This window comes from Heterocephalus glaber, unplaced genomic scaffold (genome assembly GCF_053883595.1).
Source record: "Heterocephalus glaber isolate CG9 unplaced genomic scaffold, H.glaber_assembly_v1.0 deba00001537, whole genome shotgun sequence".
NCBI classification, from domain to species: domain Eukaryota; kingdom Metazoa; phylum Chordata; class Mammalia; order Rodentia; family Bathyergidae; genus Heterocephalus; species Heterocephalus glaber.
This window is the reverse complement of record NW_028258332.1, coordinates 185,099-299,767: the sequence shown is the minus strand read 5'-3', so window position 1 is coordinate 299,767 and position 114,669 is coordinate 185,099. Positions and strand designations below refer to the sequence as shown.

Sequence of the window (114,669 nt, the reverse complement as noted above, 5' to 3'; positions counted from 1 at the left end):
ACCCTGCAGAAGTCCAAAACCAGGTGTAGGGAGGGTGATGCCAAAAATGCAGCCCTATAAGATTAGGCAGCACCTAGTACGGTGAGACCCTGAGCCCTGTTCTCCCAGTGCCTCACGGGCACATGGTGGGGTGATCCCTCTGTCAGTGGAGAAAATCAGAAGTGTCCCCCCACATCTGTCCAGAGAAGCCAGGGAGATGGTGGGGTGGCCCATCTAGATACCCAGTCTCCACATTCAGGCTGGCAGTGGCAGGGGGACTGGGTGTCAGGCAGCTGGCCTGGCTCGACAGCAAATGTGAGGTCTGGGAGCAGACCTGGTGTGACACAAGTAGTTGTTGGCAGTGGTCCGAGAGGAGGGATGGCTGAGCGTGTGCGGGCTTCGCTTCACTGGCTGCCGACAAGGGGCAATTTGACCAAAGGAAGTGAAAGCTGCCCTGCCCTCTTCCCACACACTTGTCACCCATGTCCTGCAGCCTGGTCCCCAGAGTCTCCAGCTCTGTCTTCATCGCTCCTATGGGACAGTTCCAGTCTGGAGTGTCTTGAGGGGGGAAGGTGGTGCAGGTGAGGTTCCCTGCCCCAGTGAGCTTCGGCTCTAGTGATTCTACTTCGATCACTGCCTCTGCCTGGTGATGAGGGGCTGCCTTAGACTAAATGCAGTGTGGCTCTGAGGAGATAAGGTGACTTCATGTGGAAAATCAAGTAGACATTCTCAGTCACACAAGTACATATGAACATGTGATTTATTTTACACTAATTCTGCAAATTTAATACAAATCACAGTATAAGAAATATATCTGGATCTCCTTTTAAACAAAGAAATATATCTGGAAGCTCTGTTGAAGGCACTGAGAAAACAGCACAAAGAGCTGCTTTAGAGTGTCTGCTGAAGACTTCACCAGGCCAGTTTGGACACTGAGAAAGTTTCACTTGCAGTAGCAACTGTAACATATAAAATATAGCTTGTATTTATTTTCCCTTTCATCCCACTCCACATTATGTTTGATTTTGACATTCAGCTATTTAAGCAAAAACTATACACCACAGAAAAGCACTTTCCCGGAGTTAGTGCTGACAGTGACACCCTGAAGCAAAAGTGACCACAGCTGCACCTGCACGCCCCATTGTCACCTTCCCACACAGGTATCCAGGGGCACACAAAACCCAACCACAGAGGTGCTGATCCAGAGGGTCTGCTGCCTGGGTGCAGCCCTGGCCTTGTGTCCCAGGCCAGTGGTATGATAACAGTGTCCAAGCCCGCAGAGCTGAGGGCCAGATGCCTGGCTCAGTGTCCACCAAGCATGGCCTGCAGGCAGCTCATGGCGTGTCCTGGGCCTGCTGTCCCGTCAAGAGGCACGGATGAGGCATATGTGAAAGGTTGGGGCAGGGCAGGCAGCGTGGCCTGGCCAGAAGGGCTCTCCTTTGGTCATAGGGCCACCCTTGGCAGACATGCCAGGATGTCTCTTAATTCCATCTTTCTGGTCTCAGGTTTCTCCAGTTCCCAACACTCCAGACATGGCACACTTGTGCACTGCCAGAATGCTATGTGTGTGCAGCACCAGACACATCACAGTGCAGTACCAGACATGTTACATGCATGCAGTGTTGGACATGTTACACACATGCAGTGCTGTCTGCTGTGCCCTCTGGCCGTTGTTCGCCCTGTGCAGGGCGAGGCTGGGGAGCAGTCCTTATGATGAGGCTGTCTGAGGACAGGGATGTAGCCCTGCCCTCCAGGGAGGAAGCACAGTGGCACATACACTTGGCCATGCCTTCTTCGAGGGGCAGAAGTTCTGAGTGCATACAGGGCTTTCCACAGTCTGAAGTGGGGCACTGGGTTAGAGCTGGGAAGGAGGAGGACGACTCTGAAACCCACCCCTGAGGACTCAATCCATAAATGTCCAGAGAGTAGACATCAGCTGTGTTTGCAAGGAAATTGGGGTCCAAGGGGATCCTGGACCAGCAGGGAGGAAGGGAGGTGAGGCAGGTGTCAGCTTCCAGGTCTGGGCCACCATCCTGACTCCTGCTTCGGGCGAGAGAGACACTGGTGGAGGTGGAGGCCGTGAGTGTGCATCACACTCATGACAACACAGCACCTGTGCCACTTTTGAAGGCTACTGTGGTCTGGGCAGAGGTAGGAGAGTCTTGAATGACCAGTCTCTTGAGCCTGGGCCTGTGTGAGCATCTTCAGGACCCTCTTGGGCCCACTGTGAGTCCTCCTGAAAGTCAGGCAGCTCAGGGGCTGGGAAGAAGACACCCTGCCAACCCAACACGAGCTGTGACAAGGTGGACGTGCATCTGCCAAACAGGTTCCACAGTAAATGGGGGGTGATCCCTGGCCCCCCAAGCCACAGGTTATGGGGAAAGCGATTCCGTGCTGAAGAGATGGGGAGGAGGAGGAGCAGCAAGGGGTCCTGGTCCAGCAGGCTCCTGCCACACCCTAGACCCCTGGGGAGGGAGGGAGGTGGCTGCTGCAGAGCCTTGCTGCCGGCTCCCTCTGCTCATGGGCCCTACACTAACCAGGGCAAAGCCACCCACGGGGCGGTAGTTGTGCCCCCAGCTGGGAGCTACCTTGAGGGTGAGTGTGGCAACCTCCTTTTCTGAGGCATGTTTTGAATCCAAGTTCCCTACTGTCACATAACTTTTAAGGTGTAACAGACACCTAAGTCTTCGTAGGGGGACAGTGGGGTCCCCACTGGAAAGCACTGCGGGCACAGCCACTCGCACTCCCCTCTGCTGCCTGATGCTGTGAGCCTCACCGCATGATGCGCCTGGGACGGAGACACACCAGAGCTGTTCTCAGCCCACGGAAAATAAGGTGAGATTTCTGGAAGGAATAGGCATTGCCCTGTCCACCTCCATGCTGAGGGCGGTCTCAAACTGACTCGGAGCACTGTAGGGAGGAACAGGAGCAGGGATGGCAGCCTCTTCCCCCTGGAACTTTGTAGGCTGCACCGCGATGGGCTTGCTGCCAGCCCCCCTGTGGGGTTCTCCTCCTGGTTACTCTGTGCTGCCACCTGACATCCCCTGGCTCCCACATGGTACAGGTAGGGGGCGGCAGAGAGCTCAGAAGCCATGGACTTCCTCAGGACAGGGCTTGCTGCCCTTTGGGCACTGGGCACTCTTGGTTGCTTCCTTAAACATTTCAATTCTTCGAGGAAACACTGTCCTGCGTGAATAGGCTGTATAAGAGAATTTTCACGATACCAAGTTCAGAACGCTGCACTCCCCGTGTGGGGTCAGTCACCAGCTGTACTCCTGAACCTGCAAAGGGATCACTAGGTCACATCCCTGTCGAGGGGCTGGGAACCTGGCTGTGTCAGGTCTGAGTTTGGATGCAGGTGGGTTTCCAGGAGGGTGTGGCAGCAGCTCTACAGCAGGAAAGGAGCCTCAGGAGCGCTGGGTGGAATCTGAACAGCAGCAGCACTTTTGGGGAAGACCCCGGGCACAGCACCCTGGCCCGCTGCAGCCCATGGGGGTGAGTCCAGGGGTTCACGCTTGACCAAGGGTGTGACCTCCGGTGCCCTGCACTCACTGTGGCCCAGGGTGCAGAAGTGGCGGGGCGGCCCTAGCTCAAGGCAGGAGTTGTGTGCAGGGTAGAACGGGGCCAGCTCCCGGCAGAGCCCGGCAGTGACCTTGCTCTGAGGGTGGGCTGCCAGCATGCCCACACTGAGGGGCTGGCTATAGACCTGGTGCCTGCATTCTGGCTCTGCTTTCAGGTGCATCCTGGTGGGGAAAGTGACCAGATGTCTCTTGGTGACATCACTGGCTCCCAGCCACACTTGGCTAGGGGTGCAACCATCTGCTGTGTCCTCCGACCCAGAGTCATTTTCCATCTTGATTGGTACCTCCAGTGCCAGCATGGGATTGCACGGGGTACCTGGGGGCATCAGCAGGCCAGCAGGCTTCGCATCCTCTGTGCAGTAGCCACCAGAGGTGAAGCGCTGCGCTCCAGTGCGGCAGGCAGGTGGGGGCGCCTGGCCCTGAGAGACATCCCGCCAGGCTCTGCTCATCCGGCCACAGTAGGCACTGGGGACATGGCCTGGAGGATTTCTGAAGGTAGCCAGGCTGCTGGCACTGAACATGCCCTCGGTGCCTGGGGGGGGCAGGCAGGAGCCTGGGGATGCGGTGCACATGGAGAGGGGCTCACTCCTGCCTGGCAGTGGCTTCAGCTTGGTGCCGCCTTCCTGCTCACACTTTTCTGTGGTCCAGTTCAGGTACCGCCCGGGTGCTGGTGTCTCTTGACGGCAATTGTACACATGCAGCTCCCTCCGTGTCCTCCCTCCTGTGGAGCCACTCGGCATCCTGTCCTGCTCTGTTTCTTCCCTGTCCCTGCAGAGAGATGGATGTCGGCAGAGGGCCTGAGACACGGTACTGAGCAAGGGTAACACTGGCTTAATCTGCTGGGGCAGCTGGGAGCCAGGCCCATGCCTCAGTGCCCCTTTCTGCTCCTGGCAGCCTTCGAGGCAGTGCAGAACCCCCTCTCTCTCACCCGCCCAGCCAGTGCCTGGTGGGAATCAGAAGGCAGGGGCTTGCAGGAAGCAGCCACTTCTCAGCGAGGCCTCAGCCACACAGGTCACAGGTGGGGGGCTGTCACATTCAAACGCAGACCAACACAACACTGTGTGCATCAGGTTGGCTCCTCTGTGATGGGAGACACTGGCTAGGTCAACATGCAGCGTCCAGTCTGGGAAGGGCAGGTCAGGCACGTGGCCTGCAGAAGGGACAGAGGCTGCAGATGTTGTCCGGGCTGGGAGAGCAGTAGAGCACCAGCAGGGATCCAGACTCCTTCCCCTCACGGTAGCCTCATGGTGACTCCAGCAAGGGGTGGGGACCCTGGCACCACTTACCTTGTTGCCCCCTTGGAATCCAGGATGAGGTCCATGCCCCCCCTGAGGCAGGGGCATCGAGCCCTGGCTGGGACCCGGGCCCAGTGGCAGGCATCCGTTTGTGCCCTGAACATTGAGATGCTGTTTTCACCATTCCTTCCTGTTAGGGTTTAAGAGGGGAGAAACCAGTCACCATGTGATTGGAGGAGTCGAGCTGTTCTCAACTTAAAGAGGACCTGGGTGACAGGAACAGGTGCTGTCCTCCGTGGGATGTACCCTGTGACCCTCCACATGGTATTTCCTTGGGATACTCGGGATTTCTGCAAGGTATAGGGAAGGGGGACAGGGAAGAGGTCTCTGAGGGCCAAAAGCCCATTTAGAAAAAATGAGATTTAGAACTTTAAACAGTACCTGCTAAGTAGCTGGGTTTTCCATGAAGTTCTGGTTCACACAGACTCACGGTCGCTTTTGCCCTGTAAAGAACAGATCATAGCCAAATAACTGATGGAAGGGATTAATAATGGCCCACATCACTGGCCTGTCTGCCTGAGTGGTGAAGGTAGAAACAGCAGCTTACACCTTTCAAGTCTTTACAGCTTGAAAGTCTTCTTGGTTACAGATTGCTGAAAATTCTCAATCCTGTCACTCTGTGGGCCAATAAAATGCAAAAGAATTTGTTTCAGAATGTAGCTGTGCATATAAGATTGGTTTTAGAACTCATGTATTTTCCTGAACAGCCAAAACAAGACAGTCTGTTCTTATATTCTAGAAAGTAACCATGAAGGACAAACCCTTTCTAGGGAAATGTGTCTGTGTTACACGGATTATAATCTTGAATCATTCTGATGTCTTCCACTTTATTTTGCAAGGAGAACTAATAGGTGGCTTGTCTGGTGCTGCCCTGCTAGGAGTGCCAGAGTTGGGATTCAATCCCCATCCACCTTGCTGACCTCTCCATGCGGGGTCTCTGTAGGGAGGAGACCAGAGGCCTCTTGTGGGTGTGTGGTGAAATCTCATTCACGCCATGTGTGTGTCCACAGACAATCACAAAATTGTAGCGAGGACTGATTTGGGGTTTTTTTCATTTGTTTGTTTATTTGGGGATTTTCTTCTTCTTTTTTCTTTTTTTGGTATCAGGAACCAAATCCAGGGCCTTGTGCTTGCTAGGTAGGTGCTGCACCACTGAGCTATGTCCCCAGCCCATGAATTGGGTTTAGAAAGAGATTTAAGCAAGTAGGAAAAGCATGCAAAAGGCTCCTGGAGTAAAGAAGAAGAGCGGCCTGTGACAAAGCCAGCAGCGTCAGCTGTGAGTGAGTGACAGTGTGCTTCCCACAACCGCTGTATGTCCCTTCCAGTGGGAGCTGTGGCCTCTAGCTTGACCCTGTGTCACTGCACGCAGGGCAGAGGCAGATGGCCAAGTGCGGGGTGTGTGCTGGAGATCAGCTTTAAACTCGTGTCGGAGCAGATGATGTTCTCAACCCCGGGGTGAGGCGGGTCCATACTCCCTGTCCTCCTGACTCCTATTCTCCCTGTCTGACTGCAAGCTGGTGCCCTCCCAACCCCTGGGCAGGGGAAGCAGCCAGTGACCAGCAACCTGCACTGCACCCATCTGGGCCCCAGGGTGGCTGGTGGCACTTCCCACCTGGGCTCAGCTGGAGAAGGCTGCTCAGAACCGCCCCTCAGTTTGATTTTAGGGCAGGAAAAACATACAGGAAGCAGAAGGCCGACTGTGACTTGGATTTTAAATACAGAAGACTCCTCGAGGAAAGGTGCAGGGCCACCCGGCAGCTGCAGAGCCCCACCCCCTGGCCTCACCCTGAGCTCCACATTCAGTGGGGTCCAGCTGGCAGGCACGAGGCTCACCACTTACCTTCATACCTTCTTTCCTTAGCTTGTTTTTCCTTTAGTATGTTATGGCTTTAAAAACAGGAATTTGATTCTAGAATGTCCTGAAGTCTGCTCTTCTCAGCATTCTGAGCCAGACACCAGCTCCACCCACCACACACCCCTCAAGGCGAGGGCAGAGGCCTGAGCTTGTGCAGGAGCACGGATAAGGAGGAGAGCAGAGTGCACCACAGAGGGATCCCTCACATGGCCCTGCGGTCTACACGGAGCTTAGGGAAGGTGACGGTGACTTGTGGGCGGGAGGGGTGGACTCATACCCCCAGGGAACTGCCAGCATCACATGGGCCCTGCAGCAGGGGCACCAAGACCTCAGGTGTGTGACAGGCCTGGCACCTAGTACCTTCTATGGAGAAGGACAGAGGCAGGCAGGTCAAAGTAGCCTATGCAGAGGGAGGGGAGCCAGGCCGGGCTCTCCAGGCTGACCCAGGCTTGAATCTGACAAATGAGATTTAATGTTAAAAAGAGTTGAAAGCTGCAGGTGGAACCGAGAGCCCAAGTAAAGCTCAGCACAGATGGGTCCAACAGCACCCACAGTTTAAGAAAACAGGGCCAGTCTGCTGCCAGTGATGGCATTACTAAAGGCAGAATGCTCTGAAAGAAGGAGGAGCTGACTGCATTCAGACTGCATTGCTGGCCCATTGTGAATGTTCCTGCAAAGTCATGTGGATTTCAAAGTATCTGGAAATCACCATCAGAGTGATTGTGCTGCCAGGGGAAGGGCAGGGGTTACAGGATTGTGTCAGGAGTGCAGGGAGTCTGCTAGACGCTCCTCTGAATGCCATGTCTGGACTGCGTGGGGCAAGTCCCATCTGGGGGTGTCTCTGCAGCCTCGACAAGTTGTGCCCGGACTGCAGCAGGGTCAAGCCCAGCTTAGCTCGCTGAGTTATTAGCCTGCCGGGGCTTCCTCCACACTCAGTCTGTACAGCCCTGTGAAGTGGGAAATCATGGACAGGTGCTTGGGCAAGACACACAGACCTCTCCAAGAGGAACTGCAGGCTGAGGGTCTGTAACCAAGGCCAGGGCTGGGCCACTGACTGGTCAGTGGACCTGGGTCAGCAGGGACTGAGCAGATAGGATGGAACAGATGTGAGGGACAGGCTAGATGGGCTCTCTGGCTCCCGGCTTCTAACTGAGGACCTCAGGGCAGGGATGGGTGTGGGGTAGGCATGGTCCACCCGTCAGGCGGGGCTTGGAGGCACTGTCCCAAGGGGGCCCAGGCATACTGGGGGCAACAGGCTGAGTCCCACTTTGTGCAACAGCCCAACAGGGAGTAGCTGCCTCTCTGGAAACCAAGCAGGTGGGGCCTGTGGCTCAGGGGAGACTGGTCCCAAGGCCCCGTGCACTGGATGCCATCAATTCCTGCTCACCTTGTGTCTGTCATGGCTGGCACCTCTGCCCTGTGCTTCACCCTCAGATATGTGCTCTTCATTTTCATCTCCGCTGTGGAGGGCAGGAGGACTGGCACCACGGTGCAGAACAGCGCGAGCCGTGGGGGCAGGACCGCTCCCGACGGCGCCTTCTTCTTCTGTCCCAACAGGAATCTTAGTTTTCCTTGAAACTGCATCATCTGGCATTTTAAAGACAGAAAGCTGTGTTCATGGCGTGAACTGGAGACTCGGGGAGGCTGCAGAACTCAGGGTGTGAGGTGACCGACTGCAGGGACAGACATGCGGAGAGGGCGCTCGTCCTGAGCCCTCAGGAGACGCTGGCCTCACTCTGCTCCGGTCTGAAAGCACGGCCTCAGGACTACCAGCCACTTCCACCTTTCACCCATCGACTACACATTCTTCCACGACTGCTCTCTTCCTCCATCCCATGATTCTCCCAGTTTTCCACCCATCTTTCCGTCCTTCCTTCCTTACAGCTTTCTGGCCACCCCTCCAACCCTCTTCCATGGGATAACTGAGGGAACAAACATTTGTAAGCCCTGACTAAGCACCAGTCACTTACCTTGCATGGGGGAACTCAAGGAAATGGTGTGCTAGCAATATTTAACAGCCAGCTCTTCAGGGGGAAAAAGTCCCAGGTTTGCAGTATTTGCCAGATTTTAAAGTAAATATTCATGCTGCAGCTGGTTTCAAACCATCAGCCTAATATCAATCAAATCTTAAAATTCCTGCAGTCCTAACTGGGGCCTGTGGGCAGCACGAGGCACTTCCCAGGACTGAGTGGGGCCCCGTACCCTGCATCCTGGCAGAGGATGTTCTGAAAGATACGCAGGTTGGTTTTAAGTACCTCCTCTCCCTTACCTCCTGGCCTCGCAGTGGTCCACTAACTCACAACCCTCCTGCAGCCCGGTGGTTGCCAGGCCCCATGCTGGTAGCTTGTGCAGGTGGAGCCTGGACCCAGGGTCACCCTCACTTCAGGGCACAATGTATCAGATGCTGGCTACCTTGTGGCTGGCCCAGGTCCCCATGCAGGATGCCGCTCACTCACCAGAAAACCGGAGGTGCTATCCAGTAGGCAGCGTACACGGCAGATGAAGCAACGTGTCAGGAAGGCTGAGTACTCAGTGGGTGAGCCCATGCCCCCTTCCTGGGCCCTGAGCAACCTCCCCAGGACCGTGTTGTCTGCTTCCAAGGAAGTGCAGGAGCGTGGCAGGGAGGCAGAGGCCGTGACCAAGAGAGAGCCATAAAAACATCAATAATCGAGTGGAACGTGTCACAGCCAGCACAAGGTGCACAACACACACCGCCCCAGCTGCACAAGCCCATCTGCTCTGGGGAATTTGGCCTCCACTGTCCCCTTCCCTTAAAAGCATGGAGTTTCAATTTTGCTTGTTTGAACTTCATGGAATGACAGGGATGCAGGCACCTGTGGCTGGAATTTTGCTTTCAACTCACTAAGGTGAATGAATCGTGCAGCTACATGAGGCTGAGGTGGAAACTTCTGTGTGAGTTATTCAGGGCCCACGGATGTGTGTGGAAACACAAGAGAATGTTCCTGTGCACAGGATTCCCAGGCTGACACTGTCTCCCCAGCATGGACTGCTCTGACCCTTCTGAGCTCACCCGCATCTGTTGCTTACTGGGAATTGGATGCCTGCTGAACTCAGGACAAACAGAAGCTTGGAGGGGAAGTGGTTCCCTGGGGTCATGTGCACAACGGGCACCATGCTGTCAGGACTCTCTGGTACATCTGGACTGGCAGAGAGGGTCCTGAAGAGAGCTTCGACACCAAGATACAAGTGCTGCAGCTCTAGCAAAGGGTGAGAGCCTGGGTCTTAAGCATGTGCTCATCCCCAAGGGCCCGGTACTAAAGGCTGATCCCTGGCCCACGGCACTACTGGGAGGCAGCAGAGACTTGAGAGGTGGGGCCTCATGGGAGGTCAGATCCTCAAAGGGACCAGAGGGAACTGTGGGCCCTGTCCCCTCTGCCTCCTCTGCACCCCCTGGCCATCAAGGCGGTGGTTTGGCACCACCAGGCCCTCCCATCCCACCAGAGTCCTAGAAGAAACGCCTCTCCCCAAACCACCGGCTGAAACTGCCAAAACTATGAGCCCAATAATCCTTTCCTCTTCATAAGCACATTGTTTTGCATATTTATCACAGTGCTCGAGGGCTGACACACGAGGGATCCCAGGAGCTGCACAAGGCACCATGGGAAGGACCAGCTACAGGACACGTGGCCCATGGGGGAGGCTGGCTCTGGAGAAAGTGAAATCCAGTGTGGAAGCCAGCATGGATGGCAGACAGCCAGGGTGTCCAGGGTGTGCACAGAGCTCAAGACACACTGACCCACCTGCCTCCATGTGTGGGGGCTGCCCACAACCCGCCTGTGGGGGATCCATGGCCCAGTGGAGCTGCCGGCAGAAGTCCTGGCGGTCATCCACGTGGATGTAGTCATAAATGTTCTGGTGCATTACGTCTGTCTGCAATACCGAAATAGTTGTTATAGCCTTACCCTGAATTTGCATACTCGTTCCAGCAATTATAAAGCACAGCATTTCCACATCCGTCAAAAGCAAGTCATGCCTGTGGAGAATCCCATAGGACAGGCCTCGGGGTCAACACCACCCCGTGAAGACTTGTCTCCCCGGACCTCACCAGCCAGCCCCACACCAGATCCCTCCCTGTGCCCCCAAACTGGGTGCCCACCCAGGCTGAATGAGCGGCTCAGAAACTGGACGTTCGGGCACAGACACTTGGCCAAGACATCCACCTTGCTAAATCACCTCCAGCTGTGGCTCCTGCATGTCCCCACTGAATGTCTTGTGTTCCCTGTGACTTCCTGTTGTCTGGAACCAGGCTCAACCTGCCCCAGTCTGAGATGCTTTAGGGACCTGCCAGCTTATAGGCCTCTCTCTGGTCCTCTGTCCTCCTACCTCCTCAGGGAAGACAGGCCCCGAGGTGATACTGATCCCCACAGGCACAGCGCCCTTGTTGGGAGACTAGTCTGGTAGCTGGAGCCTAGACCATGGCTGTGAAAACTGACTTTGGGGGCCTCAGCTCTCCTGTTGCTGTAAAATGTTCTCAGAGGGTATGGGTAGTTCAGGATGGCCCACACAGGTCTCCTCTGCCCCCCACCTTCTCTAATGAGGAACGAGGCTCCTTCCTGCACTCAGAACCTGGACAAACACCTACCAGGGACAGCTGGAGCACTGTAGGACTGGACTCCTTCAGAACACGTCCACCGAGGGTTTAAACACTTCTGAACTAGATCCTTACATGAGCTCAAAGATTCTTCCTGGCTGGAGGAAAAGTCCCTTACCAATCACAACCTCAAAAAAAGCTTCCCTTAGGGCCGGGGATTTAGCTCAGTGGTTTCACTGCCTACTGTGCAAGCGCAAGGACCCGAGTTCGATCCCCGGTACCAAAAAAACCCAACAAAACAAAACAAAACAAAAGCTTCCCTTTTAAGAATGTAATGCATAGAGGGCCAAGGGTTTAGCTCAGTGGTGCCGCTGCCTGCCTCCCAAGTGCAAGGTCCCGAGTTCAATCCCTGGTACCAAAAACAAACAAAAAAGAATGTAATGCATATACTTGCTCAGAGTGGGTGAGATCTACCATCTTTTCCCGTATGCTCATTATTCCTGGATGAGCCCCATGGGGTCCCAGAGCATTAAACAAGATGTACCTCAGGGAGGAGGACAAGGTTTACAGCCACAGAGAAGACTTGGACTTCACTGCCTGGCACCCTCAGCTAAGGTGAAGTTCCTGCATCGCTGTATCTAGATGTGCGCCCGAAGCTTCATGGACTCATAGGTGGGGGCTTTGGGAGCTGGCTGGATCTAGAGTGTGTTTAAGTGTGATTAAGAGGGCCCCATCCTGGGTGTGGGCTGCACCAATCAATATGCTTACAGCCTGGACAGAATATAAAGGCTGCTTCTGCTGTTTCGTTGCTGCTGCTTCTGCTGCTGTTTGCTACTTTGCTGCCTTCTGCCTGCCATGAGCTGTTTCCCCTCTGTGATGCCCCTCTGCCTTGCCATCCTGCCTTGGAGCCAGCCAACTATGGACTGAAACCTCTACAAACTGAGCCAAAATAAACCTTTCCTCCTTTAACTTTGGATTTTGGGTATTTTGTCTCAGCAATGAGAAAAGTAACTAAGACAGTTTCCTTAAAAAGAAGAGTCAAGAGGGAGCCAGGAGAAGAGGCAGAGAGGGGCTGGGTAGCTGCCATCCTCAGTCAGCGTTGCCCAGGTCAGGGCTCTGGAGCAGCCGTGGGGCCAAGGGACAGAGGCTCCTGTGGCAGAAGTGGACACACCTCAGCTCACCTGGCTTCTTAATGAACTTCTGTGACTGAAGTAGGACACCGAAGCTGTGCCCTGAATACGACATGCAGCTTGGGATCAGGATGCAACCACCAATCAGGACACAAGATGTGGCACCAAATGGCAAGCCATGCTCCCACTGCAGACTGGTCTGCCAGTGGGACACTGTGCTCTTTGGTGTCTGTCCCACCCAACGTCTCAGCCATGAGACTGGCCCATGTGTAACTGCAATGTCCCATTCCCATGTGGTGGTATTTTGCTGCCGCCACAGTACTGCGGTGGTGCTCATCATCCAGCTGGTGGACGTGGTTGTCTCCCACGGGGCACTCTGCAGCTGCCACGACTGGACATAACTGCGTGGCTGCTGGGGTAGGGGAAGGGTCTGCATCAGTGGTTCATCTCCAGGCTGGTGCAGATGCTGGCCCTGTTGGGGCAGCATCACATTGCTCCCCGTGCATACCAACACTTGGCATTTCAGCCTCTCAGTGGGTGTGCAGTGGCATCTCATTGTGGCTTTAATTTGCATGTCAGAAGAATGAGGTCTATCCGTGCATTTATTGGTCTTGGGATGTGTATGCGTGTGTGCGTGTGCACCGTGTGCTTGCTGCTGGATTACCATCCTCATGGATCACACCGAGCTGCCCACTGATGTGTTCCTATCTGCACTCTGCTGAGGACATCTCCCACTGCCTAGCCACCTACCCACCTTCCTCAGGGTCTGCACAGTCCCACTCATGGGGTTTGGTCTTGCCTAAGACATCTTTCCTCACAGATGTTGGAACTCACTTTGCCATCTTCTAGAAAGTTCTTTTATCTGCCTGGTGGTTACTCTTCGTATGGTGTGAGGTAGGAGACAAGATTCCTTTTTTCCCACTTCGATTCAGTGTTCCAGCATCATTTGTGAAACGAGCATCCTTCCCCTCTCCCTGCAGCAGTGGGTTAGCCGGCAGTCCGGCCCAGTGGCTCTGGATGTCTGAATGCATGGTCCATCCAGCCTTGAGCCCCCAGTCTCGGGAAGCTGTGCATCTGGCAGCAGCACAGGGTCCCAGCGGTCACCACCGGCTTCCCCTTCCTTCTTTTTCTGGATGGTCTTGGATCTTCTCAGCCTCTGCACTTCCATGGAAATTTTAGAATTAGTATGTCCATGTCCACCAGAAAGTTGCTCAGTTTTTGTTATAATTTCATCAACTCTATAATTTGATTTGGAAAAAAACTTTATAATTATACTGAGGCTCCCAATTCATGAATATAGTATATCTCTCGGTGTGTCTAGTTTGGCCTTCATTTCTTTAAAAATAATGCTTTTTTGTGCCCGTGGAAGTACTATACGTCATTTGGTAGATTTGTTCTTTGGGATTTAGGGGTTTTAATCCTGTCTGGGGAGCTCATTTCCCTCTGTGTTTCGGTTTAGTGCCATGGGGTGAGCCCTGGGTGGCACCACTGTGATGCTGGAGTGAGGCTGGAGGCCGGCACTGTCACTTGTGCGACGACTGTCTCTGCAGTGCCTGTGGGGGACCTGAAGCTCGGCAGAGGCTTGGCAGGGTCGTGATCTGAGGGTGCACAGGGCCTCATTCTTTTTTTCTTTTTCTTTGGAGGGTCTCATCCTTGTCCCCACACCCTCGCTAGTTACGAAAGGGACACGGATTCACCTAGAGGTACGGGTCTGGCAGAGGGCAGGGCAAAACCAGAAAGCCTATTTTTAAGGCAGATTTGAACTGTGGAAGCCTGAGGTTGAGGAAACAAAGCTCTGTGTTTCAGAGATGAGGGTGGCCTATCTGATGGCCCTGCATCCTCCTTCATCTCCTGGTTCCACAAAGGGATGTCAAAAGGAATAAGCAGGTAGGAGGATGGGAATGTGAAGGGGACTTGCAGGGGCAGGACAGCTCCTCGGATGGCAAAACCCAAACTGCTTTCATCGAGTGAATGCAGTCTTCATTTCAGCTGTGAACCACCATCTGTACGGGTCCCAGAATGAAAGCATTCCTGGTTTAACCAGTGGAACATTGCGGCACTCATCATTTTTACCTCTGGGCAAAGTGTGCACCATCTGTACTCGTGGCTGCAGGGTCGCACCTGCTCAGATCATGAGCCAGGGCATCTCACTGGTTCACTCAGGGACAGCTGCCATGGGTGACTGGGAAGGCACAAGCAGCTTCCTGAGTAGATGTTGGGGTGGCTAAAACACCCCTGGTTGCCCCAGGTGTGCCAATGCAAAGACATGGACAGCATGCTCAGGCTACAAGGGGAAGGAACTGGCTCCTGGCTTTCTGCAAAGAGTCAGACAGGAGAAGCTCACAAGAACACAGAGCTACTATAACATTTTCATGAAATGTCGCAGGAACTCAAGGGAAGCCTTGATTTAATGGCATTTGAAAACAAATTCTTTATACTAAAAGCAAAACTGTTTTTCACTTCTAATGCTTGAGGTGAAATAACAAAGCTTCAAGGAAACAAAAGAGCCAGTGAGCAAGTTCTGCCCCACAACCAGAGCCCCTACCCACAGCACCTGCCTCTGTCCCCAGATTCCACAGCAAGGCCACCAGTTCCGGCTAAAGGAAGCAGCTCTGCCTGTGTAAGATCCGGAGCACTCAGCTGACACAGATGGCAACTGAGTAACTCTAAGCATGCAGAATGAAGCCCCTGTACGTGCAGCCACAGAGTCTGCATACAGCACTGTCCACACTGGGAGCCCACTCGTGTCACTGTGTCATGTCTCCATCTGTCCACGTCCCCAAGCTCTGCACTATCATGGGAACCAGGACCCCACATCAAGAGGGGGAATCAAGCCTCAGTAAATACCCAATTTCTGCTCTTTCCTGCTCTCCATGGTGTAAGTGAAGTCCACGGTTCCCATGCAGGAAGTGGGAATGCCTCAGCATGGCCGACTCTGGGATAGGTGTCATCTCAGGGGTGAGGAACACAGTGCTACCACCCAAGGTTCCCCCCAAGATGGACACACCACTAACAGCAGACCTGAGGTGCCAGGCCGTCAAGAGTGAGGCGGGGATACCTTTCCCAGGCACCAAGAGCGCTTCCTTGCCATGAAGCCCTAACAGCAGCTGGGGAGGCAGACAGTACTCTGCATACCATGTGGACATAGGAAACCAAGCACAGTGCAGTGCAGTGATTGCATAGATGGCCACACCCAGCCTGAGGCCTTCTGCATCCTCAACAGAGCAGCTGCTAGAGCCCTTCGCTTGGGTCAACGGCCAGTGTTCATGCTGCCTGCACGTGGCCGTCCCGTCCAGTCCTCCACGCCTGTCATAGCTGATCCAGGTCTGGTGCTGAGCTGTGTCTAGAGGACTGGGTGAGAGGGTGCCGGGGTGCAGGTGAGGGTTACATATGACACCATACATGGCCTCCCAAGACAGAGGACAGGACAGTTGTGCGTCTGGGTAAGGTCAAGGTCCTGAAGTCCCTGGGGTTTGCAGGGACTGGACATTAAACTTAGAGGCAGATGTAAGGCATTGCACAGCTAGTTTAGTTCTGGAAAACTATTCAAACTTGTAGTTTTCTTGGACATTAGATAAAACACTACGCTGGCCTCAAGCAGAATTCTAACAACATGTCAGAGACCTACACCCTTAGATCTTGGCTTCCACTGCCTTTGGCACTGCAGCCCTTGGCTTTCTGCTTGAACACAAGGTTTCCGTTTTAATCCCTCTATGCATTGACTTGCTGACCCACACTTCCCTGGTACGCGTCTATCCCAGCTCCACGAGCATGTGCCCTCTGCTGGCAGCAGCTGGGGCAGCAGGGCAGGGTCCTGCTCCAGAGGTTCAGCAGGCCAGGACCCTCTAGGGCCCGCTGTGCCATGGATGGGGGGGTACCCTCGGGGCTGCTTCCCTGCTGCTCTCTTGACCTCCGCCAAGAGCGAATCCCAGACAGCCTGGAAGGCAGCTCAGCAACCTCCACTACCCAGTCTCATGGCCTCACCTGCACCCAGAAGGGTCTGACACTCAGCCTTAGGATCTCCAGGAGGGGCACCTTGAGTGCCTGCTGCTCCTCCAAGTGCTGCTGTGCCCTTTGTGGCTCTCTTTACCCTTACTGATAAATCTGTGTCCCTAGTCACAAGTTCTTTATATTAGACTGTGAGATGACTGCACTTTAAACCAATCCTGACTAATATCCAATCTTCTTTATTTTCCAAAGTTCTATTTGTTCTTTTTCATTATATGCTGTTCTTTCTTTATACTACCTTGTATTCTTTCTAACACATTTATTTCCCTTCAGAGTGTGCTGTTGTTCTGAGCTCTTCTAGGAGGTGTCAAACAGGTTATTCTGTCTTCTGGCTTCTGCTTGCTGTCCATGTGTGATCTCTGGATTGCAAGATCAGCTTCAGAGGAGGTGGTTGGTGATGGTGGCCCAGGTGCAGCCCAAGGCCCGGGTTCTGAGTTCCTCTGTCCAGACCAGGAAGCCCTCTCTACCTCATGGTGCAGGCTTGGATTCTAAATTCTACCTTTCTATTTCCTACCAGAGACTTCTTTTTCCTTCCAGAAACCAAGCAGAAAAAAGTTCCCTTGCTCCTTTCTGGGCCTTGGTTGAAAGTCTTCTTGTACCTTTCTGGGCAGGGTCATCTTTCCAACATCCTGGTGTTTGAGGGGCCTCAATATCAGCTCTCAGCCCTAAAGCCCCAACTATCCGAGCTGGGTTGGCCTGGCAGTATCCCACACAAATTACCTGCACATCAGCGAGGGCGCTTCTGGAACAAACTGTGTCCTGAATGTGCCAAGTATCTGCAGTTGAAGACAGTGCTGCAACAGCTCCCTGAGTGGGAAACCAAGGACAGAGCCAGCCTGCTAGGAGTGGCATGCAACATCATCATGGCTCCCACAAAGACCAGGAGGTGGGCTACCATAGACAGAGCAAGCTTAGTGACATGGAAAGCTTCATTTTTAGATATTTCTTAAATCTTCAAGACAAGGAACATTTGCAAAGATAACAGATCTAGCATTTAACAGACTAATAGCCCAATTTTGCCTCGTTTACCTGGTGGAAGCCCAAATAGTCCACAATCGTGGCCGATGCGTAAAAAATCATCCCTTCTGCACTCACAACCAGAGCGAAGCCATTGAGAGACTAGAAGAAACAAGAAAACTGAAAATTGTCTTGCCCATAAGGGAAAAGAAAATGCAAAGTTTCTGTGTAAATTATCTACCACTTTTTCTGCTTCAATGTCCACATTCATGCAATGCACCCTTCTGACTTTTTATTACCTTTTGGTAATAAGTCTCCACTAATAGGTAGCCAGAAGTTGGCCACGGCTCGTAAAGCTAGACTTGGCTCTCTTTTCTTTGTTTTATTTTTTATAGGATTATTTTATAATATTCACCCCAAAAGTCAAATGGAGAGGAGTGCAAGAAATTGACTTTCTTTTCTTTAATTGTATGCTTAATGGCACAGAACATCATCACAATGACATACGGAAGCAATGGAACACAGAGGAGGACGGGAGCTTCCATTCCACTCTCTGTCCCTTCACACCACGTCCTCCGTTTGCACACTATCCTGGAACACTTTTTGAATTTTCTAGAACTTTTTATCAAGAAAAATGTTGAACTTTATCAAGCGCTTTTTTTATATCTACTGAAATAATAGCCTAGTTTTTCCTTGGTGTCTCACTGGTAGGTTTTCCACATTGATGAACCCTTCTTGCAGACCCACAGTGACTGTGATTTTTATGCTCTTGGAGTGGGCCAGTCTTCACTAGGAGTCCTCATTTCTGAGCTAACACTGACCATAGTGTCAAGTAACAATCCTCTGAAGCTGGCTCCTCCCTCTTCTCTCACCTTCCTGTTCTGTTATCTAGGATGAGGATGACATGTTGCTTCTAAGGGTTCATTTCACCTTGAATATCATCTGGTTTGGGCACAATTGGGGAAGATGGTGGGTGGAAAAGGGAGTAGATTTTAATGTTAGTCAATTTATTTAATGATTGTTTGTATATCCAAGGTTTTTTTCTTACATCAACTATTTTCTAGAAATACATCCATTTCATCTAGATTTAAAATGTATTGGAGTACATTCACAATATTTTTATGATTATTAAATCTCAGTTATATCCATGATTCTTGTAGGACTGTTCCAGGCAGGTGGCTGTATCATCCTTGACATACAGCCTCCCTTTATCTAAAACTCAAACTCTCCCATCCTGAGTGGCTTCCCAGAATCACTACCAGTGAAGATGCACAGCGGAGACAGCAGGACCCCCCAGCCACGTGGGCAATCCTCCATCCTCTCACCCACCCATCACTGATCTCTCATCTATGAACTGTCTCTGCCTATCTCCTGCATATCCTGTCATCTCTCCATCCACCCCCTACCCATGCACCCCTGAGTCACTACCATCGTGATAAGAAGAGCACCTCACTCAATTTCGAACCACTCAAGACTGCACTGGGCAGTACAGAAGCTGCAGTGAGAGGGTCGGCTGCCTGCACAGCAGTGTGCAAACTTCACTGTGAACCCCCGAAGCAGGGGCATTCAGAGACCGTGACTTCCATGAGCACGTGCAATCGACAGTACATCACAGCAGTCATTTCTGTAATTCTTGAACAAACTGGATACTCCCCTCTTCTTAAAAATCTCCACCAATTTGCTTGTTTTACACATTTGCAATATGTAATAAATACATTCATCTTGGGAACTGGTACATATACATATTGCACCGTGGTCATTTTTACTGCCCTTCCCCACCCTCTCATCTCCCTCCTGCCCCAATTTACCAATTTTTAAGTGATAAATTATTTTACCATTATAGTTTTCATTTGATTACTAATGAGACTGAAAAACATTTCATACATTCATTGGTAACTCGAATTTCTCCTTTGGTTAACTGCAGATAACATGTGCTAATTTATCTACTGAGAATTGTACATATTGATCTGTCAGAGGTTGAAGACCTGTGGCCAGCCCAGGGTCAGCACTCTACCAAAGCCCACTTCCTTACTCACTTTGAAAAGCAGAACAAGAACCAGCGAAGCTACACAAAATGGAGCCCTCGTCACCATGTGAACACAAAAAGCACAACAATCTTAGAATCTTGCATGAGCATGATGACAACACCAAATTCCAACAACCGTAAAAACTGACAAGAAGAGAAAGTAGATGGTTCTCAAGGAACTAAAGAAAGAGGAGCCAACTGAATCTAGTGTTAGTAGAGGAACAAATCAGAGTGAAAATAATCAATGAAAATGGGTTAGAGCAAATAATAGAGATCATCAACAAAGTCAAAATTTGGTTCTTTATAATTTTTATTAAAAAGTGATAAACCAGTGGACATGGCGGCACTCTGAGAGGCTGAGGCAGGAGCATTCCAAGTTTCAGCACAGCCTGGTAATTTAGTGACTCAGCAGGACCCTCCCTCAAAAAAATAAAAAAGGACTGGGTATGTAGCTCAGTGTGAAGGCCCTGGGTTCAATCCCTGGTACTACAAAAAAGGTGACAACCTCTAAAGAAAAATACAAATTACTGACCCTGGGAATTTACAGATCCTATGAATATTAAAGGTATAATAAGAAAATATTAAGAATGATATTCAGTAACTAAACAGTTTAAATAAAATGGAAAAATGCTTTGAAGTGCGTAAAAAAGGATAAGCTAGAAAATCTAAATCTGTAACATCTACATTTTTGTGGTACTGAGGTCCAACTCAGGGCCTTCACCGCACTAGGCAAGTGCTCTACTTCTGAGCTGCCCTCCCTGCCCTGTCTAACATCTGCTCGACAAACTGGATTTCTAATCAGAACTTCCCACACGGGGAACTTCCGGCCCATGTCAACAAACATGAAACAGCTAGAGTAAGTCTCCCCACCTGCAGTGAGACCAGCCCGTGGGAAGCTACGGAACAGTGCAGAGGCCATGAGTCCACGGGCACCCCACACTCCAGGGCTGAGCTGCTAGTGCTGGTGCACTCCCCAAACTAATCTGAAGGTACAACCGGACCCAAGCACAAGCACAAAACGACCTGTTTTTCTTGTTGTAGAAACTCACGGGAAACACAGAGGACTTGGCCGGGCTGAAGAAGGGTTAGAAGAGCAGAGCGGTGGAACCTGCTGACTGCGCCTGTCCACAGAGCCATGGCCATCAGGACAGCGGCTGTGGGCCACCCAAGCTCAAGGTCAACTCATTCGGGAAGGAGCGCCAGACAAATGTGGCTGGGACAGCTGATCGTCTGTGTGGAAAATGGGCTCTCCTGTCTCATCACACATGCCCCCAAGGCGGGACACACGACAAACCCAGACATCAGCCCAGAACCACACAGCTGCTAAGATGACACTAGAAACCATTTTCATGAACATGGGGAAGGCAGATTTGAACAAGATAGAGAACACTAACCCTAGGGCCGGGGGTTTAGCTCAGTGGTACCGCGACCTGCCTCACAAGCACAAGGTCCTGAGTTTGATCCCTGGTACCAGAAAAAAAAAATGGAGATAAGCCACAGACTGGGAAAAAACAATCATAGCACACTGACAAAGAACACAATCTGTTATATATAAAGAATGTTGACAAACAATAAAAACGTGAACAATAAAATGATGAACAACTCAATTTTTTTTAATTGGCAGAACATTTAAACATATATTTTACAAAAAGAGAAAGAGTAATGCCCCAAATACACATAAAAATACATGAGCATCACTAGTTGTCTTTGTCACTTTCCTCATTACTGGGGCACAATGCCCAATACCCTCAATTTAGAGGGGAGAGGTTTATTTGGCTCATGTTGTAGAATTCTCAGACCTTACACAGCTGCCCAACTCCAGGCAGAAGTGTCACGATGCAAGAGGCTGGGCAGGGGAAAGCGGCTCACCTCACAGCTGCCAGGAAGCAGAGAGAGAAGGCGGGGCGGGAGATCCACCTTCCAGGTCACAGCCCCAGTGACTCTCCCCTTCTGACCAGGCCCCATTTTCTAACATCACATTCAGCTGTAGCATCCCATAAACCAATCATCCTTCAAAAGCCCTGCTTATGAGCACACAAGGCTTTAGGAGGACATCTAGAAATAAACCCTAATGGTTGTCATCAGGGAATGCAAACTAAAACTACATGAAGATGCCACTTCTCACATGCCAAGATGGTCTCAACTGCAGCCTGACAGCACAGGAAGCACAACTGGTGGGACTAAAACACCACAGTCACAGAGGAAGCTGCCTGCAGGCCCTTGTACAAGTGAACTTACAACCACCCTGTGGCCTGGAAATTGGGTAGATTTTATGCATAGTATTTTCTTTTTGGCCTATTAGCAGTCTGCCACATGGATATGCTATAATCCTTGTTTTAAAATGTTTGTTTACTTCCTTTTGTGGGGAGGCTTTTGGAGGAGACAGAACACTTCTAGACATTAGTAACAAAGTAAAAGTAGAAAAATGTGATTATATCAAACTAAGACATTTCTACACAGCAAAGGAAACAACAGAGTGAAGAAACAAAAGTACGGAATGAGAGAAAATATTTGCAAACTAAATCTGATAAGGAATTAACATCCAGAATATACAAGGAATTCAAAGCAATAGAAAAAATAATAATCTGATTAAAAATATGTAAATGATCTGAAGAGACAATTCTAGAGGAACATATACAAATAGCCAAAATGTATATGAAGAAATGCTCAACATTGCTAATCATCAGGGAAAAGCAAATTAGAATCATAATGAGGTATCGACTCACCCCGGTAAGAATGGCTACCATCAAATGAAAAACTAGTCATTTATAGCTAAATGGATGCATATCGAGGCCATACTCCTAAGTGAAATAAATAGGACACCCATGTGTAAATACCGAATAGTTTCTCTAGTGTGAGAAACTGATAGTGTAAACAAGAGTAAAAATGATTAAAATGAATAATTGATAATTTGAAATAGGAAAAAAGGTCCAAAGACGAAGGAGTGAAGGGAGGGGAAGGGGAAAGGAAAAGAGGGAAAGGAAAAACTATGCGAAAAGAAAAAAAAAAAGGAAATGAAATCTATGCAAATAGGGAAGGGCAGAGGGGGTGAAGGGCGCACAGGTAATGGGGAAAAAATAAGAACCAAGATGCATCATGTACAGGTACAAGCACCCAGTGATAAATGTAAACAAATTGTATACCTAAAATGTACCAATAAAATTAATTAAAAAAAAAAAGAATGGCTACCATCAAAGAGACTAAAAATTACCAGGCACAGTGGCACATGCCTGCAATCCCAGCAATCAGTAGGCTGAGGCAGGAGGATCAGGAGTTCAAGGCAGCCTTGGCTCATAACGAGACCCTGTTTCAAAAGAAAAACATAAGCCAAACAAAACAAAACCTAAAGGTAACAAGTTCTAGTGAGGATGTGGAGAAAAGGGCACCTTTGGACACTGTTAGTAGAAATGTAAATTAGCACAGGCATCATAGAAGATTCCTTAAAAAATTAAACCTAGATCTACCCTATGATCCAGCAACTCCACACCTGGAAACAAACTCAGTGTGCTAAGAGATACCTGCACTCCTACTGCAGCACAGTTCATAACAGGTAAAAAATGGAAACAACCAGAAGGACCAGCAACAGATTGAATAGATACGGAAGATGTGGTTCTTAGGCACAATGGATAAAAAGAATGAAATTCTGTCATCTGCAGCAACGTGGGCAGAGCTACAGGGCATCGTGTTGAACGTCAAATGCGGCACGTTCTAACTCATGTGGCAGCAAAAAAAAAAAAACAACGGTCAACTTTCCAGAAGTAGAGAAGACAAGAGAAGATAAGAGAGATCATCAGAGGTGAGCGAGGGAAGGCGATGTTGGGTAATAGGTGTCAAAATACAGTTTTCTATGCTGAGGGCCCAGCTTTGTTTAACTGCCTTATAATAATCTCTAACTAACTTGGCTGTCTGCAATCGTAGGACCTACACTTCGTGTTGTCTGAGCAACTGCTGCTGGGGTGAGGAAGTGGGGAGCCCCTGGCCACCAGCACAGAAAATGGGGGCACCGTCTCCAGCTTGTGGAGACAGAACGGGCTGGCCCCCCCAAAAGTGTGTCCCAGCATCTGGATGTGATACATCCAGAGAGAGTCCGACACAGCTGTTGACCCCAGCCACCAGCAGGCTTTTAACGAGAAGGAGGCTCCACACCACACTGGCGCCCGGTGGCAGGAAGGGGCCAACGTGAGCTGTCTACACGCTGGCTCCACACTGGTCCTCCCCAAGAGGGCACCGCTGCTGTAAACTGCAGCCCAGTCTCCATGAGGCTGTGTTCTCAGAGGTACTCTTTCTCGGGGGAAAGGGGAGGAACATTTGGGATTTGTTTGTTGATGCTGAATGGGCTGGTCAGCAGAGCCGTGCAAGGAAGCCCCACAGCGCCCAGCCCACCCTTCCCAGTGGAGGAAGCCTCCGGGAGGGCACCAGGTCCTGAGCAGCCTGCAGACAGCAAGCTGGGAAACCAGTCCCTTGCGGGTTCCTGCCCACTGTGGCGGCATCTTACCCAAACACCAAAGACCTCCTCACCGATCTCCCTGGTGAGAGCAGTTTTCCTTAGGGTTCTTCTAAAAGGGCCTTTCACTTAGCACCTGAGACAAGTCTGGGCCCTGGAGCCTGGGTTTCTCTTGCTCATAGCACTGTCCCAGTCAAGACAGCATTTAAAAAATGACAGTTTGGTTTTTAACTCTTCAAAAAGTTTTTAAAGTTGTGAAAAAATACATCAAACAAGCCAGGTGTGGTGCTGCAGGCCTGTAATCCTAGCACTCGGGAGGCTGAGGCAGGAGGATCCTCACAAGTTCAAGGCCAGCCTGAGCTACATAGTGAGACCTTTTCTCAAAAAAAAAAAACCCCAAAAAAGGCCGGGGATGTAGCTCAGTGGCACCACCCCTGCCTCACAAGTGCAACGTCCTGAGTTCGAGCCCCGATACCAAAAAGAAAGTACATAAAACATCCAAATCACCACTGCAACCATTTTCCAGTGCACAGCCCCGTGGCACAGGCTCATTCACAGTGCTGTGCCGCCGTCTCCGCCATCGTGTCCAGAAGGCCTTGCTCCCCACACAGGGAGAGGAAGCGCCCTGCCCTGCCAGGCCCAGCACCAGCCCTGCTGCCCACATCCAACCTGTGCCGCTGCTTCCAACTCCCAAGCCTGAGTGAGGGTGGTCACGCGGTGGGCGTCCTGGTTCCCAGGCCTCTCTCCTGGCCTGTCTCCAAGGTGTGTGGCGAGTGTCAGTTCCACTCCTCTGTCACCCCCACTCTCCCCTAGCAGTCTCCCTCTGCTCTCTACCTCTCTTAGTTCCACCGTTCAGGTTCCACAGAGAGATCATGCAGTTCTTTCCTTCCTCTTTCTAGCTTATTTCACTTAGCATAATGTTTTCCAGTTCTACCTGTGTTGCTGAAAATGGAAGGATTTTACTCTTTTATGACTGAATAGTACACCACTGTGTACGTGTTGCACTTTTAAATAATAAAGTCATCAAACTGGGCATAGTGGCACACGCCTATAATCCCAGAACTCTGAGAGGCTGAGGCAGGAGGATCACCAGTTCAATTTAGCAACACCCTGTCTCAAAATAGAAGATTTAAAAAGAGCTGGGGCTACAGTTCAGTGCAAAGGCTCTGGGTTCAAGCCTCAGTGCCACTAAAACAAATGAAGTAAACCCTTTCATCAGTTCATGAACACTCAGGTTGTTTCCATTTCTTGCCCTGTGTGAATGATGCCACAATAACCATCGGGGGTTCGGGTGTCCCCCTGATACACTGATTTCATTTCCTTTTGCTGTGGACCCATACGGTCTATTTTTAATGTCTTTGAGGAACCTCCGCACCGTTTCCACAGTGGGCCATACCAATTTACGTTCCACCCACAGTGTGCCAGGGCCACCTTTCTCCCTATCCTCATAGCACCTGGTATCTTTGGTCTTTCTGACAATGGCATCCCCACTGGGGTGAGCTGACACCGTAGTGCAGTTCTGTCCCTGATGACCAGTGATGTGGAGGAGTGTTCACGCATCTGTGGCCACCTGTATGTCTTCTGAGAAATGTCTGTTCAGGCTTTCTGAATATTTGTTTTCTTGCTGCTGAGTTAAGTCTCTTACTTATTTTAGACACCAGTCACTCATCAAGCGTATGGTTGGCAGGCTGTTTCCGTCTTGTGCAGGAGTTTCAATTTGATGTGACCCCATTTTTCTATTTTGCTTTCCATTCATCTGTGGTGGACACCTGGGGGCTCCCTCGCTCTGCCTTGGGGGTGAGAAGGGGTGTGACCCAGTGCTGCTTCAGGAGGGGGCACCTGAGGAGAGGGGGACTGGCACTCTGAATGCTGCTCCTCCCTGTAACCCAGGGACAGGAGTCAGAAGCTCATGATGCGGTTTGGATGTCACTCTCCTGACCTTGGAGCTGGTAAGCTTTTAAAAACTAAAGATGGCACAGTGGCACCCTGTACCTGTCTTCCACAGCCATGCTCACATCTTCCTCAAGGGCTCCATCTGCCCTGGAACCTAGGGTCCTGCCCCAACTGCCTTCAGTCCCGGGGGAAACGTGCAGGAATCTGACAGCTCCTGGATCCAGGACCACACTCAGCAGGACGTGGGCACAGCAGGGTGGTGAGGCCTGGGCTGGCACCAGCGGTGGCCCAGGCTTCTGGGGCCATGGCCAGGAGAGCTGGCTGATGCTACCCACTGCCACGGGTGTCGGGGTCACAGTCAGGCAGCCTGCAAAGCCCATCCTGGCACCCAGCCTACAGGGCTCAGAGGTGGGATAGTGTCTCCAAGGACGCCCCCAACTTGGCCAGGAGCTGGTGCTGCGCCCCAGAATGGGGAGACCCAGACCCCAGGGCCCTGCAGGCCGGCACTGCCTGTGCTGGTGGGCACAGGCAGACAGGGTAATGGTGAGGTGCACCAAGGGCAGTCAGAAAACAAGACATCTCTGCTGCTGACAGGCGTTCGGCCTGGCCGTCCCAGCAGTGGCCATTCGCTACCCCAGTTATGCAGTGGGGTGGTGGCACAGGTAAAGTACGACAGGAGGGAGGGCTGCTGTGTGGACCCGGGTGGTGGGATGGCGCACACCTTGCTTCTCTCCCAGGGCCCTTCCCGAGGCGTCTGCACTGCAGAGCGACATCGCCACCCCAGGCCGTGCCCACCAGGCCAGAAGGCCTCCCCTCAGCGGCCGCCACATACTGAGGATGTCCTACTAATAATAGTTCAAAGGCATTTCCAAGGGTTGAGTATATAAATGTCTTCTTAAAAAAGATTTTATGAGATTAGTCACAAGCAAAAACAATCTTAATTTTAACTCACAAGGCAGAATTTTTTTTAAAGACCATAAAGTACTGTTTGTGGAATCATATGGATTCAATATCAGATTGACTTTCTAGTCCAGAATCGTCACGCCAAATACTTTTACACATGTGGGACCATCTTTCAAATATGCATCGTGAACGTTTGTTTGTTCTCTCTCTCTCTTTTTAATCCCACAATTTTCTTTTAACATGGTACATGGAAAATGAGATCACTTTTCCAAATGGAAACAAGGATTTGGCTCTAAGGTTAGGCTTAAGTTTTTTTTAAAGGAGAAAAATAAATCCTGTCTACACTCAATTCCTGAAACGCATGGCACTCTGCACCTGCTGCTTAGGGGGGCTCAGAGGTTCCAGAGGCCAGCATCCTCTCAGCTCTGCTGCTTAGGACGGGGAGCTGCAGAGGTGAGGGTCTCCAGGGCTGGGGATCTCAGGGACAGGCGTCCCCAGGGCGGACCCCTCTCTGCCCTGCCCCAGGAATGCCCTGCCCCTAGCCCTCTGCAGCAAGGGAGGCAAGTGCTTTACAAAGCTGGACTTCCTTTGGCAAACTCTTTGAATATCCTGATTTCTTCCAGTCCCATGGCAGAAAAATAGCCAGCAAGTACTTCAAAGATTATTTTTGTCAAGGTCACAGCAGAGGGAAAAAAAGAGGGAAGAAGGAACAATTCTCAGCAGCCCTCTCTCAGTCCCCCTTGGCACAGGGAAGTGGGGAGCGAGTGGCTCCCCTGAGAGCAGTTGCCATGGCAACCATGCAGCAACAGGCCACTGTCACGCGAGCACGGCACCAGGCAGGCGGCAGGGCAGCTGGCCTGGCCTCCTGGAGCCAGATCACTCGCAGGCCGCTGCTTGGGGCTTGCGTGCGTGCAAGCAGTGCTCTTGGGGGAGCGGAATGACTGGCTGTTTATAGATCCCACAAACAGTAAACACAGCCTCCACTCTGCCACAAGCAGTCACAGCACTTGAAAGCAGCTCCTGAGGGCCATAGGCAGATGGGGCGGCAAAGGCCCCTCAGCTGTACAGTGCCTCAGTGACAAGCAGGGTGGGACACATGTGGAGCCCCCAGGCCACACCCTCACTCTGCCTCCCCTCCCCACAGGTGGAAACACTGGCCAGACTCCTGCTCCCTCTTCCAGGTGAGCACACAGCTGACTCAGTCATCTGGGACGCAGAGCTGGGTCCCTGGGGGGCCACAGGACCCTCCCACAGCCTTAAAGCTCAGGCAGAACATGCTCCCTTAGGACAGCGGCCCTGGGCACATCCAGCTGAGTGGAACCAGCATCAGCACCCACCATTATCAAACACAACAAGGCACTGTGCTGAAGTATGACTTCCAACCGAAGTGCTAAACTGCTCTCTAGAGAGCCATGCTTTAAAATTGTGAAAACCGGTTGTGCCCTGAATGCAGACACGGCTCAGGGTAAGGATGCACTGCAGGAAGCCAGCTATGGCGCCAGACCATTCTGACCCTGACACTCGGGGTTCCTCCAGGGTATATAGGACAGGCAGCCTCAGCTTCATTCCCTCAACCCCATTACTCTGAAGGCCAGAGACAGAGGAGGTTGTACGAAGTGTCCCCTCTCCACCCATGGCTCCTGTGAGCCCCACAGAGCCCGAGGGTGCCAGGCCTGCAGGAACCCATACAGACAGAAGGACCAGCCCTAAGCTGGGACATCCTGCTTCTATCTGCAGGGTTCCTCTGACCCTGATGACTGCTCTACCTTTCTGGTCCTCCTTTCTGGCCCTGGAGCTCTGGCTGTTGGCTTTGTGTCCTCCTCAGTTTGCCTCCTGACCTGTGCAGCAAGCAGCATGTGGAAGCACCCAGTACACACCATCCCTCACACAGGACATGACCAGGTGTCAGTCCAACTTCCCATCCTGAAATCCTAATGGGAAGTAGATTTCTAGGTCTTTCTTTAGAAGAACCACAGCCTGAAGGTGAAGAAGGTCTCCCACCACTACACCTCAAGTGTGAGAGGCATTTGGCTCGTGGAAACCTCTCAGGAATCTGTGCTGGGCTCAGTGTAGCTCGGTGGCCATCTCACGTGGCTGTGCTGGGCAGGGCCAGGCAGGATGGTTGGCAGCCTGCGCTCGTTCAGCCCTCCAAGCTGTGCATGCTCCTTTCTGGGAACTGGAGAAAGTCCCCTCATCAGGCGGGGGTGGTGACTCAGCAAATGTTCCTGTTTGCAAGGGGCCCAGCCCAGAGGACCTCTGCTACCTCCACGTGAGGGTTTGGCTGCTCCGTTAAGCACAGAACCACGACCTTGGCCTCCAGTGCCAGCCACATGGGGAATTCCTAGCTCACCCCCAGAAAGCCTGAGGGCCTTGGGGTGGCTGCGACTTCCCGGGGTAGGGTGTGGCGAGTGGGGACTGCAGCCTGGGATGGGACTTTGGGGGAGCAGTCAGGGAGCTATGGAGGAAATGTCAGTGCCCTGCTCCTGCCCCTCCCAGGTGCCCTGGCACTGTCCCTCAGGGGTGGGACCTGGGCCACATGGGGACAGGACCCCGGGCAGGATCTGGAGGTACAGGAAACAACCAGACCCCATTCAGTGGAACAGAATGGAAGATGCAGAAACAACTCCAAATGCGCCCAGCCACCTTATCTTTAACGAAGGGGCCAAACACCTTCACTAGAAGGCAGCTTCTTTAATAAATGGTGCTGGAAAAACTGGCTTTCTACATGCTAAAGGTTAAACCTAGACCCATATCTCTCACCATCCACCACACTAAAATAGAAATGGATCAAAGATCTAAATATTAAAACAGAAACACTTAATCTACTGGAAGAAAGGATAGGTAGAACTCTTGAAGACATGAACAAAACCCTGATCTCACAGGAAATATGACAAAGAATCAACAACCAGGATTTCATCATATTAAAAATCTTTGGCGCAGCAAAAGAAACCACCAACAGAATGAAGAGACAACTCACAGAATGGGAAAAAAAAATTTACCAGCTATTCCTCAAAGGACCAGTATCTAGAATATACAAAGAACTCAAAAAAAATCTGACCTCCCAAATCTGAAAACTCAATCCAAAAATGGGCATCTGAAATGAATAAATACTTCTCAGATGAAGAAGTACAAATGGCAAATTAATAAATGAAAAAAATGTTCAACATCACTGGTTATTTGAGAAATGCAAATTAAAACAACACTGAGATTCCATCTCACTCCAGAGAGAATGGCTGCTATCAAGAAATCAACCAGTAACAAATGCTGACAAAGCTGTGGGGGAAAAGGAACCCTTCTCCACTGTTGGTGGGAGTGTAAAACTGGTACAACTACTGTGGAAGTCAGTATGGAGATTCCTCAAAAAACTAAAACTAGAGGCTCCATTTGACCCAGCTATCCCCCTTCTAGGTATCTTCCCAAAAAGCATCACACAACAGCGATATATGCACACCCTTGTTAATAGCAGCACAATTTATAATAGCTAAATTTTGGAAAGAGCCCAAATTCCCATCAACAGATGAATGAATAAAGAAGCTATGTATTGGGCCTGGGATTTAGCTCAGTGGTTCTGTCGCCTGCCTTGCAAGTGCAAGGCCCTGAATTCGATCCCGGCACCAAGAAGAAGATACATATTTATATACAATTGAGTACTACTCTGCCATAAAGAAGGATAAACTTGAGATATTTCTAGGTAAATGGATGCGCCTTGAGATCGTACTTTTCAGTGAAATAAATCAGATACACATGTTTAAATATTGCACTGTTTCTCTGGTGTGAGAAACTAAAAGGTAAAAAAGGACCAAGATGGATGATTGATATTGGAAAGCTAGAAGACAGTGTTCGAATGAGAAGGGGATAAGGGGAGGTCAAGACGGATGGGAGGAAGAGAAAAGGAAAAAAAGAAAATAGAAGGGAAAATGGAAACAAAGCTTTTGTAAATAAGGAGGGGAGGGGAAAGTAAGAACCAAGATACAGTAAGTACAGATACAAATTCCCTGTGGTGAATGTGATCATTACGTGTATCAAAAGTGTACCAATAAAATTAACTTTTAAAATCAAGGGGAAAAACACTTGATGATGTATGGGAATTGACTGAGTGCTTTCCAATTTAGCTATACTTGTTTTCTTTCCCAACAGCAGTGAAATAGGATTTGTTGTTGTTCCCCTATTCTAACACGAGGATTTTCTAATTTTTAATTTTTGCTAATCTGATGGGGATATCTAATGATAACTGGCATTTCATTATTTCCTAGTATGTATTGGATACATTTCTTTTTACCTTTATTACAAATACATCACTTACTGATTTTTTTTAAAAACTGGGTTTCCATTTCTTTTCATGTTGATTAAGGGAGCTTTGGAGTGATTCAGATATTGGTCCCTTATCAACTTTAAATATTGCAAGCATTTTTTTTCATCAAACTAATTTGTCATCAACTCTAAGTCTCATAGAGTCAAATTCTTCCTGGAGTGGTATATGTGTTTAGAGTTTTAACAGACCCCTCCTCACAGGTCACAGATATCATTTTTCTATTAACTGTATAGTTTTACCTTTCCTATTTATATCTTTAATTTTTCGGAAATTCACCATTTAATATAGGATGTTGTATGGATAGCTGTTATGTGTCAGGAGCCATTCTACATAATTTTGAGGAAAACTCATTTCACAATTAAATTATGATTATAACTGTCTGAGGCCTCAATAGTCCCATGATGCTGTGATGCTCAAGGGCAAGATCACATAAGCTGAAGACATCCTGGTTGTTTGAGAACAGAGTAGTAATACAAAAAGAGAACGGTTTTCACCTGGGGATGGATAAATTTCTTACCACCTTAACTCATCCCACCTACTGTTGTAAGAACGTGTTGCTCCTAACAACTTAAACTCCTCATGGAGCTAAGATCTTCATCAGCGTAAGATTCTCATCAGAGCTGGGGATTTAGCTCAGTGGTGCCGCCACCTGCCTCACAGGTGGAAACTCCCGAGTTTGATCCGGTACCCAAAAAAAAAGTTTAAAACCCTCATCAGCCTAGGATTACCTCTGCCCTCTGAGTCATCTGATACTCCCCATGAATCCAATAAATAGTGGCAAGCTCGTCGTCTTTGGCTTTGTCTGCTCTGAGGCACTGACCTCCCAGCCCCCATATACTTTGAAACTACACAAGTCTCTATTGTCTTTTTCTCTTTAGCCCTAGCCATTCCCCATTCTGGGCAGTTGGAGGATTGAACGACCTCTGATAGTTATTCAACTTTATTTTCATTACTTGGTAAACTGGTTTTCCCAACATAATCTCCCAGAAAAATCTTTGCATTTCATTTGTTATTATTTATCAAGTTCCCATGTATACACTGGGCACTATTTTTAATCTGTCAATTCTGTTCCATTGATTTGTCCTATAACATCACCACACGAGATTGATAATTGTGATTTAAATATATGTCTTCATATCTAGTAAGGTGAACATTCCTTCTTTGCTTTTTATTCTTTCAAATTTTATTCAGCTCTTTGTAGACATATTACTAGTCATTTACAGAAAATATATTTACTAAATTTTTAAAAAATAATATTATATAGTTTGTATTGGAGGGGTGAATGTACTTTTATTGAAAAAAATAAAATATATGCATTGATTTCTGCTATCTTAAAAAGATCCAGAGGTGAGGGAAGCTGGTGCTGACGAGCTGCTACCTGTAGGGACCACCCTGCACAGGGACGCATCCAGTTAGGGGACCACCCTGGCACAGGGCTCCTTCCCATGGGCCTCTCTCCAGAGGTAACCCTCACTGCAGAGGCCAGGGCAGCCTTGCGTCCCCGGGCACAGGCCACAGGCCACTGTTGAGCTCCTGCTGCTGGTGCCCACTGGACAGGAGCTTCAGAGATCCCACATGTAGGAATGTTGGACCAGACCATTGAGCAGAGCCAGCATGGCTCTCGATAAATATACCTAAGGAAGAAACTAGCAAAGCAAAACCAGACCAAAATGCTCTGGGCAAATCACATGGGATATCAAGTATGACAGTGTGGCCGTGTACCCCCACCACTACGTGCCCTGACAGTGCCTGCAAGGCAGTGGGCAGGGATGACAAGGCAGGGATGCTTACTGTCCAAAAGAAGCAGCCTTAGATAGGATGAAAAAAGGTGCACCCAGCACAAAGCCAAGGTAAGCCAAGTGGCAATTCTAGTATCTGACAAGATGAACTAACGGGACAAATGAATTAAGGTTAAAAGTCACATGGCACCCAAAGCCTAGCAAAGATGACCATCTCCCCACCCCTGGCCCAGTTCCTGCCCCTCACACCCACAGCCCATCCTCCTCACAGGGTCCGGGCAGACGTCCACCTCTCAGGTTACCCAGCCTCACCTCTTCACCTTCCTGGTGGGGATGAAGCTTATGGGAGGCCATCCAGACCTTAGCCAGGTGAGCCAGTAATGGGGCAGTCAGTGCACAGAAAGCCACCTCCACAGGCACAGTGCTAACTAAGGGCAGACAGGGTTGTTTAGGGCAGAGAAGGGCTCCAAGAATGCTCTGCTTGGCTCTGCCAGGAAGCACACACCAGCACAACGGTAACCCTGGAGGTCAGGGCGGAGGTGTGCATGTGTGGGCTACCTACTGAGGGAGCATGTGATGGTGAGTAGAGGTGACACCAGACTGCGTGAGGGAGATGCTGTGTATGGGAGCTCTGAGTAGGACACCCTCTTCCAGCTTTGCCAGCTTCCCACATGGCCCTGAGTCCTGCCAGCTGTACCCCCTGCGACCATTTACGGTTCTTTCACTCCCAGGTTATGGTATCTCGGCGATCCCTCCAGACCTTTCAATCAGAAACTCCTCCCTCAGCTCTACACCATTCTGGAACTTTCTAAATATTTCCAGAACTTTCTGGTACTCTGCAGACAGGCGTCTCTGGGGCTGGAAATCCCTGGCTTTCTTCTATTTTCACTTCTTTTTCCTTTACTCCCAGAAAGGCTCCTGTGATTTGAACACCCAGTGCCTCCCCTGGGTTTTAGGGTCTTGCTTTCCAGCTTGTGAATGTGGGCCTATCTCAGCTTATGTTCCCCTCCTCAGTCCAGCCCTTCTCATCTGACTGGCACACCTCCAGTGTCTCCGTGGGTCCTGACAACAGATAGTTTTGTCTTTTTGTTTCCTTCATTCTGTACTCCTTGCATCCTATGAGTTGGCTTTCTCCTGGGTATGGGTTTTGTTTCTTTTGCGCTGGCCTCTTTCCAAAGGGTCCAGTGCCATGTGGTCCTCACTCCACTTGGTGATCAGGCACTGGCCCTGGGTAGAGACTGTGCTGATGGGGAAGCCTCTATGTGGTATCTTTTGTTCCTCCCTGGTGATGAGATTCCCCAAGCGACCTGCAGGACGTGGGTTGGTGCCTTGGAGCAGGTGATGGCCAGTCTAGACCTGTGTCCAGGGCTCTGTCCACTGTCTCAACAGGCCAGGGTCCTGCCCAGCTGCTCAGACCCTCATGCTCCCCAGAATGGCAGAGCCTGCATGGCTAACAACTTCCTGCCTCTTCTGTCCCAGTGCTGGGACTCATTCTGGTCTCTCTAGCCTGTGGGATTCTTGTAGTGACAGATTTGATGTTGATCTCTTCTATTCGCTTTGATTTGTTTGGGGGTTTTTGATATAGGGTCTTGCTATATAGTTCAGGGTGGCCTTGAACTCAGGGAAATCCTCCTGTCTCAGCCTTCTGAGTGTTGGGATTACAGGCACACACCATTGTGCCTGGCTTCTTCCATTCCCTTTGAGAATGTGACTTGTGTCCAGCACCTGTGCCTGACTGCCCCAGTGCTCAGGGACGCCCACTGCTGTTTCTATTTTGTGTGTGGTGGCTGGGTATGAAATCACAAAGACACCACGGACACCATCTGAACCCACAACATTCTCCTATCAATGCACACCTTCAGCTTGATCTGCCAGTGACTCCTGCTCCCGAAAGCTGGCCCTGTGTCCTCAGTCCCTTGGGTTCCCTGCCTTGGCCCCTGGCTCCTTGGGCAGCTGGCTCCTGCCCTGGGTCCTGAGGAGCACAATCTGCCAGACCCAGTGCTGCCTGCTGCACATGTGATCCGTGGGTGGGCGTCCTACCTGGCCCACCCAGGGGGACTTCAATTGTGAACAGCACAGCCAATCTCTCCTAGTTCAGGTCACAGTTACTGGGTCCCTTCTCTCCCATGGTGTCTGACTGTGCTCAGTGTGGCACAACTGAGGAAACCCTGCACCCTGGTCCTGGGTAAGGATTTGTGTCTGTGCTCTGGCCCGGCCATAGCACCCTTCTGCCCCTTTCTGTTTCAGCCTCCTCTGTGACTGTGGCCCTCCAGTTGGATGCAAACTGTTGTCAGCTCAGCCTCCCCTAGAGGCCTTGAGGATTGAAACCAAAGTCCCAAAACCCTGTGGTCATCCAGCATTGGTGCTCACCCTGGCTGATGGTGACCCGGCTGACACCAGCCCCTCATACTGCTGGCCCCTGAGTATGCTCAGTTTCCGGCCACCCAGGACAGAGCCACTTCTGCTCAGGCTTCACTGGGCCAGTCCCAGCCTGACCTGTGGCAGGTGTAAGGAGCCCCGGCAGCCAGCACCACAGCCTCCTGGGACCCTGCAGAGATGACCATACATGTGCTGACATCGGAAAGCATGAACTTCTGCCAGCACCACCACCTTCTCCCTATGGCCACGGTATTAGAGGAACCCCTTCCCCAACCTTACTGTGTGTACAGCTGCATGTGAGCCCCTACTACCTTCACTCACCCCTCTGCACATGTGCAAGAGAGGGAGGGCTGAACATCAGATGTGACAGACACTGTGCAGGAACCTGTGTGGCACTGAGGAGCCTGGAGCTGACACACAAAGGGCCTGACAGCACTTGCTGCTACACCAAACAAAACCAAAAGTCATCAAGGCCCACAAAGATTGCCGTGATCTAGAGTCTCACAGCATATGGGAAAAATGTCCAGGATATGATCTGACCAAGTTTCCTGTTGCTGCTATAACAAATCACTACAAAGTGAGTGGCCTAAAACAACACAAATATATTTTCTTATAATTCTGCAAGCTAGAATCACAGAGGTTGAAATGCAGGTACATTCATGAGTTTTCATCTCTATGACGACACCAGTGGAGCTGACCTGCAAAGTGAAAGTGCTGGGCTGAGGGCCCCCGGTGTGGCCGCTGGTGAGGCAGGTGTGTGTGGAGGAAAAGCAACACTGCCAGACAGGAAGTCAGAGGGAGATGAGGTCCTGCAGTCCCCTTACAGGGCACAGCCCATGACCTCAGCTCCCTGGGGGCAGAGACCTCAAGCACAAAGGGCCCATAAGGGATATGAATGAGCAATTAAATCACATTCAAACCACAGAAGGGGCTAATACCAAGGTTCTAACAGGCTGTGTCCCTGCTGGAGCCTGGAGGGGAGAACTGCTTTCTTGCCTGTTCAGCTTCTAGAGGTTGCCATATCCCTTGGCTCCTGCCTTCTTCCATATTCAAAGTCACCAGGATAATCTCTCTCTGGTGCTCAGGCAGGAAAGGCTTTCCACTTTCAAGGACTCTTAGAGTCACACTGAGCCTGCTCAGATAGCCCAGGACAGTTCCCCCATCACATTGGCACAGTTTCTTTTACCATGTAAAGTAATGTATTCACAGGCTCTGGGAATTTGTATGTGGACAACTTTGGGAACATTATTCTGCCTACTATACAATCTAAAACTATTGAATATAATAAGAACCAGAAGATGGAACTTAAGGGAAAGACCAATGTACAAATGCTAACTATTAAATGATGAAATGACATATTTCTCAGATGAGGTTCTAAAACAGCAAAGATCACCACACTGTAAAAGGTAAAGGTAAACACTCTTGAAATTAAAAAAAAAAAAAAATGATAAAAAGCTAACTGATAAAAAGACTCTTTAAAAAGAATCAAATGGAAATGTTAGATCTGAGAAGATATATGAAATAAACATTTCATTGGATGAGCTCAATAGTAGAACAGAAGTGATAGAGAAAAGAATCAATAAAGTTAATGACAAGTCAACTGGAGAGAGATAATACTGAGAAAATCTAATAAAGCTTCAGGAACTGTCGGACAATATAAAAAGGCTTAACATTTCTTTCAGTTGAGTTCCTGCACTAGAACACAAAGATGATACTATAAACAAATTATGAAGCTAAATGGCTGAAAATTTCTCAAATTTGGTGAAAAAAAATGTATAGGTTCAAGAAGATCAGCAAACAGGCAATATCTAATACCCAAGCCCAGATACATCATAATTAAGCATCAAAATTAAACCAAAGAGAGGGCTGGGGATGTAGCTCAGTGGTTCCACTGCCTGACTTGCAGGCGCAAGGTCCCAAATTCGATCCCCAGTACCAAAAAAAAAAAAAAGAAAAGACAAATTAAACCAAAGAGAAGGAATAATTGTAAATGTAACTAGCAGAACGGCGCCTCACCTACAGGACTAAGAATGTGAATGGCCATGGATTTCGTATCAGAAACTGTGGAGACCAAAAGAGAGTGGGCAACATCTTCAGGGTGCTGAGAGAAAAAAGAGCTGTGTGCCCAGAATTCTGTACTGAGCAAAACACAAAAAGAAAAAATTAGGCAAATAAAAAGATCTTGGGGGCTGGGGATTTAGCGCAGTGGTTCTGCCGCCTGCCTCACAAGCGGAAGGTCCTGAGTTCAATCCCCAGTACCAGGGGGGAGAAAAAAAAAGTATGACTATTAAGAGCAAAAATGATGCATCTGGAGGGTTTCATGTATGTGAGTGTAGTGTATAGCACAGGCATAAGGAAGGGAGCAAAATGATTAACACGCTTTAAGGCTTCTTTGCTTCACTTGCAGTAGGAAAACTTTAACTTTGAATGGTAAAAGTGGAATTTATATGTTATAATCCTTAGAGCAACTATTAAAAAATTCAAACATTTACCCAAAAGATAAACTAAAATGGAATGCTAGTAAAGACTCCCATAATTAAAAAGAGGGCATAAAAGATGGATTAGGGAAACAAAGCAAGTTAAGAAATGATAAATTAAGTCCAATAACATCAGTAGTTACCCTAATAATGTGTCCTGAACACACCTATTCAAAGATGTAGATGGTCAGACTGGATTGAAAGGGAGGCCCAACTTTATACTGCAAATGAGAAATGCCCTTTAAACATAATGATAAGTGGATTAAAAGTAAACAGACAAGGAAACATTAATCATAGGAAAACTACCATGGATATATTAGTACAGACTAAGATTAAGAACAAGGAGGGCCAGGGATTTAGCTCAGTGGTTCCAGTGCCTGCCTCGCAAGCTCAAGCTTCCAAGTTCGATCCCTGGTACCAAAAAAAAAGAACAAGGAAAATTATCTTCGTAAAGAGGCAATTCATGAGTCAATTCATGAAGAAAACATAATAACAGCCTAGTTGAGTATGCCTCCTCTCACAGAATCCCAAAATACACAAAGCAAAAACTGAAAGAACTGAAAGAAAAAATATAAAAATCCACAGTTATACCTGACAATGTCAACACTCCTCTCTCAGGTTGATATTGGACCAAAAAAAACTAACAATGATATAAAAGACTTGAGCAGTGTCGGTGACTTGCTGTGACTGGTGTCTACGGAACACCTCTCTCAATGATAGCCAACAACCTTTTCCAGGGCATCAGAAACATTCAACAAGAGAGACTAAGTTCAAGGTCATAAAATCACCCTCTTAAATTTGAAAGAATAGAAATCATGAAAAACTATGTTCTCTGACCATAATGAAATTAAACTAGAATTCAATAACACAAAATACCTGGAAAATTTCCAAATATTTGTAAATTAAACATCATACTTTTTTTTTTTGGTACCAGGGATTGAACTCAGGACCTTGCTTTTGCAAGGCAGGCACGGTGCCACTGAGCTAAATCCTCAGCCCCTACAACACACTTTTAAGTAACTCATAAGTTGAAGAGAAAGTCCCAAGGAAAATTAGAAAATACAGAGTCTGCCAAAAAGATGTACACACACTTCCACAGTCTGCTGTACTAATAAATATCTAGAAGCTCATGGCCACCACCTTGAAAGCCTCTGGTAATTGGAGAGGCCAACAAAGGTAGCTTGTATTAATCTCATGATGCCTCAGTAAATTTAGTATTAAAATAATTATTCAAGTTTTTCTTTTCCTAATGTATTCCTATATTTTGCAAACCCTGTATTTTGAACTAAATGAAAATAAAATACAACATATTAAAATTTGTGCAATGCAGTTAAAGGCTTAGAGAGAAATTTATAGTGTTAAATACTTATAAAGTAAAAATACTTTGAAATCAACTATTTAAGCCTCATCTTAGGAAGCTAGAGGAAAATCAAATAATTAAGTTCACAGCATAGTGCGAAGAAATTACAAATGTAAGAGTGGAAATTAATTTAATAAAAACTGAATAGATAAAAATTAAGCAATAAACAAAAGTGTGACAAATTCAACAATCTAAATTTCTACCTTTAAAAAAAAACTAGAGGGCTCAGGATTTATCTCAGTTGTTCCGCCGCTTGCCTTGCAAACCCAAGGACTCGCGTTTGATCCCCAGTACCAAGAAAAAAAAAACCTAGAAAAGGGACAGGAAATTAAATTCAAACTGAGCAAAAAGAAGGAAATAATAAAGATAAAAACAGATATTAGTAAAACTAGAAACGAAAACCATGAAAACACTCAATGAAACCAATAGTTGCTTCTTAGAAAAAAATCAATAAAATCGACAGAATTCAAAACCAACTAACCAGGAAAAACTGAGAGAAAGCAGGAACTACAGACAAAGATCGACACAGAACATCATGACCACCTGTGCTCCTACATATTTAACAATGCAGATGAAACTGATCCATTCCTCAAAAGACATAACTTGTAAAAGTAACACAAAAATAACTACAAAAATTCTACACTTACTAAAGTACTTGAATTCATAGTTTTAAAAACTTTAAAAAAAAAGACCCAGACTAGCCAAACCTATTTCAAGAGGAAATAATGCCAATTCCATACAGTCTTGTCCAGAGGACAGAGAAGGGGAATCCCTCAACCAATTTAGTGAAGCCAGCAGTTACCATGATACCAAGAGTAGATAGATATTATAACAAAATTACAAAACGTATTTCTCATGAACATAGACATAAACATTCCCATAAATACTAGCAAATTAAATGCAGCAACGTGTAAATGAGACCTATGTTGATAATGCAAGATCGGTTAACAATTGAAAGTCAATGTGATAAGGAAATAATGCACAACAGGGCAGACCTTTGTCTGCTGTCATGCCCCCACTCCAACATTTTTGCCATAAGATGTTCTGTTCAAGCAATGTAACTGTTTGAGCTGCACAATATTCCTCCAGACTTCCAAGAATGTTCTGTTAACTCCACTCCTCTGCTTTTACAAGCATGCTCACCCGGTACATGGGCTTGCCTTCTACCCCGAAGATCTCTATATAAGGCTGCTTCCATTTCTGTTCGAAGCTCAGACTTCTGAGTATGAACTCCTCTGAGCCTGTCAGTGTAATAAAGGATTCCTTCACCTCTCCAAGTGCCATCCTCGGTTTCTTTGCCTCTAGAGACTTTTGAATAGCTATCACACAGAGCTGTAACACGTGGCTGTAATATGAGCTATAACACTTCACTGTAACAAGTGTAATTTGCGATATATTATCAGTCTAAAGAAAGAAAAACCATAATCAGTTCAACACATACAGTAAAAGCATCTTATAAAATATTCATACAGGGGCCAGGAAACTAGCTCAGTGACACCGTGCCTGCCTCACAAGCACAAGGTCCTGAGTTCAATCCCTGGTAACAAAAAAAAAACTCATACAAACTCTCAGAAAACAAGGAACAGAGGAAAATTTGATAAATCATCTACAAAAAACCAAGCCAAAAACCTAAGCTGGTATCACATTTAACATTAAAAGACTGAAGTCTTTCCTGGAAGATCAGGACCAAACCAAAGATGTCCTCTTCACCAATCCTAGGTGGCCCTGGAAGTCCTGGAAATGCAATAGGTAGGACGAAGAAAGCAGGTAGATTTTTTAAAAGCAGATAAAAAACTGTTTCTAATCTCAGATGACATGGAAATCAATGTAAAAAAAACCTCATAGATTCTCAAAAAGCTTTGAGAACTACTAATGAGTTTAGCAATGTCACAAGATTTGTTTGGTTTTGGGGGTTTTTTTTTGGTACCGGGGATCGAACTCAGGATCTTGTACTTGCAAGGCGGGTGGCAGAACCACTGAGCTAAATCCCCAGCCCTATGTCACAAGATTAATGGTAAACCTAGAAAAACAATGAAACATTGAAAATTTTTAAGGTTTAAATTATAGAAACAACAAAAACAAAATATTTAGGTACAAATCTAACATAAACATGCACAACCTATGTGTTGAAATCTAAGAAACAATGGTGAAATTAAAGACCTAAATACAAGGAGAGATCACCATGCTGAGGCAGTAATGTTGGGGGTGGATCCCCCAAATCACTTAACTGGTTTAACAATCCCAGGAAAACCTCCTTGGGAGTTTCTGTAAGCTAATTCTAAAATCTTTGTGGAAAGACAAAGGAACTAGAGTAGCCAGGACAATTATGTAAAAGAACAAAATTAGAAGGTTCAATCTATCTGATGCGAAGACTAACTGTACTTACTCAAGTTTGACAGTTTGTACTAGTGAAAGGGCCAACACGAAGAATACAGAGAATATAAAAGGTTCAACTGTGAAACTGTGTAAGAACACATACAAGAAGAATCTTTGTAAAAAGAGGTTAGGTGAAGAGCTCCCAGGCAGGATATCAAAATTATGACCTACAACAAAAAGAAATGAATAAAGTTGACTTCATCAAAATTAAACACTTCCATTCTCCCCATCACCCAGTCAAGAGGATGAAAAGATAAGCCACAGGCTGGGAGAAAACTTTTACAAACCACACATATGACAGAAGCTATGTGTCAGAACACATAAAGAACTTTCTAGGGCCGGGGATGTAGCTCAGTGGTTCCGCCGCCTGCCTCGCAAGCACAAGGTCCTGAGTTTGATCCCCGGTACGAAAAAAAAAAAAAGAACTTTCCAAACTGAACAGTAAAATGGCAAACAGCCTGATGTTCTATGCTGAGAAAATATTCAGTTTAGCAAAGATAACATATGGATGGCAAATACACAGAAGAACAGACACTCAACATACTTGGTCATGGAGAAACAGACTGTCCCCAAGTGACTTCAGTACACACCTACCGGCAGTGCAACGGCTTTGGAAAAGATAAAACCAAGTACAATGCCATGGGGACTGCTGTCACTGCTGTGGGGGTGTGGCAGGCTTGCTGGGTCAGCTTTGAGAACAGCTGGGTTGCTCCTTACACAGCTAAAAGCCTGCTACAGAAAGCAGCAATCGCCCTGGGTAAATGCCCCAGAGAAACAAACATCTGTGTTCACAGAAAAACCTGCATGTGAGTGCTCCCTGCAGCTCTGTCCAGAAATCCCAGAACTGGAGACCCCCAAAGGTCCCTCTGAGATGAGTGGAACACGGTTTGTCCACATCACAGAAGCTTCCCTTTTAGGGGCATGGATGGGCCTCAAAGGCACTAAGCACAGTGGCAGAGCTGCACATGGCCCGGTGCCATTCGTGGGTGTGTTTCCAGACCCTTCTCTGCCCTCCCAACCTCCCATCTGTCACTCTCCTGCCACCAGCCAGCACCAGGTGTGCACTAAGGCACAATGAGCCGGATGACCTAGCACAGAATGCCTGGCCCCACGGCCTTGATTTGATCTCGAGGGCTCTGATTTTCAGTCTTAATGTTACAGTAACAGACCCTTGCCTTCAGGCTCCATGACATCTACACAACCTCTGAGTTTCTCATGAACTTACGATGCCAGCCATGGACCTCTCCGTCAAGTTTATCCTACAGATCCTGAAGACTGGAAGCAAAAGCCGTATTTGGTTGTTTGAGTTGCCTGAATTATTTTGCTCTTTGGGGATATTTTTTGTTTGTTTGTTTTTTGTTTTTGGTACCGGGGATCGAACTCAGGACCTTGCGCTTTCCAGGCAGGCACCGGAACCACTGAGTTACATCCCCGGCCCACTTTGGGGATATTCTTAAACTTCAGAAAGAATATGTATCTCTGAAGTTTGAGAATTTCTGCCCTGAACTATGAGTAGGCCCCACCACCACTACCACCCACAACCTTCCTGGTCCCAGTAAAAGCAAACCTCTAGAAACTTCTGCAGGCCACAGAGCCATGAACCCATGTGTTGGATCTGGAACTTGTGTCTTCACGTCTATGGGAACCATGCAACTAGCTGAGGTACTCAAATGAGGGAGTGGGTTCCAGGGGACCCCAAGCCTGGGGCCTCTTCTAAAGACTTCCTCAGAAAGTCCCACTGGCAAGAAGTTACAGAACGCTGCAGGCAGCAGGAGATGGAAATATAGCTGACCTACCCCCCACTTGCAGGTCCTGGCTTTCCAGGCCCCAGGGAGCTGTTAGGGTAGAACGGAAAGGCTTAGCCAAAGCTCAGCTGGGACCAGCATGGTACCTCTCCAGGTCTGGGGCCCACAGCAGGGCGTTCAGGAAGAGAACAGGCACACTCTTAGCAGGCACACCCAGGGCTTCAGAAAATGCACTGGTAAGCAGGAATATCAGGAGAACCTGGAGGGCATGGGGTCTACATGGGGTCCTGGAGGCTGGAGAGTGAAGGATGGAGATGCAGAGGGTGGGGGTGAGGCGGGTGCAGTTAAGAGTTGCAGAGGGTGGAGCAGAAGAGGCTGGATTTGTAGCCAGGGCTCAATGGAAGATAAATGGCTTGATGTTTCTTCCGGGTTTCTCTCACTGGGGCAGTAAAAGCAGAGGACGCAGAATGCAGACTGACCCTCAGACCTGGCTAACTCATGGGCAGCCTCATCCACTTGGTCCTCGTACCAGGATCCTGACCACTGCCCGCTGTCCCCAACCAAAGCCTTGGGACCCTCCTGGTGCATTGGTGAGTGTCCTGGAGCCCTGGCTTCTAGTGAACTGGAGGCTGGGGAAGGGCCCCTCAGGGAGCCACACTCACCTCCAGCAGAAGCTGCCCCTCCTGCACGGGGGCCCCTCCTTGTGGGCTGTCTCCAGGTGAGAGGGTGCGAGTCTCCTGCACGGCTGTCAAGAGAAACAGACAGGTGAGCCACAGGCACCAGGCAGCTCTCCAGTCACAGTTCCTCACACGTGCCCAGCTCCACCCACAGGCACTGCTGTGCCTGCAGCCACGGTGCTGTCCTGCACAATGGTCCTGTGGGTCCACAGAGTGGGCAGGAGGAGCCAGGCCCAGGTCCCAGGTCAGCAAGGGCAGCAGGGGGAGTGACCAGAATGCAGAGGTGGTCTGACCCCAAGGAAGCCGCCCTCAGTACCCCATCTCCTCCAGCATGGCCAAGTCTCCCTCCTCGACCAGGTTCCCAGGGTCTACAGCACCCTGTGAGGCCCGAGCACTGGGACCTAACATGCCACTACTGTCAGCATCTAAATGTGAGCTCTCCGTAGTCCCCTCCTGGGCTGGAGGTGCTCGAGGGTACCCAGTCCCTGAAGGACAGAGAGATTCCTGGTGTCAGTTCCCAACCCACACGGCCAATCACTCTGCAATGAAGAGCTCAAGGTCAGATGGAGGTCTGTTCCCATCCCAACTGCCAAGTGGTGACTTCTGGACCCAACCTGGGCATCTAACTCCACAGTGAGCATCCAAATTGGCACGTGGACTGTGGGGCCATCCACTCGAGACAGGGGATAGGCGGGTCCCAGCAAGGACCTGGCTTAGGTGCCCCAGGTGGCTCAGATGGCCCCTCGTGGCTTTGCCTCCAAGGAAGGCTGGGCTGGCAAAGTCTCCCTTGTTTCTTAGGCTCTGGACAAAAGTTGAAGGTGGAAGATACTTGCACCCTCAGTCCAACATCCCCATCCACTCAGGCCTGGCCTGACGCATCCCTGGCCTCTTGTTTTGACCCTGGGATGTGATATGACCCAGCACTGAATGTGGCACTTGGCCATCAGTATTTTCTTTGGATAATGAGCCAGTCATGAACTTTCCACTCAAGAGGACCTGTCTTGAGGTAGCTGGTTTCACCGATTTGGCTCCTCACAAGCATCAGGTATGTCACAGATCTCTGCTTCCAAGGCAGCATCCTGTGACCCCTCACTGCCCCACAGAGGCGGACCCTGACCAAGATGTGTCACAAACAGAACCCCCACTGCCCAGAGAAATTCACTCAGTGGGGACCAGAGTGCTTTAGAAAGCTGCTCAGCTTTTATGGCCTACCGCCTTGTGGAGAGGAGGAGGCTGCTGGTCAGATTATGAAGAAGTAAAAGCAGAGCTTGAGGGGCAATTCTGTGGTTCAGTCACTCAGGCTAGGGGGGCGTCCCCAGCTCCAGCTGGGCAGCACTCTGGACAGCTGCAGCCTGCACCCTCCCATGCCCCCGTCAATTTGTCCAGGTGAGCTAACCATGATGTCTATCCTCCTCAGGCCACCCTGGCGTCCCCAGAGCCTGTCAGAAATGCAGGGCTCAAGCTGGGGCCCTCTGCATATTCTGGGTCCAGATGGGTTTCACCTCTTCCCTTCGGACTTGGGCTGCCCAGGCACACAGGACCCCTGGAGTCTCCCAAGCTGCTGCCTGCACCACCACAGTACAGGGCTCAGATGAGGACAGGGGCCCTACGGGAGGTGGTGACCATCCAGGGATGCCCATGAGGTCTTCCCTGTCCCCCAGGACCCTTTACCCCGGCACCCCGGTCTCCTGGTGAGACTGGGTTTCGGTGGCTGGGCCATCCTGAAGACAGGCCCAGTCCTGGGGTCCCCAGAGCTGCCCAGGCAGGGACCCCAGCTTCCAATGGCCCTGTGTATCCCCACTCGCGCTGGGTACAGACAGCTCCAGGTGGAGAACGGGACTGATAGCCCTGGCTTGGGCTGCGCTGCCCTGGGAAGTGGGTGGGTGGTGGCTCCGCAGGATGTCGCGTTCCCAGGCCCGGCTGGAGAGGACAGCGCCCCTGGCCCGCACCCGCGCACGAAGCCAGACGGATCCCCCTGGGTTCGCCTCGCGCGGCCCTAACGGAGGGTCCTCCCCCAACCCCCGCCCTGCATCGCGTGCTGCTCGCTTCCTCCTGCGGCCTCGGCGGTCACGCGAGGCGCCGGATCGCGTGCGAGCCGAGCCGCGGGGCGGGGCCGGGAGCGGGAAGATCGCCTCGGCCTCTCGCACCCAAAGCCCTGGCTTGCAGCGAGCACAGGTCCTTTCTGGGACGGCGCAGGGCAGAGGCCGCGGTCCCCGCGTCCTGGGGTCCACTGCAGGACAGGGAGCGGGCGGGGGGAAGGGGCGGAGTTCCCGCTCCAGCCCGGCCCGCCTCGCCCCGCCCCTCCGGCCACGCCCCTCGCCCTGGAGCCTCGCCCGGAAGCTCGCGCTGTGCCAGATGCCTTGATTTCCCCCAAGAGCCCAGCGCGCCTACAGTCCCAGCACTCCAGGAGCTTAGGCAGGAGGATGCGACGAGCCCAGCCTGGGCACCTCGGTGACTTAGCGAACCCTTTCTCAGAATTAGAAGATTTTTTGTTTTGCCGGGGATGTAGCTCAGTGGTTCCGCCACCTGCCTCGCAAGCATAAGGTCCTGAGTTCGATCCCCGGTACAAAAAAAAGGTTTTTTTGCTTTGTTTTCCAGTACTGGGGATCGAACTCAGGACCTTGTGCTTGCCAGGCAGGCGCGGTGCTACTGAGCTTCATCCCCAGGCTTTAAAAAATGCTGGAGGTGTAGCTCAGTGCAAAGGCCCTGGGTTCAGTCTCTGGTAAGACGCACACACACACCTGCCATGGGGCAGCTGAGACTGCCACACTGTCAGCAACACTGGGGTGCTGCCTGCTGCTGGGTTCCCACTACCCTACCTCCTTGCTAAGAGGCCTCCTTTCCTCACAGCTAGGGGACACTGCGAGGTATCACCTTGGGTGAGACCACGTCCCCTGGGGCCATCTGCCACCAGCAGCCTCAGAGGACTCATGGCCTCAGTCTGGCCATGTTCATGGCCTCAGTCTGGCCAAGCAGGAAGACTGGGTCCTGTCTGCTTGCTGGACCCTGCTGTGATACCCAGCAAGTGGTAGCCTCTGCTCCCAGCTCCAGCAAAGTCAAGCCCTCTCCTGGCAGTGGGGTGGCACCTGAGCACTGGGTAACCAGCCCCGGGGCCACCCTTCTCCTGAACCTGCTGTAGTCAAGGGTGAGGCTGGACCAGCCAGCTGGAGCAGAGATGTTCCAGGATTGCAGCTAAAGTTCCCTGAGTGTTTGCAAAGCTAAGTAAAGTTTATTTTAGATCTTCAAAAAGATAGAGAGGGGCCCCCAGGCAGAGCTGAAGGAGCTGAACAGAGGACTGGCAGAATCAGGGAGGGAGACAGACTGGCTGGAGGAGGACAGGAGAGATGCCTCCTCACCCAGGCCTCCTCCTGGACAGTGGTCTCCAATCTGACTTGGGGAGCTGGGGGGTTGGGCTGCTGGGAATCTCAGACAGGCTGCAAGCTGCAGGCTGCAGGAGCTCTCGGCCTCTGTGACTGCATAAATCAACCACATAACTCCCCTGACCTGTCTGTTTCTCTGGAGAACCTGGATGGGTACCCCCAGGAGAGTCCAGCTCGGATGAACCCTAATATGTCAGTGTCCACAGAGAACCTGGGCTCCTCACCATGATCGGAATGTGCCCTGCCAAGCCTGCCGCTGCCTGTCATGCCTTCATACTTCCTGCCTGGGACCTCACCCACTGGGAGACTCAGGGACCCAGGAGGCAGCAGGGTGACCACCTGTTACTGTGGGTATCTGAGCTGCGTTCTGGAGTTCAGCTGTAAACATGATGGCAAGTGACCATGAGAGTATGTATACACATGTGTGTGTGCATGGGTGTGTGGGGGGTGTGTGTGAACACTGTGAGAGATGATGTGAATGTGGTGTTTGAGGGCCTGTGAATGGTGTATGTGCTAGTGTGTGCGAACTGTGTATATGTGTGTGTGTGGGTGTATAAAATGTGTCCGAGGGTGTGTATGTTAACAATATGTGTCAGGGCACTCTGCAAACAATATATATGATGCCATGTGTGTGAACAGTGAGAGCATTCGTGTGAGCAGTATGTGTAAGGGTGTATGTGTGAACAGCATGCATGAGTGTGTGCATGAACAGTGATGGTATGCACAGGAACAGTACGTTGAAAGCACTGTGAATGGCGTGTGAGGATGTGTGTGTGAACAGTGTGTCAGGGCAGTGTGAATATGTGAGGGCATAAGCGTAAATAGTGTGTGAGGGCGTGTATGTGAATGGTGTTGTGAGAACGTGTCTGCAAGCTGTCAGGGCACGTGTGTAAGCAGTATAGGAGAGCACATGTATGAATGGGGTGAGAGCAGGCGGGGACAGTACTGCGAGGACATGTGTGAACCACATGTGTCAGGGTGTGTGTGAGGGTACCGTATGAACACTGTCCGTGTGTGTGTGCGCAGCATGCACTGGGGCATGTGAGTGCAGGGAGTTGGGCTGTAAGGCAGGTGGGCAGGACGGGCAGGGCTGTGGCCCACAGTGCTGTCACACTGGGGGACACGTGTGTGCGTGGTGCTCACAGGAGGGGAGGGCAGGACTGGTGCAGGTGTGAAGCCTCCAGAGTCCTGAGGTCAGCTGGGCAGAGGAGGCTGCAGTGCCATTCAAAGCCTCAAATTCCCCGAGGCTAGAAAAACACCAGGCATATAAAACACACTCGATCCACCCAGAGGCAACATCCAGCAATCTGGAGCAGTCCAAGATGTGCACTGCATCATGTCATTGCATCTTCTGTAGAAGGAATTTTCAGATTTCTCACAGTGTACCAGTCAGCTGTGGAGATTTCACACTTCCGCACAGTTCAAAAAGAACCGCAGAAAAGCATTTCCTCTGAGCTAGCAAGGACCGCAGAACCAGCAGTCGGCAGTGCCCACATGTCTCCCTGAGGTCACACAACCGCGGGGCCTGTGGTGGCCTCAGTCACACACTCTTCCTGCAGAGGAAATGCACCCTTGCCTTCAAAACCCATGTCCTCATGCAAGATGCAACCAAAAATAGCTCTCTGGGGGGAAAAAAAGAGCATTATTTGTACACAATGTGGATCCATGTTCACTCCATGATGTAAAACATCTGGAATGAGCAAGCTAGGCATTCTTGGTAGGTTTCCACAAGTACTACTAGGAGAAAGCACACCAGTGTCAGTGAGGGCTCAAGAAATGCTAAAACAAAACCCCAAAGGTGCTTTAAAAATTAAATATTGAAAAATCAAACGCTTATTCAATTACTAAGTGCACACCCACAAATATGAAGATAGGCACACATGAGCCCTCCGGGCCACCGTGAGTGGGTCCTGCTGAGGCTGCAGGACCTGGCGCTGCAGCTGACGCTTGTTCTTCCTGCCCAAGGGCGCTGAGCCTCACTGCGTCCACAGGTCCAGGCTTCCACGTCCAAGAGGACAGCCAGCGAAGGGTCAGAGACAGTGTGGCCTCAATCTGTACGTAATGGACTTACACTTACACAGCTGTGAATCTGTATACCACTCCGGCGCCAGTTGGCCTCCTTGCCCTCAGCCTTCTTACACAGACCAATCATGATCACTGCAGGTCACTGGTTTCCAGCAGAGACTTGGAATAGTCTTAAGCAACAGACACAGACTGGTAGAGTAAAAAGTCCTCATGCCCTCATGCTGGCAGGGCACTGGGACCTCATAAGATCGTGATCACTTGTATACCAGGCAGGCGCTCCCACTGATGACCGCCAGTCCGTCTCGGGGATATGACAGTGAAGGAGATGCACAGGTCCCAGCCACTCACACCAAGAGTCAGGAGACAGCATGGGCAGAGATTCTGTCAGGGTCGGGTAGGTGTGACAAAAGCATGAGGGGCGGCCTTCTGCTAAGGACCTGGAGAAGGAGATCCCAAGATGACTGGGCAGAGGTTCCCAGCACTCACCTCCACCCTAAGAAAGAACCAGACCACACATGAACAGCTGCATTTTGAGGAGAGCGGCTGAGAGAATGTAGGAACTCAGTCGGGGAGAGGTAGGATCCCTGAGGACAGGGTAACCTGGATGGAGGCAACGAGAATGGCTCAGCAACTGGGACCCTGGCTCCCTGGGCAGGGAAAGGATGAACAGTGGAATCCTGGTGGACACCAGCAGCCCCAGCTGCAGAGGGGCTATGTACCTGGAGCCCAGGCAGGGAGCACAGTGGTCGAGCTTCAGCAAAGGAACCAGAAATCTCCCTGACCGTGTGCCCTGATGTAGCAACAACAGAGCAGCATCTTGAGTACAGAGCCCCCATCGGGTCCCATGGCCAACCGTGGGCCCCCAACATCCCCCATACTATACAGAGGCTCTGACTATGCCAGCAGAGCAACTGTGGCCCAGCCCAGGTAGTGTCCTGCACAAAGGGACTGGGACAGCCTCAGGTTGCCTCAAGACCTAAGGAGGCACGCCCCTTGTCCTGGCCCAGGACTCCCTCCCCACACCTGCTGCTGCCTGCTCCACGGGTAGATACCTGCCAGACCCCAGCCACCACTGGGTCCTGAGGACACGTCCACCACAGTTCATGCCCTGGCACTGGCCCTGTAGCCACTAGAAAGCCCTTTCAGCACCACCCAGGTGTGGCCTGGGTATACCACTCCCTGATCCACAACCTGAAAGCCACCACAGCCACTGCTGGAGCCCCATACAATAGCGGTGCTCATCCAAGAGGGGCTGAAGATATGTCCCCCATAACACTGCCCCCAGCAGATACACTGGCCTGGCCATGATTGGCAGGCGTTTGCCCCTGGGTACTGAGGTCACACATACTTAGCAGCCCACATCTGCTGCCAAGTCTACATCTATGAACTCTACAAACAGCTGCAATCTGAGCCATGAGCCATCTGGAGATGCCACTGACTTTGACTAAAGCTGAAGAATTCACAGAGGTTAACCCTAGCCAGCCAACATCCTGCAACTCATCTACAGAAAAGTCATTCCCTACAGCTACTCTACAAATTAGAAGAGGTGCTCTGACACTATCTATGCAGACAAAGGTGCAGGAACACAAGTATGACAAAGCCTAGAAGCGTGGTACTCCCAAAGGACCAGCTAACCCTGGGACTCAGAGCAGCTGTGGGTTGCCTTCATCTCAGACTCCCAGTATTGGCATCTCACAGTGACTGGGTGAGGAACAACCACAGGAGACATCCAGGGTGAGGGAGCTGTGGTCAGGCTGCCAAGAGATACCCAGAGTGTTGCAGGCTGAATGACTCAGGCCCCAACCCTACGACCAGAGACCAGGATCAGCCTGAATTTGTGTGGATTGAAAATTACCAGTACTGGCACCCTGCCCATAGCATACTGCAGGCTTGGTGGGATTATTCAGCACAGATCTGGGCTCTTACTACCTCCTTTGTCTAGCAGCAAGAGCAGAGTCACACCCTGAATTGGACACTACCACAAAACTGTAGACCCCAGAAGAAAACCACAGGCTTAAAATCACAGAGAAAATTTTTTTCTTCTTTGCTTTTGGTTTTCTTTTTTTTTTTTTCTTGACTGTTTGTTTTTGTTTTTTCATGAGTGTGAACACTGTCTTTAGGGAGCTGTTTATTTGTTTTGTTCTTGTTTTTGTTTTTTCCTTCTTTCTTTCCTTCCTGTCTTCTTTACCAGTTGCCTGAGGCTCAGGTAATCTGCTTTTGTCCCTCAGCCTTGCTTCTAATCTCTTTCTCTTCTTTTATTTTTCTATTTTCCCTCCTTATCCCTTTTAAATTTTCTCCCCTTAGGATAAGATAGCTGTGTTGAGTGGAAATTTACTATATATAATTTTCTGATTTGTCTTAGATCTTGTTATATAGCTATAAATCTTGCTTTGCTTTTTGTTTTGGTGGTTTTTTTGATTGTTTGTTTTTGTTTTAGTTTTTTGTACTGGAGATGAACTCAGGACCTTGTGCCTATGAGGCAGGGGCGGTGCCACTGAGCTAAATCCCTGACCCACATAAATCTTGTACCTATGGTTAAAGTTGGCAAATTAACAGTTTGTCATTTGCTAGTTTGAACTTGATGCTAATATTATTACTGATTGTACTACTTTAATGGATCTTCCTTGTATGCCAATACCTAGACTGGGAGTCATAACCAACACTGTAGTCCATGGAGCCGGGGATTTAGCTCAGTGGTTCTGGCGCCTGCCTTGTAAGCGCAAGGTCCCGAGTTTGATCCCCAGTACCAAAAACAAAAACAAAAAATAAAACAAAAAAAACACAAAACACACACACACACACACACACACACACACAAAGCTGTTGGAGAAAAGAAACAAATCACTTATAAAGGAAATCACATCAGAATTACAGCAGACTTCTAAACACAACCCTTAAGTCAAGAAGACCTTGGAGTAAAGTAAAGCCCTAAAAGAAAACAACCTCCAACCCAAACTGATGCACCCCACAAAACTATCTTTCAAAATTGATGGAGAAATAAGGTACTTCCATAATAAAGAACACCTGAAGAAACTTATCACCAAATTAGCATTCCAAAATGTTCTGAAGGGTAATCTAGAAAAAAACAATGAAGACAGTTCCAAGAAGCCCAATAGAATGAATCTACCAGGCAAGGCAAGCAATTAAATAGAAGGCAAAGAAAGAAATCAACAACAGGACAATAATATGACAAGGATAAGTCAATACCTATCAGTTACAACCATCAACGTGAATGGTCTCAACTCACCAGTCAAAAGAAACAGATAGGCAGAATGGATCTAGAAACAAGATTCAACAATATGCTGCATACAAGAAACACATTTAACTCAAAAAGAAATTCAGACTGAATGCTAAAGGATGGCAAACAACACTTCATGCAACAGGAACCCAGTAAAAAGCAGGGGTAGTTATTCTATTTGCAGACAAAGTGGATTTCAATCCAAGACTGATCAGAGGAGACAAAGGTTATTATATACTTATTAAGGGAACAATACAAGTGGAAGAGATAACAATCATAAATATATATCCACCAAATACTGGTGCACCCAATATATAAAAACAAATACTAATGATATGTAAATTCAGATAAGCCCTAATTGTAGTGGAGATCTCAATACCCCACTATCACAAATAGACAGATTAACTGTACAAAAAAATCAACAAAGAAATATCAGAGATGAACCAAACCTTTGAATAAATGGACTTAGTAGATATCTACAGTGTTCTACCTCACAACAACAAAATACACGTTCTTCTCAGCTGCGCATGGGACTTTCTCCAAAATAGACCACATACTAGCTCATAGAACATGCTTAAGTAAATGAAAAAGAATTTAAATTATCCCATGCATATTATCAGATTATAGTGCAATAAAATTGGAACTCAATGGCAAAAGAAACCACAAAAACTACATAATCACATGGAAATTCAATAATACCTTCCTGAACAACCAATGGGTCACAGATGAAATTAAAGAAGAAATTAGGCAGTTTCTACAATTAAACAATAATGCCAATATGACATACTGGAAGTTATGGGATGCAATGAAAGCAGTCCTCTGAGAGAAATTTATAGTGGTGAATTCCCACATCAGAAAAACAGAGCAAGGTCAAATAAATAACCTAATGTTGAGCCTTAAGATTCTAGAAAAAGAACAGCAAGGTTGGGCCAAGGATTTAACTTAGTTGCACCTTGCCTGCCTCTCAAGCACAAGGTCCTGAGTTCAATCCCAGGTACAAAAAAAAAAAAAAAAAAGAGCAAGCTCAAACCACAGCACATACACGGGAGGAAATTATAAAAATCAGAGCAGAAATTAATGCAATTGAGACTAAGACGACAATACAAAGAATTAATGAATCGAACAGTTGGTTATTTGAAAAATTAAATAAAAAATTTTAAAACCCTTAGCCAACCTTACAGGGAAAAAAAGGAAAGAAATGACCCAAATCCATGCAATTAGGAATGAAAAGGGCAAAATCACAACAGATCCTGCAGAAATACAGAAGATTACCAATACCTACTTTGAGAATCTGTACTCTAACAAGATGGAAAACTTAGAAGAAATGGACAGATTCCTAGATACATGAGCTATCAAAGCTGAATCAAGAAGATATAAAGAGGGCTGGGGGTTTAGCTCAGTGGTGCCACCTGCCTTGCAAGCGCAAGGTCCCAAATTCCATCCCAGGTACCAAAAGAAAAAAAAAAAAAGAAGAAGATATAAACATTCTAAATAACCCAGTATCAGTCAATGAAATTGAAGAAGCATATTTTTTTTTAAAAAAACTACAAACAAAGAAAAGCTCAGGTCCTAACAAGTTAACTGCTGAATTCTACAGAACTTTAGAGAAGATCTAATGCCACTACTCTTCAAACTCTTTAATAAAACTGAAAAGAAGCAATATTCTCAAAGTCATTCCTGGAAGCAAGCATTACCCTGATACCAAAACCAGAGACATATCCATCCAAAAAAGAGAACTACAGGCCAATCTGATTCATAAGCATAGATGCAAAAATCCTCAATAAGATCCTGGCAAACAGAAGTAGCCACTCATCAAGATGATTATACACCATAACCAAGTAAGATTCACCCCAGGGATGCAGGGATGGTTCAACATATGCAAATTGGTAACTGTAATACACCTCATTTACAGAACCAAGGACAAAAAATACATGATCATCTCAAAAGATACATGCAAAAAAAGCATTCGACAAAGTCCAACACCCACTCATGATAAAAAAAAAACCTACAGAAAATTGGAATAGAGTCTATCTCAATCTAATAAAAACCATCTGTGACAAACCAAAGGCCAACATCATACTAAATGGTCAAAAACTGAAAACTTTCACTCTAAATCAGGAACAAGACAAGGATGTCCACTGTCACCACTCCTGTTCAATTCATAGTTTTGTAAACATTAGCCAGAGCAATTGGACAAGAGAAAGAAATAAAAGGCCTAGAAAAGGAAGAAGTTAAATTATCATTAATTGTTGATGACATGATACTCTGCATAGAAGACTCCAAAAACTCCAACAAAAGACTCCTAGAATTAATAACCAGATGCAGCAGTGTAGCAGAATACAAAGTCAACACTCAAAAATCAATTGAATTCCTGTATATGAATAATAAACTCACTGAGGGAGAAATTACATAATACCTTTTACAATAGGATCAAGAAAAATGAAATACTTAGGAATCAATGTAACAAAAGAAGTGAAAGACCTATACACTGAAAACTACAGTACTCTGGAAAAGGAGATCAAAGAGGATATCAGAAAATTGAAAGATATCCCCTGTTCTTCAATATGCAGAGCCAATATAGTGAAAAATGGCACTAGTCTCAAAACTGTTATACAGATATAATGCAATCTCAAACAAAATACTAATAGCATACCTCACAGAACTACAAAAAACAATTTTTTTTTTTTTGGTACAGGGGATCGAACTTGGGACCTTGCGCTTGTGAGGCAGGCACCGGAACCACTGAGCTAAATCCCTAGCCCCAAAAAACAATTTTAAAATCCATATGGAAGCAGAAGAGATCTAGAATAGCAAAAGCAATTCTAGGCATAAAGGCAAGGCAAGGAGCATCATAATCCCTAATCTGAAGTTATACTACAAAGCCACCATGATAAAAACAACATGGTACTGGGGGGAAAAAAAACAGACCTGAGGAATAATGGAACCAAATAGAAGATGCAGAAACAACTCGAAGTACATTCAGCCACCTTACCTTTGACAAAGGGGCCAAACACCTGCACTGGAAGAAAGACAGCCTCTTTAATAAATGGTGCTGGAAAAACTGGCTTTCCACGTGCCAAAGGTTAAACCTAGACCCATATCTCTCACCATGCGCCACACTAAAATAGAAGTGGATCAAAGATCTAAATATTAAAACAGGAACACTTAATCTACTGGAAGAAAGAATAGGTAGAACTCTTGTATACATGTGTGTAAGCAAAGATTTTATGAACAAAATCCTGTTTGCAAAGGAAATATTACAAAGAATCAACAATTAGAATTATATCAAATTAAAAAGCTTCTGTACAGCAAAAGAAACCACCAACAGAGTGAAGAGACAACCCACGGAATGGGAAAAAGAATTTACCAGCTACTCCTCAGACAAAGGACGAACGTCTAGAATGTATAAAGAACACAAAAAACTCAGAGCCCCCAAATTTAAAGATCCAATCCAAAAATGGGCATCTGATATTAACAGACATTTCTCAGATGAAGAAATACAAACAGCAAATAAATATTTTTTAAAATGCTCAACAGTGCTTGCTTCAGCAGCACATATACTAAAAAAAAAAATGCTCAACATCACTAGTCATTTGAGAAATGCAAATTAAAACAACACTGAGATTCCATCTCACTCCAGAAAGAACAGCTATCATCAAGAAATCAACCAATAACAAATGCTGACAAGGCTGTGGGGAGAAAGGAACCCTTCTCCACTGTTGGTAGAAGTGTAAAACCGGTACAACCACTGTGGAAATCAGTATGGAGATTCCTCAAAAAACTAAAACTAGAGGTGCCATTTGACCCAGCTATCCTCCTTCTAAGTATCTTCCTGAAAGAGTTAAAAACATCACACCACAGTGATATATGCACACCCATGTTTATAGCACCACAATTTATAATAGCTAATCTTTTAAAATTTATAATTTTATTTTATTGTATTTTATTTTGGGCGGTACCGGGGATCAAACTCAGGTCCTTGTGCTTACAAAGCAGGTGGTAGAACCACTGAGCTAAATCCCCGGCCCTTAAAATTTATAATTTTAAACAGCCCATATGCCCATCAATGGATGAATGGGTAAAGAAAGTGTGGTATTTATATACAATGGAGCACTACTCTGCCATAAAGAAAGATAAACTTTAATCATTTGTAGGAAAATGGATCCATCTTGAGACCATAATCTTAAGTGAAATAAACTGGACACTCAAGTTTCAGTATAGCATTGTTTCTGTTGTGTGAGAAACCCAAAGGATGAATAAGGAGCAAAATGGAGGACAGATATGGGAAGTAGGAAGAAAATGTTCAAATGGGAAGGGGAACCAGGGAGGCACAAGGGTGAAGGGAAGGAAGGGAAAAGGAAAAAAAAGAGAATGGAAGGGGGAAAAATGGAAACAAAGCTTTTGTAAATGAAGAGAGAAAGAAGGGTTGGAGGGGAAGGGAATGGGAAAAAGGAAGAATTAAGATATATTATATACAGTACAAATTTTTCATGATGAATGTGATAAATATGTATGACAAATATGTACTAATAAAAAATAAAGTTAAAAAAATCTTATACACTGTGATCAAGTGGATTTATTGTGGGGGTTTAAGGATTGTTCAACATACGCAAATTAATAAGCAAAATACATCACATCAGCAGAATGAAGGGCAAAAACCACACAATCATCTCAAAAGAAAAACATTTATAAAAGTCAACATTCTTTCATAATAAAATCCTCAACAAACTCGGTATAGATGGGGCACCTCAACATAGCAAAGGCTGGATATGACAAATCCACAGCCAACATCATGCTAAATGGGGAAAGTTCAAACTGTTCCCTCCAGGATCTGGAATAGGACAAGGGTATTCATTTCTACCACTCCTATTCACCACAGTATCAGAAGTCTTAGTCAGGACAGGTAGGTGAGAGGGAGGGAAACAAAGATCATCCAAATTGGAAGAGAAAATCAAATTATTCCTGTTTGCAGGTGACATGTAGGAAACCCTAAGGAAACCACCAAAAATATATTGGATTTAAGCCACATGTGGTGGCATACACCTGTAATCCCTGCACTTAGGATGCTTAGGCAGGAGGATCACCATAAGTTTGAGGCCAGCCTGGGCTACATAGGGAATTCAAAGCCAGTCTGGACTACACAGTGACAACCTGTCTCAGAAATAAATAAATATAATTTTTTTTTTTTGGTACTGGGGATCGAACTCAGGTCCTTGCACTTGCACAGCAGGCAGCGAAACCACTGAGATAAATCCCCGGCCCAATAAATATAATTTTAAAAAAGGTATTGGAACTTGTGGAATTATGAACAATTTCAGTAGTTACAGGATACAAACTCAACACACAAAAAGCAATAGCATTTTTTATATGTCAGTAATGAAGTGGCTGGGAAAGAAATCAATAAACCAATCGCATTCACAATATTTACAAAGTACAATACATAGGAGTACATTGAACTAAGGGAATAAGAGATCCCTATAACAAAAGTTATCAAACACTGATTACAGAAATTATGAAGGACACAAAAAATGGGAAGACTTCCCATGCTCATGAATCGGAAGAATATTGTTAAAATAGTCATGCTACTCAAAGCAATCTATAGATTCTGTCCAATCCCCATCAAAATCCCAATGCCATTCCTCACAGAACTAGAATAGATAATCACAAAATCCCCATGGAACCACACAATAGACAAAACCACACTAAGGAAAAAGAACAAAGTTGGAGGCATCCCAACACTTGACTTCAAAACATACAGTAAGGCTGGCATAATCAAAACAGTATGATACTGGCATAAAAATAGACATATAGACCAACTGAACAAAACAGAAAATTCAAAATTATCCCATGCATTTACAGCCAACCGATTTTCAACAAAGGCACCAAGAATATGCATTTGAGAAAGGACATTCTCCTCAGTAACTGGAGCTGGGAAACTGGATACACACATGCAGAAGAATGAAACTTAACCCCACCTCTCACCATAGCCAAAAATCAACTCAAATGGATCAAGGACCAAATGTCAGCACCCCGACCTATGAAACTACCAGAAGTAAACATAAGGGAAACACTTTAAGACATTGGCATAGGAAAAAAAAGTTTTTTGGATAAGACCTCAAAAGCATAAGCAACAAAAACAAAACTAGAGAAATGAAATTATATCAAACCAAAGTTCCTGCACAGCAAAGGAAGGAAACAATCAACAGAGTGAAGAAACAACTCACCAAATTGGAAAAATATTTGTCATATTACTCATCTGACAAGAAAGTAATACCTAGAATAAACAAGGAACTCAAACAACAGCAAAGAAACAAAAAATATATAATTTAAAATGGGCAAATGATCTGAATAGACGTTTCTCAAAAGAAGATACATACATGGCCAACAAGTATATTAAAAAAAATGTTCTGCATCACAAACGATCAGGGGAAGGCAAACCAAACTCACAATGAGATATTATCTCACTCCGGTTAGAATAACTGTTATCAAAAAAGACACTATTAATGCTGCCAAGGAAGTGGAGAAAGAGGATCTCATGCACTGTCAGTGGGATGTAAATTAATATAGCCATCATGGAAGGCATATGGAAGTGCCTCAAAAACTAAAAACAGGAATACTATGTGATCTAGCTATCCACTCCTGGGTGTGCACCCAGAAGAAATGAAATCATTGTATCAAAGAGACACATCTGCTCTCCCATTCACTGTAGCACTATTCACAACAGCCAGGACATGGAACTGACTGACATGCCTATCAGCAAATGAATAGATGAAGAAAATGTGGTACTTAAGCACAAGGGAATACTATTTATCCACAGAAGGGTGAAATCCTGTCACTGTCAGCAATGTGGATAGAACCAGGGTGACATTATGTTAAAGTGAAACAAGCTGGGAATTGAAAGTCAAATACATGTTCTTCATTTGTGTAGGCTAAAAATGTGGCTCACACGTAGGGAGTAGGGGCTGGGGACATAGCTCAGTGCCACTGTGCCTGCCTGGAAAACCCAAGATCCAGAGTTCGATCCCCAGTATAAAAAAAAAGAAGAAGAAGTAGGGAGTAGACTAGAGGTCACTAGAGAAGAGAAAAGGAGGGCGGTGGACAGGGGACCGAGTAAGGGAGCAGTTCTGACATTCTATGCCGCAGCACATGAGCACAGCTACATTTCAAAGTAACAGATGAAGGTGCTGAAGGCTGGCCGCACACAGCAATGATGTGCAGAGGAGAATGCTAGTGACTCTGATCTGACCACTGCACGTCGTACACATGTATCACACTGCACTAGTGTAACTCATCAATAAGCACAAATGTATGTCAATTATAAAATAAAAACTAAAAAATATTTTCTAAGTAAAAAGAACTGAAGACAGTGAGGAATACAGAGGGGAAATCATGGATGTGCTGTTACAAGTGTGCCACGTCCCCTCTTCATATGCATGGAGCATGGCTTCCTGCCCATGCCACGTCCAAGCCCTGCCGATCCTGGTCCCACGGCCACCACTGCCCACTCCTGCCTCTGACCACCCACCCTGCTCAGGCCTGTGTCCACGAGATGGGCTGGTGAGGACATGTTGCCAGTTCTCCTCTTCACAAAAGTTCTCAGTGCAAGTGCTCCTCGCAGACACACGGGTACCTGCCCTGGTCTCGGGACCTGGCCTCTCTGGGGACTCTGACCCCGGCCTTCTTCTTCCCCACCTCCCTGTTCCCAGGGCACTTGCTCTTCCACTGCCCCTTGGCCTGGAGCAGCCAGGTCCCCACTGCACCTGCACCCGGGCTCTGACTTCAAAGCTCACAGCCTGCTTCCGCAAAGCTTCCAGTTTTAGTTTCCTTGCTGCTTCCATTTATGTTTCGTTTTGAGTCAACGTCGGATTTATAGCAGTTGTAGGAACACACCCCAGAGAACTTTCCCAGAGGCTCCCCCGCAGTTTACCCACTGTCCTAACAGCACCCAGCTGGGCGCCGGGGCCGGACTCTGCTGCAGGGCCTTTGCACCGCACCACCCTGCCCTGCCACTGACCAGCCCTCCACCAGCCGTCCCTGGCACGGTGCCATCCAGACTCTGAAGACGACAGGCCCCCTGCTCTCCAGACAGCCCTCTCCGGGTGTGGGCATGTCCTCATGGTCATGTGGCGGTCACACAGGGATGCGGGACTCCACTCACATGACGCGCTGCATGGGTCTCCGTCAACTTACGCACTCTTGGCAGGGACAAATGTAACCACCAAGGACAGTGAATGCTGGTATCTCTCCCCACAAGTGTCTCCCTCTTGGATGAATGGACAGTTTGTTCAAGATTATAAACATCCATTTCTTATCCCACTGTCAGCACTAACTTTAGCAGCTGTTGATGTTTTGGCCTGAATTATCAATGCAATGATCCCTGGCTGAATGGTGATTTTACAGCTCACCTCTTCTGCAGAGCCATCTATTAGCCTCTATTAGCAAGCAGTTCATTGCTTGTTTGTTTTTGCCAGAACTGGGAATCTAACTGGGGACCTTGTGCTTGCCAGGCAGGCACAGCACCACTGAGCTAAATCCCAGGCCCTAGCAAGCAGTCCATTGTGAGAAGAACTTTCTCTTATTAACTCACTCTACCTATATCAGTGTGGACTGGCAGAATCCTATGCTGTTCAATAGGTTCTCACCCACTACTGCTGTGACCCTGTTAATGCTGGAGCTGCCCAGACTCAGCTGGTGGGCCCCTTCTCTGTGTCTTCATGTCAGACAACAGGCCTGTATTTCTCCATCACTTGCCCTCTGGCAGAGGAGTCCCAAGCTTGTCTTGCTCTTTCCTGTTACAGCTGGGGAGTGGGGGGCAAATCCTCTTAGGGGCAAATAGTATTAGGAACCAAGATCCAAATCTTGGGTGCACTCACTGCTGCAGGGCTGCATGGCCCCAGGCTCCTTTGCAGACAGGGCTTGTGTGTGTGAAGCATACACACTTTACATACATGTTCATGTCCATCTATACAGACTGGAAACCTCACCTTCACACCAATACCTCACTCAGTTCCAGGTCAGCACCACACATTCAGAAAAGAGTGGAATCAGTTTTTCTTTTACATTTTGTAGACACTGCATTTAAAACCACTGATTCAATTTCTTCAATGGTCACACGACTATTCCTGTTTTCTGTTTCTTCCAGTCTTTTTTTTTTTTTTTTTTTTTTTTGAGACAAGGTCTTGCTGTTCAGGCCGGCCTTGAACTCACTATGCAATCCAGGCTGGCCTTGAACTCTCAGGCGATTCTTCTGCCTCAGCCTCCCAAGGGCTGGGATTATAAGCATGTGCCTCCATGCCCAGGGCGAGTCAGTTTCAATAGGCTGTGTTTCCTAGGAATTGTTCATTTGCTTTCAAACTTCAAGTTTTTTAGCATTAATTTGTTCCTAAGAGCCCCAATTATCTTTTAAGTCTCTGAGGCATCTGTGTGTTCCCTTCACATTCGTAATGCTGTTTATTCTTTTTTCCTTGATCAATCTCAACAGAATTTATAAAGTTGATCATTTAAAGAATTCTACTGAATATTTTCCTATTTTATTTATAGCTTCTTTTTACAATATTTTCCTTTGTTCTCTTTTTTGTTTATTTTGCTCTTCTTTATCAAACAATTTAACTAGATGTTTAGCTCATTAATTTTCAGCCTTTATATATATCTCTATGTCTCTCTATATAGAGATATATATAAACATAGTTATTTATTCCTATTGCTTTGGCTATATCCTGCATATTTGGACTTACACATATTTCTAAATTCCATCATGTATCTCTTCTTTAAGAATCATTCACAAGTATGTTAATTATTTCCAAATAAAAGTTTTTGCCAGGCATGATGGTGCACACCTGTGATCCCAGCACTCGCAAGGCTGAGGCAGGAGGGTCACTGCTAGTTGGAGGACAGCCTGGGCTACACAGCGAGACAAAGGCCAGTCTGACTAGGCCCTGTCTCAAAAACAAAACTGAGTTTTCAAGTTATCTTTTTATTACTGATTTTCAGGTTATATGCATGTGAGTTCCCTCCATATGTTCCTTTTGATTTTGTCTGTGGAAATGTTTGAGACTTGTTTCATTGGCCAACAGGTTTTCAATATATTTACAAGTTCCCTACACACTTGAAAATATGTGGATGCTGTAGTTCTGGGGTATAGTGCTTTATATATGTCCATTAGATTAACCTTATTTTTTTGCATTATTGTTCAAATCTTCTATAATTTTTCATTCTATTTTTTCTATTAAATAATGAGTTATTTAAAATCTTTCTCTTTGATGATGAGTTTGTGTATTCCTTTCTATAATTCTGTCAACAGCTGCTTTATAGATTTCAAGGTTATCAGAAGCACTGTTCTATCTGCTTGCTGAACGGAACCATTTAACCACTTAGCAGTTCGTCCCGAGCCTCACTCACGCAGGTGTCATTGCCCACAGTCGATTCTTGTTTACGTGAGATACATCCATAGGTCAGTTTACTTGTTTTATGTCGACTATACTTTGCATATTTTTTTATTTACAATGTTGTATTCGCCTTTGATGTTTGTTTCTAGTAAAATCTAAGACTAAGTTCTGGTTACCTTCTTTTACCAATTGTGTTTATTTGTGAAAAATAATCCATAATTTTCTGCTACAATCTATAAAAACTTTTTTATATAAAAACTCTTATTGTAAGTACATTAGATATAATTATTTTTTTGGTACCGGGGATTGAACTCGGGTCCTTGGGCTTGCGAGGCAGGCGGCAGAACCACCAAGCTAAATCCCCGGGCCCCTAGATATAATCTTTATACTTCTCAAGAACTCAGTGATTTTCTTTTACAATACAAAACAGACATGTTTGGGACACTGAGACTGAACAGGAAGGAAGTGCCAAAAGATCAGCAAAAGGAAAAACTGAAAAAAGGACAAACGTCAGCATATCGGAGAGGAAAAGTCTGTGTTATTAAATGGAAAGACAAAAAAAGATGTCTCCTAATTGTCAACTATTCATAGTACAGAAATGACAGAACTTCAAAGAGGAAACAAAACTAAAAAAATTCCAATAACGATCAATGATTATAATAATTCTATGGTTGGTGTTGACAGAGTTGACCAACATGTAACAAGCTATTTTGTAATAAAAAAGTGAGGAAAACAATATTATTTAAAATATGTATGTGCCTTCTGGACCAAACAATATGGAACCCATTTGTTATTTATTCAAAACCAGGGGGTTCAAGAAGTCATTTACAATTTAGATTGGGTCTAACAGACCAAACAACTGAAAAATACAAGACAGCCAAATGCCAATCAGGGCCAAGGATTTAGCTCAGTGCTTCCAGCGCCTGCCTCGCAAGTACAAGGGCCCGAGTTCAATCCCCGGTATCAAAAAAAACCGCCAACCAAGGCATCCACCATTGATGTCTTCACCATTATGTTGAGTGGGTAGACATCTTAGTGAAATTATACCACCCACCCACAGGAAAAAAAGAAAGCCCAGCACAACAGTGTAAAGTGTGTTGTTCAAAGAAAGACAATAATGTAAAAAGAATTCAGAAAGACACTAGATGGTACTGCCCAGATTATAATATTCCATTGACCAGAAAAATTATTGAATAAATTTGATAAAACTGTCACTTTTATATTTCCTGTTATATTACCAGTTGGACTGGTGAGTGGTTAATAATTATGTAGTGAATCAATCTGTCTCTCTCCCTCGCCACCTCCAGTGATACTCTTTACCTCAAAACCAATTTCTGCCATTAGCATAGGTCATCAGGTTTCTTTCAGGCGGGAGTTCAGAAACACATCTTCCCCACCTCTCCTCCACTCTGCCTGCACCGAGGGTGAGGGCGTGGGGTTCTCTGTGAGGAGCTATGAGGTTCCACCCTAACTCTGTCCTGCACTTGAGGTGCTCAGTGCATCTGCATCTGTATTTACTCTAATTACTGGCATAGCTGCACTTCCCTGCTTTCTCTGTCTCTTCCCTCTCCGGTTCTCCCCTATTTTCTTGTCTTTTTCATTGGATTGATTACATTTTCTCATTCCTTTTTCTTTCCATTAGTTTGAAAGTTAAACCCCTTATCTGTCTTGAAGTTAGATAAACATCCTCCAAAGATAACATCAGAACCTTAAAGTTCTCTAACCCAATGACCCTCTTCCAATCTGTACACTTTTGTGGCTGTGCGTCCTCCGGGTGTTGTTTTATACAGTTAAGGCTCAGGTTGCTGGTCCAACAGTCACTGCTTCTTGGTCCTCATCCATTCTTCCATTTCAAACCCTTCACCTGGAATTCCCTGCCTTCTGTGTGAAGGACACCTGTCAACGATTTCTTTTAATAAGGTTATCTCTGGGTTCTCACTTTCCTTAGCTTTAGGGCTCTGGGTATTACTCAATTTTCTGCCAGCTCATTAATATATATATATATATTTTGTGTGTGTGCGTGTGTGCCGGGGATCGAACTCGGAACCTTGTGCTTGCGAGGCAGGCGCCGGAAACGTTAATATATTTTTTAAGGTTTCCAATCTCTTGTCTGTTTGGCTGTTAGCAGCAGAAGGGAGCCTGGTCATCTATGCAGCTGGGAGAAACTGAGCTTAGTAGCAGATATTCCCTGACCAGTCTCTAAATGCCAGGAGGGCAGAGCCCCAGCCGCAGTGGCGGCTGTTTTCCACCTGTGTCCCAAGGGCACCAATATGGAACTTCCACTTCTGAAATAAGATTAGGCAGAGGCGGTGCTGGGTAGGAACTTCAAGGTGACCACAGGGAACTGAGCCCTGAGTCTACCCTATGCCACCACGCCACAGAGGGGTGTGTTTCTTCCTTCCTGCATGTCTGCTGAGGGGGCTTGGTGCAGACCCCGTGAGGGCCTGCTGTGCCTCCTGGGGTGCCACTGAAGACTTCTATCTCTTACACTGAGAAATCCAAGGGCAAAAAGTTCCTGGAGGTTGGGGCCAGGGCACCACTACAGGAGGAAACACCTGGCAATCCGTACTTCGAAGGTGCACATTCGCTGTGGACTGGTCGGTGGGGCATGTTGCCTGGGGAATTTACACTTGCCCATCGCCTGTGCTGACCAGGGCATGGTGGTCTCCCAGGACACCCAAGAGTGCCAAGGTCCCCTACTGCTATGTGCCAGGTCCCAGCCAGCTACCAAGCTCCCATCCTTCCTTCTCCCTCCTTGGGGGTCAGGAGCAGTGGGAAGATGCAGCAAATCTGGCCCAGCTCCATCTGTGTGGCCCCAGGTGAAGCTACTGGAGATAGCTTTCAAGTTTCAACTGTGTCACAAGACTCGCTAATGACCAAGCAGGCCTGCTGGGGCCACCTGACAGGGGATGTTGAGCCATGAAGAAGGGACCAGATCCTCTGAAGGCAAAGGAGAACAGCAAAAAGGTCTGTGAGGCAGTAGGGGAGAAGCCAGTTCTGGCCAGGCTCCTTCCTGCAGCCTGTGCGGACCTAAGCACTGTGAAGGAGGGAGAGAACAAGACCTCTTCTTCTTGGGCAGCTTTATCTTTTGGAAACAATTAAAAAAGGTAGGAAAGAAATTAGCTTATAAAATAATCAAGAGTGATCTCTCCATGTAATCACAGTGGTACTCATGGAAACCATCCATCCCCAAAGCACTAAAAGGCTCAACTCCTTCACATGTGAACTCTGAAGTCTGAAGCCAAATTCTCATCCAAACACCACCTAAATCAGACCTGGGTGAGACTTGAGGCAGGATTCCTCTCCAGCAAGTAGCCTATGAAACCACACAAGTTACGTGCTTCTATCACTCATGGTGGACAGGCATGGAATGGACACTTCCCTTCCAAAAGGGAGAAATCAGAGGGAAGAAAGGGGTGATGGGTCCAAGCAAGTCCAAGAACCACAGGGCACACATCATGGGGTCTGGGATCCTGGAGGAATACCCAGGTCTCATCACTCAGCCCTCAGGCAGGCTGGATGGGCAGCCTGGCCAGTGGCTCTCCTGGTAGGGAGCCTCTGAAACCCGGAGGAAGCAGTCTCACCCCAGCCTGGGGTCTCTGCACCAGATCAAGGCCACACTGTCCCTTCCTGAAAGCTCACAGGTGGGGATGCCGGAAAGGCCCCATGGCCTTCCCTGTGCCCATTGGTCCAGGCTGGCCATGCCTGCAGCACCGCAGGCCTCTTCCAGATTAGACTTGGAGTTCACACCCACAGTTTCCTCAGCACTCAGCTGTCCAGCTGTGCCCTTTCTGAATTTTTGCAAAATGATCAGGCTGACAGTTTTCCAAATCTTCAGGAGGATGGCAAGTTTGAGTCCAGCAAGATCCTGTGTTAAAAATATTTCTAGAGGGCCGGGAATTTAGTTCAGTGGTTCCGTTGCTTGCCTTGCAAGCGCAAGGACCTGAGTTCAATCCCTGGTACCAAAAAAAAAAAAATATTTCTAGAGCCAGGTGTGGTGGCACATGCCTAAAATCCCAGCACTTGGGAAGCTGAGGCAAGAGGATTGCCATGAGTTTGAGACCAGCCTGGCTACACAGTGAGTTCAAAGCCAGCCTGAACTACATAATGAGACTCTGTCTCAAAAAAAACAAAAAAATTAAAAATTGGGAAAAAAATAAACCAGCATAAAATTTTTAAAAAATATATTTCTAAAAGGACTTGGGTGTAGTTCAGTGGTAGAGTTAGCTAGCACATGTGAGCCTCTGGATTCAATCCCTAGTACTGCAAAAAAAAAAAAAAAAAATCTCCTTAGCTAAATATCCAGTTTCAGCCCTTGCAAGTCCCACTTTCCTGAGACTTGAGAGCCAGAGAAGCAAGCTGTTGGCACTCCACAGCGAGGCCCTTTCCTCAGTGAGTGCCATGCTCCTTGTCCCACTGACCCTCAGCACAGCCACTGTGACCGCTCCTTTCTGCTGAGATTCCACTTCAGGTGACCAGCGAGCCTCACGATGGAGCTTTCTCTGCAGCAGCCTCTCGTTCCCAGGCCTTGCCAGGACCACCCCAGCAATGGCATGCTGCCCTCAGACCCGACCGCCTGGCTTTCCCCAGCACCTCCCCTGCCCCTCCAAAGCTGTGCTCACACTTCCAGGCACGTTTCAGAACGCACCTTGATTTTCAGTACCAACACGCTGGCCCGCTCAGGCTGCGTGGAGCACAGTACCACAAACTGGGCGGCTTGCACACCTGCAGGCTGGAGGGCAGGTCTGGGTGCCAGCTGACATGCGCAGTGAGGGCTCTTGCTGGCTGGGGATGTCCACCTGCTTGTGTTGTTTTCACGTGGCCTTTCTTGGGTCCTAGAGAGCTCTTTGCTATGTCCTTTCACAAGGGCGTAACCCCATCAGGCCCAGCCTCATTTCTGCAGGCTTACTTAGACCAATTACAGAAGTCCCATCTCCACCGACCACACCGACATTAGGGCTTCAACACGTGACACAAACTCTCAATCCATAACAAGAATCATCAAGAGAAGAGTAACTCTTAGGGAAAGCTGAAAATCAGTGCACTTTCACTTAACCACTGCACACTTCAAGCCTGTTTAAAGTCCTGAGTGGTTTCCAGGGATGTCTGGTTCTTTCACACTAATGACTGTGGCATCCTGCATTCAAGATCCCACCACACAGCTTGTGATGTCAGGGGCTTCTGCTCTGACCCCAAACAGGAGGGCATGAGGCTAATGCCCCTGCTCAGCCTGGTGAGTGGCTCTGGGCAGTGGCTCCTGGAGGGCCAGGCGTGGGGGACAGGAGCCATACACTGAGCCCAGAGCAGAGGAGGTGGGAGAGCTGGTCTCTCCGAAAAGCCCTCCAGGCCTTCCAGAGGGCTGAGTTGAGCCTGCTCCTCCTTCCCTTCCAACTGTATTCCAGACATCCTCTCTCCCCGCACTATCACCACAAGTACATGTCTGCTTGCCAGATAGCCCGAGTCATCAGGTGGACATGGTCCACACGCCAGGCCTGGGGGGGCCTGGGCCCTGGACCCTCAGTGCCCAAGGTGTCCACTCCCAGAGGCATCCCTGGACCTTGTCCTGCTGGCTGCAGTGCCCCCTGGGAAGCCAGAACTTCCAAACAAGTGACCCCCACGTGCTTCTGCCGAAGCTGATCAGGAAGGGGGGCGAGCTTTGCAGCCCCTCAAGGTCAGGCTCAGTGCTGAGCCTGGACGGGCTCCAGCTCCGCTCTCTACAACCCCATGAGATGTGACAGCCCCTACACTGCCTCTCCCGCTTTCCTCTTCACCCTGAATTTCCCCTTTTGTGAAGAACAGATTCTACAAGGGTGGAAAATCCCGGCCTGCCAGCTACCCACAGAACATGGTAGAAGCAGGGGTTGTATAACTGAAAACTGCCGGCCCCTGCTCTACAGAAACCAAGAAAATAAAGCAGCATCACCCACTGCCTTTTAACTTTCAAGAAGCCAGCCCCAAACATTGCAGCAGATTTCCAGGCCACTATCCCCTCTGAGGCAGAAACTTTCCAGTTCATGTTCTTCCCAAAGGTGACTTTCTACAGGCGTTTTAATGAAATTGACTCATCTGTTTCTGAGTCAACAAACATAGACTAAGATCCAATTTTCATGGCTTGGCTATTTATTTTCTAACTACACAGTGGAAGTAAATTCAGGAAGGCTTGAAGGAGATCTCAGAGTTTAGAATGCTTGGGAAGATGTGCAGTGAAGAAATCAAGAGGGATGTTATTGGGGCTGGGGTGTGGCTCTGTGGCAGGTGCTGCCAACATGCACAAGGCCTTGGTTCCACCCCAGTACCCACCCAATGCACACACACACACAGTACTATTTCACCTGGCTGTGAAATGAATGCTCTCATGAAGCCCGTGGACCCAAGGGTTTGCTTTCTCTCAGCACCTGCAGAACCCTCGAAGGTACAGTGACCCAGGCAGACAGCCTGGGCACCTGCCTGCATCAGTAGAAGTATAACAGTTCACATCCCTGACCCTGCAGCCAATGGCAAGAAGGGAAAGTCAGTGTGACAACCAGACACCCGGGTGGACCCCTGGAGAGCCATCAGAACTGGCTGGAACAACAGAACTGGAGCTTTCCAGAGGCACTGCAGTCTGGTTGAACACAGGTAGACTTGTCTGGAGAGGAAATGCCCCCAACCTTTCCCATGTCTGGCTGATGAGGGACACAGGGGATGTAGAGAGGCAGGGGATGTAGGGAGGTGTCCCTGGGCAGATGGCTAAGTCACCTTCACTTCTGGAGCCAGACACCAAGGCTGTCCCCTCCAGCCACGGGGTTTGTTAGTGTCCCTCGAGGCCAGGAGTCTACTCGATCGACTGCAGGGCTCACCTATCCCACGGGTGCTCCCACAGGAAAGAACCCAGAGACCTCCACCCTCCCCAGCGTCTACACAGGGAGGGTTTGAGAGACCGCCTCACTGCCCTGCCCCGGCCCCTGGACAGACACGGGTGCACACCTTCTGTACCCCGCTCCCTAGGGCCAAGGATGGAGCTCAGCGGTTCCGCCACCTGCCTTGCAAGCACAAGGACCTGAGTTTGATCCCCAGTACCAAAAAAAACAGACCCTACTCCCTGGGGGGGACATACATAGACACACTTCTTTGGTCCCACCCTGGCCCCTGGAGAGTCGAGGACCTACCCTGGAGAGTGGAACCCCTCAGGCCTGACACTGCCAGCGCACCCAGAGCACAAGCTAAGCAGCATCACTCAGAGCCAGTCCACTACCAGTGTGCAAATCCAAGCTCCCAGGCATCCAAAACTGTGACCCTAAGAAGCCCAGGACAGGCAGGACCTGCCCATGGCCTGCAGACACTGGTAAGCAGGGTACAAGTAAAAGTCTGATTGCAGGCCAGTGAGGGACACTGTGTATGCAGGAAGGCAGAGCAGGGCCAGAGCCCCTTGAGGGGTACCTGCCCACCTTCATTCTCGCCAGAACAAGAGCACCAGTGTGCAGGAAAGGACACAAACCTGTCACCCTAGCATCGGCTCAGGAAGGGAACAGAGCAGCCTTGGCCTTGGTACAGGACACAGGATATCAAGCAAGTCTGGCGGGCAGGGAGCAGGAAGAGCATGGGGTGGGAGGGGAAAACAGCGGCCACATGTGAACACTTAGGGTCCCGGCCAGTGGTCCTTCTCCTCACAAAGCAGCCCCCATCTTGGGGCGCTGGCCATAAGAGCCCTGGGAGACAGGCAGGGGCAAAGCCCTGGTGCTGGCACTCGGCAAACCCAGGATCCTCGCCAAGCGAGTAGAAGTCCCTGATCTGAGTCATGGGTGCCACCCAGGGACCCCTTGGTGAGCAACAGGGCAGGTGGGGGAGGACATGGGCCACATCACTTCTCAATCACAGCAGGACACTGCAGGCCCTGCTGGTCTCAGAAGGACACAGGTGGGCACCGGTGAGCCCCACCTTGGAAGAAGCTCTTCACCCGGAGGTAACTGACGCTGAGGCGCAGGACGGACAGCTTGTCCAGCTTGGAGATGATGTCAGGAGGGAAGGGCAGCAGGCTGGCCAGGTGGTCCAGCTCCGCGTTGAGGCGGTCCCGGTGCCGCTTGGAGGGATTCGACGTCTCGGCCCCCACGGCAGGCCTCCTGTGGGGAGGAGATTGTCAGATGGCTGCCACCAGGAGCAGAAGCCCTACAGCCACTGTCCCAAGACAAAAGCACTGAGAACTAAAACTCACCCAGCCCTGAAGATGTGCCTCCAGAAACTGGGTATCACATCATGTCAGCAAACATAACTCAGCATGTGGAGGAAACACACAGGAAGTAGACAACAGGCTCCGTAAGAACAGAGGCTCCAGTGAGCCATGCCTAAGGGCATGGCTTTCTGTGTGTGACCCTGCCTTGTGCCTTGGCCTCTCTGTACCACAGTTCCCTGGGGTCAGAGGACACCTGGCCAGGGTTATCTAGGCAACTGAACCTGCATTCATTCAGCCTCCTTCAGGGTTCCCTTGGAACCTAACCAAAACCCAACACCATCCAGGAAAATAACAATTCCCTCATGGGTGGTGTGCACCCCACTGACAGATCTCCACCTGCTGTTGCATGGCTCTGGGACTTGTAACACCCAGGACTTGAGTCAGGGCTCAAGGGGTTGGGGAACCTGGCTCTCAGCACAGGAGGCTAGATGGGCTGAGGGTCACATCCTAGGGTCACCATAGTGGTCCAAGCTGGGTGCTCGGCCCTGTGTGACCCACAGCACATCTGTGCCATGGGCAGATGGGGCTTCTGCAACTCTATGCCACCCAGGGGAGCCTGGCTCTCCACCCCTCAGCCACCTATCACCACCACCAAAGTAGGGTGGCCCAGCACCTGATGTGTGCTTCACGGTAATGGCCCCTTCACCCAGCCCTGTCACTTCACCCGACCCTGTCACCTCACAGTGGCAGGTCCTTCATCTGACCTTACCTCATAGTGATGGTCCTTACATCTGAGCCTGTTACCTCATAGATATTTTCCCTTTTCTCTGACCCTGTCACCTCACAGTGACAGTTCCTTCACCTAACCCTTTCAATTGCTACACAGAAACAACTTCAACTGACCCTCCTTCTAGACATCACCTGGAAGCCAGACTGGGATCCAGTCTCTGGAATGGTTGGGAGCATGGAAGAGGTTTGTTATTGGCAGAATCAGAAATGGAGCGGCCCTGGGCCAGGGATTTAGCCCAGTGGTTCTGTCGCCTGCCTCGCAAGCGCAAGGACCTGAGTTCGATCCCCGGTACCAAAAAAAAAAAAAAGAGAAATGGAGCTGCCCAGCTTACCAGACTGATCCTTTTGGGGGGTCCTAGTGAATTTCAGGTGTGAGCAGCTGTTATGTCTTTATCTCGTTCACCCAAACCCTCATGTGCTCATAGGTAGGGCCTCTTCCTGGTGGCTGGATCTAAGGTGTGTGAATGTGGATTAAGGGTGTGATGCTAGAATTAAGGGTATGTGGATTAGTCCATTAATTGGTTTAACATAGTTCTGAGTGACATCACCCAAAAGGTGGGTAGCCTGGATGAAATATAAAGGAACAGAAAGAAGTTGCTGCTGCTGCTTTCTGCCTTCTGCCTGCCCTACCACACCATGAACCATTTCTCCTCTGCAATGCCTGTCTGCCTTGCCATACTGCCTTGGAGCCAGCTAACTACAGACTGAAACCTCTACAAACTATGAGCTGAAATACACTTTTCATCCTTTAACTTTGAGTGTCTGGTATTTTGTCTCAGCAATCAAAAAAGTAACAGACAGGGGCTCTCTCTGTTTTCCAGGAATTGGATGTCTTTGTCCAGAATGTCCTTATTTTCTAGTCTATTTGTGCCTTTCAGTAGCCAACATCATGCAGATTATATCCTAAAGAACCTATTCTATCAGAAACCCCATAGCACAAATCCCTCTGTTCTTATCATTGATTATCCTAGGTCACAAACCAAATAGGAGTGTCTGGCAGAACCAGACTCAGAATCTATTCCTTTTGATTTATTAAACAGATTAATTCACACAAAATTAACCACCTAAAAGTGAGCCATTCCTGACATTTAGGACGGTCACAAAGTTGTGCAACCATCCCCTTTATCTAGCTCCAGAGACCTTTACCTCCCCCAAGAGAAACCCTTGCCCACTAGGATTCTCCTGAGTGTCCTTCCTCCTGACCCCAGCAGCTGCCAATCTGCTTTCTGCCCATTTGGATTTGTCCATTATGGATATTTCCACAAATGAAGTAGATGGATTGAAACAATATTGAAGTTTTGTGCCCAGCTTCTTTCATGTAACAGAATGCTTCCAAGGATCACACATGTCGTGGTGTGTCATTTCTTTGTTCCTTTTTATGGCTGAATCATATTCCAGTGTGTGGATGGGCTACATGTTAGATATGCATTCACTAGTCGGTAAACATTTCGGTTTTCCACTTTTTGGTTGTGAACAAAGTTGCTCTGACCTTGTGGTGGTTCAGTTTAACTGTCAACTTGATTGGTTTGGGAGCTGCCTACAGGCTTAGTAAACCACATGTTTGGGTGTGTCTGTGTGGGTGTGTTTGGTCCCTAGCCCTTTCTTGTCTGGCACTGTTCCCCTGCTTTGTTTCCTGGTAGCTGTGAACTAAGTAAGCATCTTAGCTCTGCCATATCCTTCTCCCATGATGTTCCTGCCTTGGAGCAGCCAACCATGGACTGGATCCTCTGAAGCCATGAGCCAGATAAACCTCTCCTCCCTGAAGTTCTGGGTGCTCAGTATTTTGTTCAGCAATAGAAATGCTGACTGTTGCAAACGTTCAGATAGAAGGTTTTGTTTGAACACAGTTCTTTGAATTGTCTCAGGTTTACACACAGGGATAGAACTGGATATGATTAGAACATGACAAGGACACAAAGGAGACAAAGCAAGGACACAATAAGGACATGGCAGGGGCATGGAAACCATGGAGATGATGAAGACACAGAGGACACAATGGGAATACATAGGGGCATGCTGGTGACCCAGAAGGGACACGAGGACACAGAGGACACAAGGGAGACGTGCAGGGACATGGCAGTGACATGGACGTTGTGATGGAAACCCTGTGAGGACACAGGGTATACAGTAAGGACATGATGCTTTACCGCTTCTGGATAGGTTTCCTCCTCTTCCTGCCCGCGTATGTGCATTCCCCCAGTGGAATCATTGTCTTCAGCCCTGAAAAGAGCCCATTGAGGCAGTCACACGATGACACCCTACGTGATACCCCAGGGCCCACCACAATGCCCCAAAGCCACCAATAGCAGGAAGGTCAGCCAGACCCACTTCACCCAGGTCCATGGTGCCCTGACCCCACACAAGCGGCCATCAGGGCATGCTGGGGAACCCACTGGGGACTGAGACACTACTTGTGACCCACACACGCCTACCCACACTCAGTGCAGAATGGTCGTGTCGGTGCCAGGAGCCCAGCACACAGCTGAGGCCCAGGTGGCAGCTGCCCGCAGTGTGGAGGCACTGGAGAGACTGCAGCCTCTTGAGCTCTGTGCTTCTGCTGGTCTCCACCTCCCCATCCTTTCCCACCGCATGCTCACAGCTAAGGCTTCTGAGCCCAGGTGCAGTCTCTGTCCAGCTCTACCTGCCGGGCTCCCACTTTGGCCACCTACTCAGGCCGTCTGGACCGAACTGACCATGCCCAACAGTGTTGGACACAGTGCAGGGACAGATCCTGAAGCAGCCCAGGACCTGGGCAGTTTGCCTGGCACCAGAGGGGCCATCTCCTCCTGTTACAGACCCTTGGCCTTTCTAACCATGAGGACCTCTGGGCCCTCACAGTCCCCTCAGACCTCTGTGACCTCGGAGGAGGCAGAGGAGCCCTTGCCTGTCCTCACAGCACGTGCAGTCTGCAAGAGGAGGCCAATCCATAGTCTCCACCCAGGGATGCTGCTGTGGCAGAGCACAGAAGGGTAGGATGGACCCACCCTGCATATGAAGACACGGAGAGGCAGTGAATGGACAGAAAGACCCACCATGCAGGCTCTAGTTTCAGACAGACCCTTCTCAGCAGGGGTGGAGGTACCGTGCAGTGATAAAGTGGCCCCCTATCCAATGAGACACGGTAACCCTGAATGTGCACATGCCCAGCAACAAAGCTTCAAAAAACATGAAACAAAAACTAATCAAACTGGGAGTATGATTCATTGGAAACGCCGACACCCCTCTCAGTGATCAACAGAAAAGACAGCAGAATCTCAGCCAGGGTACAGGACGCCCAAGATCTGTAGCCCTAACAATGGTGCTGCACAGAATGGCCGCCCAGGTCACTCTCTGCACATGGACGTTCATCTGGAACTCCAGCAATCATTAGGAAATCTTTAAAAATGGAAATTGTACAAAATATCTTTCTGAAATAACGAAATTAAACTAAAAAGATATCTGGAAAATTCCCAAATATTTGGAAAACAATTCACTTCTAAATAACCATGGGTCAAAAAGAAAGTACCAGGGCCAGGGATTTAGCTCAGTGGCACCGCCCCTGTCTGACAAGCACAAGGTCCTGAGTTCGATCCCCAGTACCAAAAAAAGAAAGTACCAAGAAATTTTAAAAATGTTTTGAACTGAAAGAAAATGAAAATACAAGCACATAAAACTTTTCAGGATGCAGCTAAACAGCACTTTGATGGAAATTCATACTATTAAATGCCTATCTGAAAAAATAAAATACCTCAAACAAATAATATAAACCCCCATCTTAAGTAACTAGAAGAGAAAAAAAGTCAAAACAAGAGAAGGATGGAAATAAGAAAGAGAAGTTGTAACATTTTAAACATAAAGAAAAATCAATGAAACCGAGTTGAAAAGTTAATAAAATCAAAAAACTCTATTCAGACCGATCAAGAAATAGAGAAGACACAAATTGCTGGTATTAGGAATGAGCAAGGACGTACTACCTGATCCCACAGGCAGTAAAACAAGCATGAGCAGATCTGACCTGAGTCATGTTCCCCAGGTCATATGTGGAAGCCCCAAGGCTCCCGGGGCCTGCCCGGGAGGCCAGGCCTGTGGGGAGGTCACTGGGCAGGCTCTGGTCTCAGTGCCCTCAGAGAGGAGTGGAAGACACCAAACCCTTTCTCTCCTGGCCGTGTCAGTTCTTGGCGAGAACAGGGCCATCTGCCAGCCAGGGAGATGCCTCCTCTCCAGAAACAATCGGCTAGCACCCTGGTCTTCACCTTCTGGCCTCCAGAACCCTGTGGTATTTTACTCTGGCAGCCCTAGCAGACTCAGACAAATACTCTCTCCATAAATTCAACAATTTAGGGGAAATGGAGAAATTCTTCAAAAGCACAAACTACCAAAACTCACTCAAGAAAAAAATAGGGAACCTGGAGAGTCCTACGTTCCAGAAGAAAACCTCAGGCCTGATGCATCACCGTGTAGATCACCAGTTTAAAGAAGTAAAGCCAACTCTGCCATCTCTGGCAGAAAACCAGACCAAACATTTCTTATGTTTTATTTTATTTTTGATTAGTGCATGTTTGCAGTACATAGTGTTTCCATCCTTTGGTGGAGCTGGTGCACGAGCATCGCACATCTTGGTTCTTCTTTCACCCCCTCCCTTCCCTTCTACTCCCTTCCCTCTATCCCTTGATCCTCTTCCCATTTGAGAAAGGTCTCTGTCCCTGCTTCCTCTTGTCTAGCTTTCATTTTGCTCTTTATTCACATTTTGGGTATCTCATATAAGAGAAACCATGCAATATTGAAACTTGTGTGTCTGATTTATTTCACTTAACATTATGGTCTCGAGGTGCATCCGTTTTCCTACAAATGGCTCAAGTTTATCTTTCTTTATGGAAAAGTAGTACTCTATTGTGTATAAATACCACATCTTCCTTATTCATTCATCTGTTGATGGATGGATACGCAGGCCATTTCCAAGATTTAGCTATTAGGAATTCAGCTGCTGTAAACATGGTTGTGCATGCATCACTGTGGTATGATGTCTTTAACTCTTTTTGGAAGACACCTAGAAGGTGAATAGCTGAGTCAAATGAAATTTCTAGATTTAGTTTGTTGAGGCACCTCCGCACTGATTTCTAGTGGCTGTACTAGTTTACATTTTCACCAACAATGTAGAAGGGTTCCTTTTCCCTGCAACTTCTCCAGGGCTTGTTATTATTTGATTTTTTTTTTTTTTTTTTTTTTTTTTTGCAGTACCAGGGATCAAACTCAGGACCTTGCACTTACAAGGCAGGCGCAGTGCCACTGAGCTAAATCTCTGGCCCCTTATTATTTGATTTTTTGATGACAGCCATTTTTTCTGGGGTAAAATGGAATCCAAGCGTTGCTTTAGTTGGCATTTCTCTAATGGCCAGTGATGTTGAGCATTTCTTCATGTATTTTTTGTTTTGTTTTGTTTTGTTTTTGTTTTTGCGGTACCGGGTATTGAACTCAGGGCCTTGCGGTTGCAAGGCAGGTGCGGTACCACTGAGCTGTTTATGTATTTATTGGCCATTTGTCCTTCTTCTGGGAAGTATCTATTCATTTTCTTGCCCATTTTTGGATTGGGTCTTTTATTTTGGAGGGGTCTAATTTTTTCTTTGAGTTCTTTATATATTCTAGGTATTAGTCCTCATCTGAGAAATAGCTGGCCAAAATTTTTTCCTATTCTGTAGGTTGTCTTTTCACTCTGTTGGTTGTTTCTTTTGCTGTGTAAAGCTTTTTGATTTGATATAATTCCATTTGTTGATTCTTGATACTTTAACCTGTGCAATTGGGGTTCTTTTCAGAAAATCTTTCCAAACCAAACATTTAACTCATGTAAGAGTTCAGCACTGCCCTGATAGCAAAGCAAATGCAGTGGTTCCTCAGTTCACGAACTTGATTCTTTCCACAATTCTGGTCATAAACCAAGTTGGACAAGAACAGAATCAAATTCAATGGTTCAGTTCAATGCTAAGTTCATGGGGAAATTTGATTCGGTTCTCATCCAGTTTGACTTGCAATCAGAATCGAGGAGAGAACTGAGTGCATGAACCAAGGTACCACTGTATGTTATAAGAAAAGAAAATTACAGATCAACATCCCTCATGGAACATAGACACAAAAATTCTCAATTAATAATTAGCACTATACAAAGCAGATAATACATCACAACCCATGAGGATTTATCCAGGGAACTCAGGGCTGCTTCAGCACCCAAGAACTAATCACTGTGGCTCACTATACTAATAAACCAAAGGAATAAAATATATATGATGATCTCAATACATGCAAAAAATCTTTTGACAAATCCAAACCCATTATAATCTTAAAAGCTCTCATTGAACCTGGAACAGAAGGGAATTTAATTAACTTGACAAAGGGCATCTACAAAAGCCTACAGCTGACTCCCTGCTCAACGGTGAAATACTGACTGCTTCCCCTGAGCTCACAAATGAGGGAAAAATGTCCTACATCTCCACTCCCACCACACACCACATCCAGGTCATGAGGTACATGGTCACAGCCAGGCAATAAGGCAATACTAAGGCAATAAGGTGAGGAAAAAAGGTCATAAAATGAGAAAGGAAGAAACCAAATTCAGTCTGTTTATGGACAACATGATGTGGTTGTAGAAAATTCTAAAAACTTTACTAAAAAAACAAACTCCTATAACTAATTGTTGAGTTGGGAAAGGTCACAGGGTAAAAGGACAATATACCAAAAAAAAAGTCTATTACTAGCAATAATCTACTAGCACTCAGAGTTCTATTTATTTATTTATTTATTTATTTATTTATTTATTTATTTATTTTGGTACCGGCGATTGAACTTAGGTCCTTGTGCTTGCGCAGCAGGTGGCGAAACCACTGAGCTAAATCCCCGGCCAGCACTCAGAGTTTTAAAAAATCATTTAAAATAGAACCCAAATAAAATAAAATACTTAGGTATTTCCACAGTCCTAATGTGTGGGCTCCCAAGAACAAGAGGAAAAGGCGGGTAGCAGAAAAACTTAGATAATAGGAGACATGGGGATGGATCTCTTGTGCATGGGAAGGGGTCTTAGAGACCGAGGGCGAGGGGTGAAGGGGAAAGGAAGGGGAAATAAGTGGAATAAAGATGTGCCATATAGAGGAACCTAATAACCTCAGTGAGTGTAAACATCCTATGCTATAAGCATGTGCAAGGGTTAATAATAACAACAACAAAAATATAATAATAATAACAACAAGCAAGAGCCAGGGATTTAGCTCAGTGGTGCCACGCCTACCTGGCAAGTGAAAGGTCCTGATTTCAACTCCTGATCAAACAATATCAACAAGAATGAAAATGGGGAAAGAAGAACTGAAGGCAGAAGGTGGGTGGGGGGAAGGAAACGGAAGGGGCCTAAAAAAAGAAACAAGTTGTATTATGTACACATACTCCCTCCCCAAGATGTATGCTGCATGTACTGCAAACATGTACTAATCAAAAGGTAATCAGGAAAACAATCTGTAGAAGTGTTTCCAAATGTAATGAAAAATATAAAACTATGCATCCAAGAGGCTGAAAGAACCCCGCACCAGGACCCTGTGGAGACTGCCCCAGGGCACATCATAGCCAGTAATAAATGGGAAAAACCCAAAAGCCAGGGAATTGAGTACAGAGGGAAAGAAACAAGCATGGCAGCAAACTTCTAAAGAGGCAGCAAGTAACATCTGCAAAGTCCTGAAAGAAAAGGACTGACACATAGAATTCCACACCCTGGGAAAACAGCTTCCAAAAATGCAGGCACAATGAAAAGTTTCAGGCCTACAGAAGCTGAAGGAGTCCGTCACCAGCTGACTCACACCACAGGGACGAAGACTGCCAGGTGCAGACCTGGGTCCAGAGAACGGGTAGTGCACAGGGTACGGGCATCACATGGGTAGATATGCAATATTTTCTTTATTATTCAACTTCTTTACCTGGGGTTTCTGACATGTGTGACCACCAAGGCCTAACAAGGTGGCAGGCCTGCCCCTCCTGCTCGGCAGTGTTTCCAGCCTCACAGGAGTCCCTGCCAGGCTCCCGGACACCTTTTCCTGCTGCTCTGGCAAAGGGGAAGGGCCCTGTGAGCGGTTCTTAGAGTGCACTGGCACCATGCTTGCTAGCAGAGGGCACCGAGGCACTCTGCAGAGGAACAGGGCCTCTTCTTGTTCCCACGAGGCACTCTCAGCCCAGGGTCCCCTTAAGAGTTAATTTTTCCTAATATTACAGCTTCCTAGTTCAAATTTAATACTGTTAAAATATGAAAAGCTGATTAAAGTCTATGAGTTTTAGAAATACTAAAACATAGCTGCATGTGGTGCACACACCTGTAATCCTAGTACTCTGGGAGGCTGAGGAAGGAAAATAGCAAATTCAAGCCCAGCATGATCAACTTAGGGACTTAGCAAGACCCTGTCTCAAAATGAAACATCAATAGGGATGGGGATGCAACTCGGTGTAAAGCCCAGGTTCAATCTCCTGTACCAACAAAAACAAACATGAAAAAGACATGCTACAGATTTGCTCCTCTGTGATCTGGGAAGGGCAGCGGTGTCCAGGCGGCTGAGGACAGCAGTGCGGGGCACAAATGCAGTGGGTCCACCAGTATCGACATTAACAATCTGCACTGGATGATGAATAATTGGACTCACTATACAGTTCTCTCCACTTACGTAAGATTTGAAGTTTTCCTTCATACAAAGTATTTTTTAAAAATAAAAAGTGTTTTTTACGAATCATTAAAAAGAGAGAAAACATGGCATAAGAATAGTCAGATGATGGTCAGTTGATTTTCAACCAGCGCTCCACAGCCATTCAACAGTCTTTCAACAAACAGCACTGAGACAACTGCATGTCCGCAGAGAAGGAAGCTAGACCTGTACCTCCCTCCAAATGAAAAAATAACTCAGCCAGGAGTGGTGGCACACACCTGTAATCCCGGCGCTCAGGAGGCTGAGGCAGAAGGGTCTCCGTGAGTTCAAGGCCAGCCTGGACTGCATAGTGAGACCCTGTTTCGAAAAACAAAAACAAACAAAAATAACTCCGCACTGACAAAAGACCTGACCTTAAGAGCTAAGGCTATAGCACTCTCAGAAACATTAGGGTAGATCTTCAGGGCCTTAGATTTGACATGGATCTTACATCTGACACCAAAAGCACAAGTAACAAAAGAAAAACATGGTGGACAGGGCCGGGGATTTAGCTCAGTGGTTTTGCCGCCTGTGGCACAAGCGCAAGGACCTGAGTTCGATCCCCGGTACCAAAAAAAAAAAAAAAGAAAAGAAAAAGAAAAACATGGATAAAGGGACTGCATCAAAATTAAAGAGTTTTCTCCAAAGGACACCATAAGAAAGTGAAAGAAAACCCACACAACAGGAGAAAACATTTGCAATTCACATATCTGATAAGGGTCTAATATCCAGAATATGCAGAGAACTACGACTCAGTAACAGAGAGACAAACAACCAGCTAAAACATGGGCAGAGGACTTGGGCAGATATTTTCCCAAAGCTCATGATGAAGGGGGAGGCCATGACAAGATAGGCATCCAAAGTCACGAGGAAATGCAAGTCAGAGCCACAGACACACCAACCCCGGCCACTTAACACCAGGATAGCTATCGTTTAAAAAAGCAACATAACAAATGTAGGTTTGGATGTGAAAAAATTGGAACTCTGAGATTTTCCGGGAGAGGTAAAATAGTACAGCTACTGTGGAAAACAGTTTAGTGACTCCTCCAATGTTAAACTCAGATTACCACATAACCCAGGACTTCTCCTAGGTACAAATCCAAAAACACGGACAGCACAAATTCAGTCTTCCACACAAATGTTCACCGTCATTCACAACAGTCAAAAATATAAAACTACCCAGGAGTCCATAATGAATAAACAAAATGTGGTCTATTGCACAAAGGAATATTACTCAGCCATAAAAAGGAAAGGGGCACTGACACATGCTACAACACAGGACAACCCTGGAGACTTTACACCCCATGACAGAAGCCAGACACAAAAGGTCACATACAGGCCCTACTATCCAGAATTCATAGTGACAGAAAGGTCAGTTGGTGCCAAGGAGTGGAAGATGTGAAGGGCAGTGCTGCTGACTGCCAATGAGGGTGTTTTGGAACTAGAGAGAGGTGCTGACTGCACACCTCTCCCAATGTCTGCCCACTTTTTTTTTTGGTACCGGGGATCGAACTCGGGTCCTTACGCTTGCAAGGCAGGCAGTGGAACCACTGAGCTAAATCCCCAGCCACTGTCTGCTCACTTTTAAATGATTAATTTTATGTGGATTGTACCTCAGTGAAAAGACATATAACATACATATTCACAGACAAATGTAAATACAATTTCTGCAGTGTTGGCTGGTTGGGAGAGGCAAGAGGTAAATTGCTGCCTGGTGGGTGTCCTTCGGAGAAGGGACTGGGAAAGGGCTGGAAGCCTTGTCCAGAGAGCCTTTAAGCCTAAGAGAAGGCCCCCAGAAGAGGGAGACGGGGGCCTGGATGGACAGTGGGTGGGTGGGGTCACCATGGGGGAGGGGTGTGGATGTGGGTGCTGTTCCTGGGGGCCTTACCCCAGGTCCTGGCCCATGCCTGGGCAGTGCACGTCTCTGAGAAACCATGTTGGGCACGTGGCTGCTGGAAGCCAGCACGCAAGGCCACCCCATGGGGCCCACGAGGCCTTCTGGCTCAGACAGGAAGCACCCGAGCCGTGCCCAGGCCTGGCCTGGCTGGTTAACAGGCCAGGGACGCTCCCAGCACGGACAGGGGCCCACACAGCACACACAGCAGCTCCCTCCAGGCCAAAGGGCACCCGGACAAGGCCAACCCACACAGCCCAAGGACACCAGCCCAGGCTCAGCACAGATGCAGTCTTGGGGCACGGACAAGAGATGGAGGGGCTGTCCTGTTCGACTCGCCCACACTCCAAACCCTCCTGTGACACCCTCCGAAACCTGCACACGGCCACTCACTGGTGATCACTGCGCCCTGGGTGACTCGCCAAAGCCATGTCTCCAATCTGCTGCTCAGTGTGGGGGAACGCTTTTGACCCCCTTTTCTACACAAAGCACCAGAGCTGATGGACCTGAGCTCTTCTGCTGAGGGGGTGAAGAACGACCCGCTGGGCCCCCACAGCCATGGGTCTTGAGCATGAGGGTCAACCTGCATCAGGGGTCTACTTGGCCACATGAGCCAGACGCCAACAGACGCCCCTCCAACACAGGACATGGAATGCCCAGCCTCAGGCGCTTCCCTGCCTCAAAGGCCATGGGGACACTTTCAAAATGAGGGACCCTACCCTGGGCTCTCAGTGGCCTGAGCCAAGGTCCCTCCTGCAGGCAGAGGCTGGGCTGGGGCCCTGGGTGCCAACCCCCTAATCCCCCCGGTGTAAGCCCTGAGCAGCTCAGGGCCTTCCTGCATTCTCCTCAACCAACGGTAAACTGACTGCATGGCTCCAGGAAACCTGAATTTATTTTTTTGTGGTACCAGGGATTGAACTCACAACCTTGCGCTTCTGAGAGGCAGGCTCAATGTCACTGAGCTAAATCCCCGGCCCTAGGAAACCTGAATTTTTAAAAGAGGCAAAAGCAATGCTTGTTCATTTTAGAAGATCCAGATAAGTGGAAAACAAATAAGAACCACTGCCCAGGCAGCAGATCCCCCCACTGCCAGCGGTGGGGGTTGCCCCACCCCATCTTCTCTCTACACCCGCATTTCCAGCGACCCTGCACCACGCGGAGTTCCTGCATGGCACCGGATGGAAATGACACCAGTGCCTGAGGTGGAGACAAGCTGCTGACCTCAGTGTCCACAGCAGCGAGACCGTGGCAATGGCCAGGCCACAGGAATGCTGTCCAGTTGAACGAGAGGCACGGCCACCCGGCTGCCCACCTGCCGTGGACTGGAGAGCCAGCACATCACAGGGTCCCTGCCAAGCCGTTCACTGTCCCCACTCTCCCCGGGTCAGACTCAGAAGCCTCTGCAGGCCAGGCACAAGCCCCTCAGGGTGGGCACGGGCGGAGGTGGACCAGTGTCTCCATCTGGAGTCTCCTGCTGAGGGTCATCAACCAGACCACAAGCCGGAACTTTGAGGCCAGAGCCTGCCCCATGATGGCGCTCAGAGTGGCCACAGCTGGACAGGCCGCCGGACCAGACCCTGGAACCAACCCAGACACAGGACTTTCAGGAGGGACGCAGGGGCCGAACTGGGCTTGGAGTCACAGCCAGAGCCCCCTCCCCAACAGGGTTGGAAACGGGGCCCCGGTCCTGGTCCGCACCACTGAGTCCCGCCAAAGTGTCCACGACCCGAGAGCTTCGCCACTCAAGACTTTGGGGGGAGGTGGTTTTGGTGCCACTGACCGGGCAAAGTCCTGGAACTGTGGACTCCCCCCAGGTGTGACCCCACAAGGGCGCTTTGCTGAGCCAAGAGCAGAGGGCACGGAGGCCCCATCTGCACCTGGGCAGAGCGCGGGAGTCTACACCGCGGGACGGGGAAACCGAGGACCCCGGGCAGTGAAAGTGGACTGGCTTCCTCGAAGGTCCCGCGTTAGGTGAGAGCCCCGTCTGACCCCAGGGTGCCTGCCCCGTCCAGCGGGCGTCCATGTCCGGCTGGCCGCCGTGTGGGGCCCGAGGCCACTTACCCGAGGCCGGCGCCGCGGGGGAGCCGCACGCCGGGAGCTGTGGCCGCGCGGCAGTGGGCGCCGCATCCCGGGGACGGGGCGGGGCGGAGGAGGCACCACCCCGGCCCGCGCCCCGCCCCGAGAGCCCGGCAGCGGCGGCGGCGGCGGCAGGGGGCGCGCACGGCTCGGTCCCGTGGCCCTGGGTCTCCGCGCGCGGGGTGGGGTCCCCCGTGCTCGCCGTCGGAAGCCCAGGCCTCGCCCTCCTCTGTCCCCGGCGCCTGGCGTCCGCCCGCAGCGTGGGCCCCTCGCACCCGGAGCCACGCTGCGCACTCGTGTGGGCAGCGGAAGGAATCGCCTGTCCACTCCCGCGCTCCGTGGCGGCATTTTGGGAATCACAAGGACTGAACATTTTGCAGAGTGTAAACTGATCGTTTTTGATACTCTGACTCTGAACTTCCTAGGAACGCAATATGCGCCAGGCACGGGTCTTCCAGGGCACGCTCCCTTCGGGGCCGCCCCAGGGAGCGCGGCCTGGCGCCTGATCCCAGGTCCTTCCCTGGGTCCCAGCCTCGCCCAAGCCTCCCTCGGGCTCCCACGGGTTCCTCCAGCCCTCGGGCCCTCCTTCCCGTGCCCTGCCAGCCGCCCGGATTTTGACAGTCCCTTAGCTACGGGAGGCTCCGGCCAGGACACCTCCTAAAGTCCCTGCCTAGGTCTCAAAGCCCCGAGGGCCTGAGGCCTGCGCCTTCTCCCTTGGCCCGCCCGCCCGCCCGTCCCGGATGCTCCCTAGCGTCTCGGTGCCCCCCCCCCCCCCCCCCCGGCTCAGAGCGAGATCCTGTTTCCGAGTCCTCTGCCGCCCCCCCCCCGCCCCCCCGCTCTTTGGAGAAACACAAGTGCGCACCTCCTCAGTGCTCACAGGTGCTGTTCTGTTCTCAGAGGCCACCCTGTTTCGGGGACCTTCCCAGCGCTCTCTTCGATACTTGTTGGTCCTACAGGTGAAGCCAGGGGCTGCTCTGTCCCTTCCTCTTTCCAGTGCGTGTGCCTGAGGAAGGCCGGCAGACCAAACGGGTTCATGTCAGTGTTTGACAGGAAACAACGTGCAGCTGTGGTGCTGTATTTTTGAAATCTTTAGTTGCATCTTGATCCAATCTTTGTGAGGCAAACCATGCAGAGAAAAAAAATTGGTTGGATATTTCTGAGGTTACTGGTAGAGTTTAATTTCTTTTTCACTTTTCAAAACGCTGATGGCTCCTGTACAGTTTTACATGGAGCATGGGTATTCCTGTGGTCTGCTGGAAAGAGTAGCAAACCAGGGGCGGGACGTGGTGGAGGTGGTCTTAGGGGTCTGCAGGGCGCTCATGCCCCGGGTGTGCATCCGCGGAGAATTTGCAGACGCTCCGGAACCACCCCAGCAATCTGGAAGGACCAGCCCTTGTGCATAGCATCCACTCTGGGCTGTGGTGTTCTCTGCCACGATCTGTCTCCCTCCAGAGGACAGAGAAGGTGCTGGGCGTTTTGTCCAGGCTTCTGGGAAGCTCCCAGCAATTGGCAGCGGAGATGCTGTCCCACTTGCCCAGTCCCAGCAGCAGAAACCTCCTCCCTGCCAGCCACAGGGCAGCTACAGACCACGCGGTGCTGGGGGAGGCTCAAGGACTGCCAGGCGAAGTGCAGTCAGGCCAGGAGGCAAGCACAGCTACAGAGCCCTGCAGCCAGACGCCCCTAGGAGCTGCAGAGAACTCAGGAGGGAGCTGGCGCCACCTGGTAGCTTCTCTCTAGGGAAGTCCTAGTGCAGCTGGCAGGGCTACAGTGGCATTAAACCCACTCTGAGAAGGAGGAGCCAGGAAGTGGACCAGTGGCTTCCCTGGCCAGGGATAGAGTCACTAAAATGCAGCTCAGGGGCCTCCTGAACCCAAGACCTTGACAGCAGGGACCATGCAGAAGCCAGGAAGGGCTCCTCCTTGGCCTTGTTTGTTTCTCCCTCCTACCTCAGAGGCATCTCAGTACCACCCTGTCAAGAATGAGAAACAGGCCTCATCAATCTCCTTACCCGAGAAACGGAGGGATCAAAAGGGAGAGAGAAGCTGAGGTGCCTATGGGGGAGGGCAGAGCCCAAAGCTCCAGCTGAGAGCACCAAGGCTCCTGTAGACCCCAACCCAGGTGGGACCCAGCCAAGCAGTTGCTCCTGGGGACCCCACTGTGGTGCCTCCCCTAAGGACCCCTCCCTTGTGGGCTGTGGCCCCAGGGGTCTGGTGCCCCACACAACCCTGGTGTGAAGGGCTGACCCAGCCCAAGCAGGCCCACATCTCACCCATCCACAGTACCAGAGGGGAGCCTTTTGCTGGAGGCAGGGTCGTGGACATGGAGCACTGCAGAATTGTCAGACATCATCCCAATTCCAGCATGCATGACCCCACCCCAACCCAATCTGAGCCTCCAGCTGCCCCTCTGAGAATACCAGGGCATCTTCACTCCCTACAGCATCAAAGTCCCTTCTAGCCCAGGCCCCTGCCTGCCCTGCAGAACTTGGAACACCTGTATCTCCTTCAGCCCAAACCCAGAGCAGCAAGTCAGGTATAGGAGGCAGGGAAGCCAGAGGTGGAGGAGGGTGAAGGAAGTGTGTGTAGGGGTGTTACTGACTTATTTCCTTTCCTGTGCACCCCCGACTGAGTGATGACTCATTTGCTAGGTCTCCCCACAACCTCTCACAGCTCATTCAGCACCTCTCAGTGACTCAGGGTCCAGGCTCCAGAGTCAGATTGTGTCTCCCACTGTTTTGTTTCCTGAAGGGTCTTCCTTTCTGGCTGAGGGGGCACACCCTCGAGAGACTTCCTAAGTAAAGGAACAGCAGGAAAATCTCTGAGAAGTCCAGTGGCTGGACCTGGGTGGAAGTGCTTTCCTGAGGTTGGCTTCCCCATGGATATCGGCAACAACTGTGGTCCTGGTCCTGGTCTGCTGTGATGTCCACTGCTCTCAGAGGTGCGGGGATATCCTCTGACCTTGGGCTGTTTTTTGTTTTTAGAGGGTTTTTTTGGACAAGAACCAAAATGTCAATTTTAATAGAAGGCAGAAAGAAATGGTGTTTTCATGCTGGCCTGTATCTTGAGATTGTGAAATGCTCCCTTCTTCAGCATGTGTGTTGTGACTGCAAGGATTTCTGCTCCGTTTGCTTGATCTCGTGGGCTAGTGTGACTCAGTGCGTCCGTCATCTGTGCACTGCCCTAGGTGCTCTGTGTGCCTTCCCAGCTGCCCTGCGTTCCGGAAAGTCTTTCCCTTGTTTTGAAAATGTCTTCCTTATAATTTTTTGTAACCTTTTTCCTTTCCAGCCACCGTTTCATCTCAACTTCTCATTCTGTTCTCTGTTAATGAATGCAGCATCTTTGTCTCGCTGAGACGCCAATCATAGATCAGAGGGGTTTTAAGATGTCCTCCTGGCTCTGAACTGCCTCTTCTACGAGGCGCTGGTCGCTACGTGGCTTGTTGGCGGGTGGGCTGCCCTCTGCTCTCAGGTGGCATCTGTGGGGCTTCTGGGATGGCTGCTTTCCAGGGAGGCTTCCTCTGGCCCCCTCCTAGGCCAGGCAGGAACTGGCCTCGCAGGACAGGAAAGTTTCCCTCTTCCCCACCCCTCCTGAGGCTACCAGGCTCCCCAGGACCTCTTGCTTTGCCTTCTGGGTTAGGGCCAGCTTGCTCAGAGGTTGAATTTGTGTTTCTCTGTGCTGTTTGAAGGTGATTTCAGGAGAAAACTGCCATTTTAAAATCTCCTCAGGGGACTCAGCTCAGTGGTCCCACCACCTGCCTCGCAAGTGCAAGGTCCCGAGTTTGATCCCTGGGACCAAAACAATCTCCTCCACTGTATTTTGTTGGCAGGTAGTTTGAACTTAGAGCAGGTGAGGTCCAGGCTGGTTGATCTGGGGCAAAACCTGGTGGGAGAGAGGACAGCTCGGGGTGCCGTTCTTGTGTCCAAGAAGCCCGTGTCCAAGTCCAGCCTAGCTGCCACTTGACGCAGACCTCATGTCTCACCTGTCTGCTTGGCAATAAAGCAGGCAAATAGACATGAGTGGAGCAGGATAGAGAACCAGAAATACTCACTCAGTGTTGGCGCCCAACTTCTCAACGAAGCTGACAAGGTCAGTCAATGTGAAAGAACAATCTGTTCAAGTGGTGCAGGGACAGCTGGATATCCATATGGGAAAGAGTAAGAGTGGACCCTCGTCTCTTACCATATACAAAAATTAAAACTGGATCAAAGACATAAATACAAGGGCTAAAACTATAAAATTCTTAGAACGAAAACAGGGAAACGTGACATTAGATTTGGCAATTCTTAGATGTAACATTAAAAGCAGACAATAAGAAAAAATACACAAAACTGACTATGTAAAAATCTGGAGCTTTGGTGCATCAAAAGACACAGTCCACAGCAACTCTTAAGTTGGGTGTGGTGGCACACACCTGTGATCCCAGTCCTCTGGGAGGCTGAGGCAGGAGAATTGCAAATTCAAGCCCAGCCTGGACACCTTGGTGACAGTGAGGTCCTGTCTCAAAAAAGGGGGGCGGGGATTAGCTCAGTGTAAAGAGTGTCCTTGGGTTCAATCCCCAGTACAGAGTGTGGGGCAGGAATGGGGGAAATCATATTGCAAATATGTCTGACAAGGGATTAATATCCACAAAACATAGAGATCCTGCAACTCAAAATCAAAAAGACTGTCAATCCAATTTAAAATGGGTGAAGAGGGGCCTGGGACTTGGCTCAGTGGTTCCACTACCTGCCTCGCAAGTGCAAGGTTCCAAGTTTGATCCCCAGTACCAAAAACAAAGGGTAAAGAGCTTGAACAGACATCTTTCCAAAGATACATAAAATAAACGGTCAATAAACACATGGAATAAATGCTCAAAGTCACCAATTATTAGGGATATGCAAGCAAAAAAAAAATTACAATGATGCCATCGCAGCAGAGTGATTACTGAGAGGGAAGGAGAAGAGAAAGGAAAACCTAATGTTCGCAGGGATGTGGACACTGGAACCCTTGGATACTGCTGGTGGGAAGGTAAGATGTACAACACTGTGGAAAACAGTTCCCCAGTTTCTTCAAAAGTTAGAAACAGAATTTACCATATGATCCAGCTGCTCCACTTCTAGGCATATAACCAAAGGCTTGAAAGCAGGGTCTTGTAGAGCTATTTGTGCATCTGCATACATAGCATATTCACAAGAGACAGAGGTGGAAAGGACCCAAGTTTGCATCAATGGAAGAATGGATAAATAAGCTGTGGCCCATCTATACAATGGAATATTATTCAGCTTTAAAAAGGAAGGAAACTCTGACATATGGAACAATATGGGAGCAACATAGACATTACATCAGTGAAATTAACCAGAAACAGGAAGACAAATGCCGTATGACTCCACTTACGTGAGGTTCCTACTGCAGTGAGATTCACAGAGATGGAAAGCAGAGGGCAGTTTCCAGAGACTGGCAGGGGATGGGATTTGATATTTAATGCAGACAGTCTCCATTGTGGAAGCTGAGAAAGTTCAGGAGATGAGTGGTGGTGGCAGCTGCACAACACTGTCGTTAATGCCAGTGGGTTGTGCACTTAAAATGGGAAATGTGAGCAATTTTATGTACACTTTATCAGACACACACATTGGTTGGAACCTTCACCTTTACCAGTTTATCTACCAGGTGTGTATTCCTGACTTTAGAGGCTCCACAGGCAGCGTTCTGGGGCCTCTGGTGTGGTATCAGATATGGATCAAATAACCACACAGGCACAGCTGCACTGAATGCTGAGGAGAGGCCCAGGAGCCTGGGTATGGGAGGAGGCTTCTCCTGCTCCTCACCCTCCAGGGCAGAGGGAGGCTCCTCAGCCCAGGGTGGAGGAGGCAGGAAGGTGGGAAGGCTCCCACATCCTGGGGAGTGTGCCCACAGCAGGGGAAGTGGGTCCTCTACCTGCCCACCACCCTCTCCCAAGGGGTGACTGTGCTCCAAGCCCTCCCCTCCCTGCACCTGCGACAGTTCTCACCAGGGTGGCAGCCAAGCAGACAGGCTTGTCAGTTCCGTGTTCCCTTGTGTAGGACCCTCTGAAGTGGCATTTGGCTAAGAACCCAGTCTCAAGGAGCCTCTCCATTTCTGCCTAAGATGAGGTGCCAACCCCCAGGAACACCAGACACAAGGCAGGAGGGTGGGAGAGGGACTGCCAGAGGGTCCCAGGTAGCCTGGCCTGGCCTTGCCCTCCTGAAGCCACCTCCTCCATGACTGTGTGTCCACACTACTGTCAGCCCTCCATTCCATCCATCCTAATGATGAAGCAAGAGCCACAAAGGACATAAGCATCCCTGAACCTTCAGCAGCCCTCAGCCTCCTCCTGGCTCCTGGAGCAGCTGGTGTGTCCACACTGCCCCCATGTGGCCGCAGCTCTGGCCAAGGGCCACCACGAAAGGCACCAGTGACCTCCTGTGCCATGCTGGGCAGCTGGGTGGGCCCTGGTTCCTTCAGGTGGGCACCTCCTCACCATGGACTCTGCACTCCTGGCAAGTGACCTGCCTGCACAGGCCCTCGACAGTGGTCACATTCCCACCCCACAGATGCAGCCCTTGGCCACTCCACAGAACCTCCCCAAGTCAGAAGCCGGACTCCTGAAAGTAGCTGAGCTCAGGTCCCAAGTCCAAGACCAGGCATTGGACCCTGATGGGTCCCGTATGGTAAGGTGTGTGCACAGGCACCCGCAGGTGTGCGGTATATGTATGTGATAGAGGTACTTCACCCCAGGCGTGTGACACACGTACCCTCAGATGTGTACCATGCATTTTTTACCCCCTGGTACCAGGGATCAAACTCAGGACCTTACACTTGCCAGGCAGGGGCCAGTAGCAGAGCTAAATCCCCGGGCCACCCTCAGGTGTGTAATACAGATAAAGGTGCTCCATCCTCACGTGTGTGCACGGGTACCCTTAGGAGTGTGGTACAGACAGATCCAAGTGGTGGCACAGAGCTATGACAGTGGTACTCCATTCTTGGATGGCTGTACATGCACTTGGGTGCGTGGTATAGGTACACACAGGTGCATGGTTCAGGTACACACAAGCACCGGTGATGGCAGGGAGAGGAGACAGCACCAGGCCTGAAGCTGGAGGAGGAAGAGCGTGTCTTCCACAGGCTCCTTGGCAGCCTAGGGCCGGCTGGGCGAGAGCCAGGGAGGGAGTGGATGTGCTGAAGACCTTAGCCCTCCCCCAGCGGAGGCATCCGTGAGCCAGAGTCATCTGCTGGTCTGGGTCATGCTCAGCATCCAGAAGGGACCCAGCAGACATGGGTGGAAATCCTCAGAGCCCCGGGGACTCCCCACAGGCCCCTTGGTTAGTGACACCGTGACATATCTCTGGCACCTCAGCACCCACCCACAGGACTCTGCCAACCACAAACACCAGAGAAGCGGCCCCGGCCAGCAGACTCCAACAGGCTCCGCAGAAACTGCTTTCTTCCCACTGGCACCCACCAGAACCCAACTGCCCTCATGCCCCTCTCCCAGAACCTAAACAAGCCCACTTCCTCCACCTGTGTCTTGGTGTGGGGCTCCCACGAGTGGCCCTCACCTCCTCCCTCTGCCTGCTTTGCCCACACCTCCGGGGCATGTGCATCTGAGCTGGTGAGTGCAGGGCTACTGTGAGAAGCTGAAGGCAGGCATGAGTCTGTACCATCACTTTATTGCTCCTGTTGTATATTCCAGGGAATACAATAATTTTTTTAAAAAGTAAGGCACATGAAAAGCCTCTGTGCAAGTTCTGTATTATTTTAAAATCCTATTGGCAAATAAAACCGTATCTATTGCAGAACTGAAGATGTCTAGAAAAGCATGGGCGCATTTTCCCTAGCAGAAACCTGAGCCATGACTGCACAGCACGATGAGCACAATGAGCGCAGCCCTACGTCTGTCACCACAGCAATGCAGCCACTGTGACAAAGTAAGACTCGTCAGCTTATTCACGTATGTACAGCTGGTCCCCACGCATCAATACACAGGCTGAGAAGAACAGCTTCTAACTGTCCATGTCCCACTTCACGACAGGTAAGGGATTTGGCATTTTCCGTCTTCGTCTACGTGGTGCTGCTGCTTGTGAGCCCTTCATTATACAATGCTGAAGACCATGGAGAGATACTGCTCGTAAGACACCTGGATCCAGCCGTCCTGATCTGTGTCGTAGCGTCTGAATATGTCTGTCAGCCTCTGGGACAAAAAAAGGCATTTATTTTTATTTTTAGGGGTTTTTTTGGACAGGGTCTCACTATGAACCCCATACACTGGCCTCGAACTCGCCGAGATCCTTCTGCCTCAGCCTCCCGAGTGCCTGGATTACAGGTCTAGGCCACTACACCTGGCTAGGACAAGGATTTCGACTTCTGTGCTTGAACAGAGGAAGGTGGTTAAGGCAGGGCACGGTGGCGCATGCCTGTAACCCCAGCACTTGGAGGCTAAGGCAGGAGGACCACCATGGTTTCAAGGGCAGCCTGAGCTACACAGTTAGTGCAAGGCCAGCCTAAGCTACAATGAGAGCCTGTCTCAAAAAACTAAAAAAAAACCAAACAAGGAAGGTAGTTAGGTACAAGACCCTTAAGAACCCGTGTCAGGGGTATGCATTTTGTTGGTTCCCAGTGGATGCTGGCGATGGGCATCTGAGCACTCCGCAGGGTGGTGGAGCCCTCCTCCCACATCAGGACCTTCCCCGTGGACTGCTCCTCCTGATGGCTCCCCTTGCTGTTACGGCACAGTACAGCTCAGGACTGGGAAGCCAGCCCCACTTGGGCTCCTGCCCTGGGACCCTTACCCAACAGGCAAGGCCCAGGCTGCACCCCTTTCCTGCTCCTCCTGCTCCTCCCCACTCACAGCCCGAGGACAGCCAGGCCAGTAGCAGACAGTAGACACCAAACACCACGACAGACATGTTTAAGTGCCACTTCCAGATAACATTCTGAAGAGTCTATGATAAGTAAAACAGGCACAAGGAATTCCACATGACACAGAAGAAAACAGCTCCAGCAGAGTTCACACACCCCACCTCCCACATGGAGCATTTCTGTCTGACAAATACTAGCACAGAAATAGTCAAAAGCCATAAAGCTACATTTTGGTCGATAGTGAACCACATACAAAAGAGGTGGCTGCTACGATCTGGACCTTAATGTTCCCCCAAGCTCATGTGTTGAAGGCCGGGGAGATACGGGAGGTGGTGGAACCTTCAGGGGGTGAGGCCAGTGGGAACAAGCAGGGCCACAGGGATACTGGGCCCTGCCACCCTTAAGTGAACAGGCCTCATCTGCCACACATTCCTGCCATGATATGTTGCCTGGTCACAGGGCCAAAGCAGCAGGTCAACCAGCCATGGACCAAAGCTTCCAAAATTATGGGCCAAAAGAAGCCTTTCCTCTTAGGCTGATTTATCTCCAACATTTTTACAGGAACAGAAAGCTGAGCAACACTGGCTACACAACTGAGCCAAGGTGCGGCAGCCTCTGGCCTCCAGATGCAGCACGCAGGCATGTCCCACCAGGTCCCCACCAAGTGACTTACCCCTAAGAATGTGCCCCTCACTTTGTGACACAGGAATGTATGAAAGAACAATAGTGGCAGGAACTCCAGCTTAAAGACTAACAAACGTGGGGGCTGGGGCTGAGTTCTCACCTGGCACACACAAGGCTGCAGGTTCCATCCCCAGCACCGCAAACCAAGACAAAGAATGAAGAGTACGTTCTTTTAGGGTTTTACTCCCTTTTTGCCCAAGATTTCTCAAAGTTTCCATGTCATTTTATAACAAATAATTTTGACAAAGCCTTTTCCTTTTTGGAAAAAAGCTAAAAAGAAAAACATTTTTAGGCTGTCAGGCCCAGTCCACAGGATGCTGCACAGCACCGGCCTGGCAGATTGGGGAGCCCCCTCGGGACTCAACTGCGGGGTCCACAGGAGAAACCTTCACTTAGGAGGAAATGTAGGGACCCGAAGTTCACTTACGGGACGCATGAACTCTAACTCTACAGCAAGTCAGGCACAGTCCATAACGCGATTTCACACTGCGCCTCTCTCTGAAGTATTCAGAGAAGCCCAACGTCAGAGAACTCGGCAGCAGGGACAGGACCGGGCTCTCCCTACTCCTGAGGTTTGAAGCGTGAATGCTACAGACCTGTCCTCCACAGTCAGTGAAGAACAGGGGCTGATGGGTCCAGATTCATTTTTATCTACTTAAGTTTATCCTGAGTGTCACTCGGGCAGGTGTCATTTCAAACAGTCGATTGTCTTTGACCGGCATACACTCATATGTCTGTTTACTTGTTTTATGTTGACTATACTTTGCATACTTTTTTATTTACAATGTTGTATTTGCCTTTGATGTTCGTTTCTAGTAAAATCTAAGAATAAGTTCTGGTTATTTTCTTTTACTAATTTGTGCTTATTTTATTTGTGAAAAATAACCTATAATTTTCTGCTATAATCTATAAAAACTCCTATCGATGTAATTTTTGGGTGGTTTTTTTGGGGGGGAAATAGGGTCTCACTTTGCAGTTCAGGCTGGCCCTAAACTCACTATGTAGCCCAGGCTGGTCTTGAATTCTTGGTGATCTTCCTGCCTCTGCCTTCTGACTGCTGCGATTACAGGGTTGTGTCACCAGGCCCAGCTTTTAGATATAATTTCTATACTTCTCCAGAACTCAGTGATTTTCTTTTACAATACAAAACAGACATGTTTGGGACACTGAGACTGAACAGGAAGGAAGTGCCAGAAGATCAGCAAAAGGAAAAACTGAAAAAAAGGACAAATGTCAGCATATCGGAGAGGAAAAGTCTGTGTTATTAAATGGAAAGACAAAAAAAGATGTCTCCTAATTGTCAACTATTCATAATACAGAAATGACAGAACTTCAAAGAGGAAACAAAACTAAAAAAATTCCAATAACGATCAATGATTATAATAATTCTATGGTTGGTGTTGACAGAAATGACCATCATCTAAAAACTATCCTGTAATCAAAAAGCAAGGAAAAATATATTACTATAAAACACTTACATACCTTCTGCACCAAACAATATGGAACCCATTTGTTTTTTGTTTTTTGGTTCCTTTTGAGGGAAAGAGGTTTATTTGGCCTACAGTTCATAGAGGCTTCAGTCCATAATCGGCTGGCTCCAAAGCAGGCTGGGTGGCAGACGGGCATCCCAGAGGAGAAACAACATGGCGCACACAAGGTAGCAAAGGTAACAGGAGGTGCAGCTCATGGAGCCCACACAGTAGCAACAGGAACAAGGGAGAGAGTTTAGCAGCATCTTTCTGCCCCTTTTACCTTATTCACACTACCCGGATTAGGGTGGTGCCAAACTAATCACTCACACTGCCTTAACCCCAGCATCACACATTCCAGCTTCGACTACCTCTGCAAAAGATCTACCTCATCCACGTGAGGCTTTGGGGACCACATCTAAACACAAACCATAACATTCTGCCCCTGGCCTCCAAAGACTCATGCATGTCCCTTTATGGAAAAAGCATTTAGTCTGTCTCTAAGAGAGTTGCTAAAGTCCCAACAGTTTCAGCATTGCTGAAAAGTCCAAGTGCAAAGTCTCCTCTGAGATTTAAGGCAAACCCTTGGCTGCAAGCCCTTGTACAAATGAAAAAAAAGTCAAACACTTCCAACATTCAATGGCACAAGATAGACGTGACCATTTCCCAAAGGTACAAATAAGAGGATACAAAGGAATGGGCCCAAAGTTAAGTCCAAAATCCAGTAGGGCAAACATTAAGTCCCACAGTTCCACTTCCAGTACCTGAGACAATCTGTGGCGAGTGGTGAACTCCAAATGGGCCCATTTGTTATTTATTCAAAACCAGGGGGTTCAAAAAGTCATTTACAATTTAGATTGGGTCTAACAGACCAAACAATTGAAAAATTCAGGACAGCAAAACACCAACCAGGATGTCCATCATTACTGTCTTCATGATTATGGGGTTTTTTTGGTACTGGGGATCTAACTCTGGTCCTTGCGCTTGCAAGGCAGGCGGTGGAACCACTGAGCTAAATCCCCGCCCTTCACGATTATGTTTAATGGGTAGACATTTTATTGAAATCATACCACTTACTCACAGAAAAAAAGGAAAGGCCAACACAACAGTGTAGTGTGTTGTTCAAAGAAAGACGATAATGCAGAAAGGATTCGGGGAGAGATTAGATACCACTGTCCAGATTATAACGTTGCATCATGTATTGAATGTTTTAAGATCTACCAAACACAAAAAAATTACTGAATAAATCTGTTAAAACTGTCACTTTTATATTTCCTGTTGTATTATAAAAATTAATGAAAAAATCGCAATTTTTGGTTATCTTGTAAAGTGGTTAAGAAAATCACGGAGGGGCCAGGGATTTAGCTCAGTGGTTTCGCCACCTGCTGCGCAAGTGCAAGGACCTGAGTTCGATCCCTGGTACCAAAAAAAAAAAGGAAAATCACGGAGCACTGTACAGTACTTAGCAGGCCAATCAGAAAATGTAGACTTTTACTGATCTATCATTTAACTGGAAAATCAATCTGAGAATATTATCTAAAACCCTTCACTACATGTAAAAATCTAATGCTGTCCACATCTCTCAAAGATTCCAAAGCCAATAAAGTGTGACTTCAGCCTGGGTACAAATTATAAAGATTTACCTTTTAAAGACAGGTTCTACTGAACCATTTGTGGGGAACACGTTTGCGTCCCATGAAAGAGTCTGCTTCGGGTGATGGAGTGGTATGCAGTTATGAAGGGCATAAATAACTGACCTGAGCTCACACTGATGAATGTGAACATTAACCTGCTCTCTCTGCTGTTCTTGAAAATTTTCATAGTAAAAAATTTAAGATACATAAGACTTATCAATCCACCATGTTTCCAAAGCTTAAACCTACAGAACCTGGACCTCTACCTAGAAACACAGCAGGGCCTGCGTGGAGCCAGGCGACTGTGCTGTGGGAGCCGCATATTACTCCTAGCTGGGACGTCCTGAGGGCCGCGTGGTCCTTTGAACGTCCTAGAGCACTGGCAGCAAACCAATGGCATGTGTGCCGCAGCGGGCACACAGACCCCTCTCTGTGGGCACGTGAGCCAAATCACTCTAGCATCGCCCCAACAGCCTAGGATCAGGTAACAGCTCACAAAGGGACATTGTGCAGATTCAGAAAGGAGCAGTGGCGCCAGGAAATGACATCACCAGGGGTGACTCATTAGCCGCAACTCCTGGGAGGTTTCACTGGGCCAATCAGTATTCAGATTTAATTGCGGTGCTGGTAATCTGAGATAGATAAGTGGGCTTTGGGTTGCAGTTTGGGCACTCAGTCTCCAAAGGGTCTGCCATTACTGTCCTAGACTGTGCTTGCACGAACCTGAGCAATCACAAAATGCAGTAACACAGATGCATGAGGCTGCTGGCATTCTGAAAACAGTGAACTTTTTTAGTAAGTAGAAGGCGTTATAAAAACAAAAAGAACAGGACAGCAAATACAAAAGCCAGTGCTGAAGTTAATGTCATCAAAAATGACATACTGCACACCAGATTCTTCCTACCACTGGCAGCGAAGGTTTAACCAGCATCACTGTAACATGTAATGCCTGGTGCAACGACGTCATGATGGCACCAACGTCACCAAGACAGGACCTTTCCAGCTGACTGTCATCTTTTGGGACACCTACTAAAATGTCATCATGTGGCTCATGACTGATTTTCAAGAGTAGAGATGACACTACTGTTTGTACTTCATTTAACAGAACTAGTTACTTCTCCAAAGATGAGACGCTTTTTAAAATTTTGTTTTGTTTTGGTACCGGGGACCAAACTTGAGGCCTTTCGCTTGCGGAACCACTGAGCTAAATCCCAGGCCCTGTTTTTGGTTTTTGTGAGATAGGGTCTCACTACGTAGTTTACGCTGGCCTTGAACTCGTTGTGATCCCCCCTGCCTCAGCCTCCCAAGTGCTGGGATTACAGGCAGGGGCCACCACATCTGGCTTGACTCTTTTTTTTTTGGTACCGGGGATCGAACTTGGGACCTTGCGCTTGTGAGGCAGGTGGCAGAACCACTGAGCTAAATCCCTGGCCCTGAGACTAACTCTTATAGCCTCTAAAACCCTACTCTACATGAGCCTGATCCACTGATAAAAAGGCCAGGTGCCCACTATGATGGCCACCCCTTCCTGCCCCACCCAGCCTCCATGGCCACAGCAAACCCACAGGACGCCACTGTCACCTGCAAGACGATGCAGCCCTGGATGAAGTCGTCAAAGGCAATCTGCCCTCGTCCTTGTCTGTCAAACTTGCGGATGAGGATGTCGTGGAACTGGTCAGAGAGCCGGTAGCCTTGGAGAGGAAAGATCAGAGTCAAGAGAGCCAGGAGGTGCCTGACTGCCCCAGCTCTCCCTCCCAAGACCCCACAGCCTAACAGCAAACGACAGCTGGGTAGGAGTAAAAGTGCAAATTTGTTCAAATGCACTCTGAAAACCAAGAGTGGCCTAAATCAGTCTGAAATCAATTTACATTTCCAGTACTATGACATGACCTACTCGGAGACCAGTACCAACCCCTGCAAGGACGAAACACCACTGTCCTGTCGTTTGCTGTGAGCCCACTGCTTGTTAGTCAACTGCACTCACTCCATGCTGTGCACACAGAAGTGGCCTCCAAGGCAGCCAGGCCTGGTGCCTGACCCCAGGGCAGCCACCTTGACACCAATGACTCACCGCTTGGGCCACTCATTACCAAAGAATGCTTTGAAAACTAAAGTATCACAGAAGGCTCCAGTTAAACAGATCCTGAGCCGAGCAAAGAGATTAACCCATGGGGACCCCCACACAGTCAGTGCATCTGATGGCACTGAGGGGATAGGCAGCTCAGAATCACCACTGGGTCCTTAGGCATATGACTCCATTTCAATTTGCTGAGCACGTTTAGGAAAGGTCTCCAACAGGGAGGTGGCTTTGAAGACTTGTGGACCTACCCTGTGTGTCCAGACATTCCTGAAGACACACTGAAGGAGGCTGCACCTGGCCTGCTGTCCCTCAGGAGCCACCTACTACCTGTGTGAATGTGGTGTCCTTACTGACTCAGGAGACAAGATCCAGGTGCCAACAGGCTTTTACTGGTTTTCAGTCTTTCGGGCCTCTTTGCAAGGACATGCACACTTACTGCCTGAGTGAATCGTACAGTTAATTACCTGTAAAAACACTTAAGCATTTTACTGATAAAGACTCAAATATGCCAACATGCTCATAGCACCTTGCAGAGCAGCCAGTGAGCTGACTGCTCAGTTCAGGGGCCCCTAAACAAGAGAAGGCGGGCAGTACCTGACCCTTCCCTGTAGGCTGAGCAGAACATAGGACTCCCATTGAAGTTCGAAGCAGCAGCAGGTGGGAATGGCTGCCACACCTCCCAACACCAGGCACGTGGCTCGCAGGTCAGGCAGCAACCCTGACTGAGCCGAGCTCAATGAAGACAGAGCCTGGGACATGGTCACAGGGTGCTGCCTGTGCAGGTGTGGAACAGACACAGACAGCCAGTGCGGTCTCCTGCCAGAACAGGGCAGGGGCAGAGGACATGGGAAAAGACAGAGGATCCAGTCTGACAGATATGGAAGCAACTCCCCTCCTCCTTTATCTATCTAACTTCCAATTTTCCCGTCATAGGAAAGAAAGAACGAAGGTCGGGGTAGTAAAGCGAATGACAAACAAGCAAGCCATTAAAGACGCATGCTCATTTGAGAGGCCAAAACCTGGGACAGGTTCTTTCAAAACGTTCTTGCAGGGAAAGGCCACCTAAGAGTACACCCTCAGCACCACAGGTGCTCTGCATGCAGGCCAGCCAGTGAACCCCCCAGGCCCAGGCCGCCCAGGCCACCCAGGGCTGGTGTGCTGACTGCAGGTGGCACCAACCTCCCTGGAGGTGGAGGTGAGGCTTTCCCACCTTCTGTCTCAGACCAACGCTCTGATTTAGAAATACAGCTGCTGAGCCAGGCAGCACCTCGCCCTCCACAGAAACCATCTATTCCTCCTCCCCTGGAGCTGCACTACCCACCAAGATGAGCCATCGGGCCCAGCCCTCGGACAGCGGCCAGCCCACGGGTCCATGAGGTGAGTCTCAGACCCCTGCGCCTGTGCATGAACAGGGTGAGGGGATGGGGACACCCCTTGCCCTTCCCTGCTGCTGCGAAGTATGCTCTGCCAGAGCCCCCCGAGGTGATGACAGCCTGAGTGCAGAGGAACACATTCTCCTATGTCCACTTCCAGGAACCACACAGCACTCACTGATGCTGAAGAGTCCTCTCCCCTCAAACCAACAGGCGGGATGATACCACCAGAAAACTGCCCTGCAGACACTCCAGGCCCAGGCCGCATGGCTGGCGGGCTGAGGGGTCAACAGGAGGCCAAGCCTCTGGCCCACGCCCACCACCACCACCACCACCACCACCAGCAGCAGCCTCAGGAGCAGCACAGCTGGAAGTCACAGCACTGCCTAAGAAAAGCCAGACTGAAATGAGTGACTGAAAAGGATCCACATTGCACCAAACTGCGCCTCCAGCCAGCCTATGGCATGACAGGGGAGGGGCCTGCACCTAAGCTTTGCTTGAGCCTAAATCAGAACACTCGGGAAACTGCTGTCAACCTTGTAAGGTGAGTGCACAGCACAATCTCATGAACAGGTGTACATCCAGAACTCTCGTGGCTGCCATCGCAGCTCCTGCACTTCTCCCCACCTCTCTAGTGCATACCTTGCAGCTGTCTGCTCTCTGTCCTTTCTCACCTGTGAGTTTGTCCATACAGCTGGTTAGAGGCACTGAGTCTCCCCCGGAAGTTGTGTTCAGACCTCACTAGTTTTGGGCCAGGATTTGGACAGGATGACTCCGAACTGGAATTCCAGGACACTACAGTTACAGAATGAGGGCATGGGGCAGCACAGGCCTTGGACCTGTTCCAAAATATGCAGCCGAAAAGGGGACACAAATGCAGCAGAGAGACAGGCAACGGCTGAAGTGGTTTCACTGTGCTTCCACAATGTTTTCACCATTAGAAAAGGAAACTGCAAGGCCAGGGGTTTAGCTCAGTGGTTCCGCCACCTGCCTCAAAAGTGCAAGGTCCCGAGTTCGATCCCCGGTACCAAAAAAAAAAAAAGGCAACTGCAGAAGCTGCCAGAAAGGCTGGGTGAAGAAGGGAAAAGTCAGGGGGAGCAGGGGCTTTGGGGGTAAGGGCTGCTGTCTCCTGACCACACTGCTGTGGGTGAACCAACAAATTTCTGGGGGAAGTACTTGTGCCCACCTGAGTCTGAGGACCTGGCCATAGGTGTTAACACAGTTTGAGTGTGTGGAGGGATCATCAGACCTCGGCAGGCACCATGAGTCACACAGTGCTACCAGGACTGGCCTGAGATATCCACGGCAGGTCCCTTGGCCACTACTGAGTGCCCGTAGTTACCACACAATACACCTGTTTTCAAGAGTCAAAAAAGAAAAGGGATATTTGCTTCTAAAGCCAACTCACTAACAGTTACCACCAAAAGCTTTCCCAAGTAATATCCAAGTAGAAAGATTACATTCCTTTCCATGGAAGATAAAAAGAGACAACCCTGGGAAATCGGGGACCACAACAGGAAGAAACTGAGTAGAAACACTATGAAAGTTCTGCATAGTGCTATTCCTTCAGAAAAGGTTCTGGAAGAGGCTGGCACTGCCCTGCTGGCTTCTGACCAGCTACACTTCCCACCCCAGCCACATGCATGAAGACTTCTGGGATGTTCCTGATCTGCTCAGGATGCAGAGGGCCTGGGAGGCCAACACTGTCTTCTCCCCCAGTTCCCAGGACCTTGAAAAGAGCTCCAAGGCCTCTGGCCTAGAGCAGGCTGAGCTCCATGACACTCACATGCCAGGCTCATCCCCAGGTCCAAGTGGCTCTTGCCCCACTAGGTAGCACTGAGCCCTCCTTGTTCCCTGCTCAGTCCTGTCCAGGACCAGGGGGCCTCTATGGACCCTGGGCCACTCTCCATGCAGGCCATTCTCATCACTATCCCCAGAGACAGAGGGCAGCTGGGGCCCCTACCAGGACCACCCCCCTTAAGACATCAAAGTCATCTGCATCCCAAGTTCCAATTTGGAGTTATCCTGTCTAAATCCTGGCTCAAAACTAGTGAGGTCTGAACACAACTTCCAGGGGAGACTCTGCCTCTAACCCGCCATATGGACAAACTCATAGGCGAGAAGGGAGAGAGAGCAGACAGCCACAAGGTACGCGCTAGAGAGGCGGGGAGAAGTGCAGGAGCTGCGATGGCAGCCACAGTAAGTGATATACTTTACGGTCATAGGACTCAAACAAGCCATATATGTTAGATCATGACCAATTTTCTAAAAGGCATTTATAAGCAATTTTTAAAGTAAAACACAGGTTTTGGTAATACAGCCAGATGAACAAAGCACCGAGTGAAATTATCCCAAACAGACCAAAATCTCAGTGCAACTATAACAAGGCCTGGGCTGGTTCCAAACATTCTGGGGTTTACTTTGTAAATAAAAACACCAACATCAGGAGAGGTGGCTCAAGCCTGTACTCCCAGCTACCTAGGAGACTAAGGGAAGAAGACAGCAGGTTCGAGGCCAGTCAGAAAGATCGTGTCTCAAAATAAAGAACAAAAAGGGCTGGGGGTAGAGTTAGTTCAGTGCTACAGTGCTTGCCTAACATGGATGAGGCCCTGAGTTCAATTCCTGTACTCCCCCTACCACCCAAATCTCAGCTTTCTCTCAGACCCAAGACCAGTTCTGACAGCCTTGGCTGCGCTCTGGACACGGACCACGAACACCTGTGAGAACCACAGCACACCGCCCCACACCTGAGCCTGACGGCAGTGTCCATACATACACACACGCCAAGCTCAAAGCGGGATGCACTTGAGAATGGGCTTGTGCGCGTCCTCCAACTCCGGAAGAGTACAATTTGGATGGACTGAGAGCTATACCTGGTAACTTACAGGATTGTTTCTTAGTCATTTTATTATGGTTTCCATGTATTTTGGTGTACTGTGCAACAGAAGCTGCTCCACACCATTTTTTATTTATCTACTTTAAGTTATTTTAAAAGCCACATTCTCAATTTTGTTCGTGACACCAACACACTTCACAAAAGTGGACAGATGATTTGCACAGCCCTTATCTCATTTTGATGAAAAGCTGCATAAAAGATTCCATGTCAAACATAGGCCTGTACGACATAAATAGGAAATGTGAACCTGTACAATGCAAACAGAAATTCATATGGCTGGGTTAAGTCAGTAAGTTTAACAAAGTAAAAACCCGCACGGGCCCCTGGGTTCCAAAATGAAACAGACCACACAATCGAGACAAGTGAATTACCAAAACCTGAGAGTGCTTGCTTGAGCTCGTTCTTGTCAATCATCCCCGAGTTGTCCCTGTCGTAGGTGCGGAAGACGTTCTGCCAGTCTGTGATGTACTTCCACACGCCCGTGAACTCGCTGAAGTTCACACCAGCTTTGTTCTCCCGGTCAAACATAGCTGTGACAAAGTGGACCACAGCGACAGTCAGGTCCCGACTCTAAACAGGCCCAACCACAGTGCGTGCTCAGGCGCCAGCTTCCCCCCAGACACCAGCACAGCACCAACCTGCTGCTCTGAGCCCCGGCTAAGAAATCCTCATTTGCTGAGTATGTCTGGATCCCTAAAATCCCTGTCCCTTCCATCAGGGGTCATGAGGGATGGATATCCAGTCCAGCTCTAAATAACAATAGGCAGAGTGGACACTCAGAGCTGTGCAGTGGGCTACAGTGGCATCATGGTAAAAAAGCAATGCTTTGTACCGAGGTAGGTTCTGGAAAGCAGGCCCGCTGGGGGTGTTTCAGAAGGAACCTGGGGTACAGAGGTCGAGCATCTCCCCCACTCTCTTGGCTCCTAATCCTGGGCCAAAGCTGACTCTTCTGCACCCCCAAGATCTACATCTCCTGAGAAAAGCTCAGAACAGTCCTCATGGGGCAATGGAAGCCTACATATTTTAATTTTAAAAAGAGACCCCACACTATTGTCCTGTTAGCTTTAGATTTTTAAATAATAAGACCTGACTTCAGCTGGGTATGGTGGTATACACCTACAACTCTGGGAGACTGAGCAGAAAGATCGCTAGTTTGGGTCCAGCCTGGACAACTTAGCAATTTTGTGAGACCCTGTCTCAACATAAAAAATGAAATGGGGTATGGGAGGATAACTCATTGTGACATCCTTGGGTTCAATCCCCAGGACTAAAATGGGATGAAATGAAATAAGACAAAACAAAAAAAAAAAAAAAAAAAAGGAAGAAAGAAGACAAAACAAATTAGTGTAAAGTTCTAAATACACAAGAACATATAATTATATATTAACTATGCACATATTAGTGTATTTGCAAAATGGCTGTTAAAAAATAACAACTCAGTCTGAATACTGCTGAGGAGAAATGATAAACCATTCAGCCTCCTCAGGCACTGAGGCTGACTGGAGGCTGCAGTACAGTTCAGCAACATTCACATGAGGAAAGACAGTATGAAACAGTGTCACTGTTCCTCCACACCATGCAGAGTCAGGTTTGTCCCCAACACTGGTTGCCACATCCCTACCCGCGATACAGGCTGCATGGAGGATGGATGAGGGACTGCTGTGGCTGGCTCAGTCGCAGCCCAGCTCTGGCAGGGATGTGCACAGGTGCTCCTGCCCTGTCCGCATCGTCCCCAGGGCTGCAGGCCCAGGCCCCATCAGCACACTCAGCAGCTCTATCAACATACCTTTGCCCGCATCAGCTCCATGCAGTGCCTGCAACTCTCCCCAATGTACTACAGAGCTTAAAGGCATATGGGCAACCAGCCCCCATAGTCTAAAATTTGTGCACAGAACAGGAGACAGGGTGGGGAACAGCAGGCTTCCTTGGACACCTCAGACATAGGCCTTGGCCCTGCACAGTGGGGAACTGAACCCAAGATCCCCTATTAAAAAGAACTTGGAAGGAGCTACATCTATGGAAGGGCAGGCTATAGAAAACACACCCTGAAGCGAAGCAAACCTTCCAGAAATTAAAGAACAGCAAATTTTCTTCTGAGATCACGTGGCTGCAGACCCACCTTCTTTGGAAGTGGATCTCCGACTCTCACTAGGGCTTCCTGTGCAGCGGGGAGGGACCCACACCAAGAGCCCACACCCTAGCCAGCAGCAAGCACACAAGTCCTTCCTGGGGGTGCAAGCCACTCAGACCCTGGTTTGCTACATGGAGTTCATGTACAAAGAAAAATTACAAAAATGTCAAGGAAAGTAACCACATGTGAAGCTCAGCAGGAATAAATCAGACATAGACCATCCTCTCAAGGGTTCAGGGTCATGAGGAACACAGAGACAGTACTGTTAAGTTCGTATGTGTAGTTCTTCATAGAACACTTCAATCAAAATTTTAAAAATATCATATATAACACCTGGAGAAGTAAAAGATGAAGTCACAAAAAATAAACAAGCAATAAGAGACTACCAAAAACAACCCAATAAGGCTTGAAACTTGAAAGTGAAAGAGAGATTAAGTTGTAAATTAAAATTAAAGAATCAGTAGAACATAGTGGCGCACACCTGTAATCCCAGCACTGGGGAGGCTAAGGCAGGTGGATCATGGTAAGTTTGAGTGCAGTCTGGGCTACAAAGTGAGTTCAAGGCCAGCCTTGACTGTATAATGACACCCTATCTCAAAAACAAAAACAAAGTAACAAAAAAGAAACCCCACAAAGCAATGCACAGAGAAAAGCTGGGCGGAGGTAGGGAGGATAGGATGCCAGGGCCCACCATCAAGTTGCAGCCAAAGCGGAAGCAAGCGCATCCAAGTAGCACCCAGAGAAACAGTCAACATCACCTGTCTGCAGGGATACTTACAAATAATTGACCTGACAGTCACTGGGTTAAATGGGGTCCATGTGCCTGAAAACAAATGACACACAGCAGCAATTAAACAGAAGATCATTCCACAGAATCCTGTAAGTGCCGACCCATAAGGCAAGCCTGCAAGAGTCATCGTAACCAAGATACATCATGCAAAGGTACAAGATCCCAATGATGAATGTAACTGTATTGTAGACCTAAAACGTACCAATAAACTAAATGGGGGAAAAAAAAAAGAGTCATCGGCTGCTCCAGAGCAGAGGTTCTCACAGGGCCTCAGCCCAGGCATCGAGGACCTTCTGGCTGCCATGACTCCAGAGGACCCCATGCACAGCATCATCCACTGCACCCTGCAGGAGCTCTCCATGTTCTGCTGTCACCACCCAAGACTAGATGTCAGCTCTCTCTGGAGCTCCAGCTGGGCAAGTTTCTGGGTACAGCAGACATGACAGGCTGTATTGAGGGGTCCGGCAAGCCACTCTCAGGCTGGACAACTCTCTAAGACAAGACTCAGGGCCACAGTTTTACACAGAAGAGACACGTGGCCAAGAGATGAGCGGGTGGAAAAGCAGGCACAAGCTTCCAGAGACTGGGGAGGCCACGCTTTCATCTTCCACAGCGCTATGTGGGCCACCTTCAGGGCAGCTGCCCTGAGTCTGAGAGTCCAGGGTCTTCCAGAGTGTCACCAAGCCCCAATGCCCAGAGGGAAGCAGGTGCCCGCCACAAACTACATCCTTGGTATAGACCATCCAGGCACAATGGCACAACTTGGCTCAAGGCCTTTTGTCTCAGAACATTTTAGAATTCGGTCCCCAGGGCTCGACAAGAGCTAGGCATCAGTAGGCTTTTCCTGGAGACGAGAGGGCTTGGACAACCCAGCCTGAGAAGCTAACCCGGGGACCAAAGCTATATGTAGGACCCCAAACTTTCTGATTCATCACAGGGCTATAAATATTGTCACCCATAATGGGCCCATGTGCAAGGACAGTTATTTGACTGGATGATTTTTCTACACAGAATTCCGGTTTATATGATCTGATTTCTCTCAGTTCCCTTTTTTTATTGCACGCGGGGCAGGGGGGGGTGTTTGTTTTGAGAGAGGGTCTTGCCATGTAGCCCAGGGTGGCCTTGAATTCATTTTGTAGCCCAGGCTGGCCTTAAAACTCACAGCAGTCCTACCTTAGCTTCCCGAGTGCTGGGATTACAGGTGTGCACCACCGTGCCCAGGATCTCTCAGTTCTTTTATCAGATAGTTTTGTTTTTGTTTTTTTTTTGGTACGGGGATCAACTCTCGTCCTTGCACTTTAGATAGTTTTAATTAGAACTCTATCTGATAAAACTACCTTCAAAAGAAAATAAGATTAAAATAAAAAAGAAGTACAGCTAAAAAAAATGCCTCTTTGAATTATACGAATGTTAAGGCAAACCTACTTTGAATGCACAAAAAAGAGGCTTGAGAAAAATTAATTTTCCTAATCCCAAGAAATAGTGTAGAACTACAAAAAAAGGGGGAGGGGACTAAGTTCAAGACGGTGACAAATTATTTCAAAAAGAGGACCAGAGGGCCGGGGATTGAGCTCAGTGGTTCTGCCACCTGCCTCGAAAGCGGAAGGACCCGAGTTCGATCCCTGGTACCAAAAAAAAAACACCAAAAAAAAAAAAAAACCTCAAAAAAAGGACCAGAGAACTGGGCATGGTGGTGCAAGCCTGTAACCCCAGCACTTGGCAGGATGAGGCAGAAGGTTTGCCACAAGTTCAAGGACAGCCTGAGCAACACAGTAAGAGCCTGAGTCAAAAATAAATAAATAAGTAGGGCTGGGGATTTAGCTCAGTGGTTTTGCCGCCTCTGCGCAAGCGCAAGTACCCAAGTTCAATCCCCGGTACCAATCAATCAATCGGGTGAGAGAGCACCCAGTCATGTGGTCCTCCTCTCTACTGATCACAGCAGCTCTCCTGTGGACACAACTGGAAAAGGATCCCACAGGACTCACAGACCCTCTCAGTATGGTGTCAACCAGGTGGCAACAGAGCTCCCAGAAGCTCAGACCAAGCTGAAGTAAAAATCTATGCAATTCTGTGACTTCACTTTCCTACCAGTAATATGTTAATTAGATTTCCTGAAACGGCTTAATGACTTAGTTCCAATATCAAAACAGAAGACCAATCCTGGGAGAATAACTAGAAGTCAAAATGGTTTCAACCACAGGCACTGAGAACAGACATTGGCCCACCCAGTGACAAGCATCCTGTGCCTATGAACATTCATCATGAAGCTTACAATCTAGGAGCCAGAGAGAGCTGTGGTTTGAAAGCTGTCCCCTCCAAAACTCGAGGTGACATGAGTGCCACTGGTAGGCATGAGGAGTGCACCCCTAAGAAAGGGATGGTGCCTTTCTCTTTGGACTGCGTGAGTCATGGCAGGAGGGGCTCCTTCCTCTCTCGGTCTCACCCTTCCACCTTCCACCGTGGCTGGCAAAAGCCTTACCACGCTCTTGGGTTCCCAACCTCCAGAGCCCAGAGCTAAGTGCATTGCTCCTTATAAATCATCTGGTCTGGAGAATTGTTACAGCAGCAGGAAAAGACAGAAAGCATCAGAGAAAAGGAAAAGTAGTGCAAAACCACTGTCCACTGAGGCAAGGCAGGGGGAACACAAGGCTCCTGGCAGCCAAAGGGTCAGTGAGGCAGTTGGTGGACACCAGCAGGTAAATACAGCGAAGGCCCAAATGCGAGGAAAAGAAGCTACACAGCACATGGTGTGACGTGCACCAATAACACACCTCTGGGTTCAGACCTGGGCTCCACAATGACAGCCCCACAGGTGAGGAGGAGGCTAGGAGATGCAACACCTGCATCACAGGCGAGGGGGCAAAGCTCGTGGTGCATCACCTGCCGATAATCTGCCTTACTCCAGAAAGAACATAAAGAAACTTTAAAAATATATATGTGAGAGGCCAGGGATTTAGCTCAGTGGTTCCGCCGCCTGCCTTGCAAGCACAAGGACCCGAGTTTGATCCCCAGAACAAAAAAAAAAAAAAAAAAATATATATATATATATATATCTCCATGGTACACAAAATAAATAAAATTTAATTACGTTACGTTGGCTACAGGCAAAAAGTAGGAGGGTAAGAAGGAAGGAAAGAAATAAATCCAAGGCAAGCCAGAAAATTTCTCTCTTTAAGAATCCTAAACTCTTGCTACCAGCAAACCACAAATTTGCTATTAAATTTTTTAGCAGTTAATTTGAGGAAAATGCACTCAGAAGATATGGAGTTTGCAAGACACAAAGAGAGCAGCACCACAGGTGTGGGGGACACAAAGCGTGCCGTGCCTCCAGGGAGAAGCTAGATGCCACCCTTGGCATTAACAGTGACCACGTGGGGCCAGCTCTCTCACCCTCAACACGAGCAGAGGGTTGCCTCCCCCACCAGGGGATGAAGATCATGTGGCAACTGTTAAAATTCTCTTTTAAGCAGCTCCTGGTAGTGGCAGCTGAGATCAAGGTTACGTTTTGACAGGTACTTATTAAGGGCTGACACCTGCTGGTGAAAATACAGGAGGCCTAACTCCACAGATTAGAATAGGTGTTGCAGCAGGCTGTGGTGGCACATGACTAATCCCAGCACTCAGGAGGGAGAGGCAGGAGGATCACTGCAGTTTGAGACCAGGCTGGGATACATAATGAGTTCAAGGCCAGTCTGAACTATACAGTGAGACCCTGACTCAACGCCCCCCCCCCCAAAACCAGGTGTTGTTTCCCCCTCCCTCCCACTCCTGGTGGGATAAGGTCTATTAAAGGGCTCAGTATCACGCTCACGTTTTAAGTGGACTCCACCAACTTCACTACCACCAGGTGTGGGAAACCATCCAAGACCTGAGCTGGTTCCACGGCCAACAACAGCAGGAGTAATACTACTCATCATCGTAGCTAACCTCCCAAGCACTTGCTGTGCCCTGCATCCTGGGAAGTGCGTTGCCTGCATTTCAATTTACTTTGGGTGGCTACGCAGACATTAAGACCCAGCAGGTCAAGTGTTGCCCCAAGATCACACTGCTCAAACAGGGAGACCCAGGACACAAATTCAGAAGCCCCAGATCCCCAGTGCAGTCCTCCAGGGTGGATAAGCTGTCATGCAAATAAGGCTCAGTATTTGACCACCACCACCAAAGTTTTTCACACAAAACCTAAACTTGGGCAGTACTCTCAAACATCCAAGCAAATCGACAAAAAGGAGGTTGTTTACAAGCTCCTAAACTTTTAACCACTCATGGGGAACTACTGGAAACAAGTATCTCTGAAGCCTAACTCAGGAGTGCTCTGCGCCGCCTTATTCCCACACATTTAAAGCATGTCCTGAAGACATCATTCATTCTGGTCACTTGGGAAATTTCAGGCCAAGATTTGCCAAATTGTGGCCTGCTGCTGCAGGTGCTCTTGAAGTCTTTTTAGTAACCTTCCCTTGTCCTTCCCCTGGATGTAACAAGCACTGGAGATAAAAAGGTAAATAGTAACCAAAGAGGAGAGAAATCAAGAAGGCACCATAGAGGGAATGGAGTCTCTTAATTGCCTGCAAACAATCTAAATAAACAGGTGAAATCGCACCCCAGTACTTGTGACTTACACAGGTTAATACTGGGAAATGATGTCAGTAGCATCTACTGTCCTATAAAGCAAATGCGTTATTCTGAAAACACAGACTTTCAGCTTAACACACATCACCAGAAATGGGTCCTGAATGCCTAGCATGTGCCAACAATGAGGGGCTCTCCTTTAAGCCTGGCCCCAACACTGTGAGGCCATGTTCAACAGCCCAGTGTTGCCTGCTCCCTTAACCAGTCACCTATAACATGACAGTGCTTCCCACTAATAGATGAGCCTTTCAACATTTTCATCCGATCTTAAAACTGGACCATTTTCCAGCTTCAATGGCACACCTTTGGAAAAACAACCTATGAATATAATAAGAAAAGACGGCTGCATTTGAGGGATTATAAAGGGTATTTAAAAGAAAAATGTCTCTAAAAGTATCACCAAAGATTAATCATGATGAAACCATCAAGAACCTGAGTCCATGGAGAGCACCCAGCGCACTCCCACACAAGGCCTGCACTCCTGCAGGCCTACTCTTTCCCACACTGACAAGAACACCTCCCGGAGATCTGGCTGGGATAGCCTCGGATATCCCAGATTCTCAATTTGGCCCTAGAGTTTCAGCAGTTCCCAAACGACCACATTTCCACTCAAGCACTGCAGAGGCTGTCTCTAACCCCTTCAACAATTACCTCCGTGTTCCCTGACAACTCTTCAGTGCCTTCAACAATCATCTCCAGAGGAGTTGTTAAGATTCAGTTACCAAAAAATTCAAGGACCTTCAAGACACCTAAAGAATTTCTGCTGCACAGAGCTAAACTTCCTAACCCTTCCCTAAAACCTACACCTAGCTCCCATTTCTCAGGCAGCACTTCCCAATCCTCACACACATCTGTTGTTTTGGAGTTCAGTGGGGCAGCATTAGTGACAATAATCAAGAAGCTACCAACAAACGCCTCCATCTCCTTCATGTATCAGTAATAGTAAGTTAGTCATAATCCTCAGTACTTGGAAATAAATTCCAGAAAAGAAATTGCTTCCATGAGTAATTAGGCTTTAACTCACCATTGGACAATGCTTGCTGAAGCTCGTTGTCTGATATCACCCCACTCCTGTCTTTATCAACACTACAAAAGCAAGAAGACCAGATAAGCTGGTGACGAAAACTGTAGGAAAAGCAAAATATGGCAAAAAACCAAACGCTTACTTCTTCTGTCAACCCTACAATAGTCTGTAACGTTTCTCTGGCAGGTCTTTACTATGCTAACGAAGACCCCTAAGGGACGGAATCATCTTTGCTATTCCTTATCTCAAACCTTCCGTTGGTTACTCCCTTGGCTTTCAGCAATTCAAACCTACTCCAGGTTCTAGTATTACAAACAGGAACAGATTTTCTGGGATAATCAAGTCATTTTATGTCCATTCCGTCTGTAGGATGACTTGGGGCTGAAGACTGCCAAAGCGGTCACCTGCCTCGAGGTTCTTCCTACCCTTGTGATCTGCTGCCTTTTTCACAGCGCGGAATCTGGCCTGTTCCTGTCCTGAAACGAGTACTCGTGACCCTTGGGGTCAGCTGGAACCCGCCCCTCAACCCTGAGCGTCTGGACACAGCGGCCGCGACTCGGGAGGGGTCGGGGCGCGTGATGCGGAGGGCTGCGGAGGGCAAAGGAGGGGGGCTAGAAGACAAGGGGCGGAGCCGGGACCTGGGAGGACACGGGAGAAGGAGGCCTGGGGTGTCAGAAGAGGGAGCCTGGGCACACGGGGGCGGGGGTTGGGACTGGGAGGACGCTGGAGGACAGCTCGAGGGAGGGCGAAGGGGCCTACGGGCTAGGGTCCCAGGGGCGCCGGCCTCACCGCTGGAAGACGTTCCACAGGAAGCTCTGGTCCGGCAGCGCAGCGCCCGCAGCAGGGCCGGGGCCGGGGCCCGGGCGGTATGAGTAGGCGGCCATCGGCAGAAAACCGGCGACGAGGCCAATTGGGGTGGGGCTGCTCCGCTTCCGCCTTTGCAGAGGCCAGGCATCCACGCCCTTTCCGGGAACACCGGAAGTGCATGCATGTCCTCAGGTCACTGGCCGGCGCGGCCAATCCGCTCCCCGCTCGGTTGCTGGGCAACGCCGGGGCGTCCGCTTTGGAGGTGGCGACGTCTCCAAGAGGCCTGATGCTCTGCCACCCAATCTGTCCTGCCCGGGCTTGTCCGCTGCGGTTTCCTGTTCCCTCCCTGCCCCAGCCTGTCCTTTCCTGGTGCCTTGTTCTGCCCTGGAACAGAACCGTGGAAGCGCCATGAGGAGAGAGGCGGTGCGGGGTGGATTGGCCTTCCAGAAGAAGCCCGTGCCGGAATGGGCAGCGTTTGAACTGGACTGAAGATATCCTGGTCCGTGTGAAAAGAAGTGTTGACGCGATTATGGTGGACACCAACAGCCCAAAGTACAGGGAGGGGAAGGAGCGAGGCATTTCTTGTACTCCAGTTTTTTCAGTTCGTTTCCACACGATGAGCCATTATCTTTCTAAATGTGGGTGGGCCATCACTTTTTCCTATAAAGCAAGTCCAAACTTTCTATAGATTAAAATTCCACAGATTTCCACTACCAAAACACAGCAGTAGCCCCTGCTCCAGACGGTAGCACTCCTCTCTCCAGAGCCTGCATTCTATTTGAGTGTGTACTTTTAAAATTCTGCTTGATATCTTTGTGCTTCTTACTGACTTTTCCTGAAAATTCCTTTTCTGTGCTGAAAGTCAGCAAACCTGCAACCTGTCCCATGGGTGCAGTGAGTCAAGATTCCCCGAATGTGCTTTGGGGACCTCTTGAACTCTGTCCGTGACAAAGCCAACCTTCTGTCTTCCCTGTGTGCTGTGTGCCAGGTCAGGGTGCTAAAATTATTTATATTATTTCATGGAATTATTCCAGGTTTTCTGTTCTTAATTCATCGAGGATGGTCTTCCTTCTCTGAAGTGGTAAACTATCCTCGTGAATTTTTACTTCACTTGCAAATGTTTTTAAATTTTTTTTTTCACTTGCAAATGTTGAACGGTCCCAGCCAAAGTCATGGATTTTAATCACTGTCACCTGAGACTTTCTTCCCTCTGGACACTGATCCATTATTCAGCATGTGGGCACAGCTATAGATCTGATCAGTTCCCAACTTTGTTGACTCTGTCCTATTTTACTTTCTCTTGTTCCCAAGGGATTTACTTCAGACTTTTTTTTCCCCCAAATTCTTCTAATAAATTAACCTACCTTGTGGCTTTGGCATTCACTTTAAGTATTATTCTACAAATTTCAACAGTGTGAATTTTTTAACACAATCTAGTGAAATGCGTCTTCTAATTTCCGCCTAAAGTATAATAAACCTTACTAGAAACTTCCACTGATCTTTATAGTTTCTGAATTCCATCTTTAGCTGGGCAAGGTAGTGCACACATGTAATCCAGCACTTGGGAGTCTGAGGGAAGAGGATTGTGAGTTCAAGGCCAACCTGGACTATCTAGCACGGGCTCCTTTTCTGTTCCTTATAACTATGCACATACTGTTGTAACTACAAGTTTGTGACCCAGTCTGTAAGTTTATCAGTATATGGGAAGAAACCTCCATAAAGTCCACTGTGGTGTTTAAACTTTACTTTGTTTAGTGTTCATCACTATCCACACTCTACTTTTAGAAAACTCAGAGATGTTAGAAGGATCAAGCCAGATCCTCCAGTGCTTTTTGTGCTTATCTCAGCAGCAAGGCTGATTCTTAAATGGAAGGTTAACTACTATGACGTTAAGAATTAAAGAAAAAAAAAACATAGCCCATGGATACCCATATAAATGCACATGGGTGGTCCAGAGGACAGATACTGTCTTGACACCTTCACAGGCAGTGCAGCTTC

The 114,669-nt window shown here is 48.6% G+C and overlaps 2 protein-coding genes across 14 annotated transcripts; both read right to left on the bottom strand.

Moving 5' to 3' along the window:
• Positions 1–721: 721 nt before the first annotated feature.
• Positions 722–84,347, bottom strand: Ahrr (aryl hydrocarbon receptor repressor). 5 transcript variants are annotated; one of them, XM_087189148.1, is made up of 12 exons: positions 84,291–84,347; positions 80,575–80,653; positions 73,802–73,874; positions 70,634–70,815; positions 43,674–43,756; positions 17,430–17,519; positions 10,472–10,601; positions 9,167–9,300; positions 8,098–8,297; positions 5,237–5,298; positions 4,847–4,985; positions 722–4,328 (listed from the first exon to the last, which is right to left on the bottom strand). In XM_087189148.1, exons 2-12 carry the CDS (start codon positions 80,642–80,644, stop codon positions 3,368–3,370), a joined length of 2,124 nt encoding a protein of 707 aa, XP_087045274.1. In that variant the 5' UTR covers positions 80,645–80,653; positions 84,291–84,347; the 3' UTR covers positions 722–3,367. The 5 variants fall into 5 exon arrangements, with proteins under 5 accessions (XP_087045274.1, XP_087045276.1, XP_021114217.1 ...); XM_087189150.1 differs by lacking the exon at positions 17,430–17,519; XM_021258558.2 differs by lacking the exon at positions 80,575–80,653 and having other exon boundaries at positions 84,291–84,346.
• Positions 84,348–91,948: 7,601 nt separating this feature from the next.
• Pdcd6 (programmed cell death 6) lies at positions 91,949–112,852 on the bottom strand. 9 transcript variants are annotated; one of them, XM_004845105.3, is made up of 6 exons: positions 112,654–112,851; positions 111,865–111,926; positions 106,203–106,247; positions 103,665–103,823; positions 98,526–98,635; positions 91,949–92,489 (listed from the first exon to the last, which is right to left on the bottom strand). In XM_004845105.3, exons 1-6 carry the CDS (start codon positions 112,746–112,748, stop codon positions 92,391–92,393), a joined length of 570 nt encoding a protein of 189 aa, XP_004845162.1. In that variant the 5' UTR covers positions 112,749–112,851; the 3' UTR covers positions 91,949–92,390. The 9 variants fall into 9 exon arrangements, with proteins under 9 accessions (XP_004845162.1, XP_004845163.1, XP_012927864.1 ...); XM_004845106.3 differs by having other exon boundaries at positions 103,671–103,823; XM_013072410.3 differs by lacking the exon at positions 106,203–106,247 and having other exon boundaries at positions 112,654–112,852.
• Positions 112,853–114,669: the final 1,817 nt, after the last annotated feature.

Coding starts and splice junctions, on each gene's coding strand:
- Ahrr (XM_087189148.1), bottom strand. CDS start 80,644: ATGCAGTCCAGGCTGGCCTTGAACTCACGGAGACCCTTCTGCCTCAGC. Junction 10,602..17,429: donor ACTATTTGGGCTTCCACCAG/GTAAACGAGGCA, acceptor TCGGTATTGCAG/ACAGACGTAATGCACCAGAA. Junction 4,986..5,236: donor AAAACCCAGCTACTTAGCAG/GTACTGTTTAAA, acceptor AAACCCTAACAG/GAAGGAATGGTGAAAACAGC.
- Pdcd6 (XM_004845103.3), bottom strand. CDS start 112,819: ATGCCTGGCCTCTGCAAAGGCGGAAGCGGAGCAGCCCCACCCCAATTG. Junction 106,248..112,653: donor CTGTGGAACGTCTTCCAGCG/GTGAGGCCGGCG, acceptor ATTTGTTTTCAG/GCACATGGACCCCATTTAAC. Junction 92,490..98,525: donor AGGGCTGCATCGTCTTGCAG/GTGACAGTGGCG, acceptor TTTTTGTCCCAG/AGGCTGACAGACATATTCAG.